Here is a 144179-nt window from a genome sequence, read left to right as displayed (position 1 = left end):
CCCTACTGGACAAACCTCATCCTCACTCATTTGATCTAAAAGGAGCTGGGTAATCAATTAGTACTTGATGACGATGATGATGATGATGATGATGATGATAAAGAATCTGTGTAAAGTATAACTCGGTTTTATAGTCATTCGTTTTATGAACTCAATTTTATAGTCATCATTCGTTTCCTCTTTATTGTGGGGAACCACCCAATCAGACAGCTGCACAATGAAAATAAAGTCTGGGAATGCCAAGGTGTGTCACTGGTGCTAGTCCCACAACTAGGAAAAAGAAAGTCAGATTGCAAAACCAGCGTTGCCTGCCTTTACCTGGTAGCCCCTGCTGCCTCCCAGGCCCGCAGTTTCTCTGGGTCTCCTCCTTGGTGAGATTTCTGGACACCTGCAGGCACTAATAGTTTCCAGTTTGAGTGCTCACATAAACTCCTTACAGGTATCTGTTAACACAGTCTCATGGTATTATCATTATGTGTATGTGCGTTTCGTAATAGAGCTATTTATTTCTATATTCCTAGTGACCCTTCCAAGAGCTCCTTCTGGTTTGGAAAAGGTGGGATAGACCATCTGGCCTTCCCTAGTGAGGACCTGGATTGCTGGTGGTGGTGGTATGGGGTTGGCAGGCAAAGCCATCTTGAAGGAGGCAGCTTCAGCATCAGCCTCCATTGTGTGATTCCAGGCAAATAGCTCAGTCCCATTAACAAGGGGCAAATCCTCTTCCTGAGTCAGGGAGAAAGGTTTAAACATACAACGAGAGAAAACTGTTGCTTTAAGTAGCCTTGACAAGGGGCATTAGATCCTCTCCAAGGTTCTGTCCAGCTCAATGATTCTAGAATCTTCATTATCTTGAGCTGAAGATGGTTGGAAGCTGGGCTGAAAAACCTCAGCAGAGAGGAGAAAAGAGGGGAAAATGAGATGGTTTAGAAAATAAGCATGGGAGGTGAGAAAAGATTTGAGATTTTTCCATTTGGAGATTTTGCTGCATTTAGAGCCATTTTTCAGCTCTGCTGGGTTCACCTTTCTAAAAGGCATGCCTCTCTGAGATTTAAATCAACTCACCAATCTGGCTAATGGGTGTGGTTTGAAATAGCAAGGAGCAGATAATCAGAGGTCTGGCTCCTCTGTTGTGCCTGATGCTACCTCCAGCAGACCCGCTTTGCACATCCCCGTCTTTGTGGTCTTGCAGTGGCCTCCTTTACAAGCCCACTAAACATTCTTCTGTCCTTTACCTGATCTTCTCTCTGTGTCAAGGTAACATCAAGCCACAGAGGCCTGGCATGAAATCTATCACTTGTTAGTTATGTGACTTGAACATATTTAACCTCTCTGAGCTTCAGTTTTCTTATCCATTAAATGGGACCACATTAACCTATAAGCTATTATAGATTTACTGTGAGAATTAAATGTGCACATGCATACATGATCATACTTAAACATTAACTGAAAAACTTTTGAGTTGGGATTAGGTGTGTGTCCAGGTGTGCCATTTTGTAGCTACGGGACCTTAAGCAAGTTACTTAACTTCTCTGTGCCTCAATTTCCTTATCTGTAAAATGGAAATAAATATTATCCTCAGCATTGATTTTGGGTAATGATTAAATGAGTTTATATGCATAAAATGCTTGGAATAGTAATTGGCAGGTGGCATGTGCTCTGTATTAGCTGTTAATATTATTGTTATTATTATTATGTAACACACCCAGCATAATGCCTGGCACAGAGTTATGCTAATAAGATATTAAATCTCTGCTCCCTGACAACTTTAGTACTAAACTCGCTGCTGGTCCTCTGGAAGTCCTTCCTCTCTAGTTGTCCTGCTTAGCTAAATCTGTCTCCAGCTAATATGAAGCTGGGACCTCAGGAGCTGCTCAGCAATTGGCAGTTAAGGCCCCTCTTTGGCGGCCCAGGTAGGTCAGCAGGTAGGTCCAGAGGAGATCACAGGGACGAGAAGGAACAGCAACTTCCATTGCCTTCATTCCACTGTTTGTCCAGGGCTCTAGCCTCAGGGACAGCCCAGAGAGGGAGACCAGAGTATGTGATTTGGGGACCTCTCAGGAGGCAGGCAAATGTCCATCTTCCTGGAGGGAGGAGTCCCCAAAACACACTGTGCCCCTCCATTTTGTCAGCTCTGGCACGTGTCAAAGGAGGCTGCGGGTCCGTTTCAGGAGGACGTTTTTCTAAGCCTGCAAACTGAAGTACGAGCCAACAACTTTCCGTCCCAAGAATTCGGCTCCGCACGCAGCCCTGGGCTTCCACCTGCCGGGGAGGGCTGCTCCGTACTTTGCCTTCCAGGGAGAACCGCTTCAGGAAGGCTGTGGCAGGGGATGGGGCTGGGGGGGCTGGGCTGCTGGCCCTGCTGACCACTACCCTGGTCCAAACTGGCGTGATGGGGCTGCAGGGAAAATACTCTCTCACCTCAGCAGAACCAGTCATGTTTTGGGCACTTACCCTGCACCAGGCACTGCGGAGGCACAATGGAACCTGAGGCGTAGCCCATGCCCTCAAGGAGGTCACAAATCTGGTGGAAGAAGCAGAAGTTACTTAAGGAGTAAACTAATAATAGGAGAATATCTGAAGTCATCCGTTTGTCCTTGCAGGTATCAGTGACCTGTAAGATTCTTTAAATTCCTGAGGTTCTAGGGAGAGCAAACCCTATTAGCAGAGGCATAATAATAATATCTACTGGACACTAGGCACTCTTCTAAAGGCCTTTATATATGTTATTTCGTTTAGTTTTCGCAGCAACCTTTTGTAGTGGTCCTTATTTTCACATGGGGAAACTCAGGAACAGAAAGGCTAAGGGACCAGCCTAAGATCACATAGGTAAGAAGCTACAGAGCCAGGATCCAAACCCAGCCTCTCCGGCTCAAGAGACTACACCTTTACCCTTAGGGTTAAACTACCTGGAGCCAGGGAGGGTGAGCCCTGGGAATCACACAGGAAGGGATTCCTTCCTCCCTCGGGTTGTAGAAAACCCCCTGGTCACTTCAGTGCATGGGGTTTAAGCCAAGGATCCTTCGCTGTGCCTGCCCCTCATATGGAGGCTGCTCATACGTCTTGCCTTCAACACCCTGAGGCAGAATCTGCTCTGCTTGTTCAGTCACCAGCCAGGAAAGGAATCCCTCTCAGGGCAGAGGTCTCCGGCTAGGCCCCTCATAGGCTTTTAGCCAGTGTCCAGATGGCTGCCTTTGGGGAAGAGAGGATGCCAATCCAATCAGTTGTGACCAGGGTGATGGGAGGCCACATAGTGCAGAGGAGTCAAATGGTTCCCTGTAACCTGAAAGAGCTTGACTAAACACAAGGAAGGGATGTGGCTGCTCTGCATCCCTTACCATACTAACTTGCTACTGGTTGCTCACTCAGAAGTCTTAAAATACGTATGTATGGAGGTATGTTTCCACAAAGTATATTTACAAGCTTGTTTATACTCATGAAAAAGAAAACTATCCAGCTATCCAGGCGTAGAGGATTGGTTAAACAAACTAAGGTGCACACAAGCAACAGATTACTATATAGCTATTAAAATCAATGCTATACAAGTATATTAACACAGAAGGATGTTTTCAGTATGTTGCTAAAAGTCAAGATCAACTTAAAAAACAAAATGGATATTCTGATCCTATTTTCATAAGAAAAAACAGGTATATGTATATATAGAAAAACTTTCGTTTATATACACAAAATATTATTAGAGGCTACCTTCCATAGGAAGGGTTACAGATTATTTAAGTTCTTTCCTTTTTATTTGTATTTATACTTTCTATAGTAAATATGTGTTTCTTATGTAATAAACTTGCTATTTTAAAAATCTAATAATGTGTCAGAAATAACACTAATTTTGTGAAAAGAATCATTTCACCTTAAACATAAGAAAACAAAATGTCCGAATTTCTCGTTCTCACTCCTCTTTGTCCCTCCTGCTTTCGGTGCAAAGCAAATGGTATTCATTGTGGAGAATGACTGTAGGCCAGTAACTTGCCTTTGAGTAATGGCATAGGAGAGCCGGAAGGGCTTTTAGGGATCGTCTAGCCCAATTCCTTATTTAGTAGGTGAGAAAACTGGACCCAGAGGCTCAGCTAGTCGTTTAAGTGCTTAGTAGCAAAACCTCGGCTGGAATCCAGGTCCTTGGCCTCCCAGTCTGGGGCATTTCTACACCATCATGCCAGGTCATTACACTTGCCCTGTTGACGCACAGAGGGGATTGGAATCCTATAGTGTGGAGGTGACAACTCAGCATAGGAAAGGCTAGTGTGATGACAATGATCAGTCACTATTCTTTAGCTGTGTCAAGAGGCAGACCTAGGAAGTTGAGTTTAACTTACTGCAGATCCAATAGTGACAGTTAGGACGTTGCGATGGGTGATGGGAAGATAATTCTTGCACTTTCTTCTGGAAAGCTTATAGGTGATTCCACATGAAGGCAGAGGCAAAGCCACAAGTCTGTTCCCCAGATTTCTTCCTCTTCTTCAGTAGTTGGGTCATAAATGCTATTTGGGACATTTTCATTCTTCTTTCCAACACTTATCTTTCTGGAAAGTAGTGTAGTGACATATTCAAAGTCAGCATCTGGGGCTGGCCCCGTGGCTGAGTGGTTAAGTTCGCACGCTCCCCTGCAGGCAGCCCAGTGTTTCGTTGGTTCGAATCCTGGGCGCCGACACGGCACTGCTCATCAAACCACGCTGAGGCAGCGCCCTACATGCCACAACTAGAAGGACCCACAATGAAGAATATACAACTATGTACTGGGGTGCTTTGGGGAGAAAAAGGAAAAAAATTAAATCTTTAAAAAAAAAAAAACAAAGTCAGCATCCTATACCTTGCTCTTAACCCTTTGTGAAACCAATTTTGAGAAGCTGTACTGATTATAGTGCTTTATCAACTTCCCTAGAGAATTCTTGGCATTAGCACGATCATATTAGTCAAGACTTTTGACTGCACACATCAGAAAACCCACTTGAACTAGTTTCGGCAAAAGAAGGACTGTATTAGCTCATAGGATTCAAGGAAATGTTGAGTATCCAAATTAAGCAAAGGTTAGGGATACATGGAGCCAGGCCTCAGGAACCCTGAGAACCAAGGAGTTCAACGCCAGGCCTTCACCTCTGCCTCTTGTTGTGGTTGCTTCATTCTCTTTCTCTGTGACAGGCTGACTCCACTTTCCATGACCGTATTTCTGTCTGACAGTCTCTGTCACTATAGATGATCTTTCCTGATATCTCTCACTTGTCCCAAGTTAAGAAATTCCATAGGAGGGCCAGTGGGGGTAAGCTATGACCACGGTGCTGGGTCATATAAGAACTTGACAATTTCAACACAAACACATTGTTTGTCTAAAAGGAAAAGTAGGTCTCAGAAAACGAGGAGGTATCTGCCGAGAGAAGGATATCCTCTACCCCCTCCTTGGAGATAATGAGTCTGAGGAGAAGAGATTGAACAATTAGATGGTGAGTGAGAACCCTTAAGACGTCAAAATAAAAATCCTGAGAGTGCGATGTGCCAGGCCACGGACATCCTTATTTACAATGATGGACATGCTGTGAAAAAAAATTCTGTAGCAAATCTGTCCTTGACTGGGCCCCCAGAGAGGCACACCTGGGTATTTCAAGATGTGAGACAAATTTCAAGAATTGTGCTCCCCCTTTCCCAACCTGCTTTTCAGAGATCTAAACCACGGGGGTAAGAATCCTATAATTTTAACTGTATTTATAAATCCCTGATCCTTTATGTAGTGCTTTTTTCTGCTCTGCGCTTACTTTGAGTGTTGCTATTTTCACAGAGGAAATCAGAGGAAAGAGGCTATAATTATAGGTCAAACACCAGCTCCGGAAGCAGCGAAGGCAGCAGAGAGTTTATGGCTCCCTGCCCTCTTCCGGGTTGCACCCTGGACATCTCCTCGCTCTTTCCTCGGGCCGAGGTCAGCTCTTCGTGTCTTTATCCTCGTATCTTTTCTCCCTTTTGTTTGCCAGTCCAGCATATCACGAGATAAAAAGGGAAAGTTAGAACTAAAAGCCAGTGGATTAAAACTGCAAGATGCTTGGGCAGGCCTGTCTCTTGGAGATAATTCAAACGGAAAAGAAAAGGAAAAAAAAAAAAACCATTTCAGGTCATTGGCTTTTTTAAACAGACCGCCGGCAATATTTACTCCTCCTGAAATAGCACAGTCACATGAAATAAAACCGTGTTCAGTTAAAGCCTGCAAAACAAAAGGACAATTTACAGGCTGGCATGCTCACTGAGGTTCCTCTGTTTGCTGGCCGGATCAGGGACTCTGCTTCCTGGTTCTCCTGGCCACCTTCTGCCCAAGGCCTGTAGGAGATCTGTGGGAGTCAAGGTCAGACTGCCTCGCAGAACTTTCTGGAGTTTTTTTCCTTCAAATAATTTGGAAAGGGAGCCATGGAGTTGAGAACAGGGCCGTAACAAGGGTGTGGCAAATGTGGCCTCCACCGTAGAACTCGTGCTTGGGAAGTGCAGGTTGTGGATATGACAGGAGCAGCTGCCAATGGCGCCCATCACCCTCCACCATGGTCATCCATTTCCTCTCTCTCCTTTACTCCTTACTTCTTTATCTGTTGCTGACCCACCCACCCTCTCTCATCTACTTTCCTCCATTTTTCCACTCACCCTTTCTTCCATTGCCCTTTTGCCTTCTTTCCTTACCTCTTAATTCTGCTGGGGCCCCTGAAGGACCTTTATTGATTAGTCCTGCTGTAGCCTGGATGGTCTGAACAGACTTTTAGCGCAGGTTTAACGAATGTGCAGTCACAGGCCAGGTCTGCGGTCATGGTGAATTCCCACTGAGACTCGGACCTCACTGAGGACACAAGGGAACTTTCTCAGCCTTAGTCTTTGAAACTTTTCTCCTCCATTGCTCAAGATTTCTTTCAAAAAGGCAAAAGCTATTTAAAAAAATAATTCATTGTATTTGTGAGCATGTTATGTTTCTCAAAGCCCTTTCATGTCTATTCACTTAATCTTCACAGCAACTTTGGGATGCGGGCAAAGCAATTGAAGAAATGGAAAAATAAAGACGTTTAGTAGCGTGCCCAAGCCAGTCAGAGAAATCTGTTCTATGCTGCCTGGGCTTCTATGTGCCTAGAAAAAGAAGAAAGTGAGACCCATCTGAGACACCAGAGAGGTACTCTCCTAGTATCCAGGGTGAGAAGTACATTAGCCTGAGTCCCTGGTTTGTCAAACATTGGACACTTCGTTGACAACTGACTTTGTCACCTGGAACTTCATGAAGTCGATTTCCCTGAGTGTCTAAGTTTCCTTCTTTTACATCAACAATCTAGCCTTCATTTTCTTTTGCATGTGCCAAAGTACATACAGTAGGTGGGAAAGAGCCAGAGATGTGTATAACGTACTCCATTTTTTCAAGTGTTTTATGGTTGTAAAGAAAATTACTTTTAAGTCTCCAGTGAAGTTTGTCAATGAATCAATACCTTAATCAATCTATCAACAAATATCTACTGAGTCTCATCACTGTGCTGTGTGATATGTGCTAGGTTCTGATATGTTTGTGGGAGAAGGAGACCTCGAGAAAGAGAGTGTAACAGAGCCTGTGTGCTTTCACTTCTAACAGCCAGCACCTGTGTCTCTATGTCAACGGGCTGCTCTCAGGTTACCAGGACGTCCTTTGCCTGGGGTTCCTAAGAGCTGAAGGGCCCGGACTGTACACACCCAGGGAGCAGCCCTCAATGAATGACTGACAGGTGCAGGGTACAAACAGCTCACTCCGAGGTCTGACGTGCTCTGCTGCTCCCCTGTGGGACTGAGCTCAAGTTACCCTCTGTGGGGATTCACTTGATAGCACTCCCTTCCCAGCTTCCACATACTCCCCATGCTACTTTCCCACACCCCTACTGTTTTTTCTGGGGCCACATCCTAAAAAATCACTTTCACCCCAATTCTTATCTTAGGATGTGCTTGTTTTGTCTTGGGCTCCCTCCCACCCTGGTCCACAGGGCCAGAGTGAGTGACAGAGATGGGGCCGTGGAAGACCAGGCCTGCCTTCCTTCAGGTACCAGAGAGGGACGTAATTAACAGCTGAAGGTGGGGCCTTCCTAAAGGACCAGGGGGAAGGGCAGCACTCTGGCAGCAAGGGAGATGGTGTCCTCAAGTCTGCACAGGATACAGCTCCAGTGCAGGGAGGGGACGACTGATGGGAACTGAATAACATTTGAAACTTTAGGGGTTTCCAGTTTGAATACTAGAAGACGGAACCAAGCAGGAGAACAACATCCTCAAGGCAGAGGCAGAGGTCACAGCTGTGAGGCACTTCTGGGGAGCAGATGTTCAGAAGCAGACTCGTGCCCGAGGACACGGGAACCACCATCTTGGATGCCCAGAAAAGGAATAAAGTCCTGATACACGCTACAACATAGAGGAACCTTGAAAACCTGCTCAATAAAAGCAGTCAGACACAAAAGGCTACATATCTGATTCCATTTATACGAAATGTCCAGAATAGGCAAATCCACAGAGACAGAAAGTAGATTAGTGGTTGACGGGAACTAGGGGAGAGGGGAATGCAGAGTGACTGCTTAATGGGTACGGGGTTTATTTTTCAGTGATGAAAACATCCTAGAGTTAGATAGTGCTGATGGTTGCAAAGCCTTGTGAACATACTAAAAATCACTGAATTGCATGCTTTAAAATGGTAACTTTTGTGGTGTGTAAATTATCTCTCAATTGAGAAAAAGGAAGCAAGAAAGAACTGGGAAACTTTGGGGTGGTTGAAGGAGGGGCCGAGGCCTAGATTCACCAGGGCTGCAAGCTAGTAAAATTTTCCTTTGTGTCCTCTATTTGTTGCACTAATTGTTCCTCATCTGGCTGGTGATGATTGTGATCATTAGCATCACGTAAGTGTTGAAGGAGGTCCGGTCACGTAGCTTGTACGTGGTACAACCTCTGTGCTGTAGGTGATGGCCCTGGTGGGTTACATAATTTTGTGACCTTCTTCAACATTTAGGATCTCCCCTGCCCAAGAGAGAAGTTTGGAGACCTTCATCTAATTGTTTCATTTCCCTAACTACAAGGTAAACATTTTGAGGGGAGAGACCATGTTTTTTTAGGGAATTAGAGATTCTCTCTTCTTTTCCTTCCCTAAGCTGGACACCGTGAGCCTGTGACCGCCTCAGCCTGACTCTAAACTGAATATAGACCCGGGGCCTGGTGCCAGGGCCCACCCTGTGTGAGTCTTCACCCGTGGACAGGGTTCTGTTCCATTTACTGCTAATCTCCCCCAGACTCTTCTCCAAAGGTCAGGGATGGTTCACGGCTCTAGAGATTTTCCTCATTTCTATCCTGATACTTGGCATCATCGCTCCCTTCAACGGGAATCAGGGTTGATTTCTGGAGGTCATGTGACACCTGCTTTTTCTGGGTCACAATACACTCCGACACGGAGCAGGCTGATTATGAGAATATATTTGATATTAAACTCCAGCAAAATTGAGACCTAAGCACCAAAGCCAGGTCAAAAGTCACTACAAGTTTTCTTTCAGTGGAAGAAAAAGAAGCTTCCAATTAAATGTAGAATTCAGCTCCCTCCATCCAGTTCCTCCTGCCTTTCCCAAACTTTCGGGAATAAAAATAAATCCTTTTCTGACAGCAGTTAGTTAGTTCCCTTCTATTCTGGAAACCACGGTCAGGAAGGTAGTTACCTCCCGACAGTCCTCTGTGTGTTGTGCTGTGGGCCGCAGCCCTCTGCTCTTCACCCCCACTCCTCCATCCTGGGAACAGACTAATGCAGCGAGCCTCTCCTCCCAGGGGCTGCGTTCCGTAAGGGGGTCGTCTCCAGACACCCAGCTAGGGTGTTTACTTGAAGGCCTGGATGAATAGGAATGTCATTTCCTTGTTCCAGAGCTGGCAGAGTGCCTGCCCCTCCCTGCTGGCTGAGAGCCAGAGATGGCCTGAGGTGTACGCGTTCCCTCTGCCGGCACGTTCTCAACATCCCGGAGCCTGGGTCACATCTGGACTCAGAGTTTCTGCCTCCTGAGGGAGTGTGTGTATGTGCATGCTTCACATGTGTGTTTGTGGGGTTTGTATATGCATATTATGGCTTGGAGTGTTGTGTGTTTGTATGGGTGTGTGTATTTGGGGAGTTGAAGTAGCTAAGTATATATAAAAATCAATATTTATTGTAAAACAGTCTAACAATGAAGAAAAATATAAGTAAAAAATCAGTCACTGTCACCTTAGTGGACATTCTTCCATGTATCTCTCTCTCTTTCCACACACACACGTGTAGACGTAATTTTCCATAAGTGGTATCAAACAATGTACTGGAAGGTTGTTTTCTAAATTAATAATAATAATGGACAGTTAGCGAGTGCTTGCTATGTGGTAGGCACCACACTAGTCCCTTGACATGGGCTAATCTCATTTAATCCTCATGGCTGTTCTATGAGGTGGGTTCTATTGACATCCCCATTTTACAGATGAGGAGACTAAGCCATAGAGAGGGTAGATAAGGTTAGCCTCCAATGAGTGGCCACACAGCTAGCAAGGGGGCAGAACCTAGATTTGGACTCATCTGACTCAGTGACTCTGCCCTTGACCATAGACTCCAGCAAGAGTAAGCAGCCCAAGCCAGCAAGGGTCTTGGAGTTCATTCATTCATTCATTCGTTCATTCATTGAACATTTACTGAGTGCCTAACATGGGCTAGGTCATGAGAGTAAAAATAGGAACAAGACACAGATCTTCTTGATACTTCTTGAGACTCAAAGTCTTTGGAAGGAGACAACTATGTAAATAAATCATTGCAACTCAGAGTAATGAGGCCAGTTACTCAGGGAACAAAAGGGAAGCCGTTAATACCACCTGGAGAAGTTTTAGAGGTGACATTTTAACTCTGTCTCAAAAAAAGAAAAAGAAAAGCTGTTTGCCAGGGAGTTAAAGTGGGGGAGAGAGCAGGGGAAGGCCACCTCAGGCTGAGCAAATAGCACGTGCAAACGTACTGGAAGTCTCAGGTGTGTGATGTGGCTGCAGGTGGAGAGTAAGGGAAGAGAGGCTCGTAGATGATAATACAAACTGTGAAGGGGCTGGATGCTCCACTGAGGAGTTTAGCCTTCATTGTCTAGGCACGGGGGAGCGACTGGGGGTATTTGATCATGGTGGTGTTTTAAAAGGACTAGGCAGCAGCCTGGAGGAAGGTTTGGAGTGGAGGGAGACTGCAAGCAGGGAAAGTAGTTATGCGTAGAGACAGTAAAACAGTAGCTCTCAGCCCTGACGGCCCGGGAGCATCACCTGAGGAGGGGGTCTGGAGCTCAAGACAGGTCTGAGCTGGAGATATTTTGAAGAGCCATGAACATACGGGTAGAAAGTTGAAGCTATAGAAGTAGATTATGTTTTGATTCAATTGGTCTGCGGTGAGGCTATGATAATGGCAGGCTTTAAAAGTTCCCCAGGTGATTCTAATATGCCACCAAGATTGGGACCATGTCAGTACAGGCTAGCAATTAAGAACACAGGCTCTTGGTTTCACACTTACCAGCAAGTAGAGGACCTTGGGCAAGTTGCTTAGTATCTTTAAGCCTTTGGTTTTCTCATCTGTAAAATGGAGATGGTACTAGCTACCTCATTGACTTGTAATTACATCAGGTAAATTATATAAGGGTTTGAGCACCATTCCTGGCACATAGTAAGTATTCAATACATAGTAGCTATTATATTGCAGTGATTCAGGAAAGAGAGATGAGGATTGGAACTAATTTGAAGGCAAGGGAGATTGCAAGAAGAATGTGAATTAGACATTTTAGGGGTGAAAAGATGGGGCTTGATAAACAATTAGACAGACAGCAGGTGAGGAAAAGAGAAGAATTGAAGAGAAGTGCTTGAACCACTCAACAGGTGATGATGCCATCACTGAGTTAGGGAATGCAGGAAGAACAAGGATAGGGCCCAAGGCGCAAGGGGAAGCGATAAGAGAAGCGTTGGGATGGAGAAAATAAGTTGGATAAGACATATTGAGTATGGTACCTGTGAGCCATCAGATGGAGACATCTAGCAGGAAGTTGGAGTTATGGTCTAGAGCTCAAAAGAGAGGTTTGGGCTGGAGATAATTTTTGGGAGCCATGAAAGTGGCTCTTCAACTTTCCGAGGGTGGGAATTTGCAGCTATGGAAGTAGATAATGCTTCTTAGGGAGAGTATATTCAGTGAGAAGAGATGTGGGCCAAGCCTAGAATATGGCAAATGCCCACATTTAAGAGGTGAATATTAGATAAGGGAGTCTGTCCCCCAAGAATGAGGTAGGGGATAGGAAAAATACAGTAACAGGAATTATCATAAGGAAAGCACTAAGAAATAGCTGGCTAGTATCTGCAAGGAAAGAAATAAGCCTGGGATAGAAAAAAGTCTAGCTGAGCGTGTTCAGCAAAATAACAAGATTTTTTATTTAGGATGCTCTTAAAAGACTTTCAAGTTTTCTCATTTTGCCCACTCCTTCCAAAGGGCATCTTTTCCTTCTATATCTGGCCGGCAGACGCTGGAGCAGGAGCAATGACAAAAAGCCTCAGCCACATCCTGCCCTGTGGCAGTCCTGTGTGGGGCTGGGATGAATCACTTTACAGGGCTGACCTGCAATCATACACTTTACACACAGAGGCCCTTGCTTGAAGCTCTCAGGATCCGACCTGGGGAAGGGCCCTGCTGCCTGTCACTCCTCTCAAACTTTCTATGGCTCACAGAACCTAGCTGATCCTTTTCTCTGTGTAAGGAAGCCACTCCTCTACCCTAGAGTCAGGCCCCTCATCTCCCCTGTCTCCACCAGGAGGACATGTCTTCCAAGTAGCTCCTTCCCACCAAAAGGTTTAGACGACCAGGTCACTCACTGAGCCCACAGAGAGGCCTCAGAAGTGGGCAGCCTTGGGAATCAGGACTGCACAAATGGCCTGGGCACCAGGGACTGTGGAAGGCTTTCTGAAGCTCATGTCTGACAGTGGTTTTCAAAGGTTGGTTCCTGGACAAGCAGCATCACCTGGGAGCTTGTTCGAAATGCAAATCCTCAAGGCCCATCCCAGACCTGCTGAATCAGAAACTCTGGGAGTGGAGCCCAGCAATCTGTTTTTAACAAGTCCTCCAGATGATTCTGATGCAGGCTCAAGTTTGAGAAGCACTGTCCTACATAATTAACACATTGGAAACACCAAGGTTAGGAATCCATCTCCTTCTTTCTGTATCTCCCTCTGTAGCACACAAGTCTGCAGGTAGTAGAGCTTACTAAATGCTATTCAGCAAGTATTTATTGAGGATCTGGGATGAGAAAAACTCTTCATAATACTGAAGCCAAACACACATACACACACTTTCTCTCTGGGAGCTTATCTTCCACTGGGAAGTAGCAGTACACGCATATGCAAAAGTTAGGACAAAGACAGGGTAAGACAAGGTACAGGGTTGAAATGAGAGGTCTACAATTGATACCACAAGGAAGCAATCAGCCAAATCCAGAACGTGGGGCATTCTACAGGAGGGTGACCCTGATTTGTTTATTTATTTATTTAGTCAATGGCATGGGGGGAAAGTGGAGGGGGAACTGTTCTAGTTAAAAGGAGTTAAAAGAGGGCTGGCCCGGTGGTGCAGTGGTTAAGTTTGCACGTTCCGCTTCTCGGCGGCCTGGGGTTCACCGGTTCGGATCCCGGGTACGGAGATGGCACCACTTGGCAAGCCATGCTGTGGTAGGCATCCCATGTATAAAGTGGAGGAAGATGGGCATGGATGTTGGCTTGGGGCCAGTCTTTCTCAGCAAAAAGAGGAGGGTTGGCAGCAGTTAGCTCAGGGCTAATCTTCCTCAAAAAAAAAGGCGTTAAAAGAGACCTCACAGATGTAACTAAATACGATGAGTAAGGATGACCTTGTTTGGATCCTGATTAAAACACACCCAGCTCTCCAAATGATTTTTTCAGCTAATTCAGGAAAATTGAATATAGACTGAGAAACAGACAATAGGAAGGAATAATTATCGATTTTATTAGGTGTAATAATGGCATTGCGGATATGTAAGAAAATGTCCTTTTTTTGAGATGCATGATGAAGTATCTGGGTGTAAATTGACATAATGTCTAGAATTTGCTTTAAAATGGTCCATCCTGCCCCTCCCCAATAAAAAAAGCTGAAGGGAGGATAGATGAAATAAATATGGCAAAACTTGATGGCTGTTAGAGCTGGCTGATGGGTTCATGAGGGTTTTTTATGTGTTTGGAAATTTTCATAAGACAAGTTTTTGGCTTTGCTTGTTTGTTTTTCAGTGAGTGGTGTAGACACAGATGATGGGACAGTTCAGAGCAGGGTGCTAGTGGTAAGGACTAGAATGATATGCGGAGGGGATGGAGCTCAGCACTTCCTTCCTCCTTCCCTCCCTCTCTGCCTTCCTGGGAGTTGGCATCTCCCACATACCAAGCAGGGTGCAGTATTGAAAGCAGCCTGGCAGGAGCAGTGGGTGTTTTGGGGAGAGTGGAGAGATTGCCTGGGGAAGTCGGTGGCCAGATTGTGGAGGAATGTGGGGAATGCCAGGCTGGATGCCTGGCTGGACTTCATAGTATAGGCAATGAGGAGGCCTCTGTGCAGAAACGGGAGTGATGAAGTCTGTGCTCTGAGTGGATTAATTTTGACACGCTGGGCAGGATGGAGTGAGTTGGGGAAGCCTGGGAGGGGGCTGTTACCGAGGTCCAGGCATGAGGAAGTGATAAGGGCTTGGACTGTACAGGAGTGCTGGTGACGAGGGGCCAGTGGAGCGACATTTCAGATGAATCAAGAAGCAGCCCGATCTGCTGGTGACTATTTATGAAGCTAGCAGGTGTGAGTCAAAGGTCAACTTGAATGACTGGGTAAATGGTGGTACAGTTTGATAGAAACAAGGAAACTGAGCTGATTTTGGAGATGAGTTTGAGGGGTTGATTTCGAATGTGCAAAATCTGAGGTGAGGACAGAACAATGGAGCTGAGATTCTTTCAAACAATAGATTGTTCCAAGCAGTAGGCCATTTCATGGGAGCGTGAAGAGACTCAGGGTCACATAATTTGACTGGATAAATCATTAAGGCCTGATTAAAGTTTGGAGACTAAAGTCCAAAAAAGACTATGAAAAAGTGAGTAATTGAGCAGAGATAAGAGATGAAACTACAGGGAGGGTGGGGAGGCAAGTGGGTGTTTCCAAGACGCTGAGGAAACCTGACTTTTGAAATTCTGCTTTCCTGTGACTTTTGCTTCCTGTTTGTGATAGGAGAACCTTTCCAGGGTTCCAGGGGCTGCAGCTCTGGTGGGTCATTCAGTCTGCACCCAGCTGCATCTTGGTCCAATAACTGATGGCTGAAGAAGGACATGGGGCGCTAGACTCGGCAGGTGCTCCCTGAGGGCAGGGACCAATTCTGTTCCTCCAGTTCAAGGTAACCAGGACACAGCCTGCTCTTTCTGGAAATGCCGTGGTAGCTGCCGATGACCTCCCAGGTCCGCGCCCCACAGAAGTGGGGGCCTGTTCTGTCATGACTATTTAATTACTGGGCTAACAAACAAGAAAAAAAAGTCACACGGGGCAGGATTTCAAGAGCAGAATTACTTCAGCTGCCTGTGGAAATAACACCAGGTTGTGCAACAAGACTTTTGGGGTGAAAAAGGCACATTAGATCTTGGTCTGACAGTCTGACTGTAAACACACAGCCCATTTTTCCTTTTTGGAGCTGCAGATAGGACAGTGGGGAGACCCCCTTCCCCACGTTAAAAAAATCAACGAGAGAAAGGCCTGATATTTTGTGATACCCCAGAAGCCTTGCGTTGGTTTCGCTTTCTGATTCTTCATTTCCAGAAAACGATACCAAGAAGCCAATAGGACACAGGTGAATTTTTTTTCTCAACTGCCTTCCTTCCTGCTAAAAACCTCTCAAGCTCTGCCCGACCCCTCTTCCTCACCCCACCCTCACCCCACCACAAACCCACTTCCTCCCTGCGTCCTGGCCCGCCCACTAACACCCCTTTTTCCTCTGCCCCTTTTGCTCCTCCTCCCACAGCTGCCAGCTCAGGGGTCATGCCCAGGCAGCCTGGTCCTGGCCGAGATTCTTACCTCACTCAGCAGCCCTGCACAGAGCTGGCACCGCCAAGCTGGGTCACCTTGGGAGAAGGTAGGCAAGAGGGACTGGGGTTGAAGCCTGAGAGACCAAGGCCCTGTCTGTAATCATTTTAAATATGACTTCCTATTATTACTATTCTTAATATTATTAATATATGAAGAAGAGCTACCACTGAGTACCTAACCACATGCCAAGCACAGCACTAAGTGCCTTATGTGCCTTTTCTCATTTGATCCCCCGCAGACACATGAAGTAGCTGCTATCACCATCCCCTTTTTAAACATGAGGAAATACGGCTTAGAGAAGTTAAGCAACCTGCCCAAGACCAGAGAGCAACCAAGTGGCCGTGCTTGGATGCAGACTCAGATCTGCCTCATTCTCAATCCCCTGCTTTTAACCATCATGACAAGCTGCTTGAAAGGCCTGTAGCTTGACTTACTCCCACCTGCTAGAGTGGGAAAGACCATTTCAAACCGAAAGCTATTTTTGGGAGGAGGAAGCTGGCCACCAGGGATCTGGGGTCAGCCTGCCCCAGAAGCCATATAGACGTGTATCTGGTCATCTGCAGGGTAGCCTGCTCTTTCTCAAGTTTGTGGTCACCAGGCTCCAGCTTTGCCATGCTCTGGGTCCACATCCTACTTGGGTGAGTGGTAATAGGGCCAAGGTCACAAATCTGATTCCTTTGTGGACCAGTTTACTTCCATCCATCATGTGGTCACAGATGGTACTCCTAACTTAGGCCAACATTTCTCAAGTGCAGACTGTTGGATGAGAACAAACGTCGTTTAACACAACCACATGCTTTAAAAAAATAAATATGCAGGCGCCGGCCCAGTGGCGCAGCAGTTAAGTACACACGTTCTGCTTTGGCAGCCCAGGGTTCACTGGTTCAGATCCCAGGTGTGGACCTACACACCACTTGTCAAGCCTTGCTGTAGCAGACATCCTACATATAAAGCAGAGGAAGATGGGCATGGATGTTAGCTCAGGGCCAGTCTTCCTCAGCAAATAGAGGAGGATTGGCAGGAGATGTTAGCTCAGGGCTAATCTTCCTCAAAAATAAATAAATAAATAAGTAAGTAAACCATAAAAGCATATACCCTACAGATGGATGGTCAAGAGTTACAACTTTATATAAAGATAGTTTTCTATTTGCAATAGAGACCTAGCATCTCATTGAATCCAAATCCCTGAAAGGCAGAGCTCCAAAATTTACTCCTTCTCTTCCAAAAGATGTACTGGGAAATTGTAGAGGTGTTCTAAACCAGCTGAGATGTCACACTTTGTTTAATTGTTCTGAGCTTGTTTAATCATGACACACCACCTCCTCATCAGACATCCCTGAGACAGAAGAGAAATCTCTTAGTGTTCAGTAACTCAGCACAGATCCAGTACAGGGCTCAATGTACAGTGGAAATGAATAGTAACAGGGAAAGCCATACAAGTTGGCCCCTCGAAGTTATGGCTGTGGACTGTAAGGGTTATGAATTGTCTCAAAAAGGCTCTAGACCAGTGAAGGAGGCAACCTCCACTGTGTCCACAGCACTACAGTGGGCTTGGTGGAGAGCCATGGCCATCTGCAGAGCTTTGACCTGAGTGGAGAAAACAGGGAAGACACCCATGTGGGCAAAAACAGATGTTGAAACATGCACCCCAAAATGTAGCACACATAATGATGAAGGGGACAGAGACACAAAGGGAAAAAAATCAAAAGGGTTTAAACAGGGAATAGATTTCCAAAAGAAGGAGAGCATGGAGCTCAGAGATGAAGAGTTCAAGTCTAGATGGAGAGAATAATGTGAGTGTGTGTGTAGACACAGGGCCCAGGTCAGAGAGTGCCTGTGGAGCTCAAGGCTTATGCCCAGGATAGAAGTGGAGATAAAGCCAGCTGTATTCTATGACACCATGCCAATGCCAGCTGGTTGGGATGGTGCTATCCCCAGTGTGTACCTAGTTAATTAGTTCAGCAACATTTATTGAGCTTCTATCAGTGACCGGCATTGTGCAGGGCACCAGAAATATAATTATGGTTAATACATAGTCTTACCTTCAAAGAGCTTATAGTCCAGTCTAGTCAGGAAGACAATAAAGCAAAGAGGTAATTACAGTCTCCTGTAATGAAGACTATAATAGAGATCTTCTTGGGTACTCAGAGACAGGAGAGGAAGGAGATCAAGCTCAGGGGGGTACCAGGGATCATGGCACCTGAGTTAACTCAAAGAACAAATAGAAAATGGAAGGCGATGAAGGTGGGAAAGGGTATTCTGAGAGAGAGTTCAGCATGGGTAAAGATATTGAAAGGAGAGAGCACATGAGAAATTACAAGTATTTAGATGCAGGCAGTGTTGAGAAATGAATCTGAGGATTCAGGCAGAACCAAATGTCAAACCAAGGATCAATGGCGAGCATCCTTGGGATGAAAGATTTTAAGTAGGGAAATAATAGTATTAGAATTTAATTCTTCAGCAGTTGGTAGTCTTGGATCCAGAGGGAGAAGATAGAATAGCTTTACAGAGAATAACTGTAACACCTCTCCTGAATGCCCACCATTTCTCCCAACACCCTCACTCCCCCCAACATTTCTCTTTCCCTTTTCTCCTTGTACTCTTCAGTGCACACACCAAGAATGTTGGGAGGGCAGCCTGATGCTACTTCCACTAAGGAACATGAGCAGGCCTGGTGCAGGGCTAAAAAGACGTCCACATGAATTTCTAGAATTCATTCCATGGTGTCCTCCAAAGGTACCCAGGAGACAGAAGAGATTTGCAGGGAAGATGCCTTCCAAAGTCGTACAGGTATCTCTTACCTGGCACTCCAAAATTCCAGGAAAAAGGTAGGCTCTAGGAGTCAGCATATGCATGATCTTTTTTATATTAGCCCAGAACAATCTGAGAAGAGGTAAGATGAATAGATAGATAGAAGATAGATAGATAGATGATAGATACATACATAGATAGATGATGGATAAATAGATGATAGATAGATAGGTAGATAGATTAAATAGGTAGACCAGTACTAGTTTTGATATCACAATTATATCCTACTACCAACGCTTATCTTTTCAATAGCTACCCCTCTGTGTTGTGAGAACTTTAACCTATTTACATCTAATTATTTTTCCTCTAAAATGATTAAAATGCCCATTTGATTTCTAAGACACAGTAGGTATTGGGGGCCCAGACTAGCTTTTAAATGGGTTCCTCTCTTTCAAAACAGGAAGCAGCATTGACCAAGTTCATTAAATATCAGCATCAGAGAACACTTACTGAGTGCTTAATTATGTGATCAGATTTTGGCTTGCGGGCTAGGAATAAAGTTAGAAAGAAAGAGACTGGCCGTATCTGGGCGGATGAAAAAAGAGCATGAGCAAGTGATCAAGACAGCTCTATCCCTTTCCATGTATGCTGGCCTCTGTTAGTCCCATGTCTTTGAGCCTGGTGGCCAACGTAACCAGACTTTGAGATGTCCTACTTCCCCAAGTCCAGTGATTAGTGGCACTTTTCCCTGGGGAGGGTCAATCCCTTTCCAGGTGTGATTGTCATTGGTGCATCATGCCTAATGACAACAGTCTAACTTTAGAATAACAGAATTTTGAGGTGAGAAGCCACCTCTGTATTTTGCAAACCCAAATGAGTTGGTACCCAGCCCAAACTCATGCTAAAGTTAAGGATAAGGCCTGAATCATGCTTCTCCTGACTCCCACCATGCTGCCTCCTTTCTCCTTGCCAATTCACCATCACCTCGGAGCCACAAATGTGCAAAACAAACTTGAACCTTGGGCTGAGAGTTAAGCCCATGAGTCATGGTTGAACAACACCTTCTTTCTCTCCACATTAGCTGTGTTTTTCCTCCAGTCTGGCCCAAACAAGAATCAGCCACATGACATTAGTTCATTCAAGGGTTATGGAGTGCCTGTTATGGAGCAGGCACTGTATTTGGATTCTGGAATGACCCAGGTAGTAAGGTGTCTTCTCCTGAGAGAGTGCCCAGGGGCATTAGTGAGTGCAGCAGGCAGGAGAGGAGGCACCTGAGCTCATTCACTTTCAGGTGGTCAGCAAAGACTAATGCAGAGGGAAGGATTTCAAAGCATCGTAAATACCTGGGTGTGGGGAAGGCCCCAGGGCAAGAGGAAGGAAGCTCTGGGAGTAAGCTATCCGAGATGGGCAAGAGAATTGATTGGGATGAGACCTTGTGTCACTTTCTACAAATGGATGTGGCTAGAAATAGCTGTTGGAGGGACTATGGGAAAGAAGAGCTTTGCCTCGAGTTCTAAGACTGTCCGGTAGGGTAGGTGTCCTCTTTGCTCCCTGACCTCGGCTCTGTCCTTAGCTACCACCTCTGCCCTTCTCACTTCCCACATCAGCTCTGTTCTGCCCTTTCACGATTATCTCAAACTTTTGCCTAAACCTTCCTCCCTCCAGTGATGTTCTTAGTTCTTTGTAGAGGATACTTGGATCTCCTGGGTCAAAACTCCTTTTTCCCCCTAATTTTATCAAATGTTCCCCCTTATTGACTAAATATTTTCTGAGCAATTGACATGTGGAATTTGGGGAATTCACAAGTTATAAAACCTTCCCCTAATCACACCAAGGAGACATAGACACCATTACTTTAAACAACAATACAAGGTAGTATATGCTTAAATGCCAATATACCCAACGGGTAGGAAATGTTTCAGGAATTTTAGAGGGGAGAGAGGTCATATGGGGCTGGAGTCCACCCTGAGGGCCTCGTGGAAAAGCGGGCCTTCAGTCTAGATGGTTAAGAGAGTGGAACTAGGAGTTTCCAAGTGTAAGGCAAGTTTAGGAAACAAATACTCACAGGAGGAGTTTCATGGGAGAGAATAATAAAAATAATATTTAACAACTAAAGAGCTCCTTGTGGTTTGCAACTTCTTTCACACGCACTGTGAGCTGAGCCAGATTACAGAGATTTCTGAATACCAGCTAAGATCTGGAAGATTCAGCAAGCATGTGGCAGGCACCTACCTTCTGTTAAGCAATTTTGCATATTTTACCTCCTTTAAATCAAGAAGCAACCTTGTGAGGTAGATGCTGTTATCACTATTTTACATATTGACTAAATTAATGGTTAAGGAACTTCTCAAGGTCATATAGTTAATAAGAAGAAGAAGAATAGCTATTACACATGGTAATCACTATGTGCCAGACTATTTAAGTATTCTTATAACAACTCTATGAAGTAAAAACTATTGTTATCCCCATTTTTAGATGGGACAAACTGAAGCAGGGAGATGTTAACAACTTGCGAAAGGTACACAACTAAGAAGCATCAGAGACTGGACTTGAATTCAGGCTGTTTGATGTCAGAGCTCAGCCTCCGAAGCTACTACTCTATAGCAGAGCTGGCAAGAGAAATATAATGCACACCACAAATGCAATCCACATACGTAATTTTAAAGGTTCTAGTAGCCACATTAAAAAGTAAAAAGAAACAGGTAGAATTGATTTTAATAATACATTTTATTTAACCAAATATCTCCAAAATATCATTTTAACATGTAATCCATATAAAAGTCATTAATTACATGTTTTACATTTTCTATGTAAAATCTTCTAAATCCAGCATATATTTTTAAACTTAGAGCACATTTTGATTCAAATGCTAAATTTGCATCAGGAATAGTTGATCTGTATTTATATTTCATACAATATATAGTTGAAAAAGTAGATTTGCATACCCAAGTTATGCCAAACATACTTAAAAGTTTTCCAATAACTGCGTCAAGTTCCAAAAATCATTCTTTTAATATTTGCATTCATATTGTCAAACTTGGTTCCTTTATTTTAGAAGAAATGATCTGATTTTGAAGAAAATCCTATCAGTTTCAAAATTGTCTAAGCAATTTACTAACTCTTGTGTGAACTCAGTATTATTAACACTGAATTCAAAGAAGTATTGCTTAAATTGAAAAGCAACTATAAATTCATGATTATTAATAAAGTGTTCATATTTTTTAGTTTTTGCAACTAATTTACATAATGCTCTTGATTACAATAAAATCGGTATTTTAATACGTTAGAAAAATTGTTATTATGAAAAATTTCAATTTCAACATAAATTCTTATCCCTTCTAGCTAGATCACAAATAAATGTTTCCTTGGAACTTCAAATTTAACTCATTCATATGCAGTGTGATATCAGTGAGAAAACATAAATCACACTGCTGACTTTTTGTCTTTGATTATTAAATATTTGGTAAGTATTCCTCTCGTTTCAAGAAAATCTTAGAGTTAACAGTCAATCTTTGTAAAGGTCCTCCACTACCCAACCAATGAGCATTGGAAAAGAACAAGATAATTTCCTTCTATTTCTTTCTATAGTTCCACAAGCTGATGATTCATAGCATTTGCACATACTTAAAACAATTTTAACAACCATATCCATGACACTGTTCAGAAAACTGAACACAAGTATCTTTAGTATGTATCATATAAGCAAAAAAAAGCAATAGAAGAAAGATCAGTTTCTTTAAATTTTTCATAAATCTAGACTTTTGACTTAACATAGTTAAGAGAACCCTTCATTGTGATAGTAACTGTTTTTCATATCTAATTAAAGTTTTTCTTTGACAGATGTAAAAGACTCCACAATATCTATGCCAATGAGTTTAGATTTTAGGCTGCAAAATAAGAATTTTTTTTGTAAGTTCAAAAGTCTTTTGAGGCAAAACACATTCAAAGTATTAATTGGGCAGTGTCTCATATCTCATGACTCTTTAAAGCCAAAGAAAGCCCTTGCAATTTTTCAAAATTTGAATCAATTGAACTTTGATACGGTTAGAATGTATTCAATGGGCAATTGTTTAGTGGTTTAATAGAAGAACTTTCATTTTTTTATAAAATATCTTTTCTAGTTTTTTTATTATACTTTTCTAAGAAAATTTTCATAATTGAAATAATTTATTTTATTATCTCTCCATATAAAAATGGTTTTCTTTTTTGTGTAAGAATCCAAATCGTCTTATAACTGTCAAAGTTATGAGCTCAGATACTGCTAAAAATTGCCTTAAAAATGTTAGCTGGACATTTAATTCTAATTTCAGGCAACTAACATTGATTCTCTTTTGACTGTTGAGAGGAAACTTTTTATCAAATTCATTGTGTATTTGCTGAAAATATTGTCCAGTTTATTATCTTTAAAATTATTTTCTACGAAACAAACAGCTTTTTCCTTTTGCTTTGCTGCAGCAAATTGCAGTTGCCCTTCATTTCGAAATTTGCCACATGCCTTCTTCTCATCTCTTTTTTTTTTTATTGTTTTAGTTAGAGTATTTATGAGCTTCTGCATCTCTACTCCATTCTGCATCAGTAGTATGCCATCATTTTAAATATTAAAAATTTTCCATACTTGTTTTTAAACTAGAAACATAATTTCTCATAATTAAAATTAAAATAAGTATTTCAATTTCATTATCAATTATGATTTACATAGGTATCATCACAACTTCCATTGTCCACATAAAATATTCAAATAAGCATATTATAATGTTACATCAGCATGTAAAAAAATCATTCAAACCACTCAATCCATTGACACCAACTAGATCAGAGATGTATTCATGTGTAGAAACTATGCAAGCACCCAACACATGCAATACAATATAACAATATTTTCCAAAATGTGTTTAATGGAAAAATGATTTACCGTGCTTCAGGTTTTAAATTAAAATTAAATAAAATTTAAAATTCAGTTCCTCAGTCACACTAGCCACATTTTAAATGCTCAATAGCCACATGTGGCCTAGTGGCTACCATATTGAATAAGGCAGCTCTAGACTCAGTAGCAGAATCTGAGCTAGGATTCAAACCCTGATTCTAAGTCCCATATGCCATTCTCACCACCTCCTTGCCTCTCCAGCAAGGAGCTCTGGCTGGAAGGAGACATACTTGTGGCCTCCCAGGTTCATAAACTGGGGTTGTTTCTTTTTTTTTTTTTTTTAAAGATTGGCACCTGAGCTAACAACTACTGACAATCTTCTTTTTTTTTCCTGCTTTTTCTCCCCAAATCCCCCCAGTACATAGATGAATATTTATTAGTTGTGGCTCCTTCTAGTTGTGGCATGTGGGACGCCACCTCAGCATGGCCTGATGAGCGGTGCCATGTCCTCTCCCAGGATCTGAACCGGTGAAACCCTGGGCTGCCCAAGCAGAGCATGTGAACTTAACCACTGGCCATGGGGCCAGTCCCAAGAGAGCCAATAAGTGTTGAACAACCAGGATGCCAGGAATGTAAGAGGCTGAGAGGACAAGCATGGGTCTACTTAGAAGCAAAAGGAGGCAAATGAACCATAAACCACTTGTAATATTCATGGTCCAGAGACTCACAGAGACCTGGGCTCAATAAAAGCAAGATAAAGTAGGGAATAACATGAAGCCCTAAAGACAGCAAGCTTTGAGAAGCTAAGGGCCAAACTCATACCTGTTTAATTGTGGGGAGGCATGGTCTGTTCCTGTGGCAGTCTTCCATAAGGGCTTATGTAAGCCCTTACATAAGGGCTGCTAAGGTTACCAATTTCCCTAAAGATGTCTGGCAGTGGAGTGATGTGGTTCTTTGGGTTAAGGAAGGCCACTCTGGCAGCAGTGAACTCCAGGAGAGACTGGATAGGGAAAAGAATGGAGCTTCGAGTCAAGTTCTGAGATGACTATTGTCTAGGTATAGGGTGAAGGCGACTTTAAAAAAAAAAAAAAAAAAAAGCTGCAGATGCCACTCCACTCTCTTTTATTCTCATGAGTTTCTCTCCTTATTCTGCAATGTATCTGCACCTTCCAGTGTTTGGTTTCTCCAACCTCTTGTCCTTTGTTTTCTTTCTCTGTTTGTGTCTCCTTGGCTGGTTTCTACTTTCCTACATCACAAATTTTACAGTTCCCTCCAATTTTCCTCTCTTCCCTAGACTAGCACCTTTAGGTACTGGCCCATTCAGAAAATCACTCCATTGTTGAAAAAATTCAGAATGAATTTTCTATCTCAGTTGATTTTTATCTTACTTGTGGTTTGTTGGATTTCTTGGATCTCTGACTTTACAGTTTTCATGAAATTTGGAAAATGTTCTGCCATTATTTCTTCAAATATTACTCTGCTCTCCCCACCCTCCTTTGGGATTTTAATTACACTATTCTAGACCAGTTGATATTTTCCCATGGTCACCAAGGGTCTATTCATTTTTTTTTTTCAGCTTTCTTCTTCTCTGTAGTATGGATAAAATTTCTGTTGCTATATTTTCAAGTTCACTGATCTTTTCTTCTATGTTGTTAAAGTTGCTGTTAAGCACATTCAGTGAATTTTTCATTTCAGATATTTACTTTTCAGCTCTAGAAGTTCCATTAGGTTCTTTTTTACAGTTTACATTTCATTCCTCATTATTTCCATGTTTTCCTTTAAATTCTTGAGCATATTTACAATAGTCCTTTTACAGTTCTTATCACCTAATTGTATAATCTCTGTCATTTCTGGGTCTATTTCTCTTGATTGATTTTTTTCTAACTTATGAACCACATTTTCCTACTTATTTGCACATCTAGTAATTTCTAACTGGATGTTGGGCATCTTGTTGCTACGTGGTTGGGTGTTTGGGCAATGAAGTTATTTGGAGATCAGTTTGCTCTTTTTCAGGGCTTGTTTTTAATCTTTGTTAGGGAAGGTCTAGAGTAGCCTTTAATTCAGGGCTAGTTTAGCCCTACTACATAGGCATCATCCCTCTGGAGTCAATTCTGAATGCCACAAGGGGTCAACAATTTCTCTCCATTCTACCTGATTAGAACTTGAATGTCTCCCATCCCAGCTCAGAAACTTGTATAACTTACAGCAACCTTGGAGTTCCCTTTACTGAGTCTCATGGAGTTGCATCCTATTCAGCTTAGTATTCAGCCTAAGACTCAGGGGACTCAAGATTTCAGGAGCTCTTTCTTGGCATACCTCTCTCTTCCCTGGTATTCTGCCTCAAAAATCCCAGTCACCTCAGCCTCCTCAAACTCTGATCTTTTTGTCCTCATTTCAGCAAGATTTTCATGTCTACTTGGAGCCTCCTTCCTTGTGGTTTGGAAAGTGCCTGCAATCAGAAAGACAGGAAGATTGTAGGGATCACTTCATTGTTTCTCTTCTCCCAGGGATCACAATCCTGCACTGTGTGTTGTACAATGAAAACAATTGTTTCATACATTTTGCCCAATTTTCTTGTTTACTGGTGAGGGAGCAAGTCCAGTTTCAGTTAATTTTCGTCTCCGGAAGTGAAAGTTTCTTCATCACAATTACTTTTTGCACCACTAAAATCGTTCTTGCTCAAGTCAATAAAGATATTTTTCTGGACAAATCAGACTATCTTCTTTCTCTAACATTCTTCCCACTGCCACTGAAGGGCTATTACTTCCCTTCTCCCTAGGAATCTAAGGAATTGCATTTCCCTTGTTTTTGTTTTAACAACCCATCTTCTCCTCTAGCATTTTCTCTGCTGGTGTTACTTCTGTGTCACTTTTCCTGTGGGTGGACATCCTTGAGGGTGGTGCTTGAGGCTCTTTCTCTTCCATTATCCAGCTCCTGTTTGGGGATTTCTACTCTTGTACATGAGGGTCAGCAGTCTGTCTGCTAGCTGGATCAAATGCAAGTTGCAAAAGACTCTCTCCATATCTGGGTTTCCCTTTTTGAGGTGCCCAAACATCAGCCCAATCTCACCATTTCTAAAACACAGAGACTCTACTTTCTTCAGTCCAAAAGTTAAAAATACATAAGTATATAAATATATTATTCCTACATACAAACTGTGTAGAGAATAATATAATAAACACCAACATCCAGCTGAAATTACAGATATAGTTAAAGCCCTTAGTGTACTCCTCTCAATTGTATTCCTCTTTCTACTCTCCTTCTAGGAAGTTACAAGACCTCTGAATTTGGTATTTTTAATTCCCATGAATGATATATATAATGCTATTTATTGTTTAGGAATGTGTATATATAAAGTTTTGTGTGCATGTGTGTGTATGCATATATAACTATATACATACTCTCTATATATCACTAAGCAATAAATAGCATTTTACATGTTTTTGAGCTCCATTCATTCATTCATTCATTCATCCAGAGTTATAGCTTTTCTGAGCTGCTGTGTCTGGACACAGCAGATAAAACAAGGAGACACTCAACAGAATTCTATTTAACGGAGACTAAGAGGTCTCCTAGTAGAGTGGTTATTTTAAGGGATAAAGGAACCAGTATAACTGCTTGACCAAATATACAGCCTTGGTCTCTTCTGGGAGGAACAATTCTGGCTGAAGCAAGCGTTTGTCATTGGTTTTATTTCCTGAACTCATGGCAGAATTCTGGGGAGAAAAAAGCATTACAAGGAAAAACTAACTATATAACTACTGCTGATGCTATCACCACCACAACTACCATCACCAGATCTGTCTCACATACCCATTGTGAGTCAGGCACTGTGATCACTGTTTTTTGAACATCTCTCTTATTCCCAAAACAATCTCAAAGTAAGCATACTTGTCTCTGTTTTATAGATGAAGAAACTAAGGCTACATAGACCTTAACCCTACCTTTGTCCTGAACACAGACCCTCATTCCAAGTGTTAGTGAGCATCTTAATTTGACATGTTAAACCCAACATGTCTAGAATTTCCCTCTGCCTGTAGCCTCTCCCTACTTCACTTCTCTGATTTAACAGCTGGGGTGGTTAAACATCTTACATCCAGTTCTGATCACTGTCCTGCTCCAGTCTTCAATAGGGTCTCTCTGCCTAAAGAATTAAGTACAAACTCCTCATCCCGTCATTCAAAGTCCCCTATTTTAGGCTTCCAACCTCTGTTCCAGCTTTATCTCTTACTACTTTTCTATATACCAGCCAAACTAAACTATTTTCTATTCTCCAAATATGCCGTACATTTTCCTATCTCAGCAACCTTGCTCATGCTGTCCCACTACCAGAAGGTTCTTCCCCTTTCTTCTATATATATATATATACCCACTGAAATTCTGTGCATTCTTCAAGGTCAGTTTCTGTCCAGCTTCTCCCTGTCACCTGTTCTCCATTCCCCCATCAGAATATTATTTTTCCTCCTTTAATTATAATTGCCTTTTGTTTGTACATCTCTTATCTTGACTTTTACTGTGATCTTCTGTGTGCTTGACTTTTCTTCCTCCTGAAACTGTAAAGTCCAAGAGAGCAAAGCCTGTGTCCTCCTCTTCTTTGTTTTCCTAGCATCTCCTAGCATTTAGAAGGAAACAGTGCTGTAAATCATTGATGTAGTACTTTCTTTCTTACATTGACTAATACTCAAATAACTCATGTCGAAATATAGACTCCGATATGTGCAAAGGTGGAATTGCATCTTACACAGGGTTATGGTCATCTTCAGTTCCATCCCATAGTCTTACCCTAAGTAAGGGGAGAAATACAGTCCCTATAATACAGTGTGAGGAAGTGGGACCTAGTTACTGAGAGCAGGAAAAGGCCTCAGCCAATCAAGAAGCTGGGAAAGCTGGAAATCTTACATAGGCCTTGCCTGAAACTGGGAGGAGATCCTCAGTTGGTAGACAGATTTTTGCTTCCTCTATAAAGGCATCATGAAGAGATGTTGTCATAGTTTTGTGTGAAAGATGGTTAGGATTAAGGACACAGGTGAGTGTGTGTGTGTGTGTGTGTGTGTGTGTACACACGCACATTTTTGCATATGGTGTGTCCAGAAGGGTCATAAGCCCTGTTTGTGAATAGCAAGGGCTGCCTGTTCCTAATCCCTGGCCCATACAAGACGCTGCCCTGGGCCCTGGTTCTCTCCTGTGCAGTCCTACAGACTATTTGGTGATGGAGACTACCGAGGAACATGACAGGCTGCACATCTTTTGCCCATTTGTTTCTGTCATGAATTTTTTTTCCTGAAAGAGGAAAAAGAGGCTTGTATTGTTTGTATAATTTCCTTCTTTGCTCTAGCCTACTCCAGGTGTCAGCCCAGTCTAGTCTTCATCTTTCCCCAAATTAATATACAACATGTCATCACCTCTTTTTAAAAATAAAGATCCAGCTCTCCAGCCTCAATTACCTTAAAAAACTCTATTAACACAACATGTCTAACCTCAGATTCATCTTTGCTTCCCCCTTCCTTCCTTCCTCTGACACCCCTTTCTTCCCCCTCTCATAAAGAAAACAGGCTCAGCTTTTGGACTTTTTCTTAAAGGCCCCCAGTTCATTTGGTGACCCAATTCAAAACCTTGCCATTATTTGTAATTCTTCCCTTTCACTGCCACCTCCCTTTAATCAAATCTCTCTAGTGTTTCTTTTGTAATCTCTCTCACATCTATTCCCAAGGCTATTTTTAGTTTAAACCAGTGATCATCAAGGAAGAGGGGATGGCGGGGGCGGGGGGGGGGGGGGCGGGGGGGCGGGGAGAATCTAGTATGTTGGATTGTCACTTGGGAATTTTTTCAAAATTCAGTATAGCTTGAAGAAGTTCCACAGGTGATGCTGACACACTGCTTAGCACGACTCAGTCAGGTCCTTATCACCTGGACACCTGGCTTACCTCCAACCGATCTCTTTGGCTTCCACTTCCGCCACCCAGTGTTCTTAAAACACTACTTTCAACATGACATTTTCCACTCAAATGTTCTTCATCCTCTCCACTGACCTCAGGATAAAGTCTAAACTTACTGACATGCCATAATGTGATACCATCTTCTTTCTCTGAAGCTTTCCCAAATATGGGTACTCTAGGGGTTTTTCTCACCCTCTTTCCTTCTCACTCGACACACTCTGCCCAGGAGAACAAGGATATTCTTAGAGCTCCCTCTACTACCAGTATACTAATGACTTTCAAGTCTCTATCTTCAGCCCAGATCTCTTTCCTTCCAGATTGCACTATCCACCTACTTACTGTACATTTCTCAAACTCATTGTCCAACTTATTATGTCCATTATATTCCTCCCCCTCTGTCTCACTAAATGGCATTGCTGTCCACCAGTTACTCATCCAGATATCTGCCAGTCATCCTTTCCTCTTCTCTGTCCCTTACCTCCACCCCCTACCCCCAACAAATCATTATGTCCTTTTCCTTATTTACAACATCTCCTGAGTCTGGTCTCTCCATTCCACCTCAGATGCCTTCTTCAGGCTCTCATTATTCCTCTTCTGGCCCACTGGTCTCCCTATCTCTGCTCTTGCCCTCTGTATATAATCAGTTCATCCTCCACATTGCCAACAATGTGATTTTTCTAGAATGCAAATTTGATCCTGCCACTCTTCTGTTTAAAACCCTTCAGAGCCTCCTTACTGACTTAAGAATAAAATCCCATAACCGCACACAAAGCCCTTCACAACCCGCCCTGCCTTCATCTTCTGCCCACTGCAGAAGGCTCATACCCAATTCCCTTCAGCTTCCTGATGTATCCCCTTCTCTCAGGGCTCTGCGCCTTACACATTCGATTCCCACTTGTAGTGATTTCCCCTTTCTTTCTCTTCTTGACTGACTCCCTATAGTTCTTCAGTTCTCAAACCTACAGTCTCTTCCTCTAGAAAGCCTCTCTTGCTCTCCACTCATAGATTCTGCACTCCTCCTCTGTGCTTACCTCTGTCACAGTATTTATTATATTATCTACGGAGGTTTGTGGGTTTTTTGTTTTTTGTTTTGTTTCCCTTTCCAGACTCTCTGAGGGAAAAACCGGTGTTTTTTTTCTGTTCTATCCCTAAAACTTAGACCAGAAAATAGCCAATAATAAGTGCTGAACATTTGTCGAGTGAGTGAATGAATGTGCCTTTTCCAGCTTTCTCTCCCACTACTCCTCCGGTCAATCAATACACCTTCTAACCTCCCCTCTACGCGCCTGAACTTCCCCGTCTGCACAGCTTCACACCATACCTATCTTCCTGACTGATAGATGGCGACATCAAGTAGTGAGACAGAGAAGGGAAGAGGAGGTGGACATAATAAGTTGGACACTTTGAGTTTGAGGTCGTGCAGTAAGCAGTTGGATAGTGCTCTCCCTCACCTCTTCTTTTTCTTTACTTGTATAATTTTGCCCACTCTTCCAGGTCCAGCTGAAATCCCATCTCCTCCGCTTCAGTACAAACACTACCCGTGAGCTCCTGGGAATTTATTGTCTGGGTTCTCAGCAAATATTGTCCTGAAAGAGAAGTTATCTTCTCCTGGACCCATGCCTCATCTCTTCCCCTAGAGCTCACGCTCCCTTAGGGTTGAGACCACAACATTTAGCCGTGGGCCATACTCATAATAGACCTAATAAACAGATGCTGTTGCTTGTTTTGTTCATAGGGTGACAAACCGTCCTGGTTTGCCCAGGACTGAGGGCTCTTGGGACACAGGACTTTCAGTACCAGAACCAGGAAAGTCCCTGGCAAACCAGGACGAGTTGGTTACCTTATTGGTTCACCTAAGGCGCTGTGGACTTCTGTGTGTGCAGTTACACGGTGTTTCCTCTGGTGCACATTCCCTGCTTTGTTTCCACAGTTGAACTTTAACCAATGTGAACCTTCCCCACTGATGATGAGCCCCACGCACGCAGGCTTTGTCTCATTCACTACTATATTCCAAGCACCTAACATTAGAAAAGGTTAATGAATATTTTTTGGATGAATGAATAGGAAACATTGAGCACCATTATATCTCTTGATAATCTCATTTTCCTTCTAGGTAACAGGACTTCATAGTTCCACATATGTAAAATTTTTTAAATGCTAGACAAGAACAATCTTATGGTAGTGAAAGTCCAGCCCATTCAATTTAATTTTTTGTGAATGCTTTTGTACAGTGAATAAATAAAGCTTGAATTTCTACTGATTTTTTACAGGAGAATAGAGGACCCCAGAGATGCTAACAAAATATTACTGAAGTTGACAGGAGTCACTGGGACCAAACTCCCAGAGGAGCAGAGAAGAGTGCCACGCAGATAAGAGAGACTTTAAGAGAGGATCTCATTTGATCTCTTTCCGCCAGATTCTTTATAAAAATGGTGCCTAGTACATAGTAGGTGTTAAATTATGGTGGTGATTATATTTATACACACCCACAGACACATATATATTTTTAGAAAGCTATATCCTTTGGTATAGAAGTCAAAGCTTAGGATCTGAGAACATTGAAGACTTTCCAGCTCAATAATTCCTGAAAATTCCACAGTATTACTTGTACTCCTTCTTCAAATCATAGACACCACCTGACATTGAAGATATAAGGTCACTTTACTGGATTTTCAAATTGATTATTTTCTGCAAGTTTGAGCCAAAATAAAAAGCCACAAAGAGGGAATACGTTGCTGGCATGCATCAGCTAGGTATTTTAGACAGGGACTGTCTCAAAACCTATTAGATGCTTCCTCCAGGTATATGAAAGAGGAAGACCTCTTATAGATTTATACAAAATCTGCATACGAGTGGAACATTAAGGAACCATATAGTATTTTTGTAATCACTGCTCCTCATAATATTACACAGAGGGCAGTAATGTGTTGAATTTAATCTCCGCTTTTTCTTTGCCCATCCACCTCAAGGCCAAATTCTGACACAAGATGTGGCATAATATACTCTTCTGTTGTAATGGAATTTTTTTTGGTAGCATATTTTGTGAAATAAGTAAATTCATTGACTGAGATATGGAAATCTTTTTAGTGATGAAGAAATGTGGATAAGATAATTTCTTGAATGGCAAGTATTCTTATTTTTTGGTCTTATCTGTACGAAAACTTTGTTTTGTTTCAAGACTCACTTCAAGCAGTACTTTTTCTGTTAAATTTTCTCTGACTCTCTCTCTTCCCAAGCCAAATTTGATCTTCTTTCCACTGTTTTCACACAACACCGTAAGGAACACTTAGGATATAGTCTTTGATCGTTTGTTTGTGTTGTTCCTCCTCACTAAACTGTAAGGTCCATGCTTTATTTACCTTTTCATTCCTAGTGTACGGCATATTGCCTGGCACAGAGAAGGCACTTGAAAATGCTTGCAGGGTTGAATTAAAGTGTGGAGAGTTTGCCAACATCAGGCTTTTAGTCCTGCTCTGCGAGCACAAGAGTACATGGCATGAGCAGAGCGCCTTCAAACTATATCTTGGTTCCTCAACACAGGTAAAAGACTGTGTTTGTCACAGGTTATCAGACATTTATGATTACAGCCCACTTAGATGGGGCAAAAGACCTCACAGCTATGGAAAAGGGATTCAGTTATAATCACAAAGCTTAGGTAAACAGCACGTTTGGGAGGGATTAATACTCCCTCTGCTGTACCGACAGCCTACATTCAATCCTTTTGCAAGTCCTATGCACTCTTCCTCTAAAATAAATCCCCAATCTAACTAACTATCTCTACTACCATTGACCTAGTCTAAGCTCCTGGTTGACCAACCCAGTAGCCTGTACAATAGCCCAGAACAAACCGACTTATAATGATAAGCGTAACTAAAATCAATCTACAGTTAAAAAGCAAAAATGGCAGCAATTAAAAACCATGACTACCGATCTTGCCCTGTTAACAAAGGACCTTTCCTGAAAATTGCAGGAATTCCCATCATCTCAATGTGCACTTTGCTTGTACAGTGGCCAGAAAGACAACATGGAATTAAGAGTCCTTGAAAAAAGTCTAGAAAAGTGCTGAGTTTAGTTTATGAAAACCAAACTTCAATAAGCTTTGACAACTTGCATAGTAAGTTATTAGTCACAGAAACAAACGTCTCCTGTAAGATATGAAAAAAAAAGGACTTTTCAATTTGGATCAGTTTAAGGCCTATGAGAAGGGTCTTCTTGGTCTACCTGGGGTCAGGTACCAACTTGACCAAACCCGTACTAATCAGCTTCAAGGTTCCTTTAACTTTCTACATTCTGTTGATGCACAGCATGCATATATAAATATGTTAGATGAGTGAATTAATGAACAAAAGAATGAATAAATGAATGAATAGGAATAAACCTGTAAGAACTCTGGAAGGTTCACTGAAGTCTTGAGCATTGCTTTTCAAACTTCTTCAGGTGACAAAATACCTATAAATCATGTAGCTTCTGGTGGAGCTTCTTAAAATGTGAATTTATTAAATCTTAAGGAAGTAAACATATATCTCTGGAAGCGCATATAAGAATCTGATGGAATTGGTTGCCTCTGAGGAAGGGAGTTGGATGTTGGGAGACAGGAGTGGGAGTGAGACTTTTCCTGTTACCCTTTTACTCTTTTTGAATTTTGTTTTTTAAAGATTTTATTTGGGCCGGCCTGGTGGTGCAGGGGTTAAGTTCGCACCTGCTTCAGTGGCCCGGGGTTCACCGGTTCGGATCCCGGGTGTGGACATGGCACTGCTTGGCAAAAGCCATGCTGTGGTACGTGTCCCACATATAAAGTAGAGGAAGATGGGCATGGATGTTAGCTCAGGGCCAGTCTTCCTCAGCAAAAAGAGGAGGATTGGCAGTAGTTAGCTCAGGGCTAATCTTCCTCAAAAAAAAAAAAAAAAGGATTTTTTTTCCTCTTTCTTCCCAAAGCCCCCTGGTACATAGTTGTATATCTTTAGTTGTGGCATATGGGATGCTGCCTCAGCATGGCTTGATGAATGGTGCCATGTCCACGCCCAGGATCCGAACCGGCAAAACCCTGTGCTGCCAATGCAGAGCACGTGAACTCAACCACTGGGCCACGGGGCTGGCCCCTTGAATTTTAAATAATTTGAATGTATTTAAGTAAAAAGGAGTGAAGTATTAAAAATTAACATTTTTTGACAAATCAGATATGATCTTGATTTAGATTCCAGTATAGTAAAGTGGTACTAAGAATCAAACTTTTAATAAACCATAAGGGAGAAATTATATTTTATTTTTATAAATTTGGAAACTACCACTACTATTTGATTCTGCAGATAAAGCAAGTTTGTCTGATGTTCTGTTGGAGCACAGTTTGGGAATCATGGGTCTTAAGGAAAGAGAACATTGACAACCATAACTTTGCTTGGTTATACTTTAGAGAATTTCACAATGATTTGAAAAGAAGACTCTCTCTGATGCAGTCTTTGAAACCGTTAAAGGACCATGATTTTGCTATTGTGGATATTGTTGTTTTATGAATCACTTATTTTCCCCAGCAAGCTACACATTGTGAATAAAAAATTGAGATCAGTAAGCATACATGTGTTTATGGATGAGGAATATCAAGTCATGTGAGGACAAACCAATCCAAAGAATTTGCCAGTGATGAAGCCTTGGCCTCTGAATCACTGTTTACCAAGTGTCTTCACACATGGGAAGAGGCAGGAGTTCTAGCGCATGGAATCAGCCACTCTCCCTGCATCAGGGGCACATACAGATTAGTACTGAGATTGCAGTTTCCTCTTAGATGATTCTTTGTAATCAAATCTCTGTTTAGGACCCAGATATGTTATTTACTCAAGACAGTGCATGGAAAATAAATGTTTGATAATTTTCCCTTTCCTAAGTGTTTTCTTTCATGTGTCATATTTAAAACTCATGCCAACCCTGTAAAGAAGGCTGTTCACTTATTTTTTTCTGATGTACAAATGTGAAAACTAAGGCTCTGAGAGGGTGAGTGACATAAGAGGATCACCCTATTGATAAGTAATAAAGTCAGGCCTTTAGATTCTTGGGCTATTGTTCTTTCCATCTCCCCCAAAATGTTTGGTGACTTGAATCTGGAATGCCATCCTTCTCTCTTTTCAGATTTTGACTCAAACTTCTTCCCCAAGAGGCTGTTTCAGAAAGCCCAGACAATTTTGCTGGCTGCCAGCCTCCCAACAACTTGTTTCCAGTATCTATTTTCTATCTATTCTATTCAGTATCTATCTATTATATTCCAGTATGAATTTTGACTTTATGCTAATGCTTTGCTTTCTGCTATTTACTTCCCCTTCTTATCCTCTATAAATTCTCTTTTAATAAATAGTACTACTGCTGACATCTAGACATTTACAATCTATTTTTAATGACATCCAAATGACTAAAGAATAGTTTATAACTGCAAACTTTTGTGTCTATGAGAATGACCTAGAGAGCTTATTAAAAATAGATTTCTCAGTGCTTTTCCATAGGTTCTGATTCTGTGTGTCTGGGGTTAGGTCCAGGAATCTGCATTTTAAATAAGCACCCCAGAGGATTCTGATGCAGGCTATCCAATGACCACATTTTCAGAAACCTTACTCTTGAGAACTAGAATTTAGATTGTTATGTACTGCATATCTATCCTGTGCTCAGTAGGGGATACAGAGATGTACAATAACCGAGCTCTTGCTCTCTTGGTGTTTACAAACTTTCAGGGGAGAAAGAGCATAGTGCCATCTCTGAGGTATGTGATGACAGGTCCTCAGGGTGTCGTTGATAATAAATACTACAGGAATGTGAAGAAGGAAAGCATCACTTCTGGCCAGATATCATGAATGACTTCGTTAAAGACAGGGGTTGACCTGGGGTTTGAGGAAAAGATAGGTTTCAACAAGATGGGGAAAAAACAGATTACTTCAAGACGTTGGAACAGTAAAGACTGAGTCAAGGAAGCGCAACAACTGCTTTTAGGGGATCAGGATGTGGAATGACATGTCTGAACTGAAAAAAGAGTTTGTGTAGGGACATTGTGGGATTTACGCCTGGAAAGATAGCTAGGAATTAGATTGAGGAGAGCCTTGAATTTGGACTCTATTTTGTAGGTATGGGGTGGTTCTTCAAATGTGCAAACAAGATGAAAGTGGAGTTTTTAAAGACTGATCTGGCAGTGAAGCTGAAAGCCCTGAACTATGTTCAGCGGTCAGTTGTGCAGACTGTGAAGAAGGCCAGGTCTGAATGCTTGTGAAGGCAGGTTCAATACGGTCTGGAACGTGACTGGATGAGAAACAGAAAGGTCTCAAAGACACTGCTGAGGTTTGAACCTCTTTGACAGGGCGGATAGTGTGCAATTTCACCATTCAGTGCATCTGAGGAACGAAATGTTTCAACGTAGTAAGTTTGGCTCTAGATACACAATCCAACTTCTTACCCCAAGTTGGAATTTTCTGTACATATACTCAGGTCGCTTTGCTTAAATATACGGCAGCTATTTTTATTATGTCGAAAGGAAAAGGTCTGGAGCTCGAGGGAGAGCAATGGAGATTTGGGTCCACTAGCGCAAAACTGCGCAAAACTGTCAAAGGGAGACAGACTGTTCAGCTCATTTATTTTTTTATTTTTTAGGCTTAGTAATTTTTATACTCCTCCTACTCTGCAAGTGTTTATTTTTACGTAAATGACAACTCAATTTGTGAACTTTGTTTAGTACTTTCCATACTTTGGGTAGTGAGCATTTTATAATAGGTTAGAGAGACAACATTTGGTTCCCTTTGCGTATTCAGCATACACACATCAGCTCACTTATTTTTATTAGGCATCGTTATACGGAAAGCACTGCACAAAGAACTAAGATGACCAGGCCTCGTCCTTAAGAAGTTTAAAATCTAGACAGGATCTGCAAGGAAGGGATCCCAACAAGAGTAAATGGCAAGCTCGCAAATCCACAAACCACTGAATCAGCGAATTTGTACTCATTCTGTTGGAATAGTTGAAGGCCTTCAGCTGAAAACGAGTGAAAATTAGTGGGATACTAGATTGGGCATGAGAAACCTCTTCTTGGAGGGTGTGGATTTGGAGAACGCTTTTAAATTGTTGACGCTAGATTGCCCAAACCGGGGGCGAGAACAATTCTCGGGAACCGCGGTAACTGAACCACTAGAGAGCTACAAATTTATTCTGCAACTACCAATTACGAGGCTCAGGGCCTCCAAGGTCCGCCCAGAAGTCCAGTACCTCGCTCCGATTGGACGAACTCACTTCCTCGCTTTACCCCGGGCTCCTTCGCCCGTCAATCCACTGCTCGTTCCTCCGCCTGACCTTTGCTCCGCCCCTTTCCAGTGACGTAACACCTGGCACTCTTTCCCGCCCCAGTCCTCACTGCCGCTTCAGTGCCTCATTGGCCAGCAGAGAGGGAATGGAAGGGGCATTCTATTTCGCTCTCTAAACTACCCCCGTCTAGTTTTCTGGTCTTCTCATAGGCTGTTCAGAGAGCAATTGTAGCCTGGAGCGGCCGCGCAGCCGTGCAGAGGTGCTCGCTGGTGGAGGGGCTCTTCCTCTCCACCCAAAGAGAATTCATTAGGCTGCTGTGACGCCAGCGGCGGTCCGCTCGCCGTCTTCACTTACGATTGGCTGTGGCCGAAGTCCGTCACACAACCACGCCCCATTCCCCCTGCCTAACCCCCCCCCAGCTTGACAGACCTTCCAGGAGGCCACGCCTCGCTCCGGCCCGCCGCTGAGCCCTGCGATTGGCTGAGGGAGCTGGCATGCTTTCCCACCCCCTACTCCCTGCCGAGCATCGGAGAGGCTGGCGGGACCCCGCGGAAGTTGTCAGTCAATCTCCGCCCTCCCCACCCCCCGCGAGGCCCCTCCCCCGGGCCGCGCGCCCTAGCGCGCGCGCGCCCACGCACACACACTCCCCCTTTGCCTGTACCCATCAGCTTCTCAAGTTGTAGCTGTCGCTCGCCGGGGCTTCTCCGTGGGCGGCGGAAGGGCGCGTGGGGGAGGGGGTCCTGACCGCCCGCCGGTGTGAGAAGCGACGGTGTGAGCGCCCAGGGCCGGGGCGACGGGTTCCCGCCCCGGGAGATGAGGGGCCGGCGCTGACAGGGAAGAGCGGGCACCGCGGCGGTGGCGGCGGCTCGGAGGGGACCCGCGATGGCTGCGCCTCGGAAGGAGGCTCCAGGCAGGGCGGGCTGCACTGGCAGCGCCCACTGAGGTGCTGGCCGGCCGGCCGGCTGGCGACCTGGGCTGAAGAGACGAGAGGCGCGCTCCGCGCCCGCACCCCCGCGCCCTCGCCTCAGTTGTCTAAACTTCGGGCTCCCTTCCACCCGCCCGCCGCGCCCGGAGTCAACAACTTCTTCACCCCCCTCCGCCCCCGCCCTTGCCTCCGTCAGCCCCGGGAGCTCGCCGCGCGGCGGGGACCAGGAACCTGCGGCCCTGAGATGTGGCCGTGAGGCGTCGGCGGGCGGCGAGGAGAAGCTCGGCGGCGCCGGGAGCTCCCGGGAGGGCGGTGTGGCCGGGGGGACAGGGCGGCGGGGCGCGGGCTTTGCGCGCCTCGCCCCCGCCTCCTCCTCCTGCCGCTGCCCGTTCCGCGCAAGCAGCAGCCGGAGCTGCCAAGCGCCAGGGCCGCGGAGATGTCGTCGTCGTCGCCGCCGCCGCCGGCGGGGGCTGCCAGCGCCGCCATCTCGGCCTCGGAGAAAGTGGACGGCTTCACCCGGAAATCGGTGCGCAAGGCGCAGAGGCAGAAGCGCTCGCAGGGCTCGTCGCAGTTCCGCAGCCAGGGCAGCCAGGCGGAGCTGCACCCCTTGCCCCAGCTCAAAGGTAACCTCCGAGGGCGCCGCCGGGAGGGAGCGCGCCGGCAGGGCCCTCGCCTTCTGGGCTTCCTTCTGCCCCGCCGGGGCTCGTCGTGCGAGTCGTGTTCTCCACGCTGCCTTGGCGTCTCCCCCCTCTTTGATTCCAACAGGTCTGGTGTTAAGAGTCCTGCTGCTTCTCTTTCTTCTCCCGGATTCGCCTTAACTCGGCCCGTCTCGGAGGAGGCCAGCACCTCCTCCCCACCTGCGCGCTCGCTTACCTGCCCTTGAGCTTGCAACTCTCCTCCTGCGTCCCGAGCTGGAGTTCTTCCCTCTTCCCGCCGGCTTGCCCTTCCCCATCTTGCTTTAACGAACTGTCTTACCTCCCGACCTTCACTTTCCCGAGACCCTCCTGCTCTTTTCGGACGCTCTTACCTAGTCCTTTACTTTCCGGTTATCAAGCGTCTGCACCCACCCTCTCCTCCACTCCCCTTCCCATTGATTGTTCCCAAGAGTCATCCGACCGGGAATCATTGCGAACAACATTTAAGAGTTACCTGACCTTTAGATTTATTTATAAAGAAAAAGCCTAAAAATCTGACCATTGGAGTGTCTTATTTCCTGGATCGTTAGGTTTAAACGTTATCCTTTAGCTTAAAGAATAGAAAGACTTAAAATACCCTATTGCCTGAGAAGATATCCACGGTAAATGTGCAGAAGTGTAAAGGAGTTGGTGATGTTGCTTTGCAGGGGAATGGGAACTTAGTTCACCAAGCAGTGATGCCAGGGACTTTGTAGGTTTGTACAGTGATTCAGATTGATATCCGTGCCTAATGCCTTGCAGGAGAACTTGGCACTCCTTTTGACTCACTTACTATTTCCCACTAGGTTTAGGGGATTTTTAATACGTTGTTTCCTGGTGTTCTAGTTTGTTCTTTGTTAATTACTACCGTTTGGTTTTGTAATTTTAATGTCAGCGTTTTTTTATGAGAGAGAAATCATCATGAAACAAGATGATAGTGCTCCTAGATTTAAAACAATTTTTCCACAAAAGAAACCTGATAGAAATCTAGATCATCTTCTTTGCAAGGCCAGGAAATGAAAGGTTCATACTAAAATAGATAAGTGTTGAATAGATTTTTCAATCCATTTCAGCCACTTCAAGGCCAATCTGGTTGCAATTTGTCCTCGGGCGTGAATGCAGCCTTAGTTTGGCTAGGAGTCTAAAGAAAACCCCAGATCAAATCACAGTTGACCTACAATAGCTCTGGAACCCCATTCAGACCCTACAGTGCCCTGCCTCTTGGGGTGCTTCTAAATGAAGGACGTCCTACAGCCAGACTCAGACTGGCTTCTGAAAGGTTTAATTAAAATATGTGTATCCTGTGGTATCGCATTTATCTCTGGGTCTTTAACATACAAAAATTGTTACAATTTACATATTGCAGTCAATGGTAAACCGCAATGGTAGACATTGCCAAGACTTCCTTGAGTGAATTCTTGAGGCAGTTAAAGACCTATACCTTGGGTCAGAGGTATAAAAGAATATCATCTTAACTGTTAGGACATTGAATTACTATTCATGGATTTTAAGTTTTAAACTTAAAACATCATAGCTATTTTTATATTATTGATTTTTTCATTAAATTTTCAAATTATTTTTAAAGTTTGAAGTTTTGTTGCTAGTGTTTTTCTTTCATATTTATTTAATTTGCTTTTTAGTAAGGGATTGTGGTTCCTTAGTATTGTCCTTGTTAATATAATATTTACTTTTATTTAATGAACATAATTAAATATTAAATGTGGTTGGTTCAAGCCAGGAGATGCAGCTTTAATACATGTTGTTCTTAAAAGCCTAGGGGAAATATGCAGTCAGTAGTCATTTAAGTTATATGGTGTATAGTTCAACAAGTTGAAGGTGCGATTCAGTGTTTTATTTATAGTATTTGGTCACTAGTAACGAAAAAAATAAAATTGGAACTTTAGATTAATTCTCTGTACTTTGCATGAAAATATAGTATTCTTTCTAAGGAAAGTTATGTATTCAAGATAAATTTATGCAAATTTAATTGAAGAAATAAGACTCTTACATGGATTACTCGCTTACAGGGAAAACTACTTTTACTCCAGATGCCAAAATGCTCGAAAAGTTATTTTGTTTTACAATTCACTTGGTACTTCAGCAGTGTACTTGATACCGTAGGATTGTGTGCTCTTTTTCTGTCAGTAGTAGTTTTTTCCATTTGTGGCCTTAACAAAACCAATGGAAAGCCCTTTAATATGTATATGAAAGAGAATTTTTCTTCCTGCTCTGAAATACAACCTTACTGTGGAGTGATTCACATACCTGTGGGCATCCAAGATCTTTCAAGTGTTTATACCCAACCTGCTTGTGTTACACTTTGTCCACATGGATCTAAACTGGAAAGGTGCCAGCTATTTCCTCAATGCATACTATGGGTAAGGATTAACAAAATAATGCAACTTTTTCATCTATAAGAAGTTTATGTAAAATCACTTAGTAAGTGGGTTGTAGGATTTTAGTGGCAAAATGTTCAGAGTAAATTCTTTGTTTTGTTATAGAAAGTATTTAATAACAAGCCTTGTTAAAAGAATATTTTTAAAATGAGAAACTGTGTGGGTCCTGAAAACTAAACTGCCTTACATTGTATAGCTTGAGAAATTTTTTTTCAAAACTCTTTTAAAATTTCTTACTATGTTAATTCTAGAAGCTCCTCTGAGAACTAGGTACTAGAAAATAAAAGTAGGAGCATCTTCTCAATCATTTTTTCTGTATTTAAATTTGCGTTAGTATAGGACTTAATTTTTCTACCTTAAACTTTTCCTGTGGTAACCAACAGTTAGGAAACCTCACTTCTAAAAAATCTGTTATTCACAATAGGAAGTTTTTTACTCTGTTTAACCTATTTTGTTTAATTCTCTGGAAGGATTGCCTTGGTAAAGTAGTAGATGTCTTACATTTATATAACATTTAACGTTTACAAATTATTTTACACTTTATTGTTTCAGTTATAAAAACAGTATTGCTCATAACAAGTGAAACAGTCCAAAGGTATATAACTCCTAATTCCTGAAGTCTCTTGCTTTTTCACATGTACTAAGATAGTGCTGTTGGGTGACAATCCACAGCTCAGTGTATTTATACAAACGTTATATTTCATTGGGTTATCCCCACAACTCTGTGCAAGACCAGTATTATTTCTGTTTTATTGATGAGAAAGTTCAGGCTTATATGCTTAGTTTCAGGCCTGTGATTATTTATCTTTATGGTGTTGCGACATCAGTACCCAGGTCAGATGATTTCAGTATTTTTGCTTCTAACCTACTTTATGAAAATTGAAGCAGTGCAATAGAAAGAGTTGGGTCATTGAGGTCAATCCTGAGTCAAGGGTAAATTTTTAATCTTTCTGAGTTGTTTTCCTTATCTGTAAAATGGGGATAATACCTTCTATCTCACCAGGATTGTGAGGATTAAGTGAAATAATGTAATTAAAGTGCCTAAAAATAGGAAGTCAAAGAATGTTAGCTCTCATTCTCTTTGATATTTGAAAATACAGATTAAAAATATTTTTTAAATGGGTCACATAAATAGTAAACTTTCCTAGTGTACTTAAAGTATGATTTCATTTATAATCAGTTTTCAGATATGATTTATATGAAGTGAGGTGAAGCTGTAACATTTTTCAGCTTAAGTGTGGTAGTGGAAATAGGGTACAGTCAGACTCTTTAAAATATTAGAAACTGAAGTTTGAAGTTTTTTACCAAGCAAAGAAATCGAATTAATCAGTAGAATTGTATAGATGTGCATTTCTCAAAGGAGACAGCCAGTAGATAGCAAAGAACAGAATGAAACTGGTTTTGAGATTCAAGTCCCCTTCAGATGAGGTAAAGAACTTCCCAAGTAGCTAAGATTCTTTGTTGATATATTCTTAGAAACTGGGTCCCACTGGGATATCAAGGCTAGTAACAGTGTTGCTGATTTGAAGAGGCTTGCTTACTTTTAGGGAAAAAATTTTTTTTCTTTCCTTGAGGTATGTGGTCTTTTAGGGTAACTGGAACAAGAACACTGACATGATCTGGTTTCATAACTATCTTTTTTTGTCGGGGGAAAACACTACTGCTCATTCATGTCTATTGCTGACCTTCACGTGGAGGGAAAACTTTTCTATTTAAGTCTAATTTAATATCTTAAGAATTCCTATTTAGGGGCTGGCCTGGTGGCTCAGCGGTTAAGTTTGCACGTTCTGCTTCTTGGTGGCCCAGGGTTCGCCGGTTCAGATCCCAGGTGCGGACGTGGCACCACTTGGCACACCATGCTGTGGTAGGTGTTCCACATATAAAGTAGAGGAAGATGGGCATGGATGTTAGCTCAGGGCCAGGCTTCCTCAGCAAAAAGAGGAGGACTGGCAGTAGTTAGCTCAGGGCTAATCTTCCCCCCCCAAAAAAAAAAAAGAAAATTCCTATTTAGAGTCAAGTTTCTTTTCCCCTCAATTTTATTACCTCCTCTGATTCTTGATTGAATTTTGGATTATTTTGTGAAGTGTCTAATTGAATAAAGTGATAATCCAGTAAAATGTATTTAGTAAAATAGTGTGATGTTTGGGATAGAGCTCCATCCTGTGAGTAGTAGACTGGAGTTGTCTTCCTGCATCATTGATGAGTCACAATTGCTTTGGGCTAGCTGTTTAACCCCTTTAAACTTCAGTTTGATCGTTTTTATTTGTAAGAATAACATTTTCCCCTGATAAAAATCACAAAGATGAATTAGTCCTCAATGAGTTATTTTCCCTCTTTGGATGACAAAGACAGGTTTATCAACAAAAATAATATGTTTGAGAAATAGATTTTTGTGCTTTATTTTTTTAAACTTAACTTTTTAAATTGTAAAAAGCTGGGCGTAGAGACTAGCTTTTCTTACTTTTATGTGTTGTAACACTCTGGTTCTCAATCCTGACTGTGCTTGGAGAGCTTCAAAAAATATCACTGTCTGGGTCCCACCCTTAAGAGATTCTAAATTAACTGGTCTAAGGTAGGATCCAGGCATTTGTACTTTTAAAAGCTCCTGGGGTGCTTCTAATGTGCAGCAGGGGTTGGAATCACTAGTTTAGTGTTGTCTATCTATTGATTTAATTCATTAATTGAGACTTTGTCCTTTTGCCTCTGATACTCATGGCTCATTACCCAGCCTATTAACATTTCCTGCCCTCACTTCACCTCCTGCTATTTACTTTTCACTCTCTTAACTTTGCTGCCCCCTATGGCTAATCAGCTGCTTTCCTGAAGGGGATAGTGCTGTTAGATTCTGGAGTTTTAGCTATGATGAGATGATTCTATCTATTGAATTTTGCTGTAGTTATCATAATTAAAACTCAATTATTATTTGATACTAGGTGGTCAGTTTTTATTTTCTTTGTGATTTTTGGAGCTGTGGCTGAGCTGTCAAGTACAAGTGAGAACATACATAAAGGTTTACCTAGTTTTAATCCCATCATTCAGGGTATCGTGATGATTCTAACCACTTTGGAATGTAAAACTGATAAGCTCGGGGCTGGCCCCGTGGCCGAGTGGTTAAGTTCGCGCGCTCCGCTGCAGGTGGCCCAGTGTTTCATCGGTTCGAATCCTGGGCGCGGACATGGCACTGCTCGGTCAGACCACGCTGAGGCAGCGTCCCACATGCCACAACTAGAGGAACCCACAACGAAGAATACACAACTATGTACCGGGGAGCTTTGGGGAGAAAAAGGAAAAAATAAAATCTTTAAAACTGATAAGCTCAAAGCATATAATTTTAGAACTAATATTAATACTGTATATGTTGAATATTAAGTATTAAACAAATGAACTATTTTTTTTTTTTTTTTGAGGGAGATTAGCCCTGAGCTAACATCTGCCAATCCTCCTCTTTTTGCTGAGGAAGTCTGGCTCTGAGCTAACATCCATGCCCATCTTCCTCTACTGTATGTGTGGGACACCTATCACAGCATGGCTTGCCAAGTGGTGCCATGTCCGCACCCAGGATTCGCCAAAGCGAAACGTGCTAACTTGACCACTGCACCACCAGTTCAGCCCCCAAATGAACTATTCTTGAACTTAACTGTGTTTTTGGTCATTGCTTATATTTATTTAATATCAAGAAGTATTTTTCTCCAGTGTCTTCAGTTCTGTCATCTTAATCTTGACCACAGTTTTTATCAAAGGTAGGGCAGTGACGACCTGGAGCTGCTTATGTTACAAATCCTTGTTTTGTCTTTGGCCTTTCTGCTGACCAGTTTGAATAATACTTATATTTGTTGATTTGTTGTTTCGAGTCAGTGTTCATTTGTTGTGTAGTGGTGTTCTCTCTCCAGAATGAGATGGTAACATTTTTGTGAAAGCAGAAGTCATTTGTGTTTTCAAATCCCATTATGGTACCAAACACTGTATTGTGTGCATAATAAATGTGGTCATGTAGATAGCATCACTGTTTCAATGAGGAAATTACCTATTGGTTGTCTTCTGGACCTCCTCCCTTTATCTCCCCCCACCCCCCCACCTAGTTATTGGTTGTGCTTCTTTCAGTGATGTTGGGTGCTATCTACCAACAGATTGGTTCTCTTCTGTTTTGTTTGTTTTATTATATTTGTGCCTAAATCTGGTTCAGAGTTTTAAAGTAAATAAATTCTGGGTTTTTAATACCGTAATAGTAAATGTAGGTTTAAAACAAAGGCTTCTTTACTCTTCTATTTTGTGTTTTGTAAATGACTGGTATAAGGTGACATGTAACATTATTGATAGATATCTTGCTAGAAGGATGTTGCGTAAGGTTTGTGTGGGCAGGTAATACTGGGTTGACTCCCAGATGTGGACATGTGTATATAAACATTGAATGAACTGAAATAGTTTGCAGTAGTTTCTAAATTTGAGGTACAATCTTTATTTATAAGGATGTCCTTGAAGGAGATGAAAGGAACAGATTTTAAATATAGAATTACTTTTAGTGCATTATTATGTGACAGGGTACCTAAATGCTTTGCTGAAAAAGTTTTACATGAGAGGCTAGGTTTATGCAAAATAAACACTGCTTGTCTGAGCACGATATTGACTAATAAGCAGTTTCAAACCTCCTTTTTGTGTATATCTTTTTGAACTCTTCCCTGAAGGAATTTATTTCTGTGGGCTGTTTGAGTAATAGTGAATTTTAGAGATCCTGCAATTTTGGTCAGATTTCCTAAAGAAACCTATCATGGATGTTTTTTGGAAGGGGGGTTAGTTTGCTGAATATGATGGGCTCACAAGATAAAATTCAGAGAACCTATTTCTAACTTGGATACTGAAGGCAAGGGATTTCTTGGGAACACACTCCTCCTACTGGAATGGTGATGCTAATTGCATCTACTATACCCTTACTGTGATGTTACATCTAGTTGAGCCTTCCATTGCTGAACTGGGACCACACAAGTCATTCTAGTTTAGCTTTCATTGGGAGTCAGTTTCACTCTTGTTCTAAGTAAATAGCCATCTTGTCATTTCATCAGAGAAGCTTTTTTAAGGTAGGGAGGAAAGTAAGAGATTTTTAAGCTCTTAGATACTCTCTTGGATTTTGCTTAGTTACTGAATAAACTGTCTAGACAATAGCTAAAAAGATGTTAAATGTCTGAAACAAGAATTCTTTAATGACTAGACTTAGAATTTGTAGTTCAGGAGTATCAAATCTTAAATACAGCTTAAAAAATTATATATTTTCCCTGTTTAATTGGTTTTGCCTTTATTTCACACTCATTGGTAAAGGATATTCTAGAATTATAGCTCTTATCAGAAGTTGATAATTATTTGAACTCATTGTTAATCTCATGACTAAATTGATAAAGTGAAAAAGATGAGACAGTTTTTGTTGTAAACTCTGAATTCTAATTTAGCAACACTGGGGTTTTTTTTAGCAATTTTTCAGACAGACTTTTCTAAAGATGACTATCTTTTGAAGTCGTAAGTAAAATAACGTATAATGTCTGTAGGAATATGTATCTGCCTTTTTTTTTTAAACTCACACTACCATTCTTCATTAATTGGCTAGAGGAAAAAGATTTTGTTTACCTGCTGTCAAACTGGATACATCCTTTGCTTTCAAAATCTAGTACAGAAATATTTTCCTCTCTTTGATGTCTACAGTGCTTAAAATTTAGGTGTACCATTGTAGAGATTAAAACTTTACTTAGTAAAGTGAATAAAATGATGAATGCCTTTTCTTTTCAAACCAAATGTCTTTAGGAGCATGTAGTTTGGGGGAATATAGACATGTAAGCAAGCAGTTTCAATGAGTGTGATGAGAGTAAGTGCTAAGAGGCTAGTCCCCATGTGAAGGACCCACCCCAGTTTTGGTATGTGAGGAGGGAGATCAGGTAAAGCTTCCTGGAGAAAGTGACAGGTAAACTGAGACCTAAAACACCAGAGGTGTTAGGTCAAGACAGGTGGGGTAAGAGGTCCACATAAAGGACAAAATGTGTGGCCCCAGAGGTGAGTGAGCATAGCATATTTGGGGAACTGCCAGCAGTCTGTGTGGCTGTGATAAAGAATATTGTAATAGAGAACTGGGTAGAGCAGAGACTAGAGCAACAATTAGGGTCTAGGTCATTGTCTTGATGCCCTGTACTGTGTTTATTCCTGACAGTGGTATGAATTGTATTGGGAGATGGGAGAGAGGAACACTAGTTAGGATGCTGGCACAGTAATCCAGACAAGAGATGAAGGTGACCCTCTCTAAGTGGGGATGGGGTGGTATCACAGTCAGGACTTGGTGAGAGGGAGGAATTAATGATGATACATTTCTAACTTGGGCAACAAGAGGTATGATAGCAGTTTACTGAAAGGGAAAGGGAGAGGAAGTTCAGATGTGAGAGAAGATAATGGTTCTTTGGACAGGTTGAAGTCCCTGTGGGAAATCAAAGTGAGGCTGTCTAGTAGGAAGTTAGATATTTGGGTCTAGAGCTAAGTAGAAAGATCTGTGCTAGAGATAACAATTTGGGAGTCTTTAGATTAAAGCTGGCATTTGAAACAATGTAAGTAGAAGCAACTGCCCCACTGGAAGTGTGAAGAATGAGAAGAGGCCAAGGAATACCATCTTTAGATGATTATCAAAGGGAAAGGAGTAACCATGAGGCAAGAGAGGCTGTTTGAGTGGAGGCAAAGGAAGACAGGAGAGAGTAGAGACAGGCAGTCAAGGGAAGATAATCTTTTTAAAAATGGAGGTTGGGGGTAACTGAAAAGAGCTGTTGACAAGTCAAATAAGAAATGAAAAGTTTCCACGGGTTTGGCAGTCTTTAGGTAACATTCGTGACTTGAGAGGAGTTTCAGAGGATTGATAGACTTGAAATTTCGGTAAGGTGAGGAGTGAATGAAAATGTGAAAGCCAAGTCAGTAAGTATGGACATCTCTTTCAGAAAGCTTGACAGTTAAAAAATATGTATCACTTTAGCTGCTGGATGGAGAATGGATTGTAGCATTACTAGGTTTTTAGAAGGATGACCAGTTCGGAGGTTGTTTTAATAGACTAAGTGAGACATGTCTTGGGCTAGGGTAGTAGCAGCAGAGATGGAGCGAAAAAGATGTATTTGAAATATCTTAGATAGGGCTTGTTAATGAATTGTTTGTGCGGAGACGGAGAAGGAAGGGTAGGAGTCCAGGGTGAATCCTAGGTGTTTTAGCTTGGACCACTGAGTCGGTAGGTCTACCACCATTGAGAAGAAATACATGTGAGAAGGAACCAGATAGAGAGGAAAAATCCAGAGTTGCATTTTGGAAATTTTAAGTTTGAGATGTCTTGGAAACTCAGATGTAAATATCAAATAGACTTTTAGATGTGTGAATCACAGGTTGCCCATATGGTAATTTCTATGACTTTTAAATATTAATTACAAGATTTCCAGGTTTGTTTATTAGAAAATGTCCATAGTTTGGGATGCTGGCCACTTGATCTTCTGGTGAAATTGAGATGATCTATTTCCCTATTTAATGGAACGGGTGTGTACACCAGATGGTATATGTATGAGGGAGATCACAAAATATTTTGGGACAAGTGAGTGAATAAGGTCAGAGTTAGTTGGCAGTTTTCTGCATTTAGACTATAAGTTAAGAACTCCAAGACCTGAGATCCATATCTTTGTCCACAGCATTTAGGTAGTCAGTGCTTGGTTTAAATACTTATTAAATGAAATAATGAAGCAAAGCTATTAAATTGATTTAAAGAAAGACACCATTTTATGTCATTCAGTAATTCACAATTTTATGACTTAAAACCGAGTAATGTTTACATACAGCCCCAAACTTAGCATTTTGTTGATAGAGAAACCAAAACAGGTAGGTTATATTTTTGTGCAAGTCATTTATAGCTCAGTATCTTCTCAATTGGTTATTGATTCTTCCTCTATAATATTAAACTGAAGGTGTGTATTACCACTGCTAGAAAATAAGGTGCTAATAAGTGCAAAGTAGAAATATTTGTAATTGAAAGCCTTACCAAGATACTGATTTAGGTCCTGGGCAAGTAGGCCAGTGTTGAACATAGGTTTTTCTAAGAACCTTTAAAGCAGAGGATCTTTATTTCTTAAATTCTTCTGATATAAAAAAGCTTCATTGATCTTCTTTGGGGTCTCCCTTTTAGCACTGGTGCTCTGTTTTTAAGGTAGTTTTTATTGGAGAACATTTGTTTTATGAATGAGTACTGAGAAACATATGAAGTGAACTTCTAATCACTCAATACATTTGTGTCAGAGTTAGGTTTATAATTTGGAGTCATTACTCAAAGTTATAATCTGTAATTAGCATTTTGAGGAATTATGGAATATCAGGAACTGATTAGACTCTGTCTACTCTTTTTTGCCTCTCTGTTGGAAATTCTGGATATATTTCAGTCCCCTACTACACAAGCTATGTACACACATTTTTGAAAACTTTTTTTTTTAACTGTAGCCACATTAGTGTAGCACTGCCTTTCTGATCATTATTTCCCAACTCGAGGGAAGAAAATGGGGCACAATAAGTGAGACTTGGATATAAAATCAACTGGGCAAATTCATCTCTCACTTTAGTGATTTTATTCTCCTGCTAACACCTCCAGAAAAACTGAAATTAGACAATATGTCGTCTTCTTAAGTAGTTTTCTGCATACATTTATGCTTCCAATGAATGAACCAGCCTAACTTTGAATCCAAAGTAGGAATAAAATAGCAAATGTAACAATGAAATGCTTTTAAGGTGCATTTAATTTTCACAGTCATATTTCCTTCATGGGAAATTTCTGTCATTCATGTAGGAAAAGTAAAAGTAACCCAGTTTTTCCCTAGATATCAGAGACCCAGGCACTGATTTTTGATATTTCCTATATTTTGATATTCTGTTTTTAATTTGGACCACCTGGATGACCTTACATATAACATATTTTAATATTTTGAGAACTTCTTTTTTTTTTTTTAAGATCTAGAAAAGTAGCTTTTCCTGTGGAATAGGAATGACTATTTTAGGATATAATACTTGCTATGAGTCATGAGTGAGTCTCAGTTTTCATGGTTTTCTAAAATAAACTCATTTAAAGACTATGCAATGAGAAATGTCATATTCTTAACTACCCTATTTCTTTTATAATGGCCTTATTATTTTTGTAAAAGCTTATAAACTTACTGTTAAAATCAAGACAAAAGAGAATCTTATGAAGACTGAGGAAAGTTCTCTTAAAATTTTGAGCATCTTCCGATATTTTCCCATTAGTGGGACTATGTAACATAGGCTGTTCTCTGTAACCCATTGTTTTTAGTTTAATAGAATATTATAAGTAGCATATTTTCTGAAAGAAGAAAATTAAAATCAATTTAGAATTGTTTCTGAATAAAGTTTTTGTTTCTGGAAATACTGAATCAAATCATCTTAAACCTTGATTATAAAAATTCCTTATATTAAAAGGAGAGGAAATATCTAAGAGTACTAGTATTTAATTTTAGGGAGGTTACACATGTATCTCTTAGAAAATCCAATTAAAAGAATCCATCATCTTCTCAGAAAATATCACATACAATATTTTGTATATAATTTCAGAGTTCTTGGATTCCCCACCACCACCCTGAAACCCATCTGTGGTCTGATGGTGGAGGAAAGTCGGATGTTTGTAGACCTTAGGCCCTGCTCTAGAGACTTGAACAATCTTGTTAAAATAGGTAATTCTTTTTCTTAAGCAAGTGTTTCTTAGAAGTTACAGGTAAGAGTGCTGTTAAATGGAACCTTATAGCAGCTGTCAAAACTGAAAATAGTTATTCCATCTATAAAGATCTGCTTAATACTTCTTGTTCCCCAAAAGTCCCAAATAAGAAACAAAGATGCATCTGAAAAACTGTTTTATTTAGTGAATAGCAGATTTTATATTCAAATTGAATTAAGCAGATGACACAGATATTCCATTTATTCTCCTAGAAGACTTTATTTTTCAGTATTCTGCTTCCTAAAGTCCAAGATTCTGCGTTCCAAGGAATCCATATAACATGTTCCATTAGCTCATCTTCATTCCTTATTGTTCTTTTCTACTTTATCAATAGCGGTTTTTGAATACAAAAGATAACATAGTTAAGTTTTTTGAAATAAAAATTGAACAACGTATTTTGACCCTTCTATAGTGCAATGGTTGTGGATGTATTCACATTTGAATAGTAATTGAGTAAAGCATGGGAATATTTATGCTCCTCAAAGTTTTAGATAGTATTCTAGGGTTTTTCTTAAAATAATATACATTTGTATATTAGAATTCATTATCAAACTGGTAGGGTTCAGGTATTCAAATTTTCTAAAATGTGATGTCTACAGTTTTTCCCACCTTTTCCAATTTTAATGAAGGCATACATCCTTAACTAAGTTATATTTAGTTACAATGCTGTGAATCATTTGCTAATAAATGTTTCTGTTACTTTATAATAGCTTGATCCTCTAAAGTTTCAAATAAAAGCTGATTTTAGACTCTTAGTTATTAATGTTCTAGGGGTATTGCCAAAAAAAGCTACATGTCCTATATTCTGTGCCAGTTTCTTAAATTAGAATCTTGGATTGCATCCTGAGCTTGTCACTGTAGTGGTATTGCTGGGTTGCTATGATACGGTGCTTGTTCTATAATTTGTGGCATGAATCCTATATGAGATCCTACTTTAGATTTCAAATATGTGAGCAGCAGGAATTGGGAATATGATACCTTTTTCCTTTAAGGAAAATTATACCTATAAAACTGTTATTTCTCTTGCAAATTGTGATAACCTGGTACTTCAAACTATTTATTCTTAGGTGTAAAATAGAGGATTAATAATTAACAACTTGAAATAATTTGGTTATCCCTAAGTAGTTTAGTTTATCACGTTGACTTTTATGAAAATGGAGAAAAAGAGGAAGGCTTTATGATAATATATTGAAATGTCAGTGTTCTTCTACTTGGTATTTGAGGTCTTGATGGAAATGAATATAGACTAGAGTTTCTGTTAAGATGGATTTGAGACTGTACCAACAAAACTACATTACAAGAGAAAACTACAGTTATCTTACTCTACTGAACTTATTTTTTTTAATTCAGTGAACTGTTCTTAAAACCAACCCTATATAGCCATTTGATAAAATATTATTATTACCTTTTTCTCATTTTATGTGGTGGTTTTTGGATTTTCATTTACATATTCCACGAACATTTCTATCAATCTGATTTAGTATTATAAATTGATATAGACAGCATAAAAACAAAACAAGGGTATCACAGGCATGTGTTGTGTACACGTTTGTGGTAGAATGAAGTTTATATGATTGTTGATTGGTGGCATTTGACCTTTAAACCACAATTGATCTTTAGAACTTCTACTATCTTTCAATAATGTCATGGGTATTTGATATGAAGTATTTCAGAGACCAGGACTGCATTATTTTTTCAACAGCTTTATTGAGATATAATTCACATATTATACAATTCACCCATTTAAAGTATATAGTTCACTGGCTTTTCATGTATTCAGAGATATGTGCAACCATCACTACAGTCGATTTTTGAACATTTTCATCATCTCAAAAAGAAATGCTGTACTCTTTAACTATTACACTCCCTGCCCCCTCATCTCCTTATCCTATCCTTCCTTTGTCCTAAGCAACCACTAGTCTACTTTCTGTCTCTATAGATTTCCCTATTCTGGACATTTTATATGAGTGGAATCATATATGATCTTTTATAACTGGCTTCTTTTCACTTGGCATAATGTTTTCAAGGTTCTGCTGACTTTACATAAATAGCCAATTATTTCTCCAGCAAAAATGAGTTTATTTAGGATCAGAAAAGTATTGCAATTTGGGGTCTGCAACCATGGCAAGTCATGTGCAAATCCCCAGCAGCAAAGTGAGGAGAAACTGTCATAGAGGGGAAGAGGAAATTGGGAGCACTGTTATAAAGGAAAAGTTCATCGGAGGAGACTGGGAGTTCAAAGTGTAGTGACTTTTCATTGGCTCCGTTGTGGCAGTCTCTCATTGGCTGAGCTTTCCAGTCAGGAAGAGGAAGTCTTTATTCTTTCTGTTGGGCTCTGCTCTGGAGGTAGAGCATGAGAGCTTACCCTTTTGGCCTCCTAACTCCATTTTGATGAGGTTTCTGTTGATTAATTTCCACAGTTTGTCCATGTTGTAGCACGTGTTAGTACTTCAGTTCCTTTTATGGCTGAATAATATTCCATTGTGTGGCCTTGCACCACATTTTATTTGTCTATTCATCAGTTGATGAACATTTGGGTGTCCACCTTTTGGTTACTATGAATGATGTTGCAATAAACATTTGTGTTCAAGTGTTTATATGGACGTATGTTTTCATTTCTCTTGGGTATATACCTAAGAGTGGAATTGTTGGGTCATATGGTAATTCAGTGTTGAATTGCTTGAGGAACTGCTACACTGTTTTCCACCGTGGCCACATCATTTTACATTCCCACCGCCAGCTGGAGGGTTCTCATCTCTTCACATTCTCACCAATACTTGTTATTCTGACTTTTTGATTAGAGCCATCTTAATGGATGTGAAGTGGTATCTTTTTGTGGTTATGATTTGCTTTTCTAATGACTAATGATATCGAGCATCTTCTAATGTGCTTATTGGCCATTTGGTATATCTTTCTTGGAGAAATGGCTCTTCAGATTCTTTGCTCATTTTTTATCATTGAGTTGTAAGAATTCTTTATACATTCTTGATACAAGTCCCTTTCTCTTTTCACTTTCTTAATGGTGTCCTTTGAATTACAGATGTTTTTAGTTTTGATAAAAAGTCCCAGTTATCTTTTTTTCTCACTGCTCAAACTTTTGGTGTTATATCTAAGAATCCTTTTCCAAATCTAGGTCATGAAGATTTACCCTTATGTTTTCTTCTGAGAATTTTATAGTTTAGCCCTCACATGTAGGTCTTTGACCCATTTTGAGTTAATTTTTGTATGGGATGTGATGTAAGAGTTTAGATTCATTCTTTTGCCTGTGGCTATTCATTTGTCCCAGCACCATTTGCTGAAAAGACTATGCTTTCCCCATTAAATAGTCTTGGTACCCTTAATGGAAATCATGGTTTTATTTCTGGATTCTCAGTCCTATTCAATTGATCTGTGTGTCTGTTCTATTTTTAGTACCACACTGTCTTGATTACTGTTGCTGTGTAGTTTTGAAATGGGGAGATAGGAGTCTTCCTACTTTGTTCTTCTTTTTCAAGATTTTTTTGGCTGTTCTGGGTCACTTGCAGTTGCAAAGGTTAGGTTATTGATTTGATATCTTTGTTCTTTCTTATATAGGCATTTATAGCTATAAATTTCCCTCTAAATACTGCTTTAGCTACATCCCATATGTTTTGGTATGTTGTGTCTTCATTTTCATTTGTCTCAAAGTATTTTCTGATTTTCCTTTTGATTTCTGCTTTGATCCATTACTTAGGAATCTGTTGTTTAATATCACATATTTGTGAGTTTCCTCAATTTTTTTCTGTTATTAATTTATAATTTTATTCCCTTGTGGTCAGAGAACATATTTTGTATTATTTCCATGTTTTTAAATTTTGAAGGGTTTGTTTTATGACCTGGCATATGGTCTGTCCTAGAGAATGTTCCACGTGCACTTGAGAATATATTTTCTCCTGTTGTTGGATGGCATTTTCTATAATAAATATAAATTCTTCTATAGAAGTCTGTTAGGTCTAGTTGGTTTATAATATTCAAGTGTTTTATTTGCTTGTCGATCTTCTGCCTAGTTGTTCTGTCCATTATTGAAAGTGAGAAATGATGTCTCCAACTACTATTGTTGAATTGTTTATTTCTGTCTTCATTTTTGTTAGTTTTTGCTTCATATATTTTGGTACTGTGTTAGTGGGTGCACATATCTTTATAATTGTTACATCTTCCTGATGAAATGACCCTTTTATCATTATAGAATGACCCTCTTTATCTCTAATAAAAAATTTTTTTTTGTTTTAAAATCTGTTTATCTGATATTAGTATAGCCACCCCAGCTCACTTGTTGTTGTTTGCATGATATATCACTTTACATCCTTTTGCTTTCAATCTGTTTGTATCTTTGAATCTAAAGTTTATCTTTTGGAGACAGCATATAGTTAGGTCATTTTTTAAAATCCACTCTGATAATCTCTGCCTTTTTATTGAATTGTTTAGTCCATTCATATTTATCATTGTTGATATAGTTGGATTTATGGCTGCCATTTTACTTTTTTTTCTATGTGTCTCATGTCTTTTTTTTTTTTCCACAAGGGAATATTTGCCCTAAGCTAATATCTCTTGCCAATCTTCCTCCTTTTTCCTCCCCCAAAGCCCCAGTACATAGTTGTGTATAGTTGTAAATTCTTCTAGTTCTTGTATGTGAGTTGCCATCACCACATGGCTACTGACAGATGAGCAGTGTGGTCCCGTGCCTGGGAACCGAACCCGGGCTGCCGAAGCAGAGCAATCTGAACTTTAACTGCTAGGCCATCCGAGCTGGCTCTTGGCTCATGTCTTTTTGTTCTGTAGTTTTCTTTTATTGCTTTTTTAGTATTAAGTGAATATTTTCCAGCGCAACATTTAAGTTGTTGAGTGCTTTTTTTCTGCTACATCCTTTTGAGTTTTTTAGTGGTTGCTTTTGGGCTTACCGTATATGTGTTAACTTTTTACAGTCAGCTTCAGATTTATACTAGCTTAGTTCCAATGAGATATAGATGCATTATTTCTGTGTTCCTCTGTTTCCTTTTCCCCCTTTTTGTGGTGTTATTGTTGTACAAATACATTTATTAATGTTACAAACACACCAATACATTCTTATAATTATTGCTTTACTGTCAGTAGTTATTTCTTTAGCTCAGTACAGCTTTGCTCCCACTCACCTCCTTTGTGCTGTTATTGGTAAATATATTACAAATATATTAATTTCTATATGGTAATGTCAACAATACATATATATATTACTTTATATGGTGATTTTTGTTTAAATCAGTTGAGAGAAGAAAGAAAAATATGCCTTTATACTATCTTTTTATCGTTACGTAATTACCTTTACTGGTGCTCTTTGTTTTTTTGTATGGATTTGAGTTACTTTCTGTAGTCACTTGCTTTCAGCCTGAAGGAATTCCTTTAGTGTTTCTTGTAAGGCAGCCTGGTTAGCAATAAATTCTCTCAATTTTTGTTTATCTGGAAATGACTTTATTTTGCCTTTTGAAATTTTGCATTTTTGAAAGATAGTTTTGCTGGATATAGGATTTTTGGTTGACAGTTTTTTTCTTTGAGCAGTTTGGATATGTTATTCTGCTGTTTTCTGGCCTCTATTGTTTCTTCTGAGAAGTCAACTTTTAATCTTATCCCTTGTAAGTGACTAGAAGTTTTTCTCTTGCTGCTTTCAAGATTGTCTCCTTGTTCTTTACTTTCAGCACTTTTACTATGATGCATCTGTTTGTGGATCTCCTTGCATTTTTTCTCGTTAGTATTTGTTGAGCTTCTTGAATGTGTAGGTTAGTGTTATTCAAAAAATTTGGGAAGTTTTCAGTCATTATTTCTGGAAATATTTTTTCTGCTTCATTCTCTCTTCTCCTTTTGGTACTCCCATTGTATGTATTTGGTAAACTTTATGGTGTCCTACAGGTGTCCAAAGCTCTGTTCATTTATCTTCATCTTTTTTTTCTCTCTCTCCTTCAGATTTCATAATCTCTATCGATTTGTCTTCAAAGTTCCCGAATTCTTTCTTCTGCCAGTTCACATCTACTGTTGAGTTCTTCTAGTGAATTTTTCATTTTGTTATCATACTTTTCAATACAGAATTTTCATTTGTTTCTCTCTTTTTTGTTGAAATTCTGTCTTTTTATTGATATCTCCTATTTGATGTGACACTGTCACATCTTTACTTCTTTAGTCATGGTTTTCTTTAGTTTGAATATACTTATAGTGGCTACTTTGAAGTCATTTTCTGTTAAATCCAACATCTGGTTGCTCTCACAGGCAGTTTCTGTTGCCCCTTTTTTTCCCTTAGCGTATGAGTCATATTTTACTCATAATTTTTTTTGTGTGTGTATCTCATAATTTTTTTGTTGTAAACGGGACATTTAGATATTATATTGTAGCAACTCTGGTTACCCCTTGGGGCTTGTTACTGTTATTTGTTTATTTGTTTAATGACTGGATGAAGTTTCCCCCCACCACAGTGTTAGCCTCTGATGTTGCTCCTCAGGGAGGCACAGCTTTGGGTATGCCAGTAGTCACCCTGAGATGATGGTGGTTTTGGCAGAACTCTCTTTGTCTTTTCCTGCCCACACTCCCAACTTTAAATTCCAGTGACTTCCAGCTGATTGCTTAATTGTTTTCAACAATGCCCTGGGGCATAAATTGTCCTACAGACTAATCCCATCAAATTCAAGCTCCTTTGAAGGAATAGTTACTGAGGTCAGTGTGTGATGTTTGTTCTGACACCAGGAGGGCTCCTCCAAGCTGTTTTTTTACCTGGTGTTCTGCAACTAGCTGGCTAGTGCGTATATCCTCATTGAATCTGCTGATTTCCCCATTGTTTCTGAACCACAGCCTGCACTGTTTTTGAAAGCAGTCTTGTTTGAACTTTTCCCTGCTCTGTTGCAAATGAAGTCAGTTCCTTTGGGAGGAGATATAACAGCTGTTTTATGGTTTCTTCCCCCAGGCAACATCTCTGATCCAGGGCTCTGGACCTGGGGGTGGGGACATTGGCATGCTTTTCTCTGAGTAACGCCCCACTTTAGGAGCTGAGCATGCAATGGAGCAGGGGCAGTAGCTTCAGATCTTTTTGGCTTGCCTCTTCCAGTGTGGAACCACTGCCTTACCAGCCAGGACTAAAGTAATTGGGGCCCCAGTATTCTCAGTGGTGCTGCATCAAAGCTAGAACCTCTGTTCCAGGAGTGGAGTTTGGACAGAAAAAGGGAGCCCGTCTTCTTTCTACTGCACTGGCCTGGAAGCTAGCCTCAGTAACAAGTAACTGTGGGCAGGATGAGAAATGCCTACATCTTGTTCCTCACCTGAAGAAAGCTATCTGACCAGGATCTGGAGGAAGAGGGATCCCTGTGTTCTTGGCTGCGTCTCTCTGTCTGGAGTGGAGTTTCTGCCTAGCTGAGCTGGGAGGAAAGAGGGCGGTAGCTGTCTTGGTTCAAATACCACTGACTCTTGTTTTTCTTAGCAAATTTTCATAGGTTTCTTTGGATAGATGTTTCCTCATTTGCTCTTTGCCTTAGGACCATTTCCAGAGGCTTTAAAAAGTTGTTTTAAAAATATTTTTCATCAGTTTTGTTGGGGAGCAGATCTGTGGAGCTTTTTACCCTAGAAATTGATCTTCTTGTGGACTAAAATTTTAGCTTCTTCTGTAGTAATCATTAGTACCTTACTCTTATCTAGGAATTCATAGCTTTTAGATATATAATCATGCTAATAAATTTGAAAACTTAGAAGAATTGGGAAAATCTCTTGAAATAAACAGCTTTCTGAAACTGACACAAGAAGAAACAAAAATTTTAATAAGTCATATCTATTTAATTGAATCCTAATTGAAAACCCTGACAATGACATTACAAGAAATGAAAATTATAGACCAATATGCCTTATGAACATAGACGCAAAAATCTTATACAAAATATTAACAAATTGAATTTAGCAACATATAAATAGATGATACATCATGATCATGTGTGATTTATACCAGAAATCCAAGGCTGCTTTTACATTCAAAAATGATTTGCCACGTAAATAGAATAAAAGAGAATAGTCATATCATCATTTCAACATAAATAGAAAAATAGAAGAATTCTTCTCTCTACAGTTCATTTCTCTCTAGTACTTTTCCATGCAAGTTCTAGCCACCTCAGCAGCCCTGATCTCTCTTCTCTGTTTAGCTCAGTAAGGCTGCTTGCTGTTTTGAGGCTTCTCCCTACGCTACAATCTGAAAAGTGCTAACAGAGAGCTGGTGGAGTTGTGGGGCTCACTGTTTTTCTTCTCTCCAAGATCACAATCTCATATTCCTTGTTTTCCAGCATTTCAAAACAGTTACTTCATGTATTTTGTCCAGTTTTTAGTAGTTTACAGTGGGTGGGCTAGTCTGCTAGAAGCAGAAGTCTTGCCCACATTTTTTGTCATCTTTATCCAGTGGGTATGAAATGATATGTGGCATTTCATACATGAATTTATATATATAGTTTATACATGTTTCCATTTTTCTATTTACTAGTGTGGTGGAATGTGTTTTCATATGTTTTTTGGTCATTTATGTTTCATGTGGCCTTCTATAGATTTATTTGCTTTTTTCTTATTGATTTATAGATGTTCTTTTGTGCATTCTGGATATCAATCAGAGTTGGTTATAAAACTCTAAATGTTTTACAGTTCTATTCACATTTGGTTTTTTAGTTCTCTTGGAATTAAGTTTTCTAAGTGGTGTGAGGGAGAGATCTCATTTCTTTTCATATGAATAGCCAGTGGTCCTAGCATAATATATTGAATTTTAAAAATTCCCTCCTGACTTTTTTTTAAAAAACACCAGCTCTGTTATATATTAACCTTCTGTATAAGTACCATGGTGTGTTTCTACATGCCTTATTTTTCTTCCAATGGTCTTTTTGTCTGTTCCTGTACAAAACCTTGAGTTTTAATTACTATGTATGGTAAGATGACTCTTCTTTTTTTCGTCATCTTAAAAATCATCTTGGCTATTCTTGGCTCTTTATTTTTCCAGATGAATTTTAAGAGCAATTCTTCAAGTTGCAACAAAACACCCTGTGTTGCAATCCGAATTGTATTTTCTGTGTAGATTTACTGGGGAGAACGTTGAGTCTTCTCATCCATAAATATGGTATATATCTGTTATTTATGTCTATCATATATTTAATAGAAAGTTTTATAATTTTCTTTGTAAAAGTTTTGCTTGTCTTTTGTTAGACCTCTCAAATTACTTGCCGCTGAAACCCAGTCACCATATTTTGAAGAAGCTCAGGCCACATGGAAAGGTCACATGTGGGGGTTCTGGCACTAGCCACCGGCCCAGCTAATCCTTCAGCCAAAAGCCAGAATCAACTGCCAGACATATGAGTGATTTAGCCTTCACAGGATTCCAGCCTCTAGCTTTCTAGTTTTCTTGCTGAGGCCTTAGACATTATGGAGCAGTGTCCCTGCTGTGTCCTGCCTGAATCTCTGACCCAAAGAAACTCTGATAGATAATAATTAATTGTTGTTTTAAGCCACTAGATTTGGGATAAATTGTTACTAAGCAATAGAAAATTAATACTCCAAACATCATTCTGATTATGATTTGTCTTCTCCTGTAGGTCTGCCCAAGGAACACATATTAGAATGTTCTAATATAACACATATTATACACAGAATAATTTCTCATCCTAAATTAATAAATTGGCATTTGTTACTGTGTCATGAGCTTCTTTATATTTGTATGTGTTTGGAAAAAGAAACTATGTATCTGAATGTATAAGGCAGAGGAATAGACTCAGACATTGAAAATTCATCATGAACATAGTGCTTCTTGGGAAACTTAAAGATTTCTTGTTTTAGTGGTAGTCTCCATAAATAGGTTTCATAAACTGACACCAAAGAATACAAATGCTGGTTGTAAAACTTTCCTACAGCATTTTCCTAAAGATTCTAATTTGCTTCAAAAAATTCTTACAAAGTTTGCTACCATCAAATGGATCAATGTAATCAGCCAGACTATATACGCAACTACATAGATATTATTTTTCTCAAATAGTTTATTCTGTGAACCTTGAGAGCTCTTCTGACTCTGGATCTTTTCAGGAAGAATCAATCTTAGGAGTCACATAACCTTACTTTTATGACCTAGATTTGGAAGTCACATAGCATCATTTCTGTAATACTAACTCTGTTCCCTAGAAGCAAGTCATTAAGTCCAGTCCACATTCACAGGAGGAAAAATAAACTCCATCTTTTGATGAGAGGAGCATCAAATAATTGTGGACAAATTTTAAAACTACTGTACTTGAGGGGCTTGCCCCGTGGCCGAGTGGTTAAGATCGTGCACTCCACTTCGGCGGCCCAGGATTTGCTGGTTTGGGTCCTGGGCACAGACCAATACACTGCTCATCAGGCCATTCTGTGGCAGCATTCCACATGGAGGAACTAGAATGACTTACAACTAGGGTATACAACTATGTACTGGGGCTTTGGAAAGGAGAAAAAAACAAAAACAAAACAAAACTACTATACTTGATAAGCATGGAATTAGAACAAGGGAAGTTTTGTGAGTATTTAATGGTATTAGGTTAAAATAATCGTCCCTGGTGGTCTAGTGGTTAAGATTTGGGGCTCTCGCTGTCGTGGCCCAGGTTCATTTCCTGGTCAGGGAACCACACCACCCATCTGTCACTTGTCATACTCCGGCAGCTGCATGTTGCTGAAAGCTATGCTGCTGGTATTTGAAATACCAGCAGGGTCACCCATGGTGGACAGGTTTCAGCAGAGCTTCCAGACTAAGACAGACTAGGATGAAGGACCTGGCCACTCACTTCCAAAAAAATTGGCCATGAAACCCCTATAAATAGCAGTGGAGCATTGTCTGATATACCACTGGAAGGTGAGAGGGTGTTGCAAAAAGACCGGGCAGGGTTCCCCTCTGCTGTACACAGGGTCACTAGGAGTCAGAATCAACTCCACAGTACTAACAACTAAATTAGGCTAAAATATCCTGATCTCACAACAGGCGATATAGTCATGTTCAATGGTCCTGGCAGACTTGAAATCCTTTGGCTAGAGTTTTTTCTCATTGGTTAGTGTTTGGATGGGCACTGTCTTTATCTGCTTCTGAAGAGAGTGAAGAGTAATGATGGGAGAGTGCATTCCAACCAGCATTTATGCAAACGGGCCATTCAGGGAACCTTAAGTGTCAGTATGAATGGAACATGAGGTACAGACGGGAGAGTGATGGGAAATGAAGTGGAAAGGTAGTGCCCCTCCGTTTCTCCTCTTCTCCTTTCACCCTCAACTTTCGTCATCTTTTTGTTACATTTTTAATGTTGGTAACATTTTCTATAGCCATAATTAAGTTTTCTGTAATATGCACGTTAATTCTAATAGTTGAAAGTCAGTGAATAAGGTTTATATTGTGTGAGACTGTATAGGCTTCAGAGCCACATAATATAACATTTCCTTTCTTACATAATGTTTTTAGTATTTCCTGGAGTTTCTAATTGTGTCTCTTTTTCTTTTCTTGTACTCTCATTTTTTTCCTCCAGATCTCCATGCAATGAGATATTCTGTTGATTTCTTCTCTAGAGACCACTCTCATGGGACCTTTTTCCTCCTACTCTAAATGGCCCAGTTGCTTCTCTAGGCCTTTACTGCTTTCCTAGGTCAATTCCCCTGTTTGTGGATTCCATTCTTTTCTCTTTTTCCCTTATTGCTACTTCATATTCTCAGGTAATTTTCCTAAGAAACATTGTGAGGGTGCTAAGTTTTCCAAGTATTTGCATGTCTGAAAAAGCCCTTATTGAACTCTTATACTTTATTGATAGCTGGCTGGTTACAGAGTTCCAGATTGGCATAAGAATTCTAATGGCATAGCCCCATTATCTTCTGGCATCACTCTTGCTGATAAGAAATCTGATAGATATCTGCCTCTGGTTTTTTTGTGAGTGACCATTTTTTTTTTAATCTGAAAGTTTTTAGTCTTTTCTCCTGGACATCTGAAATTTCACAGTGATATGCTATATTGTCCCTTTCTTTGGGGTCATTTTTTTTTTCTATTTATTTAGTTTTCTTTCATGTTATAGGCTTTGCTTGAATGTCTGGTAATCCTTTATTTTCTATTAGTATGTATGAGTGAAAAAAAATCACTTCAGAAGTTGGATGGGGTTTATTGACTGTCTGAACTAGTTAAAGACCAGAAAGTATGAATCTTTCTCTGGGACTATTCAGTTTCTTTAGGGAAGAACCTTCCTTTTTTTTTTTTTTGTCTTTTTGCCTAGAGCATGAATGCTTGACTGTCTTTTGGAGTACGCTGGTGGACTGTTCAGCACATACAGATTTATATAATCCCCCTATTTTCAGCTCAAGTCTTAATCCCATCCTTTATTTCACTAGGCATTTCTAATCTGAAGTTCTGTAGGAACCTTATCTGCAATTCCCTCTCTGTTTATTCTCAGATGTGGCTTCCTCTGTTTTGGTTTTGTCACTTAACACTTCTTCATGTACTTTGAGTTTTCCAGAAATTGGTTGAAGTCTCTTGCCTAAGGGCATGTCTCTTTGCTGTTGTGGGTTAATATCTTTTTCTTTTGGTTTACTCTTATTTTTGAGTGAAGGGGAGTAGATTTGCCATTTTTAACTAATTTGCATCGTGAATCTTTAAATGGGTAAGGATTTAGAATATAGCTATTAAAGGAACAGTTGATATTTCAAAGATAGTAGTCTTATACTTGTGCTTGCATTCTAGGTGATTTGAATCCCAGTTTCATTACAGATTTTCTTTGTGATCTTAGGCATGATATGTAGCGTGGGATCTTATAGTACTTTATATATTGTAGAGCAATGGCTTTCAGACTTTTTTGACTGCAAACTGTAGTAAGGAACACATTTTACTTTACAACTCAGTATTCATATACAGTTTTATGAAATACTCACATGCAACTTGCTATATTTTGTATATCTTTTAAAATTCTGGTTGTGACCCACTAAAATGATCTTACTTCTCATCAATGAGTTGCAACCCACACTTTGAAAAACAGTTCTCTAGAGCAATATTTCTTAAAATGTGAGCCAGATACATCTTCAAGTTGGGTACTGAAAACAATATAAGAATTTAGAGATAAGTAGGGAAGACCTGGCAAGGCTTTTGTGAGTTTTAAAAGTTGTGTTAATAATTCTCCAGGGGGCTGGCCCCATGGCCGAGTGGTTAAGTTTGCACTCTCCGCTTTGGTGGCCCAGGGTTTTGCCAGTTCAAATCCTAGGTGAGGACATGGCACTGCTCATCAAGCCATGCTGAGGTGGCGTCCCACATGCCACAACTAGAAGGACCCACAACTAAAAATACACAACTATGTACTGGGGGGCTTTGGGAGAAAAAGGAAAAATAAAAAATCTTTAAAAGTAATAATAATAATAATAATTCTCCAAAGATGAAATGCCTCACTTCCCTAGAGTTGTCTTGATTCTGTCTCTGCTTAAGACCATGCAGGGATTTCTACAGTGGTGAGAGTTTTTTAGTGAGATCAAATATCAGTCATAATAAAATGGAAGACACTTAAGATATACTTAAAAAACTCATCTTCCTGTCAAATTTAAAATAATGATGTATTTTGGAAGGCAAGGCACATCTCTTTTTTGGACAATTCTTTGTGCAATTTTTCTTGTGTCTTTCATAATTTTCATGCAGAACTTTTTATTTTGTGGATTTAGTAATATTTTCTAGAAGAGCACTTTTATTAAATCCTTAGCTCTGATGTTATTGAAGAGATGAAAGTAAATTAGTATTTCAGGTCATTACATAATATTCTGAAGTTGTAATCAAGTTTCCTTGAGACAATATAAAGACTTAAGGCATTTAAAATTGTTGAATATGATACACTATGACAGTAATTAGTGGTCTGAATTGCTCCCAGGTAAATATTTAGGGAGGTCAAAATATACCAATAGGTTTATCTATGGGGCCTAGGTTTTTCTCTTCATTTAAATGGCAATCACTAAGATCTTAAATACTCATCTTTTATTTGCTCCTGATTCATTTACACATTTTAGAAGAAGTTAATATCTGTTTGAATATATAACATGTCATCATTTCAAGACAACCTGGTTTAAACTGCTTTAACAAAAATTTGGGGTCCCTTGTGTGGTAATTAATTTCAAGGTGACTAAACAAATACTGTGTAGTACTTGGAGCATGATGCAAAACAGTTACTCTGTCAGCATCCACCATTCCAGTTGCTGTATGATGTACAGTCGTGTGCTGCATAACGACATTTCGGTCAATGAAAGACTGCGTATACAATGCTGGTCCCATAAGATTAGTACCATATAGGCTAGGTTTGTAGTAGGCTATACCATCTAGGTTTGTGTAAGTGCACTCTATGATGTTCACACAATGATGAAATTGCCAAAGGATGCATTTCTCAGAACATACCCTTGTGGTTAAGTGACGTGCTTGTAATACTATAAGGTGTTCTGAATTTTTCCTGTGAACTTGTGTATTTCCAGAGAGGTTTTTATTTTTAAACCTCTAAGTGAAATTCTAATAGAAAACAGTGGTTATTGTTGCAGGGAGAATCCCAGGGGAAGAAGCTATCACCGTAAGAATCAGAATGAACGTTATTCACATTGAAAATGGCAAATGGATAATCAATATTAGCCCAGTAAAAAAAGCCAAGTAAAAACCATATGTGACATTACTGCCTAAATATAAGACATTGCCAGAATGAAACATCTTTGGTGTATGACAGACTTCGTTTGCAAGCATTCTTGTAATGGGGAAGCTGAAGTATAAGGTGGCCAGTGTATTGTCAGTGCTTTTTACATTTAACTAACAGAATCATTATGCATTCTTTTTCTTACAAATTATTTGTTATTCATAATTATGAAATATAACCTCAATATAGTCTGATCCTTTTTGAGCCTATTGAAGTATATTTTCTACTTTTCCTTTTCTTTTCCTTTTTTTTGAGAAAATTCAGTGTAACTGATGTTTCAGAAAGGTGTCTAAGAGTTGGGACGTATTAAACAGCTACAAGTGCAAAATGCTTCATAATTTTTTCAATGATGAAAACTATGATCATCTTTTCTTACTAAGCTAACCATTATAAAAATTTTTTTGACCTATATAAAACTATTGTGTGTCTTGAACCTAGAAGTAAGCTAACCAATAGTAGATGACAGTAACTTCCTCTCTTCTCTCATTTAATGTTTTACAACCTGGTGTACTCTTCCACTGCTGTTTTACCCTAGTTGCCAAGAACCTCAGCACAAAAAAAGTGCTTAAATATAGCAGTCAGATACCTTGTAATATATATAATGTCCCTGCTTTTAATTAATTCTGATTTTATTTTTAATTGTTTATATTTAATCTTGTAAGCACTCTCAGATTTTTTTTGATTCCAAATTATGTAGAGAATAGGCCATATATATATGGTCAATGGCAATACCTTTTGCATTTGTTTATTCCTGATAGTATTATCGTTATATGTTTTGTATCTTGCCTTCCCACCTCCTTCTAATCTCTTAAAGTCAGGAAATCAAGTCTAACTTTCAGAACTAATCTCGAAGAATTGTTTTGAAAGTTAAATAAATTAGCATATATGAAACACTTAGAATTGTATTTGGTATGAAGGAAGCACTAATGTTAGCAGTATTATATTTTACTATATAGCACAGCAGACTGCTCAGTAGAACATATACTTACAGGAAGGGTTAGGTAGGGAAAGATTTTTCTATTCCCTAATACCTAAAAATAATTGAGGATTGGAAAATTCTGTTTTAACTCAGAGCCAAAGGAGTTGAAATGTTAACTGTTTTCTAGGTATTTCTAGTGTTTGGGAAGATCCAGGTGTGACCTCTCCTACCCAAGCGTTAGGTAATGTTGGGATATAGTTCTGGAGGAGAAAAACTAATTCAAATAAATCTTTAGGCTAACAAATGGGTTACTAAATGGAGAAGCTATGAAAAACATTAACTTCTTTCTGGAGAAGACTCAAGCGTTAGGTGCCCGGAAAAAGAAGCTTCCTTTTTGATATGTAACATGTTCTTGAATCTACTACTTGCCAATCCTAAAAATCGTTTTGTCTCTTCTAATATGTTAGCCATAGGCTATTAGCCTGTGGTGTAAGAGAAAAATGCCTTCCATTTGTATTCAACTTTGAAATATAAGCACTTAACTTCATGATCATTATTTCATTTAATCCATTTAAATCTACCGTTAAGGTAGGTTACTGATAAAAATGGTCATTGTTATGAATTCTTAAGCATAGACATGATGTATTAATTTTCTATTTATGCCACTTTTGCTACCCAGCACCAGTTTTGAACTTTTCCTTGTTTTATAGCTTTTTTCAGTGCATAATTTTTATTCTTCAAATTTAGCGTTTTTTATAGCATCAAATACGTAATTGCCCAGTCCTTATATACTCTATGCTAGATGTAAAAGAAATAAAAAAGAAACCCTGCTCAGTGAATGATACTTGTCTTTGAGGAACCTGAAATCTTTTGGTGGGTGATAAAAGCAACATTCGTTAAATGCAAGCCTGAAGGTAATGCATACTCGACTGCATGATTGAGGTTGTGAGTATTACAGGTGTTCAGAGAAGGGAGGGATCACTGTGTCCTGACCTACGTAAGGGAAATTTTCTGGAGAATGTGAGATTGAAGTTCATTCTTAAAGGGGGAGTAGGATTTTGAAACCTAGAGGAGGAAATCTGGTAAGGTGTTCAGGTAGGGAAGAGTTTGAACACAGCCATGGCCTTTGAAGAACAGGAAAAGAGTGATTCCACATTGAGGAAGTGGTAGAGGGAGAAGGAGAGAATAGGACTGTCTATATAAGGGGACCACATATCAAAATGGGATATTATATGAATTTGTATTGCTTTTAAAACTCTCTGAGAACTGAGTTAGCTTCTAAAAGTGTGGCACCTATTTCCCCAAACCATATTATAATATTAGTTATATAGAGAGATATAATGTATATTATAATAAAGATATAAAGCTATATAATAAGGATATATATATCTTTATAAATAGACGAAGGTATTACTGAGCAATGAGAGAACTATGGGGATTTCCTGTATAGTGTGGGTTGAGAAGGATTCTTACAGCTCAAATAATTACCCCATCTCCACTGTATAATACATACCCAGTCTAATAAGTTTAGCATAATTAGGCAGCTTACAAAAAGCAGTGGTGTGCATCTTCTAGTTTTTCAAACTAAATATCTGTATTAAGCAGACATCTATATATTAATTGAAATTAACTAAATACCACTATTAAGTGAGCATCATTTATTAATACAAATTAAATACATATTACCATTTTAACTTGAAAGGAGAAAACCCCTAGACGATTTAAGAGAAAACCCATTCAAGATACAACTAACCTCTCAGAGAACAAGCAGATTCTGCTTAGAATGACTAATGATCATTTTGGGATGAACAAGGATAGTGAATATATGACTGCTAAGGTTATATGCAGTATGTGTGCCAGATGGTACTTCATTCTAACCCCTAATAGAATGAGATTTAATTCTAGGGTAAAGATAACTGTTTAATGTATTACTTAGTATTAAAAATATGGGCAAATTTAATGGTCTTCTTTTTTAAGGATACATAAAAATGTTCTTATTTCAGAACAGATTCATTAAAGGTGATCCTGAATCAAAAACTTTATCTGGGGCCAGCCCAGTGGTGCAGTGGTTAAGTTCACTTGTTCCACTTTGGTGGCCTGGGGTTCGTCGGTTTGGATCCTGGGTGCGGATATGGCACTGCATGGCAAGCCATGCTGTGGCAGGTGTCCCACGTATAAAGTAGAGGAAGATGGGCACAGATGTTAGCTCACGGCAAGTCTTCCTCAAAAAAAAAAAAACTTTATCAAAGTGATCATCAAAAATGTTATGTACTCTGTTAATATTATGTAGTCTCTGATGTCAGTCTTAGGATTGTAGACCTCAGCCTTCATGTAGCACAGAGCCATTACTGATTCTGGAAAAGAGAGTATTATATAACTTCTTTGTAAATGTGGAGCTACTATAGGAGAAGTTTCTACTGGCAGAGCCACAAATGGGCTGCAGCAAATTCAAAATTTTTTTAGAATCTTCATATTTTTGTTTTAAGAGTCATATCATTCTTGGGAGTGGGCGGAGCAAAATGGCGGGGTGAGCTGACCTGAGTCTCCCCTCCAAACTAAACAAAGGATTGGAAAAAACCTGAATTTCAGCTAATAAACCTAATGCCAGGACGTCAGAGACCTGCGGTACCAAAAAGACAGAGGGCGGAGACCCTGCAGCAGGCCTCAGAGGAGCTGGAACAGGGTGGGAGAGAACTTCGCTCCCTCCCCTAGAGACTGGGATCACTGCTGCGGGTGTGGGAAGGAGTGGGGGAGGGGCCATGCGACCAGGGGATCATCCAGGAATCCCGCTGCCAGTGCAGTGGGAACCCGCTGACGGGGGAAAGCTTCCGTGCGCGGGGACCCCATAAACCCAGGGCCCTGGGAGACCAGAGAACAGAACTGATCTGAATCCAGATTGGCGTGTGAGAAAAACAGCCCCTCCCCCCGGCAAACCGGCTGGGTGCCACCATCTTGCCCAAAGATGGAGAGCTCAGGATGCGTGGCTCTTGACCCACATATAGTGGCAACGGGCTGTAACTGCAACCGAGTTCTACCATCGTGAAAAAATCGCTCCTCTACCATCCAGCAATTTATAAAAGCTCCAGACTAGAAGGAAAACAGTAAAAACACAGAATTAACTCCTGAGGACTTGGAAATAGGTAAACTAAGTGAAAATGAGTTCAGAGTAGAGTAGCTGTAATAAAAAAACTCAATGAGATAGAGAGAAAGATAGAGAAACAAGCCAATGAGTTCTGGAGTTACTTCACTAAAGAGATTGAAATTATAAAGAAGAATCAAACAGAATTACTAGAGATGAAAAACACAATGGAGCAGATAAAACAGAATACGGATTCCCTGAATGCCCGTGTAGACACCATAGAGGAGCACATTAGCATAATCGAAGATAGACAGGCTGAATGGCTCCAGACAGAGGAAGAAAGAGAACTAAGAATTAAAAAAACTGAGGAAAATCTCTGAGAGATAGCGGATTCAATGAGGAGAAAGAATTTAAGGATCATAGGAATTCCCGAGAACGTGGAAAAGAAAAATGGAGCAGAAAGTGTGCTTAATGAAATTATAGAAGAGAACTTCCCAAATCTAGGGATTGAGGGAGAAATGTGTGTAGAGGAAGCTTTCAGATCTCCTAGATTTGTCAGTGTAAAAAGACCTACTGCAAGGCATATAGTAGTACAAATGGCAAACATGGAAGACAGAAAGAATACTCAGGGCAACAAGACAGAAGAAAATAACCTGCAAAGGAACGCCTATCAGACTTTCAGTGGATTTCTCTGCAGAAACCTTACAAGCTAGGAGAGAATGGAGTGACATATTCAAAACTTTAAAAGATAAAAAGCTTCAGCCAAGAATACTCTATCCAGCAAGAATATCCTTCAGATATGAGGGAGAAATTAAATATTTTCCAGACAAACAAAAGTTAAGGGAATTTGTAACCAAAAGTCCTCCACTACAAGAAATCCTCAAGAAGGCTCTCATACCTGAAAAAAGAAAAAAGGGAGAAAGGGGTCACAAACCACAGAGTAGGGAGACAGATAGATAGAACCAGAATAGGATAGCAAATATTCAACTATGGCATTAGGATAAAGGTAAGGAAACTAGCAAAGCAAAGACCATCTTATCACTCTAATTACAAACTCATAACACAAGTTGGAATAAGAAATGAAAATAATAATTTAGGAGGGGAAGAGCAAAGGGACTAAATCAGTCTAGGCCAAGTAAGTAAGAGACCACCAGAGAATAGACTATATTATACACGAGATTCTAAATACAAACTTCAGGGTAGCCACTAAACTAAAAAGCAGAACAGAGCCACAAAACATAAATAAGCAAAAGTCTAAGAAACCCAGCATAAGAAATTGCAGTATTAAATGGGTAGGCTAAAGCACACAGGAAAAGAAACGCAGGAAATCCAGATAATGAGCAACAGATTGACAGCATTAAGTCCACATGCATCAGTAATCACTCTCAATGTAAACGGATTGAACTCTCCAATAAAAAGACACAGAGTGGCAAAATGGATTAAAGAACAAGATCCAACAATTTGTTGCCTCCAGGAAACACACCTCAGCCCCAAGAACAAACACAGGCTCAGAGTGAAGGGGTGGAGGACAATACTTCAAGCTAATAGCAAGCAGAAAAAAGCAGGTGTTGCAATTCTTATATCAGACAAAGCAGATTTCAAAATAAGACAGGTAAAGAGAGACACAGAAGGACAATATATAATGATCAAAGGGACACTTCATCAAGAAGAAATAACGCTTATAAATATCTATGCACCCAACATAGGAGCACTAAGGTTCATGAAGCAACTATTAACAGACCTAAAGGAAGATGTTAAAAACAACTCAATAATAGTAGGGGACGTCAATGCCCCACTCACATCAATGGACAGATCATACAGACAGAGAATCAACAAGGAAATAGTAGAGCTAAATGAAAAACTAAAACAATTGGACTTAATAGACATATATAGATCACTTCATCCTAAAACAGCAGAATACACGTTCTTCTCAAGTGCACATGGAACATTCTCAAGGATAGACCATATGTTGGGAAACAAGGCAAGCCTCTACAAATTTAAAAAAATTGAAATAATAACAAGCATCTTCTCTGATCATAATGCTGTAATGCTAGAAATTAATTACAAGAAAAAAGCTGAGAAAGGCACAAAGATGTGGAGACTAAACAACACACTACTGAACAAGAGATGGATCATTGAAGAAATTAAAGAAGAAATAAAAGAATACCTGGAAACAAATGAAAATTATAACATGCCATACCAACTCATATGGGATACAGCAAAAGCTGTATTAAGAGGAAAATTCATCGCAATACAGGCACATCTTAACAAACAAGAAAAATCCCAAATAAGCAATCTTAAACTACACCTAACTGAACTAGAGAAAGAAGAACAAATAAAGCCCAAAGTCAGCAGAAGGAGAGAAATAATAAAAATCAGAGCACAAATAAATACTATTGAAAAAGGTGGTAGAAAGGATCAATGAAAGAAAGATCTGGTTCTTTGAGAAGATAAATAAAATTGACAAACCTGTAGCCAGACTTACAAAGAAAAAAAGGGAGAAAGCTCAAATAAACAAAATCAGAAATGAAAGAGGAGGAATAACAACAGACTCTGCAGAAATACAATGGATTATAAGGGAATACTACGAAAACTATATGCCAACGGAATGGATAAGCTAGAGGAAATGGATAAATTCTTGGACTCCTACAATCTCCCAAAGCTCACTCAAGAAGAAGCAGACAATTTGAACAGACCAATCACAAGGAAAGAGATTGAAACAGCAATCAAAAACATCCCAAAGAATACAACCCCAGGACCAGATGGCTTTCCTGGGGAATTCTACCAAACTTTCAGAGAGGATTTACTACCTATCCTTTTCAAGCTGTTCCAAAAAATTAGGGAGGATGGAACACTTCCTAACACATTCTATGAGGCCAACATCACGCTGATACCAAAGCCTGACAAGAACACCACAGAAAAAGAGAACTACAGGCCAATATCACTGATGAACATAGATGCAAAAATTCTAAACAAAATTTTGGCAACCAGAATTCAGCAATTCATCAAAAGGATCATACATCATGATCAGGTGGGATTCATACCAGGGACACAGGGATGGTTCAACATCCGCAAATCAGTCAACGTGATACACCACATCAACAAACTGAGGAATAAAAACCACATGATCATCTCAATAGATGCAGAGAAAGCATTTGACAAGATCCAACAGCCATTTATGATAAAAACTCTGAACAAAATGGGCATAGAAGGAAACTACCTCAGCATAATAAAGGCCATATATGACAAACCCACAGCCGCCAACATACTCAATGGGCAAAAACTGAGTGCCAGCCCCCTGCAAACAGGAATGAGACAAGGATGCCCTCTATCACCACTCTTATTTAACATAGTACTGGAGGTCCTGGCGAGAGCAGTCAGGCAAGAAAAAGGAATAAACAGAATCCAAACAGGGAGGGAAAAAGTGAAACTCTCGCTGTTTGCAGACGACATGATCTTATATATAGAAAACGCCAAAGAATCCACTGGAAAACTGTTAGAAGTAATCAACAACTACAGCAAAGTTGCAGGGTATAAAATCAATTTACATAAATCAGTAGCATTTCTATATTCTAATAACGAACTAACAGAAAAAGAACTCAAGAACACAATACCATTCACAATCGCAACAAAAAGAATAAAATACCTCAGGGTAAATTTAACTAAGGAAGTGAAGGACCTATATAATGAAAATTACAAGGCCTTTCTGAGAGAACTGGACAACGACATAAGGAGATGGAAAGTTATTCCATGTACATGGATTGGAAGAATAAACATAGTTAAAATGTCCACTCTACCTAAAGCAATCTACAGATTCAATGCTATCCCAATCAGAATCCCAATGACATTCTTTACAGAATTAGAACAAAGAATCCTAAAATTCATATGGGGCAACAAAAGACCCCGAATTGCTAAAGCAGTCCTGAGAAAAAAGAACACAGCTGGAGGCATCACAATCCCTGACTTCAAAACATACTACAAAGCTACAGTAATCAAAACAGCATGGTACTGGTATAAAAACAGGTGCACAGATCAATGGAACAGAATTGAAAGCCCAGAAATAAAACCACACATCTATGGACAGCTTATCTTTGACAAAGGAACTGAGGGCATACAATGGAGAAAAGAAAGTCTTTTCAACAAATGGTGCTGGGAAAACTGGAAAGCCATATGTAAAAGAATGAAAATTGACCATTCTTTTTCACAATTCACCAAAATAAACTCAAAATGGATCAAAGATCTAAAGGTGAGACCTGAAACCATAAGGCTTCTAGAAGAAAACGTAGGCAGTACACTCTTTGACATCAGTATTAAAAGGATCTTTTCAGACACCATGTCTTCTCAGAGAAGGAAAAAATAGAAAGAGTAAACAAATGCAACTTCATCACACTAAAGAGCTTCTTCAAGGCAAATGAAAACAGGATTGAAACAAAAAAACAACCCACTAACTAGGAAAAAATATTTGCAAGTCATAGATCTGACAAAGGCTTAATATCCATAGTATATAAAGAAGTCTCGCAACTCAACAACAAAAAATCAAACAACCCGATCAAAAAATGGGCTGGAGACATGAACAGACATTTCTCCAAAGAAGATATACTGATGGTCAATAGGCACATGAAAAGATGCTCATCATCGCTGATCATCAGGGAAATGCAAATCAAAACTACACTAAGATATCACCTTACACCTATTAGAATGACAAAAATAGCTAAAACTAATAGTAACAAATTTTGGAGAGGTTGTGGAGAAAAAGGAACCCTCATACACTGCTGGTGGGAATGCAAACTGGTGCAGCCACTATGGAAAACAGTATGGAGATTCCTCAAAAAATTAAAAAGAGAACTACCATACAATCCAGCCATTCCACTACTGGGTATCTATCCAAAGAGCTTGAAGTCAGCAATTCCAAAAGTCCTGTGCACCCCAATGTTCATTGCAGCATTATTTACAATAGCCAAGACGTGGAAGCAACCTAAGTGCCCATCAACAGATGAATGGATAAAGAAGATGTGGTATATATATAATGGAATACTACTCAGCTGTAAAACAGAACAAAATCATTCCATTTGCAATAACATGGTTGGACCTTGAGGGGATTATGTTAAGTGAAATGAGCCAGTTAGAGAAGGATAATCTGTGTATGACTCCACTCATATGAGGAATTTAAAAATGTGGACAAAGAGAACAGATTAGTGGCTACCAGCGCACAAAGGGTGAAGTGGCGCACCTACAACACAAATGACAAACATTAATGTACAGCTGAAATTTCACAAGATTGTAACCTATCATTAACTCAATTTAAAAAAAAAAGTCATATCATTCTTCATAATAGATGCACATTTGTTTTATTGTAAAAATTTTGTTTTAGAATATTGAGTAAAATTGACCAATCAAAAGATGTGCTTTGTTTTTTTTCTGACCGTACCTTATCTAAGTCAGTGTTTTAAGGACAGCAGCCTGCATATAGTAGCAAAATAATTTCGTTAGCTTTCTGCCCCAGAGAATTTAAAAAGTATAGGCTTCCTTTTTTTTAGGTTATCATCTTTATGAAGATTTCTGCCTGCATCTTTACATAAAGTTGATACTGGTTTTGAGTGGAAGAATACTTTTGTGTATTAAGAGCTAAATATTAGTATGAAATATGACTTTAAAATATTTAATCTCGGTAGTTCAAGAAACTTAAATACCACAACTAGAAGGACCTACAGCTAGAATATACAACTATGTACTGGGAGAGTTGAGGGAGAAAAAGCAAGGGAAAAAAAAGATTGGCAACAGTTGTTAGCTCAGGTGCCAATCTTTAAAAAAAAAAAAAAGAAACAAATAATTGAGCTAACTGAAGGTCCTTGTTTATAGATGTGAAAATTCAGAATTGAATTTTTGTTTTTTTGAATATTGGAAACAAAAGGGTTTAATAGTTTGTTAGAATAAAATCAGCATAATGCACCCATATTCTTTTAATAAGTAGAAGATAGAACAATAAACATTTGTTGAATGCCTGTTATGTGCCAGGCTCTGTGCTAGATACAAGAGTGGGTGGGGGGAGAGGGAGAAAGAGAGAGAAGGATAAAGATAACACTTGTTTCCTGCCTTTAGGGCCATCATAGTCTAGGAGTGTTATACATGTAAAATATAATTACCATATAGCACAATAAATACTACAGTATGCACCTAAGATATATTTGGGTAAAAGTGGATTAACCAACCAATTTAGCTTCAGTGCCATAGAGAAAACTTCTGAGCGGGGAATATGCTTATGCTGAAACTTAATACATAGGGAGAATTCCCAAGCTAGGAAATGTGGGAAGAGGGCATTCTAAGCAGAGGAAACAGTGTAAAATCTTCAGGAAGGTGCAGGGAGTGTGGTCTAACCAAAATGAAGGTGCATGCTAGAAAGTGTTGAACGATGACTCTTGACCCTAGGGAGCTGCATTTTGTATACAATCCTGAGGCGTTTGAACTTCATTCTCTAGTTTTTGGAGGATCACTGAAAAGTATTGTGTGTCAGCAGATTGATTCTCATTTTAGCAGTTTTAGTTTTTGAGGTAGTTTAGAGGATACATTAGGAGTTGTAGTGATTATGGGACCGGACAAGAAGAGCGGTTAGAATATCATTGCTGTCATCTAGATGGTGGATGATGGGCGTCATCAAAATGGCAGTGGGAATGACAAGAAAAGGATAGATGCCAGATATGTTTAAGAAACAGAATCAGTAACATTTAATGATTGATTCTGGGTAGTAAGAGAAGAGAAAGAGTCCAGGATAAATCTCAGATTCTAGCTTGAATGATGGGATTAGATGGGTAAATTTCTCACTAGATTTTTGAGAGAAGTTTTATGGATGTGGCTAACTTCTACAAAATTAATAAGCATATAAACATAACTTCTGAGTAGGTTATTTCTAAGTGTGTGTTTATTTTTATTTCTAGATGCCGCTTCAAATGAACAACAAGAGCTTTTCTGTCAGAAGTTGCAGCAGTGTTGTGTACTGTTTGATTTCATGGACTCTGTTTCAGACTTGAAGAGCAAAGAAATTAAAAGAGCAACACTGAATGAACTGGTTGAGTATGTTTCAACTAATCGTGGTGTAATTGTTGAATCAGCGTATTCTGATATAGTAAAAATGGTAAGCCTCTAGACTTATGTTCCTCAGATTTGTATAAATTGAAGTAAGATCTGAGGTATAATTATGAATTAATGAGACTGATTTTTGATAAAAGTACAGTAATTAATGTACTCAAAAGAATGTTTTTTAAAGTAGTCCATTTGAAAGGTTAACCATCCCTTCTGATGATGCTGTCATTGCTTATAATAATTTGGGAATTCAATAGCCACAATGGCTGGTGCAGATCTGGAGTTTAGGAGAAAGATGTAGGCTCGAGATTATATAGGTGAGTATATAATTAATGTCATGGGGCTGGATAGTCACCGAGAGAGACTGTCTAAAGGAGGAAGAGAAGACCAGTGAAAAACTATGGAGCTGTCCATATTTCAGTGGTGGATAAGGGAGTCAGGCCAAAAAAAACTTCTGAATAAGGATTTTAAAGGGCTAAAAGTCTAAAAAAGGACATTTTTATATTTGCAGATTCTGTAGCACTTGAATTTTATTCTAAACTCAGGACCTTTAAGAAGTTATATAAATAAATGTCTGAAATATCTGATGTGAAAAATAAATTACTGCTAACTTTATTTAAGTAAGGTTGTTTAGAATACCGGTTATTAATAATTCAACCTTATTCTCCATCAAACAGTGGAAATTTGTTTAGGAGTTGTGATTTTTGTTATTTGGTGCATATTAACAAAATAGAAAAAATTCAGTTGGAATAATTAAGAGTCACTTAGTGTGTAATTTAAGCTTAAATGTTACCAGGGTATAGAAGGTTAAAGCAGTATAACCTGTAGTTACCTTCATTTCCTTTCCCTTGCCTAATATATGTTCTGAGAGAAGAGCAAAATGTGTAGGAAAGTTAAATTTGTCCCTAATATACTAGTTGCGTTTTCTTTCATCACATTGTATTAGACCTGTTAAAAGAACTTAGGAAATTTTGGTTGTTTTTTTCGAGAAATGAAAATAAAAGGCGTAAAAAGTTTTAAAGATTAGCTATGGAGAGAACATTAATCAAAATGAATTCCAAAATGAAATCAAAAATCAAAATGAAATTCCAAAACTCCCATAGACAATAAAAAGTAAGTTTGAGAATATAAATATTGAATATTAATAGACTTCTTATTTTGTTTTTTGTGTTGTGTTTATTATTAAAAAAGTTTCAAGGGGAAACAGCAGTGTTTTCACTTACTGATTTCAAATGGTTTGTGTTCAGGAATTTTGAAAATCCTGGGAAAATAACCTTATTTTTATCTCCATAAAGTTGTTGATTTAGATATTGAAAGTAGTCCAGTATTTGAGTCAAATTATTCTGTAATTGCTGTATACTAATAAATTCTGGGATTTAATTTCTTTTCCCAAGTAAAAAGTTACATGTGTTTTGTCTTTTTTCTTTTTTAATTTCTGAGTACATAACTCTTTCTAGATAAGAGTGAAACCAGCTCACCCACTTAGTCCCTTAAAGGTTTTCTGTATATTTGTTATATACAGTTAATTTTATTGATGGCTGCAAGGTTAAGTTTTTCTTTTACTACCAACAATAATAAGTATGATCTCAAAGGCAAGTTATACCCTCTTATGTCATATATTTCCTTTTCAAGTTCTATCTATGACTTTCTGCCACTCTTTTGTGAAATTGATATCCATCAAACTATTTATTGGTTCTGCCCTCATGTATTGGCTTTGAGTTCTAGCAGATCAAATTTTAGGTTATTACTTTCTAAGTCTTATAGTAATTGACTGTGAGCGGTTATTCGGCCTACCCTAGATGCCACTTCATAAGAACAGTTGGAAATTTGCTTGCACCACCAAACACCCCTTGTCTCATTCTCTGTTCCCCAAATAGTTTATCTCAAATGACCAACCCCTCAATAGGATGGCCTTAAATGCTTACTAACCATTTGGTCTGTCAGTTTTTTCATCATTCTTCCAAGAATTGTGAGTTGGGACCACAATCTATCCTTTGCTAGAGAAAAAGAATATATATTTTTTACCTTGGTACTGAGACAGACAGTATGAAAGATGAAATTATAAATACTGTATTTCATTGAATCTAAAATGAAGAATCTCAAAGCACATCTTGATTTCAGAGAGATTAATATTTTTTTAAAAGGCTCAGTGTAGATGAAATATAGTAAATTAAATCATCATGGGGTGTTAGAAACTGTCTATAATAGCAGTGAAGGTATTCTACCCATTCCCTCCTCTTCCTTAGAGTGGTGTGTATGTATAAGAATGGTGATTTTTTACCAAACTCTTTTGGGTTGTAAGGTAAGTAAGTGACTGGGTTGGAATATGGAAGGAGTTGTGGGAAGATGAAAAGAATCAAGTTAGGGTTAGGAAGAGTTAGGAACTTTATGCTTTTCCCCCCAAAATTCCCTCCCCTCCCTCTTTTTTTTTTTTTTTTTTAAAGCAAACTTGGAAAGAACCGCATGTTTTAAGGAACAGGAATCCGGAGGTAATCTATAATCTTCAGTACCTTGGCATCTGAAGAAGTCAGAGTATGAGATAGAGAAAACAGAGAAACAAATGCCTGCCTTCTTCATATCTTGAAGAGGTTTATAGGTTTTGAACCAAGCTTATAGCCACAACATAACTTTTTTCTTAAATAAAATTATCTTTAAAATATTTTGTTTTTCACTGTTGAATTTAATTACACGACAAAGAACATAAATCTAAATTTGTTTTTCCTTACAGATCAGTGCTAACATCTTCCGTACTCTTCCTCCAAGTGATAATCCAGATTTTGATCCAGAAGAGGATGAACCCACACTTGAGGCCTCTTGGCCTCACATACAAGTATGGACCATATTTATGTATTGATGATTTTTATATTTACAATATTCTGCTGAAATCATGGTTCTCGCTTTTAGATCTGAGTGTCTATTTAAAATGTTTGACTTTTAGTATGCTTTATTAATATTATTTTCTTTTCCCAAAATGTTGTTTTTCACTTTTTTTATTGTGATAAAATACACTTAACATTTACCATTTGAAGCGTTTTAAAGTGTAATATTCAGTGGCATTAACATTAACAATGCTATGCAACCATCCCCACTATATCTAGTTCCAGAACTTTTTCATCACCCTAAATGAAACCTCCTTGTCATTAGCAGTCACTTCCCATTCCTCTGTCTCCATAGCCCCTGTAGATAACTGCTGATCTACTTTCTGTCTCTATAGATTTGCCTGTTCTGGATATTTAATATAAATGGAATAATATAATATGTGGCCTTTTGTGTCTGGGTTCTTTAACTTAGCTAGTATTTTCAAGGTTCATCAGTGTTGTAGCAATACTGCATTTTTTTAATGGCTGAATAATATTCCATTGTATGGATATACCACATTTTGTTTATCTGTTAATCAATTGATGAACATTTGGGTAGTTTTCTGCCTTTTGGCTCTTGTGACTAGAGCTGTTATGAATATTCATGTACAAGTTTTTGTTTTAATGTTTCCCATAAGTTTTGATATGTTTTGTTTTTGTTTTCATTCATCTCAAAATATTTTCTAATTTACCTTGTGATTTCTTTTTTGACTCATTAGTTATTTAGGAATGAGTTTAATTTCTGTGTATTTGTGACTTCCACATTTCTTTTGGTTTTTTTTTATTTTTGAGGAAGATTAGCCCTGAGCTAACTACTGCTAGTCCTCCTCTTTTTGCTGAGAAAGCCTGGCCCTGAGCTAACATCCATGCCCATCTTCCTCTGCTTTATATGTGGGACACCTACTACAGCATGGCATGCCAAGCAGTGCCATGTCTGCGCCTGGGATCCGAACCGGTGAACCCCGGGCTGCCAAAGCAAAACGTGCGAACTTAACCACTGCGCCACCGGGCTGGCCCCCCACATTTCTTTCTGTTATTGATTTCTAATTTTATTCCATTGTGATTGGAGAATATACTTGGAATGTTTTCAATCCTTTTAAATTTCTTGAGGCTTGTTTTATGGCCTAGCATCCTGGAGAATGTTTTATGTGTGCTTGAGAAGATTGTGTATTCCGTTGTTGGGTGGAGTGTTCTGTAGAAATCTGTTAGGTCTAGTTGGTTTATAATGGTGTTCAGCTGCTTATTTCCTTGTTGATCTTCTGTCTAGTTCCAAACATTATTGAAAGTGAGATATTGAAGTCTTTAACTATTATTGTTGAATTGTCTATTTCTCTCTTCAGTTCTGTCAGTTTTTGCTTCGAATATTTTGGAGCCCTGTTGTTAGCTGCATATGTTTATAATTGTTATATCTTCCTCATGAGTGGCCCTTATTATAACCTTATCGTTGTAAATCTAGTAACACTTTCTGTGTTAAAGTTTATTTTGTCTGTTAGTTACTGTTTGCATGATGTATCTTTTCCATCCTTTTACTTTTAATCTTTCTTTGAATCTAAATTGTCTCTCTTGTAAACAGCATTGGTTGGATCATGGGTTTTTTAATCAGTTTTGACAGTCTCTGCCTTTTGACTGGAGTGTTTAATCCATTTACTTTTAATGTAATTATTGATAAGGCAGGATTTACATCTGCCATTTTGCTGTTTTCTATATATCTTATGTCTTTTTTGTTTCTCTACTTTTCCATTACTACCTTTTGTATTAAATAGGTATTTTCTAGGGTACCATTTTAATTCCCTTGTTTCTTTAACTTTCTTTTTTTGCGTTATTTTCTTAGTAGTTCCCCTGGGGATTACAATTAGCATCTTAAAACAATCTAGTTTAGTTGAATACTAACTTAACTTTAGTAGTATACAAAACTTGGGTCCAATATACCTCCATTCCCTACCCCCTCTTTTGTGGTATTATTGTCATACAAATTAGATCTTTATACATTATACACCCATCAACACAGTTTTGTAATTATTGCTTTATGCAGTTGTCTTGTAAAGCAGTAGAATAAAAGAGTTACAAATAAAAATACATTTATACCTTCTTTTATGTTTACCTAGGTAGTTACCTTTACCCATGCTCTTTATTTCTTCCTGTGGGTTTGAGTTACATAAGTGTCTTTTCATTTCAACCTGAAGGATTCTCTTTAGTATTTCTTCTAGGGTGGGTCTGTTAGTGATGAATTCTCATAGTGTTTATCTGGGAATGTCTTAATTTCCCCTTCATTTTTGAAGGAGAGTTTTGCTGAATGTAGAATTCTTAGCTAGTTGTCTTTTTCCTTCAACATTTTGAAGATGCCATCCTTACTGGTCTTCTGGTATCCATGGTTTTCTGGTGACAAGTCAGTTGTTAATCTTATTTAGTATCTCATGTATACGATAGGTTATTTTTCTCTTGCTGCTTTGAATATTTCTCTTTGTCTTTAACTTTTCTCAATTTGATTATGATGTGTCCAGATGTGGATCTCTTTCACTTTTCCTACTTGGAGTTCATTGAGCTCCAGTTAAGAGATCGTTGTTTAAATTAATATTTTTCATCAGATTTAAGTTGTTTTTAGCCATTATTTCTTCAACTATTTTTTCTGCCTCTTTCTTCTCTCCTTCTAAGACTTCCATTATGTCTGTGTTGATATGATTAATGGTGTCTCACAAGTCTCTGAAGTGCTCTTCTTTTTTTGTGCTTTCTTTTTTCTTTCTGCACCTCAAACTTCATTATCTCTATTGACCTATCTTTATGTTCACTTATTTTTTCTTCTGCCAGCTCAATAGTTTTTCGTTGTTTTTATGGAACAGCAAGTTCACCCAAATCCTCATTCTGCCATTCCAGAAGTCCATCTCTAGAGCACAGCTTTTTGGTTGAGACTGAGGGAGGGGTTGTCTTCCTGCCCTAAAGGCCATCGTGTCACAACTCACTCTTCAGAATCATTGGAAAATTGGTAATAAAATCTTACCAATTCTTCCATTAAACCTTCCCTAACTAATTCTGTCTAGCTCTAACTGCTTCATTCAAACATCCCCTCAAATATGTGGCTTTAATATATCACCTAGGGTTCACGCAATGGAATCACGCTGGGGGGCCAGCCCCGTGGCTGAGTGGTTAAGTTCACATGCTCCACTTTGGCAGCCCAGGGTTTCACCAGTTCAGATCCTGGGCGCGGACATGGCCCCGCTCCTCAGGCCATGCTGAGGTGGCATCCCACATGCCACAGCTAGAAGGACCCACAACTAAAAAATATGCAACTATGTACTGGGGGCATTTGGGGAGAAAAATTGGAAAACAAAAAAAAAGAAGCACATTGGCACTACCTCATTTGATACTGTAGTAACTAGAACTCTTTAGATAGAATTCAGGGTAGATCATCTTAAACCACTTATGCTGTATTATGAAAACTGTCATAAAGGTTCTGTTATAGGAGCTGGCCCCCTGGCCGAGTGGTTAAGTTCACACACTCTGCTTCGGCGACCTAGGGTTTCTCTGGTTCAGATCCTGGGTGTGGATGTGGCACTGCTCGTCAGGCCATGTTGAGATGATGTCCCACATGCCACAACTAGAGGGACCCACAACTAGAATATACAACTATGTACTGGGGGGATTTGGGGAGAAAAAGCAGGGGGAAAAAAAAGATTGGCAACAGTTGTTAGCTCAGGTACCAATCTTTAAAAAATGAATAAATAAATAAAAAGATTCTGTTATAGCTGTAAAATGTTATACTCACATGTTTAGTGTTTCTTTTGTGCATACTCCTATATCTAGTCTTTATGATCATTGATTTTTGACTATATACATTAGGTTTTATTTTTATTCCCCATATGTCTAGCTAAAATGCTCTGAGAATACTCAGATGACACCTTCAGTTTACAGATATTTTCATAGTTTTAAAATAAGGCACTGAGGGAGAAAGTAAAAATCACCACATTCAAAGGATTCTTGCATAATGCTTCAATATAATGACTTTTATATTTTTAAGATAATATTAATGACCTGAAATCTACAGGCAGGCACAACAAAGTGGGGGTTTTTTTGAGAATTTGATGTATCTGCCTCCATGTGACTAATACCGTTCATTTATAAGATTGCTGATCATGTGTAGCCAATTATATTAATAGCAACAATAGCTACCATTTATTGAGCACCTACCATGTTCCAGAGATAGTGGCAACTGCCTTATATACATTATCTCTTTTAATCCTTATAGTAATGCTATAAAGTAGATATTGTTCACCTTTTATACATAAACTTAGATGGAGCTAAAAGAGATTAAGAATCCTGCCCAAGATTATACAAATAGCAAGTGGCGGAATCAGGTTTATAGCTCGTATTACTCCAAAGTCCTTACTCTTAATTATTGAAAGTTTTACTACCTCTCCTAGATATAGTCTTTGGCCTTAAAATAGATATATATAAATTCTTATGAGGTTTAATTCATATCTTTTTAGCTTCATTATAACACCAATAAACTATATTTTCCAAATTATTTAACTAGCCATGATTTTTTTCTTTTTTAGCCCTCATAAGCGAATTTTTACAGGTATATACACAGGTATAGATGTCCCTTAGCTAAATGGAATAAAAGTTTATATATACAAATTCTAACAAGAGAATTATTTTCCTTGCAAAGTATGGTGAAATGGTGATGATTCTGGTGACAGACTTCTCAAATGCCAGTTTTGATACTTTTCTGTCTATATGACCTTGGTTAAGCTGCTGGACTTCTCTGCATTTCCTTTATAAAACTGGGATAAAGCAGGATTGTGTAAGGATTGAATGGGATAATGTATGCATAGAACCTAGCACAGTTTTTTAAGCTATACTGTCTGTTTTCTTTGCTCTCCCTTTTTTTCCTTAAAATATAGTACTTTTGGTATCTGGGAAGAAGTATACTTTTTTTTCTTATGGTTACCTTCATGCTGATACCTTTATATGATACCCTGGGTTCTCTCTTTTGTAGATAGTTTAATAGTTCTCTAGAATGAACAGTACTGAAATTAGCAAGTAGTCTCTTCTCCCACTTCATTCTACCCTGGCATCTAATATAAAGTAATATCCTTTTTTTTTTTTTTTTTTTTTGAGGAAGATTAGCCCTGAGCTAACTGCTGCCAGTCCTCCTTTTTTTGCTGAGGAAGACCGGCCCTGAGCTAACATCCATGCCCATCTTCCTCCACTTTATATGTGGGACACCTACCACAGCATGGCTTTTGCTAAGTGGTGCCATGTCCACACCCGGGGTCCAAACCAGCGAACCCCGGGCTGCCGAGAAGCAGAACGTGCGCACTTAACTGCTATGCCACTGGGCCAGCCGCTAAAGTAATATCCTTCTACTGTCACAGTAAATGCCTGTGTGGAAGTTTGAAGCTTTCTACTTTGCATACACTCTTCTCCATTCCCTCATCCTACTTCATAGTTTTGATAGCTGTATAGTACCTACATGGTTAGAACATCTACTGAAAAAAAAAGAACATGTAACTAGTTGTATACTATTCTTTCACCTTTATGCCCATCACTTATTAGTTCTACAGCTAATATATGTAATGTTTACTATCATTCCTTATGTCGAAGCTTCTCTAATCGTTTCTTGGTGATTTGGAACTCGTTCTTTAGAAGGATTTGTGGGAACATTATTCCCTAAGTTCCTACATGTTTAATAGCAGTTTGTAGTTTTTATTTTTAAAGATCATCTTGATTTGGTATAAAATCAACTTCTTCAACTTCTTTCCTTAAGTACCTTAAATATGGTATTCCGTTGTCTTCTAATTTCAGTCTGATTTTCCTTCCCTTATATAAAGACTTGGTCTTTTTGCCTGGATGCCTGAAGGATGTTGTTTCTTTAGTGGCCAATTGCTTTACTAGACTATACATAAGTGTTGATTTTTCTAGGTAAATCTCCCCAGTTGAATAGTGCTCTTTCACTATAAAAGTCCACTTTTATTTCTGAAAAGTTTTCTTCAATAATAGTTTTTAGTAATTTTTTTGTTCCACTGCTTCATTTCTCTTCTTTGGGGATGGCTGCTATTCAAATGTTGGCTCTTTGCCTCTATCTGTATCTCTTACTTTCTCATGAAATCTTTTTTTTTAATCTCTTTCTTCATGCTGTTAAATTGTTTTTAGTTTTTCTTCTTTCTACCCTCTTTTTCTGTTTTCCATTGCTCTAGTTGTAAGGCAAACTGACAGAGTGAATATTTAATTTTTCCAGCTTCAATAGTAGTGACAGGCATTGGGAAGGGAATGGGTGTTAGGTCAGCCAACCAACAATGCTTGCCACAGGCTAGAACCAGTGGAGGCAAGAGTCTGTCTTGAATACAATGAAAACTGACATATTTTTAATGACAGTAGAATGGATAATCAGCAACATCAGCTATTTTCTACGTAAGCCCCAGGAGGTAGAAAGGAACCCTGCTTTATATGTGGGTGCTAGGTATTACTTCAAATTACATTGTTTATTTTTATTTTTCCAGGACTTATATTTTTAAGTGGTCATTCCATTTTATTTTTATTATAAAAGACAAGAGAAAGAAATATATATTCTAAACTATTTGGGACACTTTAAGCAATAGTCTTCCTCATTATTTGTTTATTCACTCTGTCTAGCATATATACATCTAAATAAAATGGAAGAGTTGTCCTAGGGTTAGTTAAAGCTGATAAAAATTTTAAGACTTAGCAGCACATCAGAGCTTATAGAATTCGAAAATCTGAAGTGGAAAACTATTTTTTAGTAGTGTATACACAAGTTCAACTGAAATTTCAAGCACAGTTGGTGTAAAATAAGTGATATTGTATTTAATAATGCAGAGGTTTTAAAAGCATGAAATTCTCTTTAGCTAGTAAGTTATATATTTTAAATCACACGTAGTTGAATAATCTGAAAAAGTCTCCTCAGTCTTTGAATTTTTAAAAATAGTTTTTCCATTAAGATATTTTTATATGTCCGTGGAAGTGAACAGTGGAAATTCAGCCAAATATTACACTTCCTATTTTTCACTGGTATGATTTGAAGTTTCCTTTAAATTCCCTGAAACTAGTGGTCCTTAACATTTTAGGAAGTGGTGAGTTGCTTTCAAAATATGATTTTTTAAAAATGGGTTTTCTCCCAAGACAAATACACAGACACACAAAAGAGATTTTTATACATCTGTGACCCCCTGTTTGAAAGGCTGTGCCCTAGATGTGTTTATAGTTTGAAATCTTGTTGGTAACTAAAATGTTTTTAGGTTTGTTTTATTTATTTATTTATTTTTTTGAGGAAGATTAGCCCTGAGCTAACATCTGCTGCGAATCCTCTTCTTTTTGCAGAGGAAGACTGGCCCTGAGCTAACATCCGTGCCCATCTTCCTCTACTTTATATGTGGGATGCCTGCCACAGCATGGCTTGCCAAGCGGTGCCATGTCCGCACCCGGGATCCCAACAGGCAAACGCTGGGCTGCCGAAGCGGAACAAGCGAACTTAACCGCTGCGCTACCAGGCCGGCCCCTGAAATGTTTTAGTTTTAAAATTTCGCAGTTAAATGGTCTAGGGATATCAGAAACTACTGAATAGTGAGTGAGCTGATTTCTAAGATTTGTCACTATATTGTTGCTATGTTGCTACATCATTATTTAATCATTTTATGTTTTTTTTTTTTTTTTAAAGATTGGCACCTGAACTAACAACTGTTGCCAATCCCTTTTTTTTTCACCCCTGCTTTTTCTCCCCAAAGCCCCCTGGTACATAGTTGTATATTTTAGTTGTGGATCCTTCTAGTTGTGGCATGTGGGATGCCGCCTCAGCATGGCCTGATGAGCAGTCTGTGTCCAGGATCCGAACCAGCGAAACCCTGGGCCGCCGAAGCAGAGCACACCAACTTAACCACTCAGCTGTGGGGCCGGCCCCCTTTTTATGTTTTTTTATTGTGGAATATTAAAGCTGCTCTGATAGATTATAGAGAGTTGTAGCACTGCAGAAATTTGCTCAATAAAAGTTTCTTTCCCTGTTGTGAATGCACTTTGAATCAATTCATCTGGAATTTTTTGTTTTGTATTAAAAGTTTACATTTTACATTAGCTTATTACATACTTGATGCTAAAAACTAATTTGGTAGCATAAAAAATAAACATTAAATTTAGTTAATGAGGGGAATAATCACAGTAATTTCAAAACTTTTCAAATTTTTATTTCCCCAACCCTTTTCATGAATTTTCTAAAAATATGCTAATTTACAGTTTATCTCTTTTTACATTTTTTCACACTCTGATGGAAATACTGATGAGCAATAGAATAATGGAATAAATGGAATTAAAAAACACAGAAGAAAAAAAGAAAGGCCATTTCAGCACTAGGGGATTGGTCATATCTTTTAATTTACTAACTGTAGTATTATATACTAATTATTAATGAACAACAGTTATAAATTACTTTTTATTTTCTTTCCTTCTTCCCAATATTATTGCTTTATATTTATTGAGGATGAACAAGATAGTAATTTTCTGTATACCTACTTTAGATAATTAGGGAGGATTAGCTACTGTGTTAATGTGGAATACAAGGGGATTGTGTAGTATTTCCATTTTCTTTTAGCAGTTGTTTTCTTTAGTGGCACAAATAACTAAGACGTAATTATGTAGGATAGACCTTTTTAAGGGATAACCTGTATTTTAGGGACTGAGGCTCTTTTTGGTTTGTATAATTAGAAATTTAAACTGGGGACATACATATTTCACGATGGACACCTTCACATTCAAATAGCTCTTGGCCAGATACTATATTTTAAATTTTTGCGCATTCTAAGAATAAAGAATGAGAGCCAGCCCTGATGGCCTAATGGTTAAAGCTTGATGTGCTCCGCTTCAGTGGCCCAGGTTCGGTTCCCGGGCATGGAACCACACCACTCATCTATCAGTAGCCATGCCGTGGTAGCAGTCCACACAGAATAACTAGAAGGACTTACAACTAGAATATACAACTATGTAGAGGGGCTTTGGGGAGAAAAAATAAAAAGAGAGGAAGGTTGGCAACAGGTGTTAGCTCAGGGTAAATCTTTCCCAGCAAAAAAAAGAAAAAGATAGGGATCATAGCCTGATAACATTAACATTTATATACAGAAACAGAAAAGGAACAGCTTTTATCCTTGTTTAAGGTTGAGAAACATTTCTATTACTTTGTTTTAATTGTGAATAGTTACTTATTGTTAATTATCCTTTAATTCTTATGGATAAAAGAGCAGAGGAAAAAAACTATAGACAGATCATATTTAAAGAATTAGAAGTTCATGCAGAATCTGTCCTATTTTTAAAATGATTACAGAGAAAGAAACATTCTCAAAGAACTAAGGTTTTGTGTTTTCCATGTACCAGGCAATGTTCTAGGCACTTAATATAAAATATTTCATTTAGTTTTGTATTTGTTAATTCTTACATGAATTCTTCCATATTTTAAATCAATTTTTAAAACTCATTTAGATTAGATTCCTCTTAATAGAGGTTGGAAAACATTCAGTCTCCATACTCCTTGAAAAGAGCCTTTTGTGGACTTGTAGATTATTAAACTTGCTTCTCAGTCTTTACCTGACATTTCCAGTTCCTTTAGCTTTTTGTATAGGTCTTATTTTCAGATACTTTAATCATCTGTGATGTTTTTGTTGTATCTTCTTCTAAAGTCTTTTATTGGTGAAGACCAGAATTTTTGTATATCTTATTTTAACTACCTTAGGAAAGACATGGTCAGTACTGAGTAGAATGGTAAGATTACCTGGTATTCCCTACACTTTTTCATTATCTTTCATCTTTTAGGGTATTCTTTTGGTTTACAGAAGTAGGAGGACCATACATTGAACATATATGAAGTTTGTCATTTTGTTAGAGAAATGAATCCATTGCTGAAAGTACCTGTTGTTCTTTGCAGCACTGTTTCTTAGATTCTTGGAGCAAATTATTTCTTCCTATAGAAGAACATAGAGAAACCTCAATAACTATACAGAAATACAGTCTCTCAACAACTATGATTTTCTTCATTCAGTATTTATTAAGCATCTATTGTGTTCCAGGCATTATTCTAAATATTGGGGGTAAAGTATTGAACTAATAAGCAAAACATTCTAGTGGAAAAGAATAAATAATAAATAAATAATACTATGTCAGGGTGTGATAAACATGAGAAAAAAAATAATGCAGGATAAGGGTGTAGAGAGAGTGACAGTGGGGACAGGGTGCCTTGTTATAGAAGTATCGTCTTAATTGTGCTGTACTGAGGATTTTCAGCTCTAGATCACTAGTGTTTGTACTTCTGTTTGGGATTACTCAGTATGTATTTAGATAACCTTTTGTCATCATCTCTTCAGTGCTGCTAAATTGGCTGCATAAAAGCAGTTTGCTGCTAATCTTGACTGATCACTTAATGGTCACCATGTCAGGTAAATGATGCAGGTGAAAACGATATAAGAAGTAATGCGTGGTATCTGTGATAGGCACAGGTTTCAACTGTGTATGTGATTTAGAGGATTCGGTTTGATGTGGAGCTTGATGTCCTGTAAGTCCTCCAGAAGGCGTGCTGTTACTCTCAAAACTGTTGATCCCTAAGCCCTATATTTCTGATGCAGATCTTAAGAGGTAGAGTATACAGGTTAATGCATGCCATACTTGACTCGTGTTTAACCTGGTCCCACCTGCCCACGAATCTTAAGTTCTGCTGAGCTAGGGATCTGCATGAAGATTCTCAATCTCTGATTCCTGCCCGCCAACCTGTACTCTACACCATCTTCTTCTCAAGACGTGTCCTTTCTTTCTATAAAAGCCCTATTCTTTCTTCTTCTTCTTTTTTTGATGAGGAAGATTGTCCCTGAGATGTCTCCTGCACTTGTAGTCTGTGCCATAATTTTTGTGTATATACCATTTTGTGTCTTTAGTTTTTGTTTTACCTCCCTAACAAGTGAACGAGCTTTTTAGAGCTGTATAGTGCCTAATATCTGTTTACACTATATGTAGCTAAAGGAAAACTTGCTGCCGCTACTCACAACACTTCTGACACCAAATGTGTAGATTTTCCATGCCAAGAAATTCTCCAGTTCTCTACAGACAGCAACTGGGTGTCCTACAGTTTATTCATTTCTGACACTAACTACCCAGTGTTAGCACAGCCCCCACAGGTTAAGGGCTCAGTCCCACAAGACTGCCCCCTACTTTGGATGGCAGTTGCAAGTCTGTGCCTCCTGTACTTTTGACCAACTGGCTGTAAACCTGAGGTTCCCAGGACCCACTCCTCAGGTTTGATTATTTGCCATAATAGCTCACAGAACTCAAGGAAACATTTTACTTACTGTTACCAGTTTATTATAAAGGATGCAACTCAAGAACAGCCAAATGGAAGAGATGCCTAGGGTAAGGTATGGAGAAGGGGCTTGGAGCTTCCATGTACCACCCTCACAGCACCTTGATGTGTTCACGGACCCAGAAGTTCTCCAAACCCTTTTGTTTAGGATTTTTATGGTGGTTCCATTAGATAAGCATGATTAATTAAATCATTGACGGTTGAACTCAATCTCCAGCCCCTCTTCCCTCCCTGGAGGATGGCGGGTTGAGGCTGAAAGTTCCAGGCCCCTAATCACATCCCTGTTTCCTCTGATAACCACCCTTTATTCTCCTAGAGTCACCTCATTAGCATATACTCAGATATGGTTGAAAGGGGCTTATGAATAACAAAAGATGCTCCCCTCACCCCTTATCACTCAGGAAATTTCAAGGGTTTTAGGAGCCCTGTGCCAGTACCCAGGGATGAAAACCAAATATATGTTTCTTATTATATCACAATATCACAGTATTGGACATGAAAATAGGCACTGAGCAAGATGTGCCAGTGAAAATGTGTAGAGTCCATGAGACTGTACTAACTCTTCAGAGGACTGTGAGAATTTTTGTATATCTTTTTGCATATGTGTACCTCAAAGCAAAATTATATAGTTGATTAGGAAATTATAAGTGAAAACTTAATTGATATCAACTTTAATTTTTTCTTGCTCTATCTCTTAATTCAGACTTAACATTAAAAATTAGATGATAATTAGACCAGATAAGCATCATTCCTTTTGCATAGTTGGGCAAAAAGGCATCAAACATAACAATATTTACTCAGATCTCCAAACTGTCGTTAGCCTTAGAATATTATTGAACTCGTAGTAACCAAAATGTGTTATTCTATGGTAAATGGTAGGGCCCAGATCTGGTAGTGTTTTTTGTATGTTGGTGAGGTCTATAAGGTTAGTGAGCAATCTTTTTTTTTTCTCCTTTCTGTATGTGGCCTAATTGGCTATCTGAATGTTTATTGAAAGACTCTTTTTACTTTGGGATCTAATCCTCCTTTTTTATTTTTAGGGCACCAGATTGATATATTGTTTAATAGCTAATAAATTAAGGCACAGTTTGGGCTAAACTCTTGCCTTTTATAGCTGTTAGTTTGCAATAAAAAAGAAACTTTAGTGTATTTGCCTTTCTTCTTGAAAGATGTGGTTGTGATGGAAGCAGGTTGAACTAAACATTACTTTAAATTCTGATTTTGTGGTAGCAAGTGAACATTTGCTATTACTTTTAAGATACTTGGCACTTTTTAAGTAGAAGGCCTGCTATGACTTCTAGTTTATTCTCTGGTGCACAGACATCCCTTCCTGAGCCCTGTACTTAGATGATTTGGTTCATTAGCTTTTATTTGACTTTTTCTCATAGTTGGTGTATGAATTCTTCTTAAGATTTTTGGAGAGCCCTGATTTCCAGCCTAGCATTGCAAAGCGATACATTGATCAGAAATTTGTACAACAGGTAAGGAATTCTTATGTCTTAAATTTTCTTATGTTCACCTTAACAATGTTTTATTAACTTATGGTTAAAATAGAGTAGTTTTTCAAAACTTTAATGGTTTATTTCAATATAAGAGCACTTAATATTCTTTCCAGGCAATTAGGATAAAAGTGAAATAGCTTTGAGAATAAAAGAGTGTTTTAAATTAAGGGCGAGCTTCTAATGAAGTCAGTCATGTTATCCTATCCAATCTTAAATTCTCATAGTTATTTTATAAAGACCAGAAAAGCAAGCCTTTCTGGAATATCTAGCTGAGAAAGTTTGGTATTGACCATTCAATCTAAGGGCAAACTTTAAAAAAAAAATTTTAAGTCTTTGAACTTGAACTTGACATATGTTTTAAGCATTGTGACTTTGAAGTGACAGAGAGGGAAAAAATAGAAATGGAATCCTTGTTAGGAGTTTGGGCTTTAGGCTCCTTTCCTGTCATCAGGTATCACTTACCTTCCCTTTTCCTTTCTCCTTCCTGCCTTAACATTCTAGCCACCCAACTCCTGAACCACAAATAAAATGGGATCTTTAAGAAGAAAAGGAGATAGAGTTAAACATATGTGATACCTTCTTTCTTTTTTTTTAAGATGATCCTGAGCTAAGATCTGTTGCCAATCTTCCTTTTTTTTTTTCCCTCCCCAAAGTCCCCAAGTACATAGTTGTAAATTCTAGTTGTATGTCCTTCTGGTTCTATGTGGGATGCTGCCTCAGCATGGCTTGAGGAGCCGTGCTAGGTCCATACCCATGATCTGAACCAGCAAACCCTGGGACGCCAAAGTATAGCATGTGAACTAAACCACTCAGCCACAGGGCCAGCCCCTTTTCTTTTTTATAAATTGGTCAGCTCTTTTTGGAACTTGCATACTCAAAATTAATTTCTCAGAATATGTTCATTTTTATTTTTATTTTCAAAATCTTTTCAACAGTTTAAAGGCCTCTTTTTAACTACATGGAATTGGCTGGCCCTAGATGAAACTAGGAAGTAGACTGAACCTTTTTAGGTCCATTTTCTCTTTTGAAATACTTATCAGTATGTAAGGTCTCATAGGAATTTGATGCCCTCCTCTTGTAGAGTTATTTGCATTTTAAAGAAAGGTAGGAGATGAATGAAAGGGTAGTAATGAACCCAGTGCTGAGGCCAGGATTAAAATCATTACAAGAACCTTTCCTACCCTCTTATCATGGCTCTTCATGAACTATGAAGAAATATTAAATGTGTGTTAACAGTAAAATGTACATTTCAGTCACAAGTAAAAATAATCAGATTAAATGGAGCTATGTTATTTACAAATGAATAATTGTAATTACAATTTGTCTTTGTAATTACATTTGTAATTACAAATGAATGCATATTTATTTCCTTCTGTAGTTCTTATGTGCTACAGAAGGAGTACAGTATATTAACGAACTCTAGTAATGCCATATTAAATTGTATTTAAGATAGTAGCAGGTTGAGGGGAACAATTGCCTTAGTGCTTCGTCAGTCTGGAGCTTGAGGTCTTTAGGCTGCTGGATTATTCAGTGAGTTTGAGGGGGAACGGGAAGAAAACTGGTAGGGTGGGGTCCTTTTTCCACCTTCTACTCTGTCTGCATTATCTGAGAAGCCAAAGCCCAATAATTTGTTTTTAGCAGTATGTATCTCTGTGCTTTTACAGATCAGAGGTATTCTTAGTGTGCTGCTTTAATAAATAGTATGTATGAGAATTCTCAGCTTTTGTATTTTGATATTATTTGATTTAGTGATAAGTTTTTTAAGACTTAGAAGTATAGGAGAAAAATCTAAAGTATAAATTTGAACATTCGTTATTTCAAGGGAAGAAAACAATTGCATAATTCCAGGTTATGTTCAAATCATAGGATTTCAGAAGAAAAAAGGAAGCTAAGAATTTTTGAGTGCTTTTTATGTACCAGGCACTGTCCTTGTGTGCTTTTGTATAAAGAGCTAGACCATGTCCAATTTCACACAGTTAGTAGGTGGCACAATCAGGATTTGAACTAGACTCTCTAAGCATGATATTAGCTTCTCTTAAAAAAAGAATTGGTTTCAACCCTCCTCATTTTGTCAGTGCAGAAACAGGCTCAGAGGTTATGAATTACTCTTAAAAAGCACAGTTAGATATAAGTATCAGAGCCAGAATAAGAAACGTAGTCTCCTGGATATTAGTTTTGTGTGTTTTATTATGTGAATATTGTTTTTCTAAGGGCCCCTTTTATTAATTTGAAAGCATATCTTCTAAGTAAACCTAACATCAGAAACTTGAATTTTGAGTGTCTTCAGTGAGTAGTGTAACCATTTTTAATCAGAATAATTTTAACTGAATTTATTAGGTATGTTAACATAAATTTTCATGCTTCATGGATATTTTTTTGCTGGAGCCTCATGCAATACTTTAATAACCTAGTGAACAAAGAAGGTAAACTATAAGCAAAACACTCGTTTAGGGGTATATAAATATGACATAAGTCATCACCACTGTCACAAAATATCCACTCTAGTAGAAGAGATACACATGTAAACAATTACATATAATTCAAGACAGAATGGAAAAAGAACTTCTGATGAGGTGCAGAGCTTGCCATCTTGACTGTAATTGTCAATACCAAAGTACAGAACATAAAATTCCTGGATGACTTCATAGGTAATTATATCCTATAAGAGAGATTATTTTATATTTTTTCCTAAGAAAATCCAATGTTTCATTTAAAATACAGTAATACTTGTTTTTGACAGAAGAGATTCCGTTTCTTTACCATTTTATAATGGAAGTTTGAGCTTTTGACTTCAGATTTTTCAAAGAGGTAATCTTTATCTTCCTTGGCTGAAGAGTTGTGTAGAGGTTTAGGAAAATGCTGATTTGGCCAGTTTGAACTGGTTTAAAATTTTTTAGCCATTTGCTAAGCTGACTTTAAATAAAAATCTGTGGCCTCCTCTTTTTATTTCATGAGTGATTTCCACTCTATTAGCATGTATCTGCCAATATTTTATCCTACTAATTATTAATTTTTGAGCAATTGGCATGGTGACTCTCTTGAAATTTTTTAGTGTAAAATCACAAAAAAAGCTGTGGTTTGTATAAATCTTTCTAATAAACTAGAAATCCATATTTGCACATGTATATTTTTTAAACTTCATTTATTTAATGACTTGTGATCCGCAAGCTTAAAATTCTGTATGTGGGTGGTTTTTTTTTTTTTTTTTGACGAAGATTAGCCCTGAGTAAACATCTGCTGCCAATCCTCCTCTTTTTGCTGAGGAAGACTGGCCCTGAGCTAACATCCGTGCCCATCTTCCTCTATTTCATGTGGGACGCCTACCACAGCGTGGCCTGACAAGCGGTGCATACATCTGCGCCCAGAATCAGAACCGGCAACCCCCCCCCCCCCCCCCCCCCCCCCCCGCCAAAGCGGAACGTGCGAACTTAACTGCTGCGCCACTGGGCCGGCCCCTGTAGTTTTCATTTTCTATCAAAAAGCATTAAAAATCTCTCAGATTTCAACGCTCCAAAATTATGAGCCATAGTTAGTAGTCAGGAGTAGGATAGAATTTTAAGATGAGTGGCGAGGCAGAAAAAATTCCACTTTTTGAAGTGTTTATATTATGTATTGTGTCATTTTTTGAAATGAAATAAGTGAAGAGAAATACTCTCTAAGCTTTTCTTTAGCCTCATTATTTAGCAAGAATAAATTCAATCTGATAAGGCAGAATCTTTAAAAGTTTTTTTAAGATTTCATGAGTTATCTTAAAATCAAAATTAGAATAGAATGAAGTTTTAGCTCGATTATTTTTAAAAAGTAATTTCTCAGATTTTTTTTAAAGCTCCTGGAGCTTTTTGATAGTGAAGATCCCAGAGAACGTGACTTCCTGAAGACTGTTCTGCATCGAATTTATGGAAAATTTCTGGGATTAAGAGCATTCATCAGAAAACAAATTAACAACATTTTCCTCAGGTAAATTGGTCCTATATTCATATATAGCACTTTTTTTCCCCTCCACATTTTCTTTTTATTCCAGTTCCTTTAGGTTAATTTTTATTTTCTGAAATCTGCAAATTTAAGTGACAGTATTTGAGTCATGTTTAGCCTATTTTATGGGTTTGATTGTGTCTAACTTTTTAGAAACTTGTAACCTACTTCTCATCCAAGTGGATAGTAGTAATGAAGACAGTTTTTAATAGGTAATACCAACATTATTCATATTTAAGATTCATTGAGAGGAAGAGAATTTATCTAATTATCTATTTGAGCTTTTTGTTTAAAAAATTTGTATGTAAATACTATATAAATCAGTAGCTCTTGGAAGCGCTATCATTTGATTTTATGACAAAGCTAATTAAATTTATATGGGGCCTGTCTTTTTGCTACTTTGTAAATGATAATCTGTTAAGTAATTGCTTCAAATTAGGAGATTTCGCTGTAATACCCACATTTCAGATTTGACTTGTTTGTTTTAATTGAAGATCTGGCAAAATTAGGCTAGCATTCCCACATTGTAACAATTAGAGATGAGTAATGCCTCCCCTAGAGAGACCGTCTTTCTCCAGTTCTTTGTCATCCTCTCCTGAGTCCACTTGAGACATTTATGATACCTTCCCTGTCATGTAGTCATTTGAGTTTGACTCCCTGCTTTAAAGGCCATCCTAATCTTGGAAAGCTGGGCAGCCTGTGTTTCTGAATAAAAGTGGCTTTATCACAGATAGGTTCTTTTCTCTTGAATTTTCCTATGAGTAGAGGTTTCCTATTTTGAAAAGTATTTCTTGGAGAAAACTCATCTTCCTTGTAAATTTTTAAGTAAAATATTCTAGGTGAAATTATATTCTATTTTCTTAATATATAGCAGGTTTTAGCAAAAGTATATGTGGTTTAATAGGAAATAGACCTTTTTTTGTAAGATTGCTAAGGAGTAACTGATTTGGGGCAAAATAGCTTACAAAGAATTCCTAAAGCATGTTTGTACATTTCATATCATTGCCCTTTGGATTGATTTCCTGACCTTCCTGTGTCTCTCTCTCTCAGTTTTCTGTTGTCTGATTTTCATTACATCTGTCTTTGTTTTAAATTCAGGTTTATATATGAAACAGAACATTTCAATGGTGTTGCTGAACTCCTTGAAATATTAGGAAGGTAGGTCTGTCTTTTTTGTTCTTTTTAAGAATTAAGTAACTTTGAATGTTTTATGTATTAAAATCTTAGCTGGGGCTGGAGATATTATTTTGTATTTTAGAGTTTAAATATACAGCGCAAGAGAGTTTCTCAACTGAATTCTTATTATAGCTTTTTAGGGGGTCAGTATATTAAAGTTCTGCCATGCAAGACATCTGTTTCAGAATAGGCTTCCTGCTTTTGAAGCTGTGGCATGTTTTATGCCTGATCTTGCCAGACTGCCTCAGAAATTTATAGGATCTGATTGGGAAGAGATGAAATAAGCTATAGTGAATCTTTGATGAAGTTACAAGAATTCTTGTTCAGATATTGATAGACTATTCTTAATCCATCTGTTCTTTTTAAAAGAATCTGCAGCCTTTGTTTTTCATTTACATGAACACTTTGCCTTCCACGTAGCAGTATTAACTTGAGAGAAGTTTAGACCCCTCTATTTATATTTAGAGAGTGATTTTAGTCTCCTCTATTAATATTTAGAGAATGATTATGGAAAGAACTACTTCTTAATTTCAGATCTTTCAATAAGTAAGAGAAACTACTCATTTACTTCATAAAATATTGAAAATTCTACAATATTATGATATTGACTCAGAGAGGAAAATAAAGGCAACAAAGCATAAATAAAGTGATAGGCCTTATAGAAAACAAAGATAGAAATTGCTTACTGGGACATTAATTGGCAATCCTGGTTTTCTTTTGGGATCATTCATTGACAGAAGAACAGACTTCAAAGTAGTTTGAAGATGAGTAAGTCATTCAACACCAGGATTGAAGCAGAGCACTGTTCCTTATGTACTCATGGGTATAATAACTTTTAGAGATAAAGTAGTAACTACTTACCCCTTCCCCCTGCCTTTTTTTCCCTCCAGTATTATCAATGGCTTTGCATTGCCACTGAAAGCAGAACATAAACAATTTCTAATGAAGGTTCTTATTCCTATGCATACTGCAAAAGGATTAGCTTTGTTCCATGCTCAGGTAAGTTTCAGAAAAATTTCAAATGAAATGAATGCTGTTTCAGACTGATAGAAGGACAGAGAAATTGGGCAATATTGAAGTGGCAATTTTAAGTATAATTAAGCAATTTGCTTTATAAATTGTCCAAAGAAAATTTTTATTATATTATAATTTAAAGGTATGATATGTAGTATTATTAAGTAAACACAATGCACTTTAAGTTTAGATATAGGAAAGATAATATCAGGTTCTCTTTTCTAGTTCAAGTCCTGACCTAATTAACTATGTGACTTTGAATAAATCCCACATAGCTGCAAAATGTTCTGTCTAGCCGTGATAACCTAGTTAGAGAATGATTTTAGTTTTCTCTGTTAATATTTACAGAATATCATATTCGCATAGGCGTACGTGTAGAAACATGCTGAACAACTAAAATGTTAATTCTAGTCTTATTTCAATTAGCTTTATGTTCAGAAGTTAACTACTGAAAAAAGAATATCTTTTCTGAACTAGAAGTTACTTTCAAGGTTAGAAAGTTACACAATTGTGAATATATTCATTTTCATATATTGAGATAAACTAGAGTAAAATTTCTCAAAATGTGGTAATCATTTTTGTTAGCTAAATAAATGTTGTTTCACTCAGTAATATTTATAAACTCTCTCTTACGTTTACGTTTTAGCTAGCCTACTGTGTTGTACAGTTCCTGGAGAAAGATACAACACTAACAGAACCAGTAAGTGTTCTATTTATTTTTAGTTTTGGTCTACATTGTAGCATTTCATTGTAGCTTTCTTTATACCCTTATAGAGTTATTTAACAGAAGTAGTAATGTACTTTAAATTCATGTAGAAGAAGGAATGTGAGGTTAATCTACAATCAGAGAATGAGATTGGGAGGGGGCGTTCTTATGGGCTAAAAGATGTGTCTTGAACAACTTAGGTTAATATTAACATATAGTAGTTGAGATATGTGATGCCAGGATCAAATGACTACTGTGAGATTTTATATACATATTACCTTCACTGATAATCTTTTAAATCTTCATTTGTCTTTTAAAATTAAAACAGGGGCCGGCCCTGTGGCTGAGTGGTTAAGTTTGTGCGCCCCGCTTGGCAGCCCAGGGTTTCTCTGGTTCAGATCCTGGGCGCGGACATGGCACCACTCATCAGGCCACGTTGAGGCAGTGTCCCACGTACTACAACTAGAAGGCCCCACAACTAAAATATGCAACTATGTACTGGGTCAGCTTTGGGGAGAAGAAGGAAAAATTTAAAAATTAAAAACATAAATAGATAAATTCTAAGATTTTTTCTGTATTAGGAACTTTCTGAGGCTATCCCTAGAGGTGCGTGAAAAAATTATTTACTTAGTATTCGCCCTTTAACTTAAGCTTTGTCTGTGTAACAGAACGAAAGATATCTTTCCATTCTCTGATATTTTGAGTTTTTAGACTTTTAGACTTGCCGTTCTTTCTGTAAACAGCTAAAAACAGGTTTTAAAGACAAAGCAGGAGAATTAGAAGCCCAGTATTTACATGAAACCACATAAACCTCTAAAGTGGATTAAAATTTACAACAAACCCGTGATAACTCTCAATAGAATTAAGACAAAGAAAACTCATAACAAGTCATGGTTCATGCTTGGTGAATAGTAAACAGATATAATTTAAATATAATTAAATTAATATGGGGTGATAGGGGAGATAGGTGATTTCTTTAAAAAGAGTAGATTAGGGAGAGGGATGATGGCCAGACATCTGGCCTAGGAGAGTTGGGTTAATGGAAATAGGAGCAGGATGAGGAGATAGGAAAGTAAATCTCCAAGGTGACAAAGGAAAATATTTTTCAATTCATAAAGATCTATAGATGTAGAGATTTTGCAATTTCTACCATAGGTTATTCCAGCACCAAAAAATTACAGCCATATTACTTGGTTTTGAGCCTTAATACTCATTTTCTAGAAACCTGGCATTCATATCAAAGCTTCCTACAAATTATAAATAAGTCAGAGCTTTGGCTAGCTTATTACATTCTTTATGTACCTAAATCTTGTATTGAAATTATTTTCTAGAAGGTAAATGACTTTATTGTTACTTCTGTTTATGAAAGTAATGTGTGTTGATTTGGTTCACACAATACAAAATCATAAAGCACAATGTGGAGAAAATTCCTTGCAGTCTTGTCTCCTAGAGATAACCATATAAGTTGGTGAATGTATTTCTGGAAAGTTTTCTGTACATACATTTATGTGTAGGTTAAACTAACTGTGACAGTGCTGACCGGGTTTTCCACCTCCCAGTATATTGTGGATCTTCCCTTATTAATCTGCTCCATTTTTTCACTGGTAGCATCAATTCCATTATACGGATTATCATAACATATTGAATCAACCCTCAATTAATGGAGACTTGAGTTACTAGAGTTTTCATTGTTATAAACATGTTGTTGGATGTGAGGGGATGTTTTAGTGTGTTGGAATTGTTCTGTGTCTTGTCTCTGGAGTTGGTTACAAAACAATCTGTGTGTATAAAAATCCTCAGAACTGTACACTAGAAAAAGAAAAATATTTTTACTGTATGTTAATTTTTTTAAAAACCAAATTATTAAAATGAAAACCATGTTGCTAGGTCAAAGAGTACATGGAAATTTTAACGTATTCCAAGTTGCCTTCTAAAAAGTTTGAATAATATTCTAATCCCAGTGTGAAGATGCCTGTTTTTCCTCACCCTGGCCAATGCTGAATATTAAGTTTTAAAATTTTTGCTAGTCTAGTAGGTCTAATAGTCTAAATATTAATTTAATTGGCTTGTTTTGTTATTACAGGGATTGAACTATCTTTTTATATGGTTTTTGATCATTTATATTTCTGTGTCCTTTGCCTACTTTTAACTGTTTTCCTATTATATTTTTTATCCATTTGGAGTTTTTCTTTTACCTGTGAATATACTGTTTTTAATCTTTGCCTTAAAGAACTAGAAAAAAATTTTATGCAGTGGAATCTATTCATCATTATGGTTTCTCGCCTTGATGTCATGCTAAGAAAAATCCTTATACCCTTTGAGCTTACAAAAATATTCTCCAGGGGGCTGGCCTGGTTGCATAGTGGTTAAGGTTGCACGTTCTGCTTCAGCAACCCAGGATTCACCGGTTCGGATCCTAGGCGCAGACCTGCACACCACTCATCAAGCCATGCTATAGTGGCATCCCATATGCAAAATAGAGGAAGATTGGCACAGATGTTAGCTCAGTGACAATCCTCCTCAAGCAAAAAGAGCATTGGCAACAGATGTTAGCTCAGGGTCCATCTTCCTCACGAAAACAAAATATATATATACACACATATACTCCAGTATCATATTTGTTTTTTTTTTTAGGAAGATTAGCCCTGAGCTAACTGCTGCCAATCCTCCTCTTTTTGCTGAGGAAGACTGGCCCTGAGCTAACATCCATGCCCATCTTCCTCTACTTTATACGTGGGATGCCTGCCACAGCATGGTCTGTCAAGCGGTGCCATGTCCGCACCCAGGATCCAAACCAGCGAACCCCAGGCCACCAAAGCAGAACGTGCACACTTGACCGCTGTGCCACCAGGCCAGCCTCATATTCTAGTTATTTTATGGATTTAGTTTTTTCTGTAGAAACTTTATTCCATCTATACTAGTTTCCTAGGGCTGCCATGACAAATTACCACAAACTTGGTGGCTTAAAATAACAGACATTTATTCTGTCTGTTCTGAAGGCAGGAATCCAGAATCAAGGTGTGGGCAGGGCTGCACTCCCTCCACATGCCCTTGGGGAGATTCTTTCCTTGCCTCCTCCAGTTTCTGGTGTCTCCAGGTGTTCCTTGACTTGTGTCTGCTTCGCTCCGGTCACACACTGCTGCCTCCTCTTCTGTCTCTCCTCTGTGCGTCTCTTATAAGGACACTTGTTGTTTATTTAGGGCCCACCCAGGTAACCTGGGATGATTTCATCTCGAGATCCTTACTTAATTATATCTGTAAAGACCCATTTTCCAAATAAATCACATTCATAGATTCTAGAGATTAGGACATGGACATATCTTTTGGGGGGCCACCATTCAACCCACTACACCATTTGAAATAGAAATTTGTGTGTGACAGGGGTAAGGAACTGTATTAGTTGTCTACTGCTACATAACAAATTATCACAAAATTTAATGGCTTAAAACACAAACATTTATTATTACATAGTTTCTGTGCATCACGAGTCCAGGCACGAATTAGCTGGATCCTCTGCTTCAGTGTCTCTCACAAGGCTGCAGTTAAGGTGTCGGCCAGGGCTGGGGTCTCATATAAAGGCTCAGATGAGGAAGGATCTGCTTCACGTGGTTGTTGGCAGAATTCCGTTCCTCAAGTGCTGTTGGACTGAGGGCCTCAGTTCCTAGTTGGCTATTGGCCAGAGGCCACTGGCAATTCCTTGCCATGGGGGCCTCTCCAACATAGCAGCTTGCTTTACCAAAGCTTGCAAGATGAGAAGGCTCTAGAGAGAGTCTGCTGATAACATAAAGTCACAATCTTTTGTAACCTACCTATGGAAGTGACATTCTCCCCCTTTTCCACATTCTGCTGGTTAGAAGCAAGTCACTTAGCCCATGCGTAAGAGAAGAAGATTACACAAGAGTAGTGAATTTAGGAAGGATCATAAGAGATCATTTTAGGGATCCACCTACCAAAGGAGCTACATTATTTTCTTTATAAATAGTGACCCACCAGTCCAAGAACTACCACTTGAATGACTAATCTGTTTCCCATGGAACTGAAATGCCACCTTTGTCATATGTTAAATCCCATATACATGAGCCTGTCTAGTCTTCTATTTCATGTATCTTTTCTCTCAGTTTCCATGCTAATATCATCTTGTTTTAATTGCTGATATCAGTAGTGCAGGTTCTATTCCATTAATTTTCTCCCTGCTACCCACTCCAAAAATTCTTAGCTATTTGCTTACATTTTTGGATTTAGAATAAATGTTTCTAGTTTCAGAAAATAATTCAGTTGGTATTTGATTGAAATTATATTGAATTTAAAAGTATATGAGAAATCTATATAATATTGAATCATCTATTTGTAGTCTTTCATGATATTCAGTGAAGATTTATATTTTTCTTCATATAAATCTTAAACATTTCTTGCAAATTCTATTCATGTACATTAGTTTTTGTTATGAAAGGTATCTTTTTCATTTTCATCTGATTATTATTACTGATACTTTGTTTTATAAAGATATCGATTTTTATATATTTATCTTTTATGTGGCCACATATTGTATTTTCCTACTCCTTTCAGTATTTTTTCAGTTTTTTAAATATTTAGGGGTGTATAATTATTACATACTTAGACAAGTAAGTATAATTCTTCTATTCCTTTCCAATATTATTTATCAAATCCTTATCTTACTGGATTGGCTCCAGAATAATGTTCTTCCCAATCTTGATATAAATGAGTATTCTTCATTATTGGACCACACCAATATCTTAAAAGGCTGTCAAAGATCTATCGCTGCAAAAGCATCAGGCCCAGATGGTTTTACAGCTTATTTTCAAGAAGGCATTATATAAGATGATTGCTGATGGTTTCTGATAAATTTCCTAATTCTAGCTTACTAAATTTTTATCAGAGTATATAGTCAGTCAAAAATATCAAATAACTTCAAAATCTTTTGAGATGATCATATAGGTTTTCCCCCCTTTTAACCTTATAATTTTGATGAGTGAGCCATCCTGGAATTCTGGAATAAGTTATAATAGGCAGGTAGTATTATTCTGTTAATATACAGTTATATTCAGTTGAATACAAATTTTTGCAACTTTTTTCACTAAAATTCGTGATGCCTTGTGTTTTGTTGTATTTTGCTTATCAAGATTGTGCTAGCCATGGGGCCAGCCCCGTGGCCAAGTGGTTAAAGTTCCACATACTCTGCTGCTTCTGTGGCCTGGGTTCACAGGTTCGAATCCCAGCCGTGGACCTACTCCACTCATCAGCCATGCTGTGGAGGTGTCCCACATGCAAAATGGAGGAGAATTGGCATGGATGTTAGCTCAGGGCGAATCTTCCTCACCAAAAAGAAAAAGAGACTGTGCTAGCAATGAAATAAATTGGGGAGCTTTCTGACTTTTTTGGTGCTTCATAATGATTTAAATAATAGAAATTATCTGTTCCTGGGGGCTGGCCCAGTGGTGCAGCAGTTCAGTTCACACATTCCGCTTTGGCAGCCCAGGGTTCACGGTTCAAATCCTGGGTGCAGACCTACCCACTGCTTGTCAAGCCATGCTGTGGCAGGCGTCCCACATAAAGTAGAGGAAGATGAGCACAGATGTTAGCTCAGGGCCGGTCTTTCTCAGCAAAAAGAGGAGGATTGGCAGCACATGTTAGCTAAGGGCTAATCTTCCTCAAAAATAAAATCTATTCCTTAGTTTCTCTCTAAAATAACCTCCCTTCCTCACCTCCCAAGCCTTTATCATATTTTCCTTTATCTTCTTAGTAAGTAGCACTTGCTGCTATTAAAATTATTTTATTTATATGTTTAATTGATAACTTATGTTAGTCTCCCTGCTTCATGAAAATTAGGGACCTCATCTCTCTCTTTCATCAGTGTGTCCCTAGCATCTAGGACAGTATCTGGTACAAAGGCAGTCAATAAATATGTGTTGAATTAGTAAACGTCTAAGGCTGAGCAGATAGTCTGGGGATACACTTAGATATTAAATAATATTGATTTACTTCAGAATGGATATTAATATAATCACAACTATTAAAAATTTCCTGGGATTAACCAGCTTCATTGCTTATTAATTCATGCTAACCTTTTCCTTTTTTGCAGGTGATCAGAGGATTGCTGAAATTTTGGCCAAAAACATGCAGTCAGAAAGAGGTCAGTTTTGTTCAACAAAAATATTGCATTTTATTAGAGCTTCCAACTCAGGGCTGTAAACTACACTTCTTTGGGCTGGCTGTATTGTCACCGCTACCAAGCAGGAGCTGTTCTATGCAGACTAGAGAGGCTTGGTAGAATGTCTGTACGTTATAGTAAATTGCATATGCCATCAAGACTGTTTTCGTCCACTGTGTAATGTGTAGGTTAACCTTCTCATTTGTATGTTTTCTGTATTAACATCATATAATTTGTCATAATACGTTTCTTAAAAGAAAATTTTTTTAACCTAGGTGATGTTTTTAGGAGAAATTGAAGAAATCTTAGATGTCATTGAACCAACACAGTTCAAAAAAATTGAAGAGCCCCTTTTTAAGCAGATATCCAAGTGTGTATCCAGTTCTCATTTTCAGGTATGATGTTTTCAGTGAAGCCATTTTTATTTTATACTATTACTTCTTTTTTCTTTTAGTTTTGACATTTCTAAATGTCTTTTTTAGGTTGCAGAAAGGGCATTGTACTTCTGGAATAATGAATATATTCTTAGTTTGATCGAGGAGAATATTGATAAAATTCTGCCAATTATGTTTGGTAGTTTGTACAAAATCTCCAAAGAACACTGGAATCAGTAAGTGTCTTTTATGTTGATTGTGTTGTTCTTGTGTTTTTGTTTTTTTAACCTTTTGGTCATTTGATCTCCTAACTCATACATGAAACCTATACTAGAACAACTTCTAAAGTTAGAACTTACTCTAAGATTAACCTCACAGTTTCCTCCGATTCTGCACTTATTTTTATAGCTTTATGACGTTTGTAAATGTATGTGTCCGTATGTTCTTACTTTCAATTTAAAATTGCAAATCTCCCTGATGGTAGGATGATTTGGTGTGACATTCTGCACCACTGTGTGGTCAGACCTGTTGGGGAGACAAACCCAACATCTGCGGAGGATGCACCATGTATGAAGGCCAAGTGGGTTGATCTGCTGCCAGTATGCAGTCCCACCTCTCCAGACAGCACTACCCCAGGGAGAAGCTGATGTGCTTAAGGTCATATCAGTGATGTTTAGATTGCATATATTCTGACTTCTGTAAAATCCTTATCCTGCTTTCTACTTTGCCTCTTACAAATTATGGTAATAGGATCTTTTTCATCTTCTTTTAATGCTGTTACTGAGGGTTTGAGACAATAGACTCTAGAGCAGACATGAAGATAACCATAACGTTTTTAGTTAGTCTAATCTAAGCATGATACAGTGGGAAGGACATGAGTTTTGGGATCAGACAAACCATCTCTACCACGATGGCTGCGTGAGCTTGAGCAGATTCCTAAACCTCTTGCCCCTTAGTTTATCATCTCTACGGTGGATTAAGTGAATCAGCCAGCATTTTAACTCATTTCAGAGATGACCATGTTACATTGCTTATCTGTTAGTAGCATTAATAACCCAGGGCTGGCTTATTTTCCTTTTAGGACCATTGTAGCATTGGTATACAATGTGCTGAAAACCCTAATGGAAATGAATGGCAAGCTTTTCGATGACCTTACTAGCTCATACAAAGCTGAAAGACAAAGGTATTTGATGTTTTTAATTACGAAGTCGTCTATTATACCTTTTAGGTTAATTGAATGTGATTCAGTTCAATAAGTTATCTTCTCTAAGTTAAAATTATAATGTTGAAGAAGTCAATTAAGCATTATAATTTGAAAGTCTCTAAACACTTCTAAGTCATTTCCAGGTAAACTTCCCCTCATGGTTAAATGATGATTTTAATGTGGATCATAAGTCCTCTGTTTTTCTTATTCTGAGCCTTAGATTTCATCAGTCTGGTAGCATCTGCATTGTGAAATACAGTTTATGCTGAATTTTAAATACTATTTTGTACAACTTTCTTATATTTATGAAAATCGTTTTTGTCTACGTGGGCTTTCAGAGTGAGCTTTAACTCTTCAGCTGCTCCTCGCACAATACCTGGATAGTTTTTAAGTGGCACATTTTAACAGGGTGGTATTTTAACGTCAGCACAGTTCTTTTTTGGGAAGAGGGAACTCACATAATGATGTGCCTATGGCTCAGTACTATTAATTCATATTTTGCTCCTTGCAATAATATATATATTTTAGAGAATAAATGATAGGACACATCAGCATTTAGGAACTTGGCTTAATGATTACCTCTTTTTGAGAATTTCATAAATTACTAGAAAATAATCTAAAAATTACTTCCTTTTCAAAAAAATTTTAAAATTAAAAATTACTTCCTTCTCATATATTTATTTCAGACTTAAGGGGGACAGTACAGTAACCACTGTACCTGAGTTCACCCATCATTTGAGGATAACAGTTACCATTTACTTCTAATAAGTATATTACCTGTACCCTTTGGAAAAGCTGATCTATTCTAAGTTCTTAGTCGTGATTTTCTTGTGGCAAGTGGAGAAAGGACAGCTCTCTTTCAAGGCCATCCTAGTCCATCAACAACTAACTCAATGCATTCTTTCTTTTAAATAGTACTTTTCAGGCAGATATAGAAATTAGGTACCGGGGCCGGCCTGGTGGCACAGTGGTTAAGTTCACACATTCCGCTTTGGCAGCCCAGGGTTCGTTGGTTTGGATCCCAAGTGTGGACATGGCACCACTTGTCAAGCCATGCTGTGGCAGGCATCCCACATATAAAGTAGAGGAAGAGGGGCGTGGACGTTAGCTCAGGGCCAGCCTTCCTCAGCAAAAAGAAGAGGATTGGCAGCAGATGTTAACTCAGAGCTAATCTTCCTCAAAAAAAAAAAGGAAAGAAAGAAAGAAATTAGGTACCTAGTTTGAGCCCCAGGAAGCAATGAGAAGAAAGTAAAGATGAGTAGGGTCATATGAAACTTACATTTGAAAATGTATATTTCACATGACTAATAATCACTGTCTTACTATCAGCATAAGTGAGCACCTTTGTCCCTTTAAATCATATATAACTGCAGAACCATAAGCCCATGTTTTTTTTCACATGTTCATATAGCCCTTCAGAATAGTTTGGTCCAAGTTATTCAGAAGTATTTTCCTTAGAATTGAAACTAAGTAGTTGAAACAACATATAAAACATTTTGACTTTTTTTTAGAGAGAGATTATTCAAACTTTAAAGTTTTCACTTCACATGTAAGAGACAAGAGACAGTAAAATACAGACTGGTTAGTAGCTAGAGATGTGATGCCAGAAGATGAGGATTCTACCTGGAAATGGCTCCAGACTGAGCTTGTAGCCAACCCTTCAGTCCTTCTGTCTGTAAAGGAGTGATCATGACCACTACGGGGACCGCAAGGGGTTTCCAGAGAAAGTTATTAACTACGTGAGAGTACTTGGTCCATGTAAAGCACGGACGATGTGGTGGTCCTTGTGGTGGCCTGATAGCACGCAGGGGCGGGAAAGCAAGTCGCAACTGTCAGTTGGTATGGGAGATGCACGGATGTCGTGTTACACTTAGGAGAGGGACAGGAGTAATGAGGCGCTCCAGGGAATTGCCCCCAAACGCTTCAGTTGAGGGATTCAAGTGAAATGTGGGGGAAAGAGGTCTTCTCCAGCAAACTGCCAAACAGCATGCTTCTTCAGGCTCTGAAATAACAGTTTCTGATTACAAAAATTTTGGTTTATCTACAGAGAGAAAAAGAAGGAATTGGAACGTGAAGAATTATGGAAAAAATTAGAGGAGCTAAAGCTAAAGAAAGCTCTAGAAAAGCAGAACAGTGCTTACAACATGCACAGTATTCTCAGCAATACAAGTGACGAATAAAAAAAGCCTACCACCTCTTTGATAGGCACAGTTTTATACACTTTTTTGAAATATGTAAAAATTACAAAACAAACCTCATCAGTATAATATAATTAAAAGGCCAATTTTTTTTCTGGCAACTGTAAATGAGAAAACATATGGACTAAACATAGCCCTGTGCTATATCATGGCCGCAGTATATTGTAACCTTTGTCTAATCATTGATTTATTGTGTCACTTCTGAAGTTTCACAGAAATGAACTTTCATCTATGATATGAGTGAGATAATTATGGGAGTGGTAAGAATTATGACTTGAATTCTTTTTTTGATTGTGTTGCACATAGATATAGTAGTCTGCGCTGTATATTTTTCCCTTTTATAATGTGCTTTTCACATTGCTGCAGACCTTGGTTATATCCTAGGAAAAAGAATATTTCCTAAAATAAAACTAAGGTATAATTACCCTTCCCTTCATCTCTCCCAGAAACATGATGGGGGAGTTACCTGCCCTAAGCCTGCCTTCATTAGAGATCTTACTGTACTCTGGAATTTGAGCAAAAACTTAAATCTCCAGGCTTTTTAAAGCACAAACTATAAATAAAAGCTGGGAAAGTAAACCAGATTCCTAAGATTGTTCCTCACGAACATCCTCCTCCATCTGTAACTTCCCAGTGTGACGAGCACAGATCACTGGAGGCAGCGCAGGTGAACGCTCAGCCTGCCTCTCAGTTCATTCCTCCTCTTCCTCCCGAAGGCTGAAGGCAGGGCCTTTCCAGTCCTCACAACCTGCCCTTCCTCCAGTCCCCTCCTGACCCAGGGATGGAGGCTCTGAGTCCCACAATGTGGTGACGCAGAGCGCTCACTGTCACTGCCTGGCTTTATTTAAAGGAAATGAAGTAGGCTTCCTCTGTAGAGTTCTGAAAAAGGTGACTATAGAGAGGTCCTGTATGTTCTCACTTGGTCAAGTCTTTCTCACATCTTGTGTTGTCAGAGTACCATTCCAATCTCTTAACTTGCAGTCGTGTGGCAAACTGTTTTGTAATGAAAGACCTTCATTGGGGGACTGAGCAGCATTTAATAAAGTCTATGTTTGTATTTTGCCTCATGTTGTCTTTGCATTTTTCACCTCTCAGTTTAGGCATCCAGAAGCTTGCCCCCTTTTATATATACACATGTATACGTACAGAAAACTTTAAGGCAAATCGTAGGATATGTTCTAACTAAAAAAAGATTATGTGCCAGAGTTGGGTGTCCCAGCCATTTACCAAAGTATATGCTTTATAGAATATCTGCATAAAATTCTAAGTTCTAGGATATCCTTCCATCTTCTCTCACGTCCCTTTATGTTCAGAGGATGGGTTTAATTTACCTTAATGTTAGTTTTAATTAAAGTAGACCCATTAAGATAAATCTCAAAATCTGTAATCGGTAAGAGCACTGGGTTTTCTGTGGGGGCAGGGAGATTGTGGCAGAGTCCTACGTCAGAGGTTATTATAAAGTTGTCAACTACTGATGTCTGATTCCACTCTTTCACATCCATGAAAAACTGTAGCATGGCTTCTGGACACTAATCCTTGGTCACTGTAAAAGCAACTCCTCTCACTCACTGAGGCCCCAGCAGAAACTCTTCCTCTCCGCACATGCCTCCGAGTGCATCGTGTTCTCCAGCAGCCGCCCCATCTCAGCCCTCCAGGTCAACGTGTTCTTGCTAGGTCTCCACACTAACCCACCACCAGCCAGGACTACTGACAGCAGGGCCAGGGCAGGTGCCAGGAAAGGGTGATCTACTACGGAACACAGAAGAAAGGCAAGGCCCTGCCTTTCCAGAAAGTGAAGGTTAGGTCCAAATGTCTATTTTGTGAAAGGTTTAGGCACAGATTTCTTTTACTGACGAGCAGCCAGAGTGGATTTTGGCAGGCTGCAGCTAATAGTTGTTGAAGTTTTTCTTTGGCGAGCTAAAAATGCTCATTTCCTAATTATCTACTTATTCTAAAGAACACTGAAAAGGTCACTCAACTTTCCACAATACGGGAAATGCAGTTTTAGTATGTTACGTTCTTTGGAGCAAATTTTATTAGATATTTAAGTAACATTAAAGTGGTGTGTCATCTTTAGAGATACTTTAAAAGGCACACACACCTGTTTTTCAGTACTGTTAATGTAAGCTTTTATGCCTGGCTTTGCATATGCCTTATACTAAGATTATACAGAGACAAGACCTAGGCTAAAACTTGAATTTGCATGCTTCTGAGGCATAGAAAAGTAGCAGGGAATATTTATTTACACAAGTTCACTTTTAATATTTCAACCAAAAAACACAAGTTTCTTGCTGCTAAGTTAGACATGAGATAAAAATGCCCTACTCATATATTTGAATCTTTCTCTTTGAATTACCTAAAGCCAGGTTATGAAATTCAGAAAATGCTGCCAAGTCCTCTTTGGGTGCAAAGGGCATGTAAATAATTTAAAATTACAGAAACAATTTTCATAACCTTAAATCAGCCGATGGCTGCCATGTGAAAAATACCCAGAGGGCAGTCATCTCTGTCATAGGCCGAGGCCGAGGCCTTTTAGGGCCATACGAGTGCCCCTTTCTCAGATGGGTGGTTTTACAGGACAGTTCACAGGGCTCGATCCGTGACTCTTCCTGATCATCCGCCATCAGTCGCCATGCCCACCCTACCCTTCCCTGGACGCAGTCAGGACATACCTTGGAGTCCAGATCCAGCTGTGTCAGGAGCCCAGGCTCACGCTGCCTTTTATTTGGAGTCAGAGAATGGAAACGTACCGGTGCCTACTGATTTAGCAGATATTCAGACTGGCACACCGATTCCTTTTGTATTAACCTAACTTTTATTTACTAGCTAATGGAATCATCAAAATACACTGAGTAGGCACCTACTATGTACATATGTCCCAGTCCTTTTGTGTGTTAATCACTCTCACCTCTTAGACCTGCGTCAACAAATATTCCAGCCAGACAGGTAGGTGGCCAGTCAGTCCACAAGAAATCTACTTACTAGTTCCTAGTAGCTTTAAAAAAGACTCCTTTAATATTTTACAAATGAGAGAGCTTGTCAGAGGCTGGACAATGTAAACGGCAGATGATGCCAGAGACACGGGGCTTTTGCCTTTGTGTACAGTGCACAGGTTTCCAACACGACCTACACATCCGGAGGATCAGGATTTGGGGGGAAAAAATCACTCTCTTCCGTTGACTTTAAAAACCTCAGGGGAAAAACCTAAGGTAAAAAACAGACCCTTAATTATCCTGTTAGAGCTTCACTATACACCAAACCAAATAAGAGGAAAGGCAGCTTTCACAAAGCTTTGGAAACTTGATATGTATCTAATTCCATCTTCCACAAACCCCATTCATACGTCGTATGTCAAAAATGTTCATTAATAATTTAAATACTTAAATAATTTTTCGGTTATTCGTTGGATCTGTTCCGTTAGGCTCGAAACAGCCTCTTTTGGTGCCAGGTGAGAAGCTGCGGTTTGACAGGCTGTCCCTCCCAGCAGGCAGGTTCCTCGAGTGAGTACAGGATTGCTGGTACTCGGTCCATCAAAGCGGAAGCGATGAAGACTTCCATCGACGGAGGCGGTTCTGTGAACCACACAGGCAACTTCAGCTTATGTGGTTCGTTGCCTGACCTCTTCTTTTAAGGTATCTCTTCCTAATTTTGATCATCCATTTCACACTCAGTTTGGCAAACTCTGCTGCTTTAAATAATGCCAAGAAGGCCCCACAGAGAAGAGCGATTGTGTTCCAAGGATTGGCAGTGATTATCTGTAAAACAGAAACCAGCATGAGTTTATTAGTTTGCTTCAGTTTTGATTCTTGGGTGAGACTCGTGTTACTGTCAAGAGCCCCTCGCCCCAAATTACTGGGGTGACAAGAAAAACATTTGGGTTCCAAAACTGCCAAAACTCTGTACTTGGTTCAGACTATTCCTTCAATGGCCACAGTTCAGAGGAGAAAAACACTAATCCTTCCCTATAATAAAGTGATCTTGAAAGAAAAAATTTGTTTTTCAAAAAAGCACTGCACAAATAAGGTATTCAGCACTGAGCTTTAAATTTTTGGCCTAATTCACAAGTGACCTTGCTTTGAGACAAATTTCCCCTAAACTATGTGCTGTCCATGTCAAGGTCGGGTCCTCCTGCACTTCTCCCCTCCAGTCCAATGACTGTCTCTCCTCCCCCGCTCAGCGCACGGACTCCTGCTCCAGGCCGTGCCCTCGGACTGCCCTGCCTGGGACGCTGTCCTCCAGGCTAGATTTACCACTCCTTCAGGGCTCCTCAGAGATGCTGACCACTAAGCCAAAACCCTCTCGACTTCAGCAGAGATTTATCCCACAAACTCCTCTGGCAGTTACTTACTGTCTGGAATTAGTCCCTTTACAGCTGGAGATTGCTCTCTCACTCAAAGTTAAGCCCTTTAAGGCTGAGTCCGTCTCTTGGATTTCTAAGTTTCCCAGCATGATAAATGCACAGCACTTAAGTCCCAGTTTAGCAGGAAGAACAGACAATCTGAGCCTCGGGGTTCACACATGCAAAATGGCTATATGCCACCAGCACTATTTCGGACTATTGTGAAGCTGAGTGACAATGCAAGGGAAGCAGCCTTCAAACATGGGGCTTTGCCTGGCCCAAAATAGGTACCTCATACTGAATACAGTAGGTTAAAAACTGTCTGATCACAGGTTTGACATGAGCAGCTGAAGGTGCTCATTCTTCCTCCCAGTCTTGATTCAGGAAGCCTCTGCCCGTGGCTGCTCGTACGTGGCCTTGAGAGTGGTGCCGGGTGCTAATGGAACCATCCACGTCAAAGAGCCCCTCCCTGTTCGAGTCTCAGCCCTGCGAGAAAGTCTCCCCGGAGCCATAACCATATCAGGGCATTTTGTGATCATCTAAAGGCCAGTCAGGATTAGATTCTGGACTGGCTCTAGTGGTGTCTCACAAATGTTCCTTTGGCAAAGCTGTGCCACTATTCCTTCCCTTCTGAAACCATGAGTCTGAGAATTCAGCATTAATTGAGGCTCTGTTAATTTTTTATTTGTACCTTTCTGCTCTGACTTAGAACAAATAATGAGGATTCTTATCCTACAGAGAACCACTAAAGAATGGCTTCCAACAGCAGTAATCTAGACGTTAGCTTCATGCTTTCTACTCAGTTCATTTGATTAATGTTACTATGAAGCAGCTCCTCTGTACTGAGCACTCTGCTGGGCACCAGATAAGTCACGGTGAACAAAAACAAGGTCCCCACCTTCAGAGGACAACAGTCTAGTGACGAAGACAAGATTAAACAAACAACACAGGGGCTGGCCCCGTGGCCGAGTGGTGAAGTTCGCGCGCTCCACTGCAGGCGGCCCAGTGTATCAGTGGTTCGAATCCTGGGCGCGGATGTGGCACTGCTCATCAAGCCACGCTGAGGCAGCATCCCACATGCCACAACTAGAAGGACCCACAACGAAGAATATACAACTATGTACTGGGGGGCTTTGGGGAGAAAGAGGAAAAAAATAAAATCTTTAAAAAAAAAAAAACAATACAGAGCATGAACATCATAAATATGAAGGACAAACTGATTTGGGCTAGGAGAGAGGAGGGCCTGCAAGGATGAGCCCGAATGCTCAGGCCAGGGAGTCTGCTCTCGTCATCGTAAGTAATACTCACATCTTGGACTTTCTGGATGAAGGGGTCTTTCCACTCGAAGACCACAAAAAACAACTGAGCACTTTTTTCGGCAGCTGGCCTCTGGTCATTGTAGTTAACCACGCTCGTCTAGGTACAGAGGAGAGAGAGCAGTGTTACCGCCTCGGTGCCCTCCCCTGCCCGGCCCATGGGAAGAAGAGGGTAGGGGGCCTCAGACCTTGGCTCTCCTCACACGACGTTTTGGAGGAAGAGAGCCAAAAATCTCATAGACACAACCCTTCTGCAACTGGTACCAGAGACAAGACTTTGTCTTGTCTTGGTTTCCATAGTTCTTTGGGGGAAATGGCTAGGATCTGGGATGTACAAGAAGTGTTTTGGATGGTTACCAAAATCTCATTAGGTATCTGTAGTCGTGATTAAACCATATTAAAAGTACTGCATAAGACTCACAATTAAATGCCATAAAAATCCCAAATTTCAAAATACTTGATCTTAAGAGCTGAGTATTTCAACCCTTCTGGTCTACAGGAACAAAGCACCACCTCACAGGTCCCCACAGCTGAGCGTTTCCTGTAAGTGTGTCGTAGGCATGTTCGCTAAGGTCTGGTTCTCGGTTACTAAAGCGGCTGCGCGGCGTCAGAGAGCAGACAGCTTCCAGAGACAGGAGCCCAGCCCCGGCCCAGAGGGTTGGGTCCATCATCTGATCTGAGCCTGCGCTTTGCCACTAATAAAACGGGACAAAATGCCCACCTCACGGAGGGGCGGTGAGGGTCAAATGAAACAATACGTATGAAAGAATTTTAAGCTTTAAAACAATGTAAAAACATTTAAAATTTTTGTTCAAAAGCGTTCATGTGCCCCACCAAGACTTCCAATTCAGACAACAACGAACGGCACATAAAACAATCTAAAATGCAGAGGTCCGCTGGGGTTGTGGCCCCCTTGGTTTCAGAGCACAGCTGGAACCACCAGGAGAGCCGGGGTCCACTGGGGTGACACCCGACTGTAAGGGGAACACACTGAGTCTCTGTTCTCATCTGTTGTGGAGCCAGATGAGAAGGGACCTGGAGTTCCTGGAGAAAAGTGTGGAGTAAAAATCCAGGAGATGACAGTTATCTTACAAAATAGGAATATTTTAAGGATCTGTTGCCAGGGGGGTTGTCGCCTTTTAAGGCAGGAAAAAAGCGCCAGTCGTGTTGCAGAAAACTGGCTTTTAGCCCTCCCCAAAGGCCTCCAATCCGGAGTCGTCCCAGGAGCCAGGACATGGGAAGGGGCAGAGCTGGAGGAGCGCGTGGCTTCTGGCCCATCATGGCCCTGTCAGTTGGAGGAGCTCCTTCTCCTCCAACCCAGCCCTCTCCAGTGCTGCCCCTGAGTCCAGCCCAAATGCACCACCACCTCTGCGGAGGAGCAGAGGGGGCAAGAAGAGCCCCGTCTCCTCTCTGCCTCTGCAGGTCCCCAGCCACTGACACACGGGACGCTCAGGCTCTGGGTGTGGAGGCCACAGGAGGGCGGAGAGCCACTGCCGAGGCAGAAGGCCCCAAGGTGGGCGTGCAGCCTGGCTTTTGGGGGAGACTGACAAACAGCCCTGTTGAGGCAACCAAAACGTCCCATCCCCCGATCCTCACTTGCTTTTTCCAAGGTCCTCTCCATGCGTCACCAGGATCACGGCTAGAAACTCCCGGCCTATCTCCTGGCTCCAGGCCAGTGGGCTGAAGACTTTTTGATCACACTTCCCATTAATAAAAATTTTGAGCATGTACCCAACATATTTATAACTTTCTTAGAAGTGATGTGACATTACTATCATTGTTCTAATGTTACATGCATTTTTAAACATTCAAAAACAGAAAAAGGATGAGATAAAAAATTAACACAAAAAGCAAGCTACTATTTCCCTCCTGCATCCCAGTGAATCATCACGCGCGTGCAACAGTTCAGGGGCCACTGTAGCAAGTCTCTCTTCCCTGCAAATAACTGATCTTTCTGCAGCTGCCCGTCTCTCAGAGCGCCAGGGGGTGCAGGCTAAGGACACGGGCTCCAGCTTCAGATACAGCTGGGCGAGTTACGCACTCTGCAAAATGCAGAGGTCTCTGCACCCCTGTGTTCTGTGAGGACCAGCAGTGATGGAGGGAAAGGGCCTGGGAAGAACACGTAAACCCCTGCCATGGGGTCCCTGCTCATCATGATGACGGTCTCCCCAACCCTTAAGACCCTGCGGAAGGTCATCTCCTCTGTGAAGCTTCCCTCCACCCCAGACGCAAGGGGAGAGTCACTGGCAGTGCGAAGCAAACCCAGTGCCACCCACCTCCTGCCGGAACTCCACTGCTTCCCGCCCGTCCTCCTCCTTGGTCTTCACCAGGGACATCTTGACCCACGTGCGGAAGCCCCCAGAGAACTTCCAGCTGGAATAGGCGCTCTCACAGGCCTGCATGAAGCCCACCCTGTCTGGGCTTGGAGGACAGAGAAGAAAGGACCAAGTCAGTCAGGCCTCACAGCAGGACTCACACGTGGCCAAACTCCAGCCCTACTTCGAGCCGGTTTCTTTGCTGGCACCACCAGGATGCTGCCTACTCCCTGCTGCTTCTCCAAGTTCTGCTTCCTGGCTTCTAAATGGTGAGGCTTCTAAATCACTCAGCTCAAGGCAAGAACGCGATCCCTGAAGCTCCCAATGGGAGAATTCCTCCTCCTTCCTGCCCCCTCGTTCCCACCACCTGCTCCCAGGGCCATGGGCACTGAAGGCTGCAGACACGCCCCACAGCACAGTGCTCCTGGCAACTCGGAGACCACTGGACGTCAGCACCTTGAGGACCCCTCCCTGGCCTGTCAGCCTCCCGGTGGAAGGCTCAGAGAGGGGAAGAGAGTTCCTTGGGGAGCTCCCAGCCAGATGGGACACCCACAGCGTCTGCCTGGGGTGGTGGAGGTGCAGCAAGATCATCAAGTGCACACAAGCAAGTGGAAACGGCAGCGCAGTATTAAGGAAGCTCACGCAAAGAGCACACAGAGGGCATGGGGGTAAGGTGACACAGGCCAGCTTCAAGCGGGGAAAGAAGAGGGAATAAGTGGCCAAGAGGGCAGAAGATGCCAAGGCGGAGGCTTCACAAGCTCCAGAACAGGAAGGACGGGGCAGTGGTGGTGTGAACGGCAGAGGAAGCTGCCTCTCCTCTGCTGTGGCTGCCTCCCTACTTCCTCCAAATGAAGCCCCAGGGCTCCACAGGACCCACGGGGACCGAGTCACCCTCGACTCAGGCACATGCAGAAAATGAGCAATGAGCACTCTGGGCCCTAGAGATGGCACCATGGCGTGTCTCCATGGCAGACAGGAGCTGTCATCCTCATATTAGAAACGTGTGGCTAACACACACCAAGCATTCAGCAAGGGGCAGACACAGTTCCCCAGACCCTCAGGGGAAACCTGGCAGAGGGGAGGACGGCCCTCAAGGGGCCACACGATCAAGGCTGCACCCTCCTGTCTTCAGGAGCCCCAGCACCAGGCTGACCAAACCTCTCTGCAGGATGAGGCCAGCTCTGCGTGCAGAAGTCAGAGCAGCCCCCGCACCAGACTTAACTGTGTGAGGGGTCTCATGGACCAGCTGAGCCCGAGGCCCTTCTCCAGTTGGTCCTTCTTTGGGCCAGTGGCTCATCCGCAGCCCCGCTCCCCTGTCCCCGCCCCCACGCCCTAGCCCAGGGATGTGCAAGGCTGGAATAAGATGGAGTGTACAGCAAACCCACTGTGCACTCTAAAAGGCCACCTTTGCAGGAACTCCTGGAAAGAAGAGAAGAGGAGGTAATCGATGGCGCTGAAGTCCTCGCTACTCTTGTTCAGGCGGAACTGGAGGAAGACCAGCTCCCGCTTCTTCACTTCACGGGGCCCCTGCACGACCAGGGCGGACTTCTGCAGAGACACAAAGGCCAGAATCTCAGCCCTGGGAGAGCTGCGTGGCTGCTCCCGACCCTCGCCTGGGGCACAGAGACTTCAGAGTCTGCCTGGAGGCCTGACTGGAAAGCCCAAACCTCCTCAGCGCCCTGGCAGCCCCCAAAGTGACCCTGGCCACACCCTCCTGCTCAGGGAGCCAGGTCGGCGCCTGCCTCCTGCTCAGCCCTCAGGGCGGCTCTCCGGGTCTAGTGCCCCAACCAGAGCTGCATGCGCCTCGTCCCCTGTCCACTTTTCTCATCGGTTGGCTGGGCCATGGAAGCTCTTTATCTAGAAAGGACATGAACTTCCATCTGTTATATGTACAATGTTTCCTTCTAGTCTGTTGCTTTCCTGTTAACTTTGTTTCTAATGCCATTTGTTATATGAAGCTCTAAATTTGCTGTAGTGAAATTTATAAATCTTTTTCTTTACATCTTCTGGGTTTTGCTTGCTAAGGAAAATTATATCAATATTACATCAAATCACATAAATTATATCAAAATTATATCAATATGCTCCTCTACTTTAAAGCACTTTTTTAAAAACTTTTTTACATTTAGAGGCTCTCTATGCCTGGCTTCCAGTTTTGTATACGGCGTGCACAGGGCTCTAACTCTCCAAACAATGCGGAGATGTGGGCTGGACCCTGGGTGTTCACACCGCGCTAGCACCTGACTGGGTCCCCCCGACGTAACTCCTCCCCTCCACAAGCCCAGCGGGTTATTCTGTACCTGTGCTCCTCCAAATGTACTTTAACACAAGCGTGTGAAGTTCCATGAAAAAAATCAACCAGGACTTTTAACTGTGATGATAAGGACTTCAGATTAATTTGGGAAAAAACATCTTTACATCAACTTTTATAAATGCTCTACAGATAGTTGAAAAGAGTGAGAAGTCTGTCAGGCACAAGCATTACACACACTCGCTCTAAATTTATTAACTGTGCTACTCACTTCTCATCCTTACTACTCTTTGTCTTTGATCTGTGAATTTCTGAGAGGTGTTAGGCCCACTCTAAGGTGATAGTATTTTTTATTTCTAACAGGTTTTTCCTAAAATATACAAACAGTATGCTGTCCTGCACATGAAGATTTATGACTGTTACATCCTCCCGGTGGAGAGAAGTGGAGTTGAGCCTCTAATCCATATGAAACAGTCCTCTTTTAACTCTTTACACCTGGAATTCCATCTTAACTGATATTAATATTGCCACTCCACTTCTTCTGGTTACTGTTGCATTTTCTCAAGAGATCTCTGTCCATCTATTTATTTTCAACCTTGCCATGACACGTTATGTGGCAGCAGAGAATGCTAACCGCCCCCAGTTTCCATCGTCCACTTCCTCCTGCAGAACCAGAACCGCTTCTCCAATCCCAGATTTTAGCAGAACACAGTTGCCCTGCTGGAGCCTCATCTCTGGCCTCAGATGTGGCCACGTGACGGAGTTCCTGGAATATGCCCAAGTGACTCACACAGCTCCGTGTCACGCTCTTAAAAGGGAACTGCTTGCCCTCCATTTCTCACCTTCCTGGGAGCAAGCACGTGTACACACGCTGGCGAGCCAGTGCTGACCACAAGGACCAGGACAATGCTACGGGGATGGCAGAGTGACAGACAGAAGCCATGGCTGACCATCCTGAGGCAATGCAGCCCACGGTGTGGCACAGCCTGCATGCCCAGACCATCCCCACAGAAAGAAACAGACTTCTCTCTCGTCTCAGCCACAGTGTTTGTCCGGGGTGTCTGTTTTTGCACAGTAGCTTACCCTGTTCTCTGACCAATACATAAGTTGTTTTCTGGAACTGGTAACAACAACCTAAAATGAGGCATCAGCTTAACATTTGGACATGGGGAATAAGGCGGGTGGCCAGGAAATAGATACGGGTCCCACAGGCTAGAAAGGTGGTGACCTTCATTGTACCAGACCAAAGCATTCAGTAAAAATTAACTAGATTATATCGAGGGCACAAGAGAGACTAGAAAAATAAATGAGAATCTGAAGATGGACGAGGTAGGACCACATGAGACCCCTGGCTGGGTCACTTTCACATGGACTCCACAGCACGCAAACAGCCAGAAGCCTACACGTTTCTGCGAACAAAGGGGAGGGGTGCAGGAGAAAAATAACAACAAGCCAGCCTCCAAGTCCGCCCTCAAGCCGCCCCCCAACTGTGCAGCAGGAAGTGGGTGTCCACAGCTGTGCAGCCCGGGAAGGGCCTATTTCCTAATTCACTCCGGACACGGCCACGGAGGACCACCGCCATGGCAGAGTCTCCAGCGGGCAAGGACAGGGGCCACAGAGGACACAGAGGTCTCCAGCAAGATGCTCCTTCCATGCTGAGGGTGGACATCTCCCAGGTCCCCCCAGCAGGGCTTCATCGCTGCCTTGAGAGTAGCTGCTGTGCGCGTCCCATTCTTCCCTTCGCCATGCGGGAGTTCTGCTCTGCATCTCTATTCCTCCTCCCCTGCTGGGCCCTGGTTTAAGGTGGGGGACCTGGGGCACAGGCAGCAGAGAACTTCGCTCTTAGTTTATGGCTGTGGACTGCGGAGCCACATCTAGAGTTGGTGGAGAACACTAATCATCACCCAGAGCTGGAGGCAGTAACTGCAATCACCTTAGTTTTCACGGAAACAACTCTCCTTCTCTGTCCTTATTTCATGGGTTTTTATAATATTCAGTTAAATTACGTAACTATTATAACAAGTACAACAGGCATAAACGGGTTTGGGAACTAACGCAGCGGACTCCTAGTAAATGTCCTACTCAACTGGGGAGCCAAGAAGGACATCCAGAGCGCCAGCACCAGCTGGGCCATTTAAGCAGGCACAGGCGCCCAGTGAGCAGGTTTACAGACGGAACGGACAGAGCTGGGATTTCTACTGTCTATCTGGCTCTTCATTAAAATTTTTTAAAATTTTGCTTTTCATTTAAATTAGATTCCATTTCCCTATTCTTGACTCCACTCTATTTGTCCCTCCGGGTCCTTCTCTTCTATGCTGTTGGTTACATGTAAATGTCTAATGACCCTTAATTCTCCATCTTTATTTCTGATGGATTAGACTCGTGTAGGTCTGGGGTGTGGGTTTCCTCCTAAGCAGATCTCTCACAGGCTCGCCCCGCCTCGGGCTCTCTGTGAGGACGCTCCGTGGCAGTGGGCAGGGAATGCCAGCAGGCCGGGCTCTCCGAGTACTTCTCTTCCGGGAAGAGACCTCCCCTGGTGGATCTCCTGGCTTCCACTGTGGAGGTCCAGCCTCAAGTGCTGCTTTCTCTCTGTCCCAAATGCCCCAGCGGTGAGCCTTCCCTTACCCTACGTGGAAACAGCTGGGCCTTTTACCCAGAAGCAAACACTGTCCCCAGCGGCCCTGTGTGCCCTCGGAGGGCAAAAGGTGTGGCAGGCCCAGTGAGCAGGTGGTCCCGTAGTTACTATCCTGACCACTGACCCACGGCCAGCCCCGCTCTTTGAAGGAGCTCAAAGTCGGGAGGTGGAAGGAAAGCTTTCACCTCTACAGTCCTCTCCTGCATGTGCTTTAGGGTACAGGTTTCCTCTGATTTGTTTGCTCCATCAATCTAACCGAACTTGCTATTTATATTTTGCACCAGTTCCTCAAGATTTCTGGTCCACTGGTGGATACCCTTTCTTAGTTTGCAGGGCTATTATTGATATTTTATTCTATTTTTTTGCAGGGGTGGGAATCATTTCAGCAGGATTTTACGAGGAAGCCTAGAGTAAACATACTAACAAAAAATCTTAGTGTGATTCTTTCATCTTAAGACCCACTGGCAGCTCGCTATCTATCGCCCAAAGGAGCAAGTGCTCCGCAGCACGACCCACGTGCTTTTCTCATCCGGCCACCGCTTCTGCCCACAGCTTCACCTCCCGCTGCTCTTCTGGGGGCATCTGACCCTCCAGAAACACCCCATTACTGTAATCTTGCACAGAGGCACAAACACCACATGCAGTTTCTTTCCTCGGTGTCTTGGTGCAGAGTTCCTCTGCCTAAGAAACCTTTCCTTCCTCTCTTTGACCTGGGAAACTTTTACTCAGCCCCTTTCTAGCCTTGTTGAAGCAAAGATATGAGATGAAAAGGAGAAGATGTAAATCAATTCCTTCTCTGCCTTCAAAACCCGTGCAGGCACCGCTCCTCCCTCCCGTCCACGCCCCAGCCCAGCTGAGCTGCAGGTGACGCAGGCCCGCACAGGACCCTGTTCCTTCTTTACATTGGCCTATTTCAAAATATGGATTCCCAGGCCCCGTGCCCATGAAAAATGGTCCAGTCGGCCTCATGTGGAACCCGGGAACCTATATTTTCAAAAAGTAGCCCAGCGACTCTCTCGAGCAGGCAGGTCTAGAACCCACTTCACTGTGTCACCCTGGGCCCACCCTGCAGCCCTTCACCCTTCTATCAAGGACAGGATCTTAAACGTGGTCAGGAATCCCTGACGGTCACTCCGAGAAGGCTGAAGGCCTCGCTGCCCTCCCTGAATGCAGCCAAGCCAGCAATGGCCGCAGCTCCACCTGGCACAGCCTCGTGTCTGCTGGCGTCCAAGGGCCCGCAGCAAGGACTGTGTGAGACCACCCAGCAGAGAGAAGACGGGGCCCTTGGAGGGCGGGGCTGACAGAGCAGCCCACCCAGACCCAGTTCGGGGAGATGGAGTTACCACGGTCTGATTGGAGAAAGGGTCTGTGTAGTTGATCTTCTGGGTGATGCAGTTCATGTCTCCTGGCTGGCCAGGGCTCCTCAGAGGGGGAATGACCTCGTAATGGTGCTTACAGCTGAGCAACTGAGCCTGCCCAGGGTACAGGGCAATACCTGGGGGGGTGCAAACAGGGAAAAGAACGTCACAAGTCACAGTCCCTGACCACACCCCTAAAACCGTGTCATGTACACTTTTTCACACCCACCAACAACCTGAGTTCAGGACTCCCTGGGTGACCGCAGAGGAGGCAGAAGGAAAGGGTTATAGAGGGTGGGGAGGCATATCCCCTCTCATTCTGCCCTCAGAAAGCCCTATTCTAATCGGGACACGACCCCTCCTCAGGCAGGGGGTGCCCTGGGATGCAGCCTCCCCAGCACCTGCGCTGAAACCCCCACTTCAAAACTCTGCTCTGTACACTCCGAGGGGCCTCAGTGACTGAGCCTAGCTCAGTCCAATCCCCCAGCAATGCCACCCACCTGCACAATCACGGGGGGCCCTCGGCTGTGGGATTCCCAAGATCTCAGTTTCTCTCTCACCTCCTGCTCTGACTGGGGGCTCCACCTGTGCAAGTTGCACCCCAACAATCCTCCCTCTGCCCCAGCCAAGGCACCTGGGCCAAGGCTCTCCTGACAGGAGCTGCTCCGACCTCAGTGGCAGAAACACTGAAAGCAGCACATGGCACCAGACCCAGGCGGAGCTCAGAGACACCAAGAGACCAGAGACAGAGAGTAAAACCCACAGATAGAGACCAACGCAGACACACAGAGAAGAGAGACAAACATGAGACAGACAAAGACGGGCGAAGGAGCCGTGACCGGCATGCCTGTCGAGAAGCCCCAGGCAGAGGGGACCCGAGACTGGCCCTGCCCTGGGAGTGGGCCATCTGGAGGGTCACTTGGGCATGCTGTGGGTGGAGCAGATAGCACACACCAGGCGGGCAGAGCCTGGGCCCAGAGAGCCCTTGCCTCCCCGTTCCCTCCCATGCTTCCAGAGCCCAGGGCCAGCCCCACCGCCCTGGAGCCAACAGTGCACTCCACAGCAGAGCTGACTCCCTGCTCTGGGACAAGACTCCCTGCTGAGACAGGGATGGCCGGTGTGGCCTGGGACCCCCCTCTCCAGGCAGGACCCCACCACCTCCGGATGGCCTTGCCTCCCCCTGCCACCTCTAACCCCTACTTCTCCTCTTCACTGGCCTCTGGCTCCAGCCAGGCCAGACTCATCCTCTCCTGAGAAGCCCTCTGCCTCTCCACACTCACCTTTGCTCCTGCTGATCCTCCTCCCAGAAAACTCTCTTCCCACCTGTCAAAGCCCAGCCCAAACACTACCTCTGTGGAAAGCGTGCCTTGCCCACCTCAGTTCTGCAGTGACCACTCCAGGCTCCGCCCACCTCTCTCCCCGGGACATGACACACTGTGCTCGGCACCCACGGCAGCTCTTCAAGTGTGTACTCCACACCTAGACTGTGTCGACCCCTCCGCCCTGCCCGTGGTGCCCAGCACAATGCTGGCAGTGCACTGGCGGCTCAGGGAGTATTTGCAAGCTATGCTCCAGACCTGGGCCCTGATGCCTGTCCAGGGTAGGCTCTACCTGGGGCGTCGTAGCGATCCACCTCCTTGTAAGACACTGACATGACGGGGTGCTTGAGTTTCTCACGGAAGTCCGTGATGGTCTGGTAGACCAGGAAGACGGCCACGGCCATGAGCAGCAGGTAGATGAAGATGAGCAGCACCGAGAAGACGTTCTTCAGGCAGGCCTTGCTGAAGCGGATGCTGCTGGAGGCGGACTCGCTGTCCAGGGCTGAACGACAACAACACACCTGTGACCTGCGGGCGCAGGTGCAACCAGAGGAGGTCGGCAACCTCCAGGCCCTGCACCTGCTCTACCAGGTGTGCAGGCGGCCACCCCCCTCTACAACCCCCCACCTCTGCTCCCTCCTCCAAATAATAACACATGGCCCCTGTCAACACTCACTACACACCTACACTGCCAGGAAGGGGACCCCGAGCTGAAGGAGTCTCGGTTATCATGTTTAAGGAGCCTCCTCTCTAGAGGGACAGACAATCCAACAGGGAGCCGGCCCCAACCTACCTCTCCGGCCTTATCCCTCAGCACCACTCCAAGCCCAGTGCCCCCCTCCAGCTGTACTAAATGTTCCTGTTCCTCTGGGTGCCCTCCTCAACCCGAGCCCCTCCCACTGGCCAGGCCCCACGCCTGGCCTGAAGCACTTTTCTTCCACAGCTGACTCCTATCTCATGCTTCAGATCTCAGTTTAGAAAGGCATTTCCTCGAGAAAGCCTTGCCTGACCCCTAACTTTATTAGGGCACCCCTTCCTCAGTGCTCCTGGGGCACCCTACATGTCCCCTGTCTACATGCCGCTGTCTACATGTCTCTTTATCCCCTAGGCTGTGAGCTCCATGAGGGCGGGGACAGGGCCAGACTTGCTCACAGTGAACCCGTAGCACGGTGCCTGGAATAAGCAGGCATTCGGCATTGATGTGGTAAATGATCAAATGTGTCCTGATGCCACTCCTACCACAGCTCTGCCTCTCCCGCCTGCTCCCAAACCATCCCCAGCCTCGATGACTCTCTGCTCTGGACTGAACTGTGTCCCCCCTAAATTCATACACTGAAGCCCTAACCCCCAATGTGACTGTATTTGGAGACAGAGTATTTAAGGTTAAATGAGGTCATGAGGGTGGGGCTCTAATCCAATGGGACTAGTTTCCTGAGAAGAGTAGGAAGAGACACGAGGGATGCACACACACGGAGAAGAGGCCACATGAGGACACGTGGAGAAGGCAGCCATCTGCAAGCTGAGGAGAGGGGCCTCAGGAGAAATCGAACTTGCCAACACTATGATCTTGGACTTCCAGCCTCCAGCACTGAGAAAAAAATTCTGTTAAGCCACCCACCCTGGGGTACTTTGTTGCAGCACCCCAAGCTGACTGACACACTCCCACAGTGCTCCTTGCACCATGCCATCTCTACTCTTCGGCTGAAACTGTGGCTCCCTGAGGAAAAGCCCTATTTCCTCCACAGCAGCTGAGCACAAGGCTGAGGATGAGAAGCTCGAATGTAAACCCAAAAAGGTATGTGCTTGGCTTCATACCACCTTTCTATAAATAACAATTATAAAATTTGTACAAAATATTTAAAAATTATTTGAAGGCACTGGAGAATGATCAAAAGCTGGCAGAAACTGGAAGAGAGTCTCAAAAGAAAAGAACTGCACCTGGTGAGATCTGTAAATTTGCAGCTTTTTGCTTGGGGGCCCTCACATCTCTACAAGGCATGGTTCAGGGTGACAGTGGACAGAGTTCAGGGCTGGCAGAGCAGTCAGAAAGGTAGGGGGGACCCAGAAAGGGAGGGAGCCATAAAGGGGAGTGGACTTCCAAATCTGCAAATAAAATCTCCAATTCTTGGCTGGAGACTGCTGAGGGCCTGCAAAAAAGCAGCAGCTGGAAACTGGAAGAACTGAATGGAGATTTCAGCTGCTACTAATGCACGGGACACAGGAGTTTGGAACTTAAAGTTTGCCACATTAATTACCCGCTAAGAAAAAAATTCTTCAAAGGATCATAACAAATCCTCTGTAATGTATCCTTTATAATGTCTAGTGTTCAATCAAAAATCACTAGGCAAAGAAACAAGAAAATGGGCCCCGTACTCAAGAAAAAGAAAAGCAGTCTCTAGAAACCAATTCCAAGGTGAATCAGATGTTGCAATTAGCAGACAGGAACTTACAGAACTTAAAGGACCTAAAGGAAAATATATAGACAAGGAATGCACAGAGGGGAAACAGAAACTATAAGAAAGAACTAGATCGTAATTCATGATTGAATTTTTCTGAAACGAAAAACTGTATAGTTCTTAACAGCAAAAGATGGCAGGAAAAAAAGGAGTCAGTGTAGTTAAAGTTAAATTATCCAATCTGGAAAAAAATATTGAAGAAAAAAATGAACAGAGCCTACACGACTATGGAACAATATCTAGTAGTCTAACAACATGCAAGTGGAGAGAGAAAATGGGTCAAAAAATAAGGTTTTAAAAAATAATAGCCCAAACCTCCCAAAACTGTAGAAAAAACATTAATTTGAAGATCCAAGAAGCTCAATACATGCCAAGCAGGATAAATAAGAAAACCACTCATACGCAAATGATAGTCAAACTGCCAAAGCAAACATTAAAAAAGAAAATCTTGAAAGAAGCCAGAGGGGGAAAAAAAGATATACTACGTACAGGATATTTTATCTAACGATAGGCAACTTTTGATCAGGAATATTTGTGGCCAAAAAATAATGGAACATCTTTAAAGCGTTAAAAGAAAAAAATTTTGTCAACCCAGATTTAAAGTATTCCAGCAAAACTAACCTTCAAAGATGAAGGTGAAATAAAGATATTTTCAAGCATAAAAGGTGAGAGTTCATCGCCAACAGACCTGCACTACAATGCATGCTAAAGAAAATTCTGAAAGCTAAAGGAAGATGACACTAGATGATAACTCTCATCACTGGAAATGTTAAGTAAGTGGGTAAATATAAAAAGCTATTTATACATTTTTAAAATTTAGACGGTCTAAAGCAAAAGTTATACAACAATCTTGTAAGGTTTATAACTTGCAGGAAAGAAGAACAGAGAAACAAACATACAGAAAACAGCAGAATGGCAGAACCAAATCCAACAATATCAATAATTACATTAAATGTAACTGGACTCAACACTGCAATTAGAAAGGCAGAGACTGTCAACCTGGATTAAAAACGAGACTCAACTAAATGCTGTCTATAAAAGATGGACTTGAGGGCCAGCCCTGATAGCCTACTGGTTAAAATTCAGTGTGCTCTGCTTTGGCAGCCTGGATTTGATTCCTGGTCGTGGAACCACACCACTTGTCTGTCAATGGCCATGATGTGGCGGTGGCTCACACAGAACTAGAAGGGCTTACAACTGGAACATACAACTATGTACTGGGGTTTGGGGGAGGAAAAAAAACATAGAGAGAGGAAGACTGGTAATAGATGTTAGCTCAGGGTGAATTTTTCCCAGCAAAAAAAAAAAAAGGACTTTAAATAGAAAGATATAAGACTATTTGCTCATAATTATTGCTTTCATTTAAAAGCACAAAAGCAGGGTCCGGCCCAGTGGCGCAGTGGTTAAGTGCACACGTTCCACTTCAGTGGCCCGGGGTTTGACGGTTCAGATCCCGGGTGCGGACATGGCACCACTTAGCATGCCATGCTGTGGTAGGTGTCCCACATAGAAAGTAGAGGAAGATGGGCACAGAGGTTAGCTCAGGGCCAGTCTTCCTCAGCAAAAAGAGGAGGTTTGGCAGCAGTTAGCTCAGGGATAATCTTCCTCAACAACTACAAAAAAATAAAAGCACAAAAGCAGGATCAGCACAGAACTATCCAAGTGTCCTATGTTGGCAGAGATAAGGAAATCATGCATTTAATACTTCTACAAACATGCATCAAGCATCAACTCCAGATGCAAGAGGTGTGCTAGGTGCTTCAAGGAGATGCCAAGAGGGAAGGATTGGTGGTCTGCACTACAAGTCCTAGAGAATTCAGAAGGATGGGAGGACGTAAAATGTGAGATTTCCTTTGCTCAAAGGGAAGAATGGGGAGTATGGGGAGAAGGGCAGAGATCGGCAAAGGCTTTGCAGAGGAGGCTGCACAGCCCTGTGCCTCAAGCACCAGGAGGATTTTGCGTAAGAAAGAATTTGATGTTCATTATTCACTTATTTTCTGAACTGAAAAACAGACCAGATATCCAGCCCTGTGGTTAAGAGCATGAGCTTTAGAGTCAAAGAGATTTGGGCTTCAGCTCCAGCTCTGCTGCTAACTACTCTGTGACCCAGGACACGTTACTTAAGGTTCCTAAGCCTCACTTTCCTTATGTGAAAAGGAAATAATCAAGTCAATTTTATAGGATGTCCAACAGAAGTAAATGTGAGAATGTTGCAAAATGCATTACAGAATGCCTGCTCAATTAATTACTGTCACTGGAGAAACAAAATGTACCCTCTAACCCCCAAAAATGAAGCCCTAAATGATGAAGACAGCAAAAATGAAGACCATGGCACTATAATCTCCTAATAATAATGAATTACAAAAGGTATATGCCGAAAACAAAAGAGAGGCGGGCAGAATACAGTGTCTTTCACATAGGAGACAGGTAATGTTGCCACGTCTATTAAATGAATAACTCAAACAATAGATGAGCTAAGTCTTGCAAAGCTAAATAGCTACATTTAATTAGTCAGAGAATACTCGTCCATCTCAGGCAAGTAAACTATAAACCAATTGGTGTGCCTTGCTATTTTTGGCAAAATACTTCAGAAAGTTTCTCCTTTATGAGGAAGAGTAAATTCCCAGAAGTGTCTGTGAGGTTCCTTCAGGCCATAAAGAACAGGTTATTGAAGGCAATGAACGTTTCCTCTGCAGCTACAAAGAGAAGTGAGGAACCAGGAAGCCCCAAGGAAACCGCCTGGGCAGCTGAGAGCAAAGCCACCACAGCACCCAGCAGGTCCAGTTCTCCTAAAGGAATTTAGGTAATTCTCTTTTTCAGCTTCTTTTGTCTCTGATTCTACTTTTGCTTTTTTTTTTTTTTTTTTGAGGAAGATTAGCTCTGAGCTAACTGCTGCCAATCCTCCTCTTTTTGCTGAGGAAGACTGGCCCTGAGCTAACATCTGTGCCCATCTTCCTCTGCTTTCTATGTGGGATGCCTCTACAGCATGGCTCTCATGACCTTGGTCCACTTTACTCAGTCCGTCTCCATGAGTCCTACGTTCAGAGCCTCTCCCAGAGAGCACCCTGCATAGGGGGCCCTGTCAGACATATCACCAGACACCACCCTCCTGCATACCCAGCCTCAGATGGTTTTGCTCAGCTCAGGTGCTGATTCTTGATCAGTCACGTGTAGCTGGGCTGCAGGGCCACAGGATCCGCAGTATGGTGGTCTGTCCACAGGGACACACCCAGGCCTGCTTTGCTTGGAAGGCACTCTCAGCTCCCACGGTCCATGTGGGACCACAAGCCCACTTCCAGACGTGGCAGGTAAAAACATCCACTGTCACGAGCTGCTCAAAACTGCAGTGGCAACAGGTATCAGGCTGCTACATTCTAATGGGGTTTGAAAAGATCACAAGACAAAACTGAAGGCACTCTCAAGTGACTGATTTGATGCATAACCTCGGAATAGGATTTTTAAGAGCTGGTGGGAACTAAAAGGCCATCTGATCCAACCCATTTCTTGTGCAGTGACCCAGGTCCCACAGTCACTAACCGAGCACAGAATGACAGTCCTGGAGCCCCAACTCCTGGACAATGCTCTTCCTCTACAAGACAGTGAACATTAGTACTTAAGATTCCAGCCACTAATGATGATAAAAGAAGGTCTGATCGAGGGGCTGGCCCCGTGGCCGAGTGGTGAAGTTCGCGCGCTCCGCTGCAGGCGGCCCAGTGTTTTGTTGGTTCGAATCCTGGGCACGGACATGGCACTGCTCATCAAACCACGCTGAGGCAGCGTCCCACAAACCACAACTAGAAGGACCCACAACGAAGAATATACAACTATGTACTGGAGGGGCTTTGGGGAGAAAAAGGAAATAATAAAATCTTTAAAAAAAAAAAAAAAAAGAAGGTCTGATCGAAAGAATATAACTTCACAACAAGTATAAATCTGGGACATCTTTAAGGTAAACTGCTTATTACATCCAGTCTGAACCATATAATGAAGACGAACAAGGAAAAGCCTTTGGGGGCGGGTATCCACTCCATCGTAAGCCAGATAAACAGGATTTGAAATGTTCTGCCTCCATGAAGCCTTCGATTAGGGAAAGAGATGAATCTCTCCCTACATGTTCTTGAAAATTCTAAAAGCACTAATTTCAGGCACAGAGAGGTCACATGACAATCGCATCACTGGCTTTGTCTGGCGGAGGTACTTGGACAAATTACTCTTGTGGGAACACTGGCCAAGACGGTCTCCTTTGTCTCACTCACAGAAGTCAAGTTTAGCTTGTTTTTGTTTTTTTTCTCTGAGGAAGATTCACCCCGAGCTAACAGCGCTGCCAACTTTCCTCTTTTGGTATGTGGGCTGCCACAGCATGACCACTAACAGATGAGTGGTGTAGTCGACACCTGGGAACCAAACCCAGGCCAACAAAGCAAAGCGTGCCAAACTTAACCACCAGCCCACTGGGGCTGGCCCAACTTTAGCTTCTTTACAGGTCTGTTGATCCACAAATCGGCGTGTAATGTGAATTAAAACTGTAAAACTACGTATCATCCACACATGCTATAAGTGACACTCCAATTCTGAAACTAGATGCCGCTACATCTTACAACTTAAAAAAAAAAAAAAGGTGATAGATATTTGACAAAATGTCCCATGCACCCTGCAGTCAGAAAAACCAAACACTGGCTTTTTCTGTAGCAAGCTGGATGAATGTGTTTTAAAAGTATACATTCTTTATAAAACTGCAAATTTACATTGGTAGAAAGAGAAAAATAATGCACAAGATTTCCTCGGGAAAGGTAATTCATGAGTTTTGTAAAAATCCATGACAAAATTGCTTCAAAACCCCAAATTTGCCCCAGAACGTAAGTCAAGCCATTAAAGGGATGTGTGATGAGCAATTCAATTTCTGAAAACACTGTGGGACCTTTATTCACAGGAAGGGGAAGTGGTTCTCTACTATAACCCTGCAAAACTCTAACCTTGCAGAGAGCAGTGGGCTAAGATGCATTCTGAATGTGAAGATGGAATGAATCCTTTGTCTAGCCTTTTTTTTTTTTTCTTTTTAGTGATGGGGCAGATTTGTTGTTTTTGTTTGTTTTGTTTTTTGAGATGTAATTTACACACCATAACGCTTACCCTTTTCAAGTGACTATACTTAGTTTTTAGTATATTCACAAAGTGTGCAACCATCACCATTATCCAATTACAGACATTTTCATTACCCAAAAAGAAACTCCATACCAATTAACAGTCACTCCTCCTCCCTCCTAGTTCCTGGCAACCAAGATACCACTTTCTGTCCCTACAGATTTGCCTATTCTGGACATTTCACATAAATGGAATCACACAACATGCGGCCTTCTGTGTCTGAGTTTCCCACTTAACATGTTTTCAAGATTCATCCATGTTGTAGCATGTACCAGTTCTTCATTCCCTTTTATTGCCAAATAATATTCCATTGTTCACACAATACATCATTTTATTTATCCATTCATCAGCTGAGGGACATTTGGCTTGTTTCTACTTTTTGGCTATTATGAGTAATGCTGCGATGAACATTCACGTATAGTCATGCACTGCATAACGACAGGAATACGGTCTGAGAAATGCGTCGTTAGGTGATGTCGTCATTGCGCGAACATCACAGAGTGTACTCACACAAACCTAGCTGGCATAGCTTACTACAAATCTAGGCTATATGGTACTAATCTTACGGGACCACCATCATACATGCAGTCCATCACTAACCAAAATGGCAACACAAGACTGTACAAGTTTTTGTGTGGACACAAGTTTTCATTTCTCTTAGGTATATACCTAGAAGCAGAATTGCTAGGTCATACGGTAACTCTGCATTTAACCTTTTTGAGGAACTACCAGACTGTTTTCCATAGCAGCTGCATGATTTTACCTTCCCACCCGCAGTGTATGGGGGTTCTAATTTCTCTACATCCTCACCAAAACTTATCACCCATCTTCTTGTAGCCATCCTCACAGGTGGGAAGTAGTATCTCACTTTGGTTTAGATTTGCATCCCCTGATGACTAATGATGTTGAGCATCTTTTCATGTTCTTATCAGTCACTTGTATATCTTCTTTGGAGAAACATTATTCCGATTCTTTGCCCATTTTTTTAAATGGGTTATTTGGTTTTGTTATCGAGTTGTAATAGTTCTTTATATAATCTAAATACAAGGCCCTTACCAGATATGTGATTTGAAAATTTCTCTCATCTTGTGGGCTATCTTTTCACTTTCTTGATAGTATCCTTTGCTGAAAAAATGTTTCATTTTGATGGGGTCCAATTTACCTATTTTTTTCTTTGGTTGCTTATCTTTATCTATTCTATTAACATACAGTTGTTTCCATGGAGAACTAATTGTAATGACTAATTAACCAAGTGTATTCCTCAATTTGGTTACATCTCTGACGTAATAAAGTGCTTATTCAATTAGCACGTCTGGTGTTATTTCTCCCTTTGAAAAGAATAATAAGTAGTTGTGATTCCTTTGACAGATTGAGCCTTTTACCACATTACGGTATGAGACTATTTATCTTGAGAATAAAATGGGGAATTTGATCCTGAATGTTTGGGTGCTTAACCTGAACCTCTGTTGCTGAATGCTCAGCACGCCCAGCACCCTACTGCTGTCCTCCTGTCTGGCTACTCCTCCCTCCAGGCCGTCCATTCAAATCCAGCTCCAACTCCTCTTCTGGCCCCGAAATGGACAAGGGACATTCCCCGAGGTTCAGTCTTCATGGCCCTCCCCTGCTCATTCTACATTCAGGCCCTGGCTTTCCTTAAGGCTCCTAACCCTCCCGCTGCAGGACCTCTTCCACTTTCACAACTCCAGTCCTCACCTCTCTCCAGTCAATCCTACACCTCCCATTGCCTCCGGGCCATCTCCACCCAGACACATCATATCAACTGAAGCTTGGGATGTTTACAGCAGATAAGCATCTTTTCTGAGCCACTTGGCCCTCTGGACTCTAGAGGTCATCATTCTCCCATTCACGTGGCTTCAAACCTCAGAATCTTCTTTGTGTCTTCCTTTTCTCCTCTCCCACATCAAAGCAGCCTATCATGGTAGCCTGTGTCCCTCTGCACCTAAAGCCAGCTCCGCACCACTGCCACACTCATCTTCCTTAAATGCCCACTTTACTCCTCTTACTGCTCTGCTCCAAGCCCTTTAAATACTCTCTGCTCCCCAGATAAAGTCCAAATGTGACACTCAAAATCCTCCATAACCTGACCCAGTCTATGTTTCCTTCTCTCACCAACCATCCACTCCAACCACACAGCGCTACCTACCGTTTCTAAAATGTCCTATTTTCACCCCTACCTCCACATGGTTGCGCGTGCCATCTCTCCTCCCTGGCCAGCCTCTTCTTTCTCACCTACACATCACCCTTCCTTCAGATTAATCCCCCTTCCTGCACCAAGCAGCCCTCCTTCATTCATTTCAGAGGCACCTGTCTCTACCATTTCTTTGGCTTTCATTCATTCAAGTGGACTCCAATGAGACACTTTCCTGCTCCAAACCCCTGCCTCCCTATGGTCCCAGAATGCAAATATATACCAAGCACCTAAAGGGATTGGGGCCGGGCACTCTACTAGGCGTTGGAGTTACAATGAAGAGGTGGAAAAAGACAAAACCTAGCGCCTCACAGAACTCAGGGGCAGGACCAAGAGGTTGATAACAATTAAAGAATTACATTCAATAAACATGACCTCTCAACTAGGCTAAATGCTACAATGGAAAAGCACTGAGTGCTAGGAAAGCAGATAGAGAGAAAAGGACCTCGTTAGACTGTTCAGGGCAGGCTCTGTAGAAGTAGGGACAAAAGCTCTTCTTTGGGTAACCTGCCTTCTCTCTCTGCGTGTCCTGAGTTCCCAGAGGCAGGCCATGTCTCACTCACCTTCTGTGTGGCTTTAGCACTTGGCATAACAAGTGAAGGAGTCCATGAGTGACTCTGGTGGAAGAAGGGGAGGATTTAGGAGGAAGAAAGCATCTCATCTAGGAAAAACTGAGCCAGAGTCAGAATACCTTAGAGACAGCCCTGGGTTCAATCTGAGCCCTGACACTCATTAACTTTGAGCACGTTACTCAACCTCTCTGTGCCTCATGTTCCTCATCTATAAACTAGGACTAGCCATCTCCCTTACAGAATGGCCATGAAGATTACGTGATAAAGTACATATAAAAAACCCTACACAGGCGTAGTACATGAAAGCACCTAATAAATGGCTGCTGTCATCATTACCATTATATTTATTATTGTTAGAGGACTCAGAGGCAGGAGATGAGCTCTGAGAGTTGTATATCAGGTCACCAAATTCGGGCCAAGTCACCACTGAGACCAGCCAAATGGACTTCTGAGAAGTGGATCTTCTATGCTCTAGAAGGGAGATGCACCCAGCAGAGTTTCCCCCAAAGCAGGGAAGGCTCATGCGAGTCAATGGAACTACTCCAAATCTGCTTTGCCTAAGGTCTGGCTTCCTGCTCCAACCAACTTCAGGCTTTGAGGCAAAAGAGAAGCTGCTAAGGTCAAAGGTCATCATGGCCACTTCCTAATCTATCTACAAAAGGAAACTTCATTTTTCCATGTCTGGCCTCCTTTCCCTTCCTCCTGCTGCCTCCATCTATCCTTTTCTGATTGGAGGCAAGAGGGCAGTGCAGGGTGCAGTAGACAGAATAACGGCCCACCAAGGATGCCCAAGTCCTTATTCTGGGAATCTGTAAATATGCCAAATTACATGGTAAAGAGAAATTAAGGCAGTAGATGGGATTTAAGTTGCCAATCAGCTGACCTTAAAACAAAGAAATTATTCTAGATTATCTGCGTGGCCCCAATGCAGTCACAAGGGCTCTTCAAACGTGGAAGAGGGAGGCAGAAGTCAGGGTGAGAATGATGAGATGGGAGAAAGACTCAACCGGCCGGTTTGAGACGGAAAAGGAGCCGTGAGCTAAGGAATGAAGGCAGCCTCCAGAAGCTGGAAAAGGCACTAAAATGGACTTTCCCCTGGAGCTTCGAGAAAGGAATTCAGGCCTGCCAACACCTTATTTTTGTCCCACTAAGACCTGTTTTGGACTTCCACATCCAGACTATCAGATAATAAATTTGTGTTGTTTTAAGCCACTAGGTTTGTGGTAATTTGTTACAGGAACAATGGAAATTAATATACAGGGCCTTTAAACTGTTCTCCCTGGGGCCTTAGGACTTTGGGGCAGTGCCTGGAGTCAGTGGGGGCTGTCACGCTACTAGCATTTACACGTTGGGCTTCAATAAAAGCAGGCTTAAGACATTTTTTAAAAACCAATACAGCAGGAGAGACTTTGGGGTCTTGATCCAGTCTGTCTGTTTACCAGCTACGTGATCTTCCCACTCTTTACTTAACCTCCTGAGCCTCAAGTCCTCCTCTGTAAAAATGACCAGCTCCCAGGGTTGTTATGAGAATTAAATGGGGCGATGGGTATGACAGAGCCTGGCCCAGAGGAAGCAGTCAGCGAACACGAGCTGCCTTCCAGCCTCCTTCTGTCTACAAAGTCTTCTCGAAGGATTAGACTCAGTCACAGAATTTCCTACACAGTTCCGCTCCCCTACAAATACAGGAATCAAGAGGAGCAGAATCCCACCTGCCTCAGTCCACCTAAGACGCTGGAGTCAGGCGGGGGCTCCATCCACTCATTCATTCAGTCAGCAAAATGTTTATTGCATGGCCAGGGCTAAGGCGGTGAGCAAAATGGACTGGTCTCCACCCTCATGAAGCTTACATTCCAGTAGAACAGACCGACATTAATCAAACGGTCAGGCAATCAAATATATCACTCCATCAGCGACAGCTGTGAGGGAAAGGTGCGCAGGCTAGGAGCCCAAGTCGTAGAGTTGGGGGGAAGGGATCTAGCCAGGAGGTCAGAGAGGGCTTTGTAGAAAAACATGAGCTGAGAGCTGAAGAAGGATTAGGCATTAACTAGATGACAGAGGGAAGAGAATTCCAGGCAGAAGAGGAAAACAACAAAAAGGCCCAATGGTGGGAAGCAGTGAGGCCCAAAGTAAGAAGCCAGCAGGGCTGAGGGGGGCAGAAAAAAAGGGGAAGAAGAGAAAGAAGGAAAAAAGAATGACTCCCAGGTTCAACTGATGGGTGGTGGTACAATTCCTGGAAACAGAAAACAGTGGAAGAGGGCCAAGCTGGGTGGGGGGAGATCATGAGGCGATTTTGGACACGTGGAGTTTAGGGTACCTTGGGTAATCCAAGCAGAGCTATCACCGGGCATCTGCATATACAGGATCCATAAGTCTGGAGTTTCTAGGTAACCTCTGGGCTACAGACATAAATATGGCAGTCACGTGTAAGCAAGGGGTGACTGAAGTGGAGGAGGGGGCCTGGGTGAGATCGCCCTCTAGAGTGAGGCAACGGGGCCTTTGACAAACGTTTAACACCCAAGAGCTGGATAGTAACTGCGAAGGAGTCTGGAAGGAGTGGTCTGAGAAGGGTTATATTACAGAAGCTAAGGGAGCAGAGTGTATCCAGGGGGAAGAGTGGTCGACTTAATGCAAGGCTCCATATGAATGGGACCCTCATCACCTAGCTGGGCAAGGATACTGAAGAGGCCCCATGTCCAAGAGGTGGGGCCTATTAGATTAGCTCCCAGAGGGCCCTGGGAACGGACCCAGATATTAGAGGCTCAACTGCTAACAGCTTCCTAGGGAAAAAGGAACAGAAGAGCAGAGACCCAAAGCCCTTGCTATTGTATCCAATGGCCTGACTTCAGGAACTGGCTCAAACTGGAGCAAGGGAAAGAGCAGATACTGGACACATCCTCTGTCCCATGGCTGGTTAAATATGTATAGCTTTAAAACTAGGGCAACACTTGAGATCCCACACCAGGGTGCAGGGCAGGGAGGCTCCTCCCCTCCCTCGGGTACCCAGCTGGTGAGGCACCTGGACTGAGGCCTCCAGCTGCAGCAACAGCACAGCACCGTTTTCCAGCACTTCCAGCCCCAGCACCGAACCCACTTACCTGGTAAGATTCCTGCACCTTGGACTCTGGCTGTCTCCTTTTCCTGCTCGTCCGCCTGCTCTGAGTTCTCAACCACCTGATCCAACTCCTCACTCAGCTAAAGGGAGAAAAAAGGTCAGCTCCATCAGCCTTGCATTTCTGGGCTTGAGTAAGAAAGCAGAAGCTGCTTCTCACTCAACTGTTACCAAAAAAATCACATGATGTAGGGTGTGTTATGCCAGTTCTACAGATGAGGACACTGCAGCTCAGAAAACTCAAGTAACTTGCTATATATTAGTTTCCCACAGCTGAGTTAACCAAGCACCACAAACTGGCCGGCTTAAAACAACAGAAATTCATCCGCTCACAGTTCTGGAGGCTGGAAGTCTAAGACCAAGGTGTCAGCAGGGTTGGTTCCCTCTGAGGGCTGTGAAAGAGAATCGTGCCCATGCTCTCTCCTAGCTTCTGATAATGGCTAGCAATCCTTGGCATCCCTTGGCTTGCAGATGCATCCAATCTCTGCCTCCGTCTTCACACGAAGTCTGTGTGTCTGCACATGGTCATCTTCTTGTAAGGCCACCAAATTGGCTTAGGGCCCACCCTATTCCAGCATGACCTCATCTTAACTAATTACATCTGCAATGACCCTATTTCCAAATAAGGTCATTTTCTGAGGTACTGGGGTTAGGACTTCAACACGGTTTTTTGGCGAGATACAATTCAACCCACAACACTTTCCATGGCCATAGAGCCAGGAGTCAAATCCAAGTTGGTCTAGCTCCAAAGCCCATGATCTTAACTACTTCCCAAGGGAGGAGGAAATGTGGCTAAGACTCCGCTGAGAAAGAGGAGGGAACAGAGAAACTGGTGTGAGAGCTCTCCAGAACTTGGACCAAAGTCCACCACCTCAGGCTGCAACCGGCAGGACAAAGTGGGGAGGGCAATCCATCCTAGAGACAGATGCTAATTAGCAGCCTGGTAGCAGGTAACCTCAACCTCATTGCGTCAGTGTTCCCACCTGTCAAATGGGGAAAATGATGCCACTGAGGAGGCAGGGGGGCAAAAAAGGATAAACAGTGATAACCAACAAGTCTCTGTAGCATTAAGGAAGGCGGCCGCAGAGATCAAGACCAGAGTTGAGAGGAGGACCAATCACTGAACGGGGAGGGCGGAGAAGGCGATAGGTTTCCCAAGCATTTTCTTAGGCACACAGTGTCAGTGATGAAGGTCTCAAGACACTTTTATTAAAAATTCATCTCCAAGGGGCTGGCCCCGTGGCCGAGTGGTTAAGTTTGCGTGCTCCGCTGCAGGCGGCCCAGTGTTTTATCGGTTCGAATCCTGGGCACGGACATGGCACTGCTCATCAAGCCACGCTGAGGCAGCGTGCCACATGCCACAACTAGAAGGACCCACAACGAAGAATGTGCAACTATGTACTGGGGGGCTTTGGGGAGAAAAAGGAAAAAAATAAAATCTTAAAAAAAACCTTTTTTAATTAAAAAAAAATTCATCTCCAAGAGACTTGAGTTAAAATAAAGCTCTTTGCGTATCTATTATTCTTCCATTTGCCTCTCCACGTTTCCACTCCTGCCCCTTAGAATCAGGTAAAACCTCCAGTTTCAAGCTGTCCAAGCTCCAAAGAAAAGAAAACCAACAAGTGGGAGAGGGCTGGAAGGCTGGAGGAGGCACCATGAGACACAGGCCCTCAGCGGGAGCACAGATCAAAACGTCCCCAGAGTGCCTGCTGGCCAAAGGGAAAGGAGGATGTCAGTCCTGGGAAGGCCCAAAGTTCTCTGATCCAAGCCTCACCCAGGCTCAGGCTAACCCAGGTGGCAATGCGCTCCCAACCCAGTTCTCTTCCTGACTACTTGCAGCCATAATGAGCCCACCTCCTTGCCTGCACCTCGCCAAATTCTCAGCATGCCCCCAACCCCTAAAGCCAAAATCTCCCCTCAGAAAAGAAACCAAACTTGGAGCTAAGTCCACTCTCAGAATGACCCAGGCAAGAAAAATGCAGGCCACTCACCGGAGGCCTCCTTCTTCTGAAGAAGGGGAGAGACAGGGACTGCAGAATGGGCCACTGAAGAAGGCAAGGGAAGGGTTCCTCCCACTGTCTTCCACTGTGGGGGTGCCCCGAAATAGAAACTGACTCCACCCTCAGCCTTGCCCCTGCCACCAGGATAACTGCCTATATTTTAATAAAGATTTTAGGAGCCCTGCTAGGTAAGGAGATACTGCAGGTTATATGTGGATGGTGAGGGACATGGTCCTGTAAACCAGGACCCCAAACCTCCCTAGAAGCAGGAGCTGCCCAGGTCCTGTTAACAAGAGCTATCATCTACTGAGAGGTCACTACCACCAGGCACTGAGCAAAGCACGTTCCAAATACCAACCCATCCAATTCTCACAACCTATGAGACGGGACTATCATTACCTTTGTTTTGCAGATGAAGAAATTTGAGGCTCAAAGAAGTGAAGTGACTTGACAAAAGTCACAGAAATGGCAAGGGGCAGAGCCAGGATAGGAATATGGGCTTTTCGACTTCGAAGTCCTCATATTTACCCACTAGGCTTTACTCCCTCTAAACCTGAAAACTTTCAGAGTCAGGGAAAGACACAAGCCATTCCCCAGGCTTCCCTCACTGTCTAGGGAATGGAATCTAGGGGCCACAGAATCCACAGCACTGGTTAAAATCCATCAGGCTCCTTTTGGATAAAGGAGATGGTAGGAGAAATATAGAAATCTGTTGCAAAGTCAGATTCCAGTCCAGGTCCTACACTAAAAAAAGGCAAGTCAGGTAAATCTCATTTGTCTTCAACTCAGTTACCTCTTCTACTGTGGGACTAAGCCATCTGCTTTATATACTCCACACAGTATTATTTACAAAGGGAGAATGTACATCAATATTGACCACTATTGATCAAAACAGCAGCAGGTTCATGTGAGAAGGAGAGGCAGAATGCTAGACAGGTCTGGGCAGTCATCTCCATAGAGCATGAATAACAACCCCCCCAACCCCCCCGCGACTTGAATAATGGGGGCATTTTAACCAATGGAGTTTGAGAGGGAGTTGAAGAAATGGTGCGAGCACAGGCATAAATGCAGCTAAACAGGAGCACATTTTTAAGCAGGAGCTTCCAGTGTGGCCAGAAGCTAGATGGGTGAGGAGATGATGAAGGTAATAGAAGATACAGCTGCTGAGCTGTATAAAGCTTTGAAAGCTTGCTAAGAAGTTTAGACTGTTCTGGGTAGACCAAGGGCAGCACCAGGTGTATGTAAAAAAGGAATGCTCTGGGATCAAGGCAGGGCCTCAAAAGGAATCTGCACAGCATGGGGGACACCAAAGGGAGAGGTGGTAACACACTATCACACTCAGGTGGTTGGAGCACAGGGACCTGAGGATTGAGGATGTGAAACTGCCTGAACTTGCCAAGTAAGGGGGAAAAAGTGAAGGGCACAGGGGAGGAAGACTACCAGCGATGACCAAGGCGTGGGACCCGAGAGGAGGAGAGCAGGTCACTAGTCTCAGTAAGAGGCAGGAGGAAGAGCTGGTCTGAGGGAAAAGCTGGATCCGCAGCCTGTAGCTCAGGACAGATAAGAAAGAGACAAAGAACAGGAAAGTGATAGTTAAAGTCGTGGGAGGAGGTGAGGCTGCAGAGAAAAACCGAGCGGAGCAAGCAGCAGCTGTGTTGGTGAAAGCACATTTTCAAAGTCAGGCGGCCACCACAACAAGACGTTAATTATCCCTGTCATTAACAGCTGCGGGGCCACGAGGCCTTGGGCTTGGAGGAGGGCTGACGCCCACCGCGCATCTGCTCCAGCTGGGAGGAGGGCGAAAGCGCTTCCACTTGTGGCAGAAAACACCGGGGTCCTCGGGGCCACTCGGGTCCCGCCGGCGGGCGGCGCCGCTGCCCGGGCCCGACGGGGCTTTAATCATTCACCTGCTGGTTTCGGGGCGCGGCTCGGGGGCCCCGGCTCCATCCCTCAGCCAAGGGACGGCAGCATCTGGAGGAGGCTCGGCGCCCCGTTTCCTCCCCGGTCCGCCGCTCCTCTGCACGCGGGGACCCCTCCCCCGAGCACGCACCGCTCCTCGGCTGCGCACGGCCCGCCCGGACGCCCCTTCGACGCCACCCGCCCTAGACCCCGGGACCCCGCTCCTCCGCCTCGCTGGAAACTTTGCTTCCGCCCCCCCACTGCCTTGTACCTCCTGGTAGGATGTGGAGAGCTCCTGCCGGATCATGGCACTGACCGGAGCTAAGGCAAACCTGAGCCCGCTACGGCCCGGGAAGAGCAGGGAGGCGAGCACCGCGGCCGCGGCACCGGGACCTGCCGGCTCTGCTGGGCGAAACGGTTCGGAGTGGGCGGCCCCGACACCAGGCGGGGCGGTACTCGGCGCATGCGCCTCGCTCCCCGCGCCGCTGGAGCCTCTAAAGGGTTGCTGGGAAATGTAGTTCTGGGCGGGGAGCACCTCTCAGCACCCCGGGGGGGCGGCGAAGCCTGCGTGTTGCCAGGAGCCAGGCTTCGTTTGGGTGTTTGACGCACGTGCGCTCTTTGTCTCTCACTTCCTCTCTTTGCTGAAGGGGGAGGGACGGAGAAAATGAGTGGAAAGTGGAACCAGGGGGCCAGGTCAGATGGGTCGGAGAGACTAACCTGTAATCGCAAGAGGAAGCTTGGCCTGGTGGTTATAATCGAAATAATTGTCTGGAGACACTTTGTATGTTACAAAGCACTTTCAGCACATTATGCCCTTGATCCTGCAATGAACCCTATAAGGGTGACATTTTTCTTCCTACCATGAGGAAGATGAGGAAAGTGAGGTACCCTGTTTCAGAAAGGATGGAGGGTGGGGAGGTGGGCAGTGATCAAGTGAAGATTATTTAATCCAGGACGGTACTACAGAATCCGTGTTCTTTCCATTCTTCCTAGGACAGACACTTGGAGTCAAGGCCTCTAGGTTATTGTCCTGGCTCTACCCGGCCCCGGCAGATCTTACAATGCTCAGAGCTCTCCTCTCTTCGCCTTAGAATGTAACTACTAAACCCTGACCTATTCCACAGGCCTCATAGAGCCAAAATGGACCATGCAGCAAAAACCTAATGGCTCTGTTCATCACAACACAAGCCTGTGCCCTGAATGTGGCGGAGAATTGGGTGTTTGCCCTGTAGCTGAATGAACCTGAGGACCAGCTCTTCCCCTCCTCCCAGTGCCTGAACAGCTGTTCTGTGTGGCCACCCTGGGCTGCTCAATGGTGAAGCAGATAGAGGTTGCTT

At 41.0% G+C, this 144179-nt stretch overlaps 2 protein-coding genes across 5 annotated transcripts; one reads left to right on the top strand and one right to left on the bottom strand.

The window, feature by feature from the left end:
* Positions 1-37250: 37250 nt before the first annotated feature.
* PPP2R5A (protein phosphatase 2 regulatory subunit B'alpha) lies at positions 37251-110984 on the top strand. The gene is made up of 13 exons (XM_008525311.2): positions 37251-39439; positions 77264-77460; positions 80137-80238; positions 92996-93088; positions 96936-97066; positions 98180-98239; positions 99148-99256; positions 99918-99971; positions 106078-106128; positions 106422-106541; positions 106629-106756; positions 107602-107703; positions 109772-110984. The coding sequence occupies exons 1-13, from the start codon at positions 39253-39255 to the stop codon at positions 109902-109904; spliced, it is 1467 nt and encodes a 488-aa protein (XP_008523533.1). The 5' UTR covers positions 37251-39252; the 3' UTR covers positions 109905-110984.
* A 1734-nt stretch (positions 110985-112718) lies between these two features.
* On the bottom strand, positions 112719-143323 carry PACC1 (proton activated chloride channel 1). 4 transcript variants are annotated; one of them, XM_070591151.1, is made up of 9 exons: positions 143114-143268; positions 142384-142487; positions 138930-139026; positions 125748-125957; positions 124122-124273; positions 119298-119440; positions 117854-117998; positions 115570-115677; positions 112719-113677 (listed from the first exon to the last, which is right to left on the bottom strand). In XM_070591151.1, exons 4-9 carry the CDS (start codon positions 125857-125859, stop codon positions 113516-113518), a joined length of 822 nt encoding a protein of 273 aa, XP_070447252.1. In that variant the 5' UTR covers positions 125860-125957; positions 138930-139026; positions 142384-142487; positions 143114-143268; the 3' UTR covers positions 112719-113515. The 4 variants fall into 4 exon arrangements, with proteins under 4 accessions (XP_070447252.1, XP_008523534.1, XP_070447253.1 ...); XM_008525312.2 differs by lacking the exon at positions 142384-142487 and having other exon boundaries at positions 143114-143323; XM_070591152.1 differs by lacking the exons at positions 138930-139026; positions 142384-142487 and having other exon boundaries at positions 143114-143298.
* Between the last annotated feature and the right edge of the window lie 856 nt (positions 143324-144179).

Source organism: Equus przewalskii, chromosome 23, assembly GCF_037783145.1.
Source record: "Equus przewalskii isolate Varuska chromosome 23, EquPr2, whole genome shotgun sequence".
Taxonomy (NCBI): Eukaryota; Metazoa; Chordata; class Mammalia; order Perissodactyla; family Equidae; genus Equus; species Equus przewalskii.
Note: the sequence above shows the minus strand (reverse complement) of the source record. Positions and strands in the feature narration are given on the sequence as shown.

Bases quoted from the DNA above. Each gene is read 5' to 3' on its own strand.
- PPP2R5A (XM_008525311.2), top strand. From the start codon at position 39,253: ATGTCGTCGTCGTCGCCGCCGCCGCCGGCGGGGGCTGCCAGCGCCGCC. The intron at 80,239-92,995 runs GTATGGACCATA...TTTTTCTCATAG, and splicing joins CCTCTTGGCCTCACATACAA to TTGGTGTATGAATTCTTCTT. The intron at 93,089-96,935 runs GTAAGGAATTCT...TTTTTTTTAAAG, and splicing joins ATCAGAAATTTGTACAACAG to CTCCTGGAGCTTTTTGATAG.
- PACC1 (XM_008525312.2), bottom strand. From the start codon at position 143,149: ATGATCCGGCAGGAGCTCTCCACATCCTACCAGGAG. The intron at 119,441-124,121 runs GTAACTCCATCT...GTGTCTCTGCAG, and splicing joins CTTTCTCCAATCAGACCGTG to AAGTCCGCCCTGGTCGTGCA. The intron at 115,678-117,853 runs GTGGGTGGCACT...CTCTGTACCTAG, and splicing joins CAGTGGAGTTCCGGCAGGAG to ACGAGCGTGGTTAACTACAA.